This window comes from Schistocerca cancellata, chromosome 2, assembly GCF_023864275.1.
Source record: "Schistocerca cancellata isolate TAMUIC-IGC-003103 chromosome 2, iqSchCanc2.1, whole genome shotgun sequence".
Classification (NCBI taxonomy): Eukaryota; Metazoa; Arthropoda; class Insecta; order Orthoptera; family Acrididae; genus Schistocerca; species Schistocerca cancellata.
The window spans coordinates 164,532,971-164,677,149 of record NC_064627.1 but is presented as its reverse complement, the minus strand read 5'-3'; the positions used below and the strand labels follow the sequence as shown (position 1 = coordinate 164,677,149).

The 144,179-nt window shown below is 39.9% G+C and overlaps 1 protein-coding gene across 2 annotated transcripts; it reads left to right on the top strand.

The window, feature by feature from the left end:
• Window positions 1-39,471: 39,471 nt before the first annotated feature.
• Window positions 39,472-126,864, top strand: LOC126161457 (AN1-type zinc finger protein 4-like). Of its 2 annotated transcripts, none has more exons than XM_049917278.1 (5): window positions 39,472-40,109; window positions 95,054-95,255; window positions 101,628-101,777; window positions 113,161-113,281; window positions 124,597-126,864. In XM_049917278.1, the coding sequence occupies exons 1-5, from the start codon at window positions 39,947-39,949 to the stop codon at window positions 126,154-126,156; spliced, it is 2,196 nt and encodes a 731-aa protein (XP_049773235.1). In that variant the 5' UTR covers window positions 39,472-39,946; the 3' UTR covers window positions 126,157-126,864. The 2 variants fall into 2 exon arrangements, with proteins under 2 accessions (XP_049773235.1, XP_049773234.1); XM_049917277.1 differs by having other exon boundaries at window positions 39,473-40,109; window positions 124,594-126,864.
• The last annotated feature ends 17,315 nt before the right edge of the window (window positions 126,865-144,179 follow it).

The following is a 144,179-nucleotide window of genomic DNA, read 5'->3' as shown; positions in this document are numbered from 1 at the left end:
CACAAATGTTCAGATATACCCTTTTCAACACCCTCTCTATGAATAGACAAAATATGGGTAAAAATATCCAAATATTCACACATAAAAGAAATATGAATATAAACTACAAAAAAAAAGAAAATTTACAGTAGTGGCTTCAAATGTGTTAAGTTATCCGATTTCACACTTCTCAGTGCTTGAATTTGCAAAAAGCAGAGGACATTAATTGAGTTTTTTATGAGTTGTAATTGTCTTTCAATTAGTGTTTTTATTATTAGTGGGTCAGAATATTCATAGCGTGGCATGACAAGGTGTACAACACGGATTTGTATGTGTGGCATAGAGTATACATTCTTCAACACAAGTTTACTATTTGCTGGTTGTGTATTCAGTTTTGTGGTACTTTCATTAACTGGGTAATTGTTTTTGTAAAGCTCCCTCAAATCTGTCTGCAAGCTACTGATCTGAACACGCACATTCCCTTCCTCCACTACTTGCACACATTCACTTATTGAATTACTATTAGGTACTTGTCCAAATTTCCAAAATAATTTTCCTTTCCTGAATGCACATTTTGACAAATTTCATTTATAACTTCAAACTTTTGATCCCCATATTGACATTTGCTACTACAGTCACTAACTACACTTAGTACTTTATCACTAATTAGATCTTCTTTTCCATTTTGACCAACACATTCAGACACAACATCACTGAGATCAACTGGTAACATTAATCTATCAGGCACTGCTTTACTGGTTTCTAACTCATTACGTGAACTACACCAGAATTTCCAGAATCATTCAGCATCAAATCATCAACTTTAACTTCTACATATACCATCCCATCTAACTCTGTAACTAACATATCAGTATTAACATCATTATCATCATCATCTGAAACATTCTCATCAGAAACATTATCATCACACTTAATACTATTTTCAACGCCACACTCATTTCTGTCTTCACACGCTTCTTCAACAACCTCAACACTGTGTACTCTGTTCAACCACATCTTCGTTTTCCTGTCTATTATCTACTACGATTTCATCTGGAATTATTCTGTCATTTTCATTTCCATTGCCAAGCACATGAACACCATCTTCCACACATACAGCACCATATCAGCTATTTCACTCATTTCACAGTCACTCAACATTCCCACTAAACCATACTCATCAGATCTGTTCTCATTACTATCAGCAACTACTACTGCATTACTACTGTTAAAGAAATTTCTCAAAATGTTTTCTTCTACTTTTAATTCAGATTTTCTTTTCTTTCTTTGTTCATCTTTGTTTTCAGATAGACAATTCTCCCAAAATTCCCTTTCAAAATTTATTCTGTTCACTTCAGGTTGTCTTTTGGATGCATAGTTTTGGTATGTCCTGTTTGTTCTACCCCTTCCCTTTCTGAAATTTCAGGCTCTGTTTCTATTTCTACTGTCATCTTGCCTGTCATTATAGATTTCATTTCTTTCCCAGGCTAAGTCTAAAATGTCTACAAATCTTAAAAATTTCTCAATAGTGCTGTCAGGCCCATAGGCCAAACTCCACTGTACACTGTACATTTTAAAGTATCTTTTTGGATCCTTTCATCAAATGGTTTATGAAGATATAGTAAAGTTCTTAAATGTTCACAAAAGGTTTTCATGCGACCATTACTTTGCTTGAAATTTGCCCCATTAAAAAATTCTGACTTAATTCTGGTTTGTCTTGTTTCTGACCAGAATTTGTTCATGAAAGGTTGTTCTACCTCATTAAACGACATTTTGGGGTTGATTGATCGGTTCACTCATGAAAAAGCCTCCCCATCTGAAAACATTTTAAAAAATTTAATTTTCAAGGTATCGCTCATTTTATCATTGAAATTCTCTTTTATCTGCTACATGAAATCAACTGGATGTATATTGCCCTCCCCTGTGAATGTTTTAATGTTGACATTGTTCGACAATGTACTGTTACCAAGTAACTACAGAAAGATTTCACAGTGACAGAAACTTCGATTTCTTGGAATTTAGTTTTGAAGTTCAAAATTTCGTCTAAATAAGTGCCTACATCTTCTTTTAATTCTGCGAAATTGTCATTTCTTTACGAAATCTTTGTTAAGCTTTTTCAATTGTAACACTTCAACAGTAGCAACTATTTCGAAATTTTCCATGGAATCTAGCCTCTCTTCGAAATTTTGGTGTTCCTGTTTCAAGGTAACAATTTCCCCTTCTATAGTCGACACATTTCTGGTATTTTCATTCACTTTTTCCTGGCATTTTTCTAAATTCTCTTTTGTCTCAAAAAATTTGGATTCCTTGTTTGTCTAATTTTTTTCGATCGAATCAAGCTTTTGATCAAGGGTGATTCTATGCTCATCAGTTTTTATTCTTTCATAAGCTGAACAAACCGATCCAAGGCTGTTACATTAGGTTCAAATCCACGAAAGGGTGAACATACACTACTGTGAACACTATCCTCTCCTATTTCATTGTCCCGATTAACTACCAGTGCATTATAATCAGTAATATCTACGCCATTTTGAATGTTTTCATTAACCTCCCCAATATAGTCAACTTCCCTATTGTTGTTAACCTCACTGTCATCCTCTATAATGACAATGCAGATGAAAAAACAATTTCCAAAAGTAAAAATTCAAATACGTTTTGTACTTACAGTTAGTTCTCCAAGTTGCATTTCCACACAAGTATCATTAAGTCCTTTGTAGTGTTACTCACTTTCTTCATTGTCTAGTTTTCGAAAAAATGGAATAATATTTCAACAAGCGAATTAACTCTGAAACAAAATACGATTAGTTTACAGAAATACACTGCATCCCAAATCCATACACCACATAAAACGTTACTATGCGATAATTTAATCATCGTAATAGGCAATCTGTTGCAGCAGAAGTCCTGGAAAACAGCAACTGTAGGTTTTTATTATAAAGGTCTGGAAGCTATATATTTTCTTTCCAAATACACACTAAGTACTGACCCCTTTGCCAACATGGCTGTAACTATTTATGCTTTCTTAACAATCCTGAACAATCCTCGGCATTGTTTAGAACCATTTTTTGTTTAATTAACAATTAAAATTGACATAGAAAAGCTGAAAATACATATATAAATGTGTGTTTACTCCAGAACAGCTAGTACACTACGATATTAGAACATGCCCGTTATTTTATTCGAGAATAACTTCTCGAATATGTATTTACAATAATACATTTACATTTGTTATTAATTACTAGAGACTCCCTTCAGTGGAATTGTTCCCTTCATTTACAGGGCTTCTACACTTTGAAGTGAATGAGATTAAACAGTTATTTTTTCAGTTATAATTTTTTCATGAAGAGTTCCATAGTTTGTTTACATGTGCGATCCTGAATTAGGCTGGAAAATGTTCTTTTTAATCTTAATGGGGAATTAGGCTGGAAAATGTTCGTTTTAATCTTAATGGGCTGTTACGTTTCAACAAACTCTTGGTATTCTTAACATAAGATTTTGTAGCATTGCTTGCAGATATTGTATTCCAACATGTCTGTAAATCATTCTATAGATCTTCAATATTATACACACATCAAAAGAAGTCTTGCATCACCCCAGTTCCCAGAACTCTTGAGGATAGACGTTGACTTTGGATATTTTGTCACAGACACAGTCCCTTTGACTGTTCAGAGATGTCACTAAATCCGCCCAAAGATCAAAGATATAAACAAACATGCATGGGCGGAGCTTATTAGATGGAGGGGGTCCAAAAGCCCATCAGTTCCAGTCATTCCACTAGGAAGGAGGTACACAGCTCGTGTTATCTGCAGTTCAAACATGCCTAGATGGTCAATACCGCGGTTCGATCGAGTCTGTATTGTTACTTTGTATCAGGAAGGGTTCTCAACAAGGGAAGTGTCCAGGTGTCTCGGAGTGAACCAAAGCAATATTGTTCACACATGGAGGAGATACAGAGAGACAGGAACTGACATGCCTCGCTCAGGGCACCCAAGGGCTACTACTGCAGTGGATGACCACTACCTACTTACTATGGCTAGGAGGAACCCTGACAGCAACACCACCATGATGAATAGTGCTTTTCGTGCAGGCACAGAACGTCGTGCTACGACTCAGACTGTGTGCAATAGGCTGGATGATGCGCAACTTCACTCGGGACGTAGATGGCGAGGTCCATCTTTGCAACCATGGCACCATGCAATGCAGTATAGATGGGCCCAACAACATGGACTGCTCAAGATTGGCATCACATACTCTTCACTGATGAGTGTCGCATATGCTTTCAACCAGACAATCGTTGGAGATGTGTTTGGAGGCAACCCGATCAGTCTGAACACCTAAGACACACTGTCCAACAAGTGCAGCAAGGTGGAGGTTCCCTGCTATTTTCGGGGCGGCATTGTGTGGGGCCGACGTACGCCGCTGGTGGTCATGGAAGGCGTCGTAATGGCTGTATGATACATGAATGCCATCTTCTGACCAATAGTGCAACCATATCGGCAGCATATCAGCGAGGCACTCGTCTACATGGACGACAATTCGCGCTCCCGTCGTGCACATCTTGTGAATGACTTCCTTTAGGATAACAACATCGCTCGACCAGAGTGGCTACCAAGTTCTCCAAACATGAATCCTATCAAACATGCCTGGAACAGATTGAAAAGGGCTGTTGATGGACGACGTGACCCACCAACCACTCTGAGGGATCTACGCCGAATCGCCATTGAGGAGTGGACCAACAGTGCCTTGATGAACTTGTGGATAGTATGCTATGAAGAATACAAGCATGTATCAATGCAAGAGGACGTGGTACTGGGTATTAGAGGTACTGGTGTATTCAGCAGTCTGGACCACCACCTTTGAATGTCTCGCTGTATGTGGTACAACATGCAATGTGTGGTTTTCATAGGCAATAAAAAGGGCGAAAATTATGTTTATGTTGATTTCTATTCCAAGTTTCTGTACAGGTTCCGAAACTCTCGGAACCGAGGTGATGCAAACTTTTTTTGATGTTTTTATTACCTCAGTTTTCTGTACTCTCTGTCAAGTTCTTCCCAAAAGAGTCCAATGGGATTTAAGTCAGATGACTGACTTGACCAGAATGTGTTCATCAGTTCTCCAAATTTATCTTCTATTGACATACGCCCTGCACAATTTAGAAGGATGTTTCGGATCATTGTCCTGCTGCAGAATAAACATGTGACCCATAAGTCTCTTGCCAGACAAAACTGCATTGCCCTGTGATTTTCTTCCTTCTTTAATGTTCCATTAATTATCACTAGACCACTGATTTTATCACCCACAAAACATCCCCATACCATGTCTGACGGTCAACCATGCTTCACCATTTGTGTCGTGCACTGTCTTCATATTTTCTCCACAAAGTCGACGAACAAACATTCAACAATTGCTTCCAAAAACTTCAAACTTAGATTCTGCCATGAATAACACTTTGGACCATTGTCGTCCACTCTAGTTTTTATGTTGCTGTGCCCATTATAATCTGTTCACCTTATTTTGTTTGTATAATAAAAGTTTTTTGATCGCTGTGCACCCCTTTGAACTTTGTTCACAAGGATGGCATTGCACTGATGAGATAGAGATTGGAACAGGTTGTATACTCTTTACTTCCCTGCGAATTTCAGGTGCAGTACGACTCCTCTGAAGTTTACTCTGATTAGATTAGATTAGATTAATACTTGTTCCATAAATCATGAATACGCACTTCGTAATGATGTGGAACGTGTCAGGTTAATATAAGATGTCTGTACAAGATATTACATTACACAAAATATTGCATGACACTGATGTTTAAGTTGGTTTTTCTTTTTTTTCCCTCCCTCAATTTATATCTAAAAATTCAGCCAATGAGTAGAAGGAGTTGTCATCTAGAAATTCTTTTAATTTATTTTTAAATGTTGGTTGGCTATCTGTCAGGCTTTTGATGCTGTTTGGTAGGTGACCAAAGACTTTTGTGGCAGCATAATTTACCCCTTTCTGTGCCAAAGTCAGATTTAACCCTGCATAGTGAAGATCATCATTTCTCCTGGTGTTATAGCTAAGCACACTGCTATTACTGTTGAACTGGGTTGGATTATAAACAACAAATTTCATAAGTGAATACATATACTGTGAGGTTACTGTGAGGACCCCTAGATCCTTAAATAGATGTCTGCAGGATGACCATGGGTGGGCTCCAGCAATTATTCTGATTACACGTTTTTGAGCAATGAATACTTTTCTACTCAACGATGAATTACCCCAGAATATGATGCCATACGAAAGCAGTGAATGAAAGTAGACATAGTAAGCTAATTTACTGAGATTCTTATCACCAAAATTTGCAATAGCATACGTAGCTGAACTCAGATGTTTCAGCAGACCATCAATGTGTTGCTTCCAGTTTAACCTCTCAGCAATGAACACACCTAAAAATTTTGAAAATTCTACCTTAGCTACAGACTTCTGTTCAAAGTCTATATTTATTACTGGAGTTGTGCCATTTACTGTACTGAACTGTATATACTGTGTTTTATCAAAATTTAAAGAGAGTCCGTTTGCTGAGAACCACTTAATAATTTTGTGAAAAACATCATTTACAATTACATCACTTACTTCTTGGTTTTTTTTATGTTATTACTATACTTGTATCATCAGCAAAGAGAACTAACTTTGCATCTTCATCAATGTGGAATGGTAAGTCATTAATGTATATCAAGAACAGTAAAGGAAGGACCGAACCCTGTGGGACCCTGTACTTGATAGCCCCCCAGTTTGAGGAATCAGCTGTTGTTTTAACATATTAACTCGTTTTCCCTGTATGATGTTACTCAGGGTCTTCAATATCACGAAAACTTGCTTTGGTATCAGTTTGCTTGAACTGCTGCAGCTTATACACCACTATATATTGGGCTATGTTGCTAGTGTCTTTCTAGACTAGCCTTCCTGATATAGAGCTACAATTACAGCACTGTATTAAATTCCGGTATCCTCCTTCTGTACCATTACGGTTCAATATGGTATCGAAATGATCAGGTATACAAACACACTGCTAGAAGCACATAACATACTGGAACCTAATGTGAACTACTTGCTACACTCTGTGTAGGAATAAGGCCCATTTTAATAGAAAATCTTAGGTAAAGGCATGTTAGTATTGTTATGGATACTGATCAGTGCCCCTCTATGCGAACAACCAGTCAAATATACAACAGACGTGCTTAGTCTTTACATGTTTACCTATGTTTTGTTATCAGGACAGGAGTATGACAGAGTATTCAAAATGGAATCCCTGCTTTAACTACAAATCCATAGTTGTGATAAGTAATCGAAATCTTTTGGCTGCTAGTGTATATGTAAGGTATTGTAATATACTTCTACATTCATTTCATAATGTTGAATCTTCAAACACTTTAACTAGGCTTTCACAGATAGTTGGAATCTATCTCCATGTGGCTGCTAGTTCCTATTTTTCAGATATCATCTCTATAATGCTCTCCCAAGAATCGTACAAACTTGTAATCATATATTCTGCCCTTCAGTATAAGTTCAGTATCACCTCATGGTTCTATTTGGTAGGGATCCCACACATTTGAGTAATATTCCAAGATGAATTTCAAGGGTGTATTTGAAGCCCCTCATTTTTAGACCAACAGCATTTTCACAGTACCCTACGAATGAATCAAATTCTACTCCCTATTTTACCTATGACTGAGCCTATATCGTCTTCCCCTTTAATATCCCTACAAATTTTTATACAATCGAACCTGTATAGGAGAGGCCTTAATGAGTGAGAAAAAAACTCTTATAAGAGAGTCTAATCGTCAGGATGCATCATTTTCACTACATAAAACCTCTACAGAGGGGAAGGTAGAAACCTTCCTGTAAGTCAGAGTCGTTTTTCATGCTTGGAACTCTGTAAGTGGGACCACCTGACCTTCAACTTCTATAAGCGATTGTAACTTGAGGGAAATACAGAGAAACAATTTACCTAAGTAGTTATTTTACCCAGAATTTTAAATACATACACAGTAAACATGTGTCTATTGTTAAAAATGACGGAATCTACATGCATTATAACATACTGGAACCTAATGTGAGCTAAGTGTGTGGATATGAGACTAAGACGAATTAGTTGCCAAAGGTACTCATCATGTTCTCAGGATATTGAAGAAAAAAATTGAACTCCTTGTTAAGAGGCTGACATAAGTGTCGAGTGTGTTTTAAAATAGGAAGTCATGAAGTGAGATTCCATAACAGTTTGGCTTACCTAAACACGCCTTTTACAAGATCATTACAAGAAAATGATGCCACATCAGCTCTGTGTTCTGAGGGACATGAAAATATTAAGGGAAATAGAACCATTGAATTTCCTAATTTTGATCAGAATGTTGTGGAATGAATCAAACAAACCCTTGCTAAAAATATTCTCATGACTTTGATAAAACAGAATTTTTCAACTATCAGTGGTTGATTAGACAGTTTTAAAAAGTAACAATGAAAACAGAACTTTGGATCAAGGTGTATGTAAGCCAAGAAGGGAGATGGCCTTGCCTAGACTGAGAATAGGCACTGCCTGGTGCCTAGGGGCAAGACAGTCCGCCATCTTTTTGAAGCTGAAACAAGGGTTCCTCCCTTAAGACCCTGTGTGGAACTTGCCCTCTCTACTTAAAGCCACTGAATTTACGATCACATTTCAGTACGTATTTAGATACAACATACTTCTGTGGAGGAATACTCATAATCAGACAATTGAGAACCTAATTTGTTGATGCTTATTCGTCGAGCATTGATTACATCTTGGCGAAACAAACGATCATTTTAATTTAAATCGAACTATTAGCTGTTACAGTTAAAAGTACAAACAGCACTAGATCCTTCCAATAATTTCACTTCCAAAGAGTACAATTCTGAGGACATAACCACCGAAATGACGCTTCTTAGTCAGAAGAAATGTATAATAGTGTATGAAAATTGTTGATTGAACTTATGTGCAACTAAGCATCATCACTCAAATCAAAAGCTTACATTTGATTTCACCTAAAGTTTATCTTTGTCTCTCTCACAAATTTTACCTCTTCTACGAATGTTTAGGTTATTCTATACACCATCAACTTCGTTTGAAATTTTGCACAGTCAGGAATATATGTTTCAGCCTTGACTTTAATTAGCCATTATAGTCACTGGTGGTCTTACATTCAGTTATGATGTCTGTAAAAAGGAATTTTAACAACAAATGGGTTAGATATTTAAATGATTGTTTTATATGCTACAAAACAATATTCCAGCGCTTTATGAAACTAAATTTGTATTTCATTTGCAGAATCAAAACAAATTTGAAACTTATTAACCAGCACACATTGTCATTCAAAGATAATTAGATTACGGTATTCGCATTCAATTTTGTTTCTGTGAGAAAAATACTTTCAGCATTCTCACTCCATGACCCACACTAGACTGTAATACCACGTGATTATCTAGTGGTGACCACTGATGTCTCTTGAGAGCAATGAAGTTCAGAAATAAAGTCTTGTTTTAATACTTATCCATAACTTCACTCCTAATTAAATCAATAAATTCCATGGAGATACATACTACATTACTTCTGAAACTAAGTGCCACTTATTGTTCTAAGGTGTGGGAAGTAACCCTGGCATATTTCATATACTCTTATAGAATACAAGTTAAGAACTGATGTAAAAGACCTCTATGGTTTGAAACAAGTTTTATGTTTGAACATAAGCTCCTCTCATATCAATACTTTTCATTCAGAGGTGTTCCAGTGCCATTATCCCCCCCCCCCTTCCTGTAGTGTTCCTCCAGAAATGCTGCAAAGAAACCACACACAGCAGCAATGTTTTCTTGATTGCAAGAAAAGTGCTGACCAGTGAGGAATGTCTTCAATTTTGAGAAAAGACGGAAATCCAAGGAAGCTAACTCTGGGGACTTGTGTGGATGTTTAGTGATTCATAGTGGAAATTCCTCAATTTACCCACTGTTAAGACACTTTTGTGGGTAGGCGCAGTGTCCTGATAGAGGATGACTCTTTTTCTTCTTTACGGTGAGTCTGTTTTCAAGAATTCTTGCGACTGCTTTCATTAAAGGTTGAGATTACTACTCTCTGGTTATGGTTTTACCTTTTTCAAGACAGTCAATGAACAAAATTCCTTTCACATCCCAAAAGGCCGACGCCATGGCCTTCTCTGCCATTGGCTACATATATTGCTGCCTGGTCTGGGGGGAGGGGGGGAGGTGCGGTGATGAATCCATATTTCATCCACTATCATGTATTGGTGCAAAAAGTCGCTTCTGTTTTTCTTAAAACGCACTAAGCACTAAGTGTCGTGCAAATATGTTTGTGATCTGCAGTGAGCACACCTGCCACCCAATTTGTGCAGAGCTTTTCATGTTCAATTACTGTTGCAAGATGTGACCAACATGTTCCTTTGATATCCCTAGAGCATTAACAATTTCACGCACCTTTATATGCCTATCTTCTAAAATCATATCACGCACTTTGTCAGTGAATTCCGGTGTGCTTGCATCTTTTGTCCGTCCTTCGCATGAAAGATCTTGGAGCCTTTCATGGCCATGTTTAAATTAGGCGGCCCATTCCTTCACAATGTAAACTGAGGGTGAAGAATTGCGATTGGTATTAAACCTTCTTTTACAAAGAATTTAATCACTGCACAATACTCGATTTTTTCCATTTTCAAAACCACACACACCACAACTACTGGTGCCTGGAATACTTGCAATTTTACTTGGTACCTACTAACACTTGTGCTGCAAGATGGCCGCCGAGTAAGTGACGCCAGAAACCATTTCCAGAAAGTTAAGTGATTTAGACAGGAATATAATTTAGTTTAACGCCGACAACAAATTAAATACGTGCATTAGTGTATCGTTTAGTCTTGCAGTTAAAGGTTTGACTTTTCTTTGCGTATTTTTTCAGAAAACACGAAAAGATCGTAACTTCGCGAAGTCGCGCTTAGGCTTAAATTTTGTAAACGTGTTTGTTTCTTGTTTCACGGTAATTTAACTAGTTTCTCGGTAACAAATAACTAAACTACCGTAAATAGCGTATAACTTCATTGTTTTAATACAGATTTCAGAAAAACAGCGTAATTTTATATCAGAAACTTGCCTATATACATTTGTTTATAGGCCTAATTCTCGTAACGTTTTTCGAGAATCAAAGTTAAAGTATCTCGTTTAATTGTCCGTTTTTTCATTCCATCGAGTGAAATATATAATAAATAGCGTATACCTTCGTTGTTTTAATACAGATCTCAGAAAAACAGCGGAATTTTAAATCAGATTCTTGCTTATATACATTTGTGAATAGGCTTAATTCTTGTAACGTCTTTTTTGATTTTCGGTAATTTAATTGATTTATTCTAGCTAAAGTATTATTTTTGCCATGAGTGAGAAGTGTCTGACTTGCCGTAGAATTGTTAGTTCCGGGGTTTGGTGTGATGGATGCAGTAGTTTTTTTCACTGGGGGGACTGCAGTGGCGTGGGTGTTGGGAAAGTGGATCAGGCTCATCAGTGGTTATGTAGGATTCGCAGCAGAGATAGGAAGATAGTGGAACAGGAGGGGAAAATTGCTGCCCTTCAGGCTGAGCTAGATCAGGCTAGGGAAGATCTGGACAGGTTAAGGAGGGAGAAGGGCAAAGAGAGGTGGGAAGTGGCAACAGGTAGCAGAAGGAACAGGCCTAGAACTAAGTCTGACAGTTTTGTGGTGAATGTCAAAAATAAGTTTGACCTGTTGCTTCAGTTAGAAACTGATGAGCCTCAAGCAGAGGTAGGTGTAGACAGGACACAACAAACTTTCAATAGGAAATTGAAAAAGAATGTAGGAAAGTCATCGAAAAGGAAGAAAGTTTTGTTGTTAGGCAGTTCTCATGCCAGAGGTGTAGGCCAACTTCTGCAGGAGGAATTAGGACCAGAATACCAGGTCACAAATTTTTTCAAACCAAGTGCTAGTCTGGATCAGGTGACAGAGGATTTAGGTTCACTCTGTAAAGGATTTACCAGGGAAGACACCGTGGTTATTGTGGGAGGGCCAGGGAACAGCATCGACAGAGATCCTGGGTACAGTATAGAGTGTGACCTGGTAAAGATTGCGTCGGCATCGAGACACACCAATGTTGAGTTTGTATCTGTCCTGAGACGCCATGACCGGCCTCATTTGGACTCTTCTGTTGGGAGAGTTAATTTGGAGTTGGAACGGCTGCTTGGGTCAGGTGCGGGGGCTCATATTGGTGTGGTTCCTGTTGATTATCTCAGTAGGTGGGACTATACCAGGCACGGCCTACATCTCAACAGGAAAGGGAAGGGGAAACTGGCTGGGGTAATAGCAGGAAATTTAAGGGGGGGAGGCACTGCCATGAATGGTAAAATACCAGTGGTTACAGGTGTTGGAGCAGCATCTTTTTTAGGATAGGTAAGACAGAAAGGTGTCAAGTTCTACGAGAGGTCAGGATTGAAACAAATCTTCAGTTTAGGAAAGAAATTAAACAGCACAATTCTAGCACATTAGATCACCAATCACAGCTACCAATTATAAATTTTCACCAATCACCAGAAATTTTATCTCCACCAAGTTGTATCTCAGTCCTAGGTAATTGCATTGATGAATTAAAGTCACCCAACCCAGTTGACATAATCTGCCTCTCTGAACACCATGTGACCACTGGTATAGGAACTAGGCCTAAGCACAATGAGAAACTCAGACAGGAGAGTACTGCAAATGTTAGAATAAGGAAAGGTTCTCATAAAAGTATAATTAAAAATAATGTAAGTATATTTCATCAAAATATTGGGAGTTTAAAGAATAAAGTAGATGAGCTTCTGGTTTGTTTAGAAGATTTAGAAGCTGAGAATGAAATAGATATACTATGCCTGTCTGAGCATCACATTGTTACTGATATGGATAAGGTAAATGTAAGTGGTTATAAGCTCTCTGCACATGTAATGAGAGAAAATATGGAGAAAGGAGGAGTTGCCATATATGTCAAAAGTTATCATTGTGCAAAAAGTATAGAAACAAAAAAGTTTTGTGTAGAGAAACATATAGAAGCATGTGCCTGTGAGCTTAAGTTAAATAAAGGCACATTTATAATTGTAACTGTATATAGGTCCCCATCAGGAAATTTTCATCTATTTCTGAAACATTTGGACTCCTTGTTGTGCTATCTGTCAGACAGGGGGAAGCAAATTATTATTTGTGGGGACTTCAATGTAGATTCTCTGAAAGAGGGTAATAGGAAAAATGACCTTGAAGTATTACTCGGTTCTTTCAATTTGACACCCGTTATTGATTTTCCTACTCGGGTGGTAAAGGATAGCAGCTCACTGATAGATAACTTCTTTGTAGACCAAGATAAGTTTAACCAGATAAATGCTCAGCCTGTTGAGAATGGTCTTTCTGATCATGGTGCACAGCTAGTTACAATATATGACATAGCTCCATTCAGCAATACTAAACAGTCCTCCAAAGTAGTACGTTCAGTCAACGATTTAACAATTGCAAATTTCAGGGAAAGCCTACAGCAGTTAGACTGGGATGAGGTGTACCGTGAACCTGATGCCAATTTAAAATATAATTTATTTCATGACATTTTTGTAAATGCATTTGAAAACTGCTTCCCCAAGAAAATAGTTAAATATACTCGTAAGAAACCTTGTTACAAACCATGGCTTACTAAGGGTATAAAAATATCTTGTAACCGGAAAAGGGAAATGTATCTGACAGCAAGAAAGAGTAGTGACCCAGAAACTATCAAAAATTATAAAAACTACTGTGTTATATTAAGAAAAGTTATTAAAAAATCCAGGAGTATGTGTATAATTTCTGAAATCAGCAACTCTGATAATAAAATTAAAACAATTTGGAATATTATTAAAAGAGAAACAGGTCAACCAAGAGCAGAGGAAGACAGTATTACCATCAAATTGAATGAAAGCTTTACGAACGAAAAGTCAGAAGTTGAAAATATTTTTAATAATCATTTTCTAAATGTTGTGGATATAGTAGGATCCAGGTGTTCATTAGAAGATGCTAGGCTGTTAATGGAAGAGGCCATACCTATGCAATTTGATACAATTGAAATCTCACCCACTTCTCCCTCTGAAATTAAGAAAATAATAAACTTGCTTAAAAGCAAAAACTCACATGGAATTGATGGCATTTCCAGCAAAATACTAATAGCTTGTTCTCAACAGATAAGTAAGATTCTCAGCCACCTGTGTAATAGCTCTCTGGAACAGGGCATTTTCCCTGATAGACTGAAATATGCTATTGTTATACCTTTGCATAAAAAGGGGGATAGATCTGATGTCAACAATTACCGCCCAATCTCCCTTCTAACAGCTTTATCCAAAATTTTTGAGAAAGTAATGTATTCAAGAGTAGCTTCACATATCTGTAAAAATGAAGTACTAACAAAATGTCAGTTTGGTTTCCAGAAAGGTTTTTCAACAGAAAATGCCATATATGCGTTCACCAGTCAAATTTTGAATGATCTGAATAACCGAAAACCACCCATTGGGATTTTTTGTGATCTCTCAAAGGCTTTTGATTGTGTAAATCATGAAATTCTGCTAGACAAGCTCAAGTATTGTGGCATGAGTGGGACAGTGCACAAATGGTTTAATTCGTACCTAACTGGAAGAGTGCAGAAAGTTGAAATAAGTAGTTCTCGTAACATGCAAAGATCAGCACATTCCTCAAACTGGGGAACTATCAAGAATGGGGTTCCACAAGGGTCAGTCTTGGGTCCTTTGTTGTTCTTATTATATATTAATGACTTGCCGTTCTATATTCATGAAGAGGCAAAGTTAGTTCTCTTTGCTGATGATACAAGTATAGTAATCACACCTGAGAAACAAGAATTATCTGATGAAATTGTCAATACTGTCTTTCAGAAAATTACTAAGTGGTTCCTTGTAAATGGACTCTCACTGAATTTTGATAAGACACAGTACATACAGTTCCGTACAGTGAATGGTATGACGCCATTAATAAATATAGACCTTAATCAGAAGCATATAGCTAAGGTAGAATATTCCAAATTTTTAGGTATGTCCATTGATGAGAGATTAAATTGGAAGAAACACATTGATGATCTGCTGAAACGTTTGAGTTCAGCTACTTATGCAATAAGGGTCATTGCAAATTTTGGTGATAAACATCTTAGTAAATTAGCTTACTACGCCTATTTTCACTCATTGCTTTCATATGGCATCATATTTTGGGGTAATTCATCACTGAGGAATAAAGTATTTATTGCACAAAAGCGTGTAATCAGAATAATAGCTGGAGTCCACCCAAGATCATCCTGCAGACATTTATTTAAGGATCTAGGGATATTCACAGTAGCTTCTCAGTATATATACTCTCTTATGAAATTTGTTATCAACAACCAAACCCAATTCAAAAGTAATAGCAGTGTGCATAACTACAATACTAGGAGAAAGGACGATCTTCACTATTCAAGATTAAATCTAACTTTGGCACAGAAAGGGGTGAATTATACTGGCACTAAAGTCTTTGGTCACTTACCAAATAGTATCAAAAGTCTGACAGATAACCAACAAGTATTTAAGAAGAAATTAAAAGAATTTCTGAATGACAACTCCTTCTACTCCATAGAGGAATTTTTAGATATAAATTAAGAAAAAAATTATAAAAAAATAAAAAAAATAAAAAAATAAATAAATAAAAATAAATAAAACACACAAAAAAATAAAGTTGTTATATTAACTTAAGTATGTTGTTAAATTAACCTAATTATGTCATGTATTGGAAAATTCGACTCGTTCCACATCATTACGAAATATCGTATTCATGATCCATGGAACTAGTATTAATCTAATCTAATCTAATCTAATCTAATCTAATCCAATGTAAGGGGGAAAAAACTACATGAGTAGTGCTGCAGCTCCTGAGTAAGACTGCAAACTCTGAAGACAGACCTTGTACACTGAGTACAATGTTAAGCACTGAAATACTCTGCATCTATGTAGTTTTGCAAGGTCTTTATCACGATTTTCTATCTGCTTGCGTGTTTACTTTAAATTCAGTGTGCAACTTTCTCTTGATATGGTCATCTGTGTCATGAGGTGATGCATCCAGACTAAGGTGAAAGTCGTTTGGCAACATCAAAAAACAAACAGATGTATAAAATTAGCATTACATGTCAAAGTTATTGATGCAGATAAATTGTTATTATTTTCTAACACAGAAGTTTCCAAAATAAAGAAAACTCTCCCAACATAGCAGTTACCACAGAGCAGGATAATTATATCTGCACAAGAAAAGAATTAACATTTTGAAAATTTTTAATGAATCATTTTTTGCGTAGTCACACCATTAACTCATTGTATTATCTCAGACACAAAACATTTAAGTAAAATATGCTGGCTGGCCGTAGTGGTCTAGCGGTTCTGGCGCTGCAGTCCGGAACCGCGGGACTACTACGGTCGCAGGTTCAAATCCTGCCTCGGGCATGGGTGTGTGTGATGTCCTTAGGTTAGTTAGGTTTAAGTAGTTGTAAGTTCTAGGGGACTTATGACCTAAGATGTTGAGTCCCATAGTGCTCACAGCCATTTGAACCATTTTTGAAAATATGCTGTGTGTGGACAGCTACTGTGACACCAGCTGCCAACAGTAGAGGTAAACTACTTTAACATCAAAATCTGTCAAATAAATATGTGTCATACACTGAAACAGTACAATCATTTACAAAAAAAATATAGGGTAAACGAAAAAATGCAAGACTCTAATGCAAACACATGATGCTGAAGTTCGACCAAATTGAATTTGGGAGAAACGATATGAACATATTGTGCTAATATGACTGGTTTTCAGTGCTTTAATCCACAAGCTTTTTCTTGCGCTCTTCTTTATGGAACCTACATATTGTAAACAAAAAAGTAAGTGAGTGAGACATTGAAATGAACTGACCATTCCTTCTATTTGTGCATCCATACGTAACACGACTAACCATTTCACTCAATATTTTGTTTTTACATGTGTATTACTAGAATACACACACACTGCTCACAATGAATTTGTCTCAGACATATGGCAGAGTGTACAGTCGCTGGCTCCACATTTACAGTGTTAAGATATCTCTATAGATACAGATTTCCTTGATGTAAGCAGTGTATTGAAGACCTAACAATACTTTTAGTTGGGTATCATCCAGACATCACTTACAGTGGGAAGGGGAGTGGTTTTTTCTTTTTTTTACGGCTTTCAGAACAAAATCTATATTTTTAAGGGAGAAAAGTGCCAGTGAGATAAACAAAGTAATGAGCATCTCCCTATTACTACTTTATTACTAAAATCTGCATCATTATGAGTCATGACTGGATAGACTGTGTCAAGATTACATAATATATGAGTTATTTACGATTTGTCATATGTATGATGGTTCAAATGGCTCTGAGCACTATGGGACTTAACATCTGTGGTCATCAGTCCCCTAGTACTTAGAACTACTTAAACCTAACTAACCTAAGGACACCACACACATCCATGCCCGAGGCAGGATTCGAACCTGCGACCATAGCAGTCGCGCGGTTCCGGACTGAGCGCCTAGAACCGCTAGACCACCGCGGCCGGCTCATATGTATGAAGATAAATATTCACAGTATATATATATATATATATATATATATATATATAATTGGTGTTTTGCCCTTAAAGAGCGCATTTGGACTAAACTACATGGCCAGTTCCTTTTACTGCCTTCCTTGCTGCCCAAACTTCCCTCATTCGCTCGCTGTGTTTCTGTTTCCGGTCCTCTGTCCATGCTTTTTGTCGGGTTTGTGTCTTCGGCTTCATCTTGATTGCCTTTTTGGTTGCGCATATTTCTTTCATCTTCTGGCTGTGATCTTGCTTGCGTTCTTCGGTCCATTTTATGCCTGTTCGTTTGTCACATTGTATCTCATGTAGTTTACTTTTCTTAATGACGTTCCTGAATTTTATTCTGCCGTTTATTGTGTCTGCTGTTATGTTGAGTTGATTCAGGTCGTTTTCTACCTCTGCCACCCATTTGTTGTTTCTAGTGGTTACCCAGTCAAAGATCTGTTTGGTCAGCCTGTGTGATGGCATTCTGTATAGGTGTCCACAGAATTGTAGTCTGCGTTTTCTAATCTTTTCTGTGATTGTCTCCGTGTGTTTGTACAGTTCCTCTGTAGGTCTCTTGATCCATATTCCATTGTTGTTAGTTGCGCCAAATATTTTCCTAAGTATTTTCCGTTCTGCTTTTTCTAATTGTCTGATACGTGTATGCCCTAGGATTAGTGTGGTCTCTGCTGCATATAGTGCCTCGGGGAGCACCACCGTGTCGTAATGGCGTAATTTGGTTTTTTGTGAGATAGACTTCTTGTTGTAATGATTCCACACTACTCAGTATGCCTTGTCCAGTTTAGTCTTTCTTTCTTCGTTTGAGTCTCTGTTATGTCCACTCATTTGTAGTGTTTCACCGAGGTATTTGAAGTTTGCCGTTTTGTAAATCGTGCCATACTTTGTGTTCAGAGATGAGAGTTTCTTTGTGCTCATAAACTGTGTCTTTTCGTAAGAGATCTGTAGTTCAGTTTTGGAAGCGATTTCGTGCAGTTTTTCAATAGCGTCTTTTGTTTCCTTTATACCTTTCGTGACAATCGCCAAATCGTCTGCAAAAGCCAGGCATTTAATCTGTAGGTTTCCTAAGGTTATCCCCTGTTGTGATGTTTCCCATTCTTTTATGACCTTATCTAACACCAGATTGAAAAGGAGAGGTGAGAGGCCATCGCCTTGTCGGTCACCTGTGCGAATTTCAAAGGGCTCTGATAGTTCCCCACAGAACTTTACTTTGGAGGTCGTGTTGGTTAAAGTTTGCTCTATGATAGCCCGTGTTCTGTTGTCTACTTTGTATTCTGCTAGAATTTTGAAGAGAGTTTTCCGGTTGATAGAGTCTTACGCCTTTTTGAAGTCGACAAAGGTAATGATCAGGTTCTGTTTGTGTTGTAAAATCATTTACAGGTTCCAAACTTGTTCCGCACAAGACCGCCCTTTACGGAAGCCTGCTTGGTATTCCCCAATCAAGTGGTCGGTCTGGCATTCTAGTCTGTTCAGTAAAGCTTTAGAGAGGATCTTGTATGTGACTGGTAGTAGGGATATTCCTCTGTAGTTGTTCGGGTCAGTCTTGTCACCTTTTTTGTGTAGTGGGTGTATCAGGGCAATTTTCCAGTCGTCAGGAATTTTCATGGTCTTCCAGATGTCTTCCAAGATCCTGTGGACGTCTTTCGTGAGTTCTGGGTCTTGTAACTTCCAGATTTCCGCGATGATGCCATCTTCTCCTGGTGCTCTACGATTCTTGAGTGACTTGATTATTTCTTTAACTTCTTCTAGAGTTGGAGGTTCACTATCTGGATTGTATGTGCTCATTTCTGTCATCATTTCTTCCATAGGGGGGTCCGTGTTGAGCAGTTTTTCAAAGTACTTTGCCAGAATGTCACAATTGTTTTTGGTATTGGTTTCTAGGTTTCCATCCGGTCTTCTGAAGCACAAGTTGGGTGGTTGATATCCAGTCATATTTTCTCTGAACGTTCTGTAGAAGTTTCTTGTATTGTTCTTCATGAAGTCCGATTCGATCTCTGTCAGTCGCTGTTTGTCATACTGTCGTTTTTCACTGCGAATGATTTTGCTTGATTGCTTCTGTGTTTTCAAGAAGTTCATCCAATTCTCTTGGGATTTATGGTTACTAAATTTTTTTCCATGCACTGATTCGTTGGTCAATAGCTTGGTCACATGTGTGGTTCCACCAACAGTGTTTCCGTGTGCGTGGTGCTTGTGCTAGTTTCATGGCCTCTCGGATTCTTCGTGAAAGTTGTGTCCAGTCTGTCGTTTTCTCCATTTTAATTTTGTGTAATATTTGTAAAGTAACGTATTCTGGATCTGGTCTAACAATTTTGTTCTTCTGGAGCTTTTTCTTGAGCAAAAGACGAATCCTGATCTGTAGTAGGTGGTGGTCTAAGTCGAAGTAGCCTTTATGGGTGTCTATGTTCAAAATTTCTTTTTGTGAGTCTTTCTGGACTATTACGTGGTCGATTTGTAGTTCTTGCTTTCCGCTGGGGAATTTCCATGTGGTAAGTTTTCGTGTTGGTTTCTTGAATTTTGTTGACGTAATGGCGAGGTCGTGGCTTTTGCAAAAGTCTATCAGATGTTTTCCGTTTTTGTTGGTGTCCTTGTGTGGAGTATGTTTTCCTGTGATATGTCTGTATATCTTTTCTTTTCCGAGTTTAGCGTTGAAGTCTCCCAGTATTATTTTGACTCTATGTGCAGGAATTTTTCTGATAGTTTCTTCCATTGTCGTCCAGAAGTCATTGATTTCGTCCGGGTTTTTCCTGTTGTAGTCATTAGTCGGTGCATGTGCGTTGGTTATTGTGTAGGATTTATTGACTGATTTCACTGTGATGGTGCTGATTCTTTCGTTTGGTGACGAAAAGTCGAATATGCTGTCCGTGATGCACCTGTGTACTGCAAATCCTGTGCCAAAAAGCCTTAGGTTTTTCAGTTGTCTCGATGGTTTTCCTTTGTATATTCTGAAATTCTCCGTGTTGAAATGGTCTTCGTCTGTGAATCGTGTTTCTTGCAGTGCACATATTTCGATTTGAAATTTTTCGAAAGTGTCTGTCAGTTGTTTCATCTTTCCTGTCTTCATCAGTGTGTTCACGTTGAGTGTGCCGATGTAGTGTTTGCGTTTGGTCTTGAGGGAGTTTTAGAAGCTCCAATTCTTCTTATGATGTCCGTGAGCCCCCAGAATCTGATGCTCACGACGATCCCAGTCTATTGACTGGGGCCTGGGGTAATGAGATTTTTCTCGTTGTACCATCATGATGTTTAGTAGTTGGATGTATGGCATGCTGCCGACTACAACCTAACTTTCCAGATCAGGAGGTTGGTTGAGGCCGCCACTGACATGTGGAGCAGACGCCTTTTGTAGCCGCCCACTGTGGGAACAGACGCTACTAGTAGTTTTGGTCCGCCCCGAGTATATCATTTCCTCGGTACCACCTATATCTAGGAGGCATTCCCCTATCTGCCACCTGGGGAGACGCTCGGTTGCGGGTCTACTAACCGCCCCAATATATATATATATATATATATATATATATATATATATATAACACACGAAACAGTATTATTTTGTCCATTCACTTTGGTCACTATTGAAGAATTCTCCAATAGCTTGCTATTTTCCTTTTGATTGGTCCTGATGGTAGGGTTTGCACTTTTCGGAGCAATGAGTGAAACATTTATAAGGCAATCACTGAAAAACTGTCTCGTGTTCCAGACAGTCAACAGCTTGGTATATCAATATTCATTCCTCTTGTTACAGGTGTCATGATTATGTATGTCTTGCCTCACCATGAAAACCACTTCGTTTTCTTTTACACTGATGAGGATGAAAACAGGTACTGGCTGAATGAGATTTTCACTCTGCAGCGGAGTGTGTTCTGATATGAAACTTCCTGGCAGATTAAAACTGTGTGCCAGACTGAGACTCGAGGGCAAAGGTCCCAAGTTCGAGTCTCGGTCTGCCAGGAAGGTACTGGCTGAAGATCGTCATTATTCCTAACCAAGTGAACACAGGCTCACAGTGCTCCAGTATTTTTGTTCATGCAATGATTCTGACTGTTTTATTTTGTAGCATTAGTACATCCATGCAGTCTGCAGAATGTCCCCATAACAGTAAACCATAATTTATATGCTATGAAATGGTGCATAATACTGTCTAATAAGGAAAAGGTCAGTTAATACACCTTTTAGTCTCCTCAGAAGGTATATTACACAGGAGAGTTTGGAGCGCACATAAACTGTGTGCTCATTCATTAATAGTGTGCTGTCAGTCTCGAATCCCAGCAGTTTGACAGCCTCCATATTATTGTGGTACCCAATGTTGCACATCAGATGTTGTGTTTTTCTACATTCATTTTCATTTTGTTGTCGATGAACCGTTGTTTGATGTTTTCAAAGAGCACATTTGTTGTTTGCAGAGCTTGTGCAGTAGCTTTTCCTTTTCCAAAAAGAATGGTGCCATGAGTAGACTATAATATGTGGTTCTCCTCCATATAAACGTAACTGGAGTGGACACATTGCTTCTTTTCGTCATCTGGAAACCAAAACAGCCCAGATGTTTTACAGGTAAATTCGCTATACCATATTGCACAATCATTGCATATACTGTACTAGATGTTTACCTTTAAGTACGAGATTAGGAGCACAGCAATGCCGCCCATGCAATAGTTAACTGCATTCTTGCAGTACAGCACAGTAATACGAAAGTGAAGAAAACGAATCTTATTGCAGAAAACGAGCCCGCATCTCGTGGTCGTGCGGTAGCGTTCTCGCTTCCCACGCCCGGGTTCCCGGGTTCGATTCCCGGCGGGGTCAGGGATTTTCTCTGCCTCGTGATGGCTGGGTGTTGTGTGATGTCCTTAGGTTAGTTAGGTTTAAGTAGTTCTAAGATCTAGGCGACTGATGACCTAAGATGTTAAGTCCCATAGTGCTCAGAGCCATTTGAACCATTTTGCAGAAAACGAAAAAACTCTTTGCATCTTTTGCATGATCAGCGTCTTTTGCGAAGCAGATCTGGCCAAGCATATGGAGGGCAACAGTGATTTCTGATACTATTGGTCTCGTAATGAATGGGAAACCTTTTCCTCTGCCCAAGTAATTCTAATTTTCTAGTGGGGTTAATCTTCAGCTACTTTGAACGACAGGGAGCGAAAATACTAATTGAATTTATAGTATAGTAATTTCAATAATATGCTTTTGTCTTGGCCGTATTTTGTTATTATACTCCTTATTATACAATTCGCTTTAACAACATCATCAGTTAGATCTTCAGTACAAGGGACTAACATTAGAATGAATGAAACAGATTTTTATAAAATAACTATTTTTAGAGTAATTATGATGACATGTTAATTGAATTACATACCTTATGGATGCATGGTGTCCAGTGAAAGTTAACATCTTACACAACATCAGAAGGCAAACTGGCTCACACCATGCAGCGCATTACAAGGGAAACATGTTTGGCCATGAGATGGCTGAAGTAAAAGAAGTATATTGAATATGACTTTATTTTAATGTGAAAAAATTACACCCACCATTAATATTATAATTACTGCCTATATCTTTTACATGTTATTACTTTACAGTAAACGTTATTGTGAATCAATAATGTTTAGCTTGAACAACATGATACTCCATTTATAAGGAGCAATCAAATGAAAACAGATCGCCCACCAGAATGGGACAATGGAATGGGTCCACACACTACATGCGTTGAAACTTTTATCCCACTGGGAGACAAGACACTTAGTTTCATTTTCGTAGAATGTAGTTGGCCACTGATGGATCCACAACTGCACCCACTCTTGCACTTCCTCATCTGACTGAAACTGGCGTTCACGCATGTGTTTCTTCAGATCTACAAGGACCTGAAAATCACACTGTCAAACATCCAGGATGAACAGAGGATGTTCCCATGCTCCCCAAAACAAATTGCTGAAGTGTAGCCATCATCTGATTAGCAGTGTGGGGCGGGCATTGTCGTGCAGCATGATGATTCCATTCAATAGCATTCCAACAGCCCAAGGGCAAAAGGCGAAGCAAACAGTGGAAACATCTCACATCCCCTCCCATCAAAGAATTCCAAAGCTGTTAACAGATCTTCCGGTAAATTCATGGTGACCTTCTTGTTTCGACTGCATCGCTATGAAGACACTTTGCATAAACTGCAACGTGCTATGTAGCCAAAACGCCCAGGAATGCTGTCGGATGTAATTAACGTGATTCATTATAATGCATGACCCCATGTAGCCAATTGGACGAAGACTATGCTTTTGCAATTTTGTTAGAAAACACTGAAACGTCCTCCAAACATCCCAGATCGGACATTGGGTTCAGTTAGGTGAGCATGTGCAAGAATGGGTGCAATTGTGGAGCTACTAGCAGCCGACCTTGTTCTATGAAACATGAATTGAGGATCTCGTTTCCCAATGGAATAAATATCTTAACACATGTGGTGACTACTTTTGAATGGAATCATTCAATAGTACTGTTGCGGCAGGTGTTCGGTTTTCGTTTGACTGCCCCTCATTCACTACATTTTTAAAAATAAGCAAAATTACAGTTAATACATGTACAGTAGAAAACATATTACCACAATATTAATAACATAAATCACGACTGTGATATTTATATTTAGAGGAGGTGGGAACCTTAGTTTGAGGTCAGAAGAAAAAAGAAATCCCTTGTATGACATCCTAAATAGAGGATCATATTAAAAAAAACCTGTAATGCCAGTAATGACAGTAACAACACAAGTGATACTGAACAGTACAGACAATAATAATACACAGTGTGACATGGCTGTCAGAACTGTTGTAAGTCTAACATTCTTGTGAAACTTATTTGCAATAGACGCAATACTAATATTTGTCATAAAAATGTGTCTAATATACACTCCTGGAAATTGAAATAAGAACACCGTGAATTCATTGTCCCAGGAAGGGGAAACTTTATTGACACATTCCTGGGGTCAGATACATCACATGATCACACTGACAGAACCACAGGCACATAGTCACAGGCAACAGAGCATGCACAATGTCGGCACTAGTACAGTGTATATCCACCTTTCGCAGCAATGCAGGCTGCTATTCTCCCATGGAGACGATCGTAGAGATGCTGGATGTAGTCCTGTGGAACGGCTTGCCATGCCATTTCCACCTGGCGCCTCAGTTGGACCAGCGTTCGTGCTGGACGTGCAGACCGCGTGAGACGACGCTTCATCCAGTCCCAAACATGCTCAATGGGGGACAGATCCGGAGATCTTGCTGGCCAGGGTAGTTGACTTACACCTTCTAGAGCACGTTGGGTGGCACGGGATACATGCGGACGTGCATTGTCCTGTTGGAACAGCAAGTTCCCTTGCCGGTCTAGGAATGGTACAACGATGGGTTCGATGACGGTTTGGATGTACCGTGCACTATTCAGTGTCCCCTCGACGATCACCAGTGGTGTACGGCCAGTGTAGGAGATCGCTCCCCACACCATGATGCCGGGTGTTGGCCCTGTGTGCCTCGGTCGTATGCAGTCCTGATTGTGGCGCTCACCTGCACGGCGCCAAACACGCATACGACCATCATTGGCACCAAGGCAGAAGCAACTTTCATCGCTGAAGACAACACGTCTCCATTCGTCCCTCCATTCACGCCTGTCGCGACACCACTGGAGGCGGGCTGCACGATGTTGGGGCGAGAGCGGAAGATGGCCTAACGATGTGCGGGACCGTAGCCCAGCTTCATGGAGACGGTTGCGAATGGTCCTCGCCGATACCCCAGGAGCAACAGTGTCCCTAATTTGCTGGGAAGTGGCGGTGCGGTCCCCTACGGCACTGAGTAGCATCCTACGGTCTTGGCGTGCATCCATGCGTCGCTGCGGTCCAGTCCCAGGTGGACGGGCACGTGCACCTTCCGCCGATCACTGGCGACAACATCGATGTACTGTGGAGACCTCACGCCCCACGTGTTGAGCAATTCGGCGGTACGTCCACCCGGCCTCCCGCATGCCCACTATACGCCCTCGCTCAAAGTCCGTCAACTGCACATACGGTTCACGTCCACACTGTCGCGGCATGCTACCAGTGTTAAAGACTGCGATGGAGCTCCGTATGCCACGGCAAACTGGCTGACACTGACGGCGGTGGTGCACAAATGCTGCGCAGCTAGCGCCATTCGACGGCCAACACCGCGGTTCCTGGTGTGTCCGCTGTGCCGTGCGTGTGATCATTGCTTGTACAGCCCTCTCACAGTGTCCGGAGCAAGTATGGTGGGTCTGACACACCGGTGTCAATGTGTTCTTTTTTCCATTTCCAGGAGTGTATGTAACTTCGTCTGGATTTTGAACAAAAACAAAAAGAAAGCATCAACACTATGTGCAATGCAGCAAGTGAGATGCATGATTATAAGACAATCTTGCATGACAGGGGTGTCCATTATTACATATACAAGCAAACGAAATGCATTACGAACAAAGCACTGCTGTATGAGAAAATAATGGCAGCAAGATCACCAATAGCTTTGTTAATTGTCACTTTATGTCTGGCTCATAGCCAAAATTACACAAGTGTAATACCGCAAGGAAGGAGTCAAAATATGTTACAAAGCATATCTCAAATAGCATCGCATATGTCAAAGTTTCAAAAACACCATTTAATCTGTCAGCCAAAAAAGTCATTTGAAAACCATGATTCACTGTGAGACAGAGGCTTACTCAAACCATATGGGTGCCATAACAGTTGTCAAAGTCGTCAAGGAATCCACCTCCCACGGGTCTACAAAATATTATTGAACCAAACATGGTCGCAGACACAATGCAAATGTGTCCAAAGTATTTTAACTGTTCACAGGTGTAAGGGCTCTGCTGCTTGACTATGACAGTAATATGAAGGCTTGGATGACAAAGGAAATATTTATGGGGAGGTTGAAAGAAGTTGATAACAAAATGAAGAGCAAAGGAAAAAATCATTCTTTTTATTCACACCTGCTTTGTTCACACGGATTTTACAATACTCATGGTCATAGTAAGTTCTAACTGTTGGATCATGGTATCTTACATACGTTTTTGGCTGTGGAGTGTAGACAGCCTCCAAGATGGTGCCTCTACGGAAACGGTTTGCACAAGCAGACAGCTAAAAGTCTACACAAATGGCGACCGCCCTAGATGTTGCTTCTCTCACAGTCGAAAACTACAGAGGTGGCCTTAGAAACCAAACAACAGTACTTCTAAGAAGCCCCACATTAAAGACATGGGTTCTCAGGTTCACATTTGCAAGTTAACATAGAAGGCTCAGATATTGATTGATTGATTGATTTTTATTGCCCAAGAACAAAACGTTTACAGGGATGTAAAGCTTGTATAAGCAATGTCAAAAATGTACAAACAACAATGACAATAAATACACAAATAATTAATCTATGTTAGAAATTATGCTCACAGAAATCTTCCATTGTATAAAAACAATTCTGAATTAATAAAGTTCTTACAAATATCTTAATTTTTTTCAGCTCCAGACTCTTAACTGACTCTGGTAGTTTATTAAATAGCTTTACAGATGTGTGCTTGAAGCTGTTTAGAGTTTTGGTATATGAGCAGTAGTCTTTTCTTACATCGTTACAGTGTCGTGTGTTATAACTATTTACATCAGAATTCAGATGAAAACTAGACAAGTTCTTTTTAATGTACAAGAGACATTGAAATATGTATATACATCGCAAGGTCATAATACTAAGTTTAATAAATAATTCTCTACAGTGAGTCCTAGGTGGTACTTTACATATCAGTCTGACAGCTTTTTTTCTGGGCTGTAAATAAGCATTTTGAGTAGCAATTATTTCCCCACAAGATTGTCCCATACGTCAAATGAGAGTGAATAAAACTATAATAGACAGAAAGCAAAATTTTCTCAGCTACTGTAATTTCTGAGCATAAATATTCCTTTAGAAATTTTTGGTATTAAATAATTCACATGTGCCTGCCAGCCTAAATTGTTTTGCAAAACAATACCAAGAAACTTTACAGGAACTGTCTCTAAGGTGATTCTATTGTTATAAGAAATGTTTAATTCCTGTATTTTATTTATGTTCATAGACAGGCTATTGGCATTGCACCAGTCAGAAAGTATATCTACCTTGAGTGAGGTAGAGTTACTTATGTTATTGTTCGTAGGCACTGTAACACTTAAACTGATATCATCTGCATACAAGCAACAGTTTGTAGTATCATCTATTACATTGCTAGGTAGGTCATTCATATATAATATGAACAACAGAGGGCCCAAGATTGACCCTTGAGGAACACCATGGTTAACGGGTAGGAAACTAGAATATTGGTTATTGGAGTAAACAGTTTGAGATCTATTAGATAAGTATGACTGAATAATTTTAACAGCAGAGACTGAGAAACCTACAGTTTTTAATTTCAGCAGCAGAGTGTTGTGGCATACAGAGTCAAATGCTTTTGATAAATGAAAAAACTTTGTACATACAATAAAGTTTTCTTCTTTTGCTTCAAGACAGTTACATATGTAGCTCATAACAGCATCACATGTTGATAGATTTTTCCTAAATCCAAACTGGCTATTTGAAAGTAATTGATGAGAATCTAGAAAATTGATTATTTGAATACTCATTAGTTTCTCAATGACATTGGATAAAAGTGGTACAAGAGAAACTGGCCTATAATTTCTAGGCAAATTATTGTCACCTTTTTTGTGGGCTGGGATTACTTTAGCTACTTTTAATTTTTCAGGGAAACAACTTTCATCAAAGCAGTAGTTTATGATGTGACAGAACCTCTGCTATATTATGACTACTAAGTTTCAATATTTTAGAGCAGATATTGTAAATATCCAGTGAATCATTTTTGCTAAGAGAAAGAATGACAGAGTGTACATCTTCTACACAAATGTGTTCAAAATAAAACACATTTTCCATAACATTTTGGTTTTTATAGGCAACATCCAAATAGTAGCTAGGTTCATGTTTACTATCAGGTATCTTAGTAACTACACTACCTACACAGTTTACAAAATAATTCATTAAAACTATCAGCACTAATTTTGGATCTAGACACAAATTCTTTGCTACCCAATGCTAGATTCTCATTAATGATTTTCCACATTTCTTTTGGTTTATTAATAGTTTGTGCAACCAATTTGCAATTATATTCTAATTTAGCTTTCTTAATACACATTCTGTACTGATATTTGCAGTCTTTATATCTTACTTTGGCATGCAGACGAGATGAATTCTTAGCTAGGTAGTAGAAATTGTTGCATTGATCTTTAAGTTTTTGTAGCTCCTGTATGTACCACTTATTTTTATTGATAGTCGATACCCTGCTCATTTTAACACATTTGTTCTTTAGTGGCAGGCCAATGTTAACTGCCCACATGAATAATTCAAGAAAGTTGTTGAACTGGTTTTCTGCTCCAGTGTTACCATACACACACAACCAATTAATTTCTCTGAGACAATTTAGAAAAACGGATATATTACAGTCACTAATAGTACGTTGTGTCTTATAAATCACAGAAGGCTTGGTGACATTATAAATCATTGCATCCATGTTTACATGTATAATAATTCTATGATGATCAGAAAGAAGAGTGTCAATCACATTTGTACCGTATTTTGAAAAATGAAAAGTTGTAACAATATTGTCTATACAAGTACCCATGTTTACACTACCAGGTCTGGTGATTACATTCTTCAGCATGATATTCATCCCATAGCTTTTAACTAAGCTTATCTAATAAGCCCTGTATGTTAAGAAACATAATCTTAGCAGTATGGTTATGTATAATGTTATTAGATCTGGAGATACTGTCTGATGAACTATTTATTTGCTGTTTTTTGTATGGGTTAGGCCCTCTTCTCTTCTCTTCTTCTCTTCAGTAGCTCTACAGCCTTTGGTGAGCCTTGGCTTCTTCAACAATCTTCCTCCACACTTCTCGGTTATTTGCTGCTCTTTTCCACCCCCGGACTCCCATATTGCTGATATCCATTATTACCTCATCGATCCATCTTCTTCTAGGTCTCCCTTTTCGCCTAACTGAATGGATCATACCTTTCATCATTTTCTTTGGAATTCTATCCTCTGCCATTCTCTCCAAGTGTCCTAGCCATCGTATTCGCTGTGATTTCACAAATTTTACTATGTCCCTGCCTTGTATTAACTCTTGTAATTCGGCATTGTAGCGTATTCTCCAGCCTTCTTCCTCCCTTATTGGCCCATAGATTTTGCGTAGTATTTTCCGCTCAATGCTTCTTAGAGCATTTTTATCGTGTTCTGTCAACGTCCATACCTCTGAGCCGTATGTGATAACTGGTTGGACTAGGGAATTATATATTAGCAGTTTAGTTTTTCTTGTAACAAGGCTATTTTTGAAGAGCTGCATATTTGCAGAGTAAGCTCTGTTTCCTGCTTGTATTCTTTCCCTTATAGCCTTTCCAATACTGTTATCATTTGTTATTAGGGCTCCCAAGTAGTTAAAAGAGGACACTCCATTGAAGCATTTCCCATTGATGTTTAGGTTTTTAGGGGTTCTTCTGGCCTCAGATTGTGACATTACCATATATTTTGTTTTGTTTTCATTTACTATGAGGCCAATTTTTAAGGCTTCTGTTTCCATTGCCCGGTATGTTTCTAGGAGTGTATTGGTATTTCTTCCTACTATAGCAATGTCATCAGCGTATGCACATATCTGGCTAGTTTTCACAAATATGGTGCCTCTTTTGTTGATTTTATTTACTGCACTATGCAGGGCTATGTTGAATAGGACAGTGGAGAGACTATCCCCTTGCTTCACACCTTTATTAAAGTCAAAGCTATCGCTTGTTCTGCTAAGGACCTTTACTTTTGCTCTTGTCTCTGTCATTGTCATTCTGATTAGTCTTATTAATTTAGCACATATACCAACTTCTTTCAGTACTCTATATAGTTCTTGCCGATTTATGCTGTCAAAGGCTTGTTTGAAATCTATGAATAAGAAATGCAGATCTATATCGTATTCATAGAACTTTTCCATCATTTGCCTTATCACAAATATTTGATCAGTTGTTCCTCTGCCTGGTCGAAAGCCACACTGATATTCCCCTAGTATGCCTTCTGCACACTTCTGTATCCTTTCGTTTAATATACTTGTGAAGATCTTATAAGCTGTACTTAGGAGTGTTACACCTCTATAGTTTTCACATGTTGTTCTGTCCCCTTTCTTATAAATGGGGACTATTATTCCAATTTTCCAATTATCTGGCATAATTTCTGTTTCCCATATATCTGATATTAATGTGTGCAGTTCCTTTATTACAGCCTCACCACCAGTTTTTATTAATTCAGCAATTATGCTGTCTTCCCCAGGGGCTCGATTGTTTTTTGACTTGTGCACAGCCTGGGAGACCTCTTGTAGTGTTGGCTTTCTTGCCTCATTGGTTTCATTGTCTACTTCCAGCTCCACTCTTCCCTCCTGTGCAGCTGTCTCTTCATCTTCTAGGCTGGTGCTTAGTGTATCTTTGAAATACTCTGTCCATCTTCCCACTATCTGTTCTTCCTCCCTTATCATTTTCCCATCTTTACTGGAACAGGCCGTTATTTTTGGTTGGAATCTATTCTTCATTTTGCCTATGGCATGATAGAACTTTCTTATTTCACTCTGTTCCTTTAGTTCTTCTAGTTCTTGAAATTTCTTCTTATTCCACTCTCTTTTCTTTCTCTTGCACTGTCTGTTAGCTCTTCTCCTTAATTCTCTATATTGTTCCACATTATTTCTGGTTTCTCTCTGTAGCACTTTTGTTCTTGCCCTGTTCTTTTCCTCTATTGCTGACCTGCAATCTTCATCAAACCACTCCTGGGTTCTTCTTTTCCTTCTTATGCCTATTATTTCCTCTGCAGCATCCTTAATGGCTTTTTCAAACCTGTTCCACCTTTCCTCTACTCCTACTGTGGTCTCTTCATTGCTCAGCTTTCTGCTTAGTGTTACTTGGTATTTTTTTACTTCATCAGGGATGTTCAGTTTGTCTGTATTCCATTTCATCATATTTCCCATTCTGTTGCCATTTGTTAGTGACAGTTTCTCTCTCAAGACTGATTTTATCAAAAAGTGGTCTGAATCACAGTTTGGTCCTCTGCAGCTCCGTACATCCGTAACTGACGTGGAGTGGCGTGCAATCACTAAAATATGGTCAATCTGATTGACTACTCCATTGGCTGCAGACTTCCAAGTACCCAGATGGATCCTTTTATGTGGAAAGCAGGTACTTTTAATAATCATATTATTCCTTGCTGCGAATTGGCATAGTAAGTCTCCATTCTCATTGTTTTCTTCATGTAGTGAATATTTTCCAGAAACTCCATACGGATGTTCATTCCTCCCTATTTTTGCATTAAAATCTCCTATTACTAGCATCAGGTCATATTTAGGTACTGCACAGCATACTTTTTCCAAGTCTTCATAGAACTGTTCTTTAATTATATCCTCTTTTTCCTCTGTTGGTGCATGTGCATTAACTATTGATATATTCCTAAATTTACCTTTTAGTCTGAGTCTGCACATCCTTTCATTTATAGGTTCAAATTCTAGAAGGCTTTTCCTAACTTCCCTAGTTATTATAAACCCTGTTCCAAGTTGGCCTGTTCTTTCTTCTGGGCCACTATATACCAATGAGTACTCAGGTTTATCTATCTGCCCCTTCCCCTGCCATCTTATTTCCTGAAGCCCTACAATATCATATTTGAATTTTAAAATTTCATTGGCTATTTCTTTCATTTTTCCAGGCTGAAGATTGTCCTCACATTCCACGATGCTACTGTTAGATCCTCTATCCGTTTCCTTTGCCGGGGTCGTGATACATGCTTTCCATGCAGTTTCCGAGGCTTCTGTTGAATTTCCGTAATATTCTTTTTTTTACAGTATGGGGTTATTAGCCCCATGCCCAACCCCCAACCTGGAGGACCAGGATTTGTATGAGGTTTACTCCTCTAGGGAAGCTGGCTTCACTACGCCTCTAGAGCCCTCCCTGCCCTATGTTGTGGGACACACTTTGTCTGGCTCCTCTGTCGAGACCTGTCCGGCTTGGGAGACCCTGCCAGTAGCTATGCTACCGCCGGCATAGCTCTCGACTTCACCAAAGCACGCAAACCCTCCCGCCCGGCACTGAAGGTGCCTACTATAAGGCGGTGTCCCCTGGGAGGGTAGGTTAGGCCCTGGTCAACAGGAAGTGACCAAGCCTAGTCTGGACTAGGCTTGGTCAGTGACTCACGTTTCCCTGGTTCTTTAAACCTGCTTTCATTTTACTATATTGGATTGATGTAGAACTACTCTCACTTAATTTAGTGCCAAAGTCTAATACTACTTTTTTAGAAAATTCGAGAATTCTTTCACTTACATATTTTTTACCAAGACTGTTCAGGTGAAGTCCATGTAATGTATGAAATCTACTTCCTAATGTACTGATGTCCACAAATAATACATTTGTATATCTCTTACAAATATTAAACATAATTTCATTTGCTTTTCTTACTTCTAAATTGACGCAGGACCACATGGGTAGATCATGGCGGTGAGGCACTGAGAAAACTAGGACATTAGTGTTTCTTAAACGATGTAATGTTTCGTTAAGGGAAAGCTGAAGTCTTCTTGTTTCATTCCTAGCCACATCGTTTGTGCCATCCAGGAACACTGCAACACATTCAGAATCCAGATCATCCATTTCAGCGTTTCTTGCTGCCACATCCTGGAAACAAGCATTTGGCTTAATTGTACTAGTGATGTCTTGTAGATACTTTTTTCTCATCACTCGAGCAATTTTTCTCCCATGGCTGTCTGCATATATACAGGGCTATTACAAATGATTGAAGCGATTTCATAAATTCACTGTAGCTCCATTCATTGACATATGGTCATGACACACTACAGACACGTAGAAAAACTCATGAAGTTTTGTTCGGCTGAAGCCGCACTTCAGGTTTCTGCCGCCAGAGCGTTCGAGAGTGCAGCGAGACAAAATGGCGACAGGAGCCGAGAAAGCGTATGTCGTGCTTGAAATGCTCTCACATTAGTCAGCCATAACAGTGCAACGACACTTCAGGACGAAGTTCAACAAAGATCCACCAACTTCTAACTCCATTCGGCGATGGTATGCGCAGTTTAAAGCTTCTGGGTGCCTCTGTAAGGGGAAATCAACGGGTCGGCCTGCAGTGAGCGAAGAAACGGTTGAACGCGTGCGGGCAAGTTTCACGCGTAGCCCGCGGAACTCGACGAATAAAGCAAGCAGGGAGCTAAACGTACCACAGCCGACGGTTTGGAAAATCTTACGGAAAAGGCAAAAGCAGAAGCCTTACCGTTTACAATTGCTACAAGCCCTGACACCCGATGACAAAGTCAAACGCTTTGAATTTTCGGCGCGGTTGCAACAGCTCATGGAAGAGGATGCGTTCAGTGCGAAACTTGTTTTCAGTGATGAAGCAACATTTTTTCTTAATGGTGAAGTGAACAGACACAATGTGCGAATCTGGGCGGTAGAGAATCCTCACGCATTCGTGCAGCAAATTCGCAGTTTACCAAAAGTTAACGTGTTTTGTGCAATCTCACGGTTTAAAGTTTACGGCCCCTTTTTCTTCTGCGAAAAAAACGTTCCAGGACACGTGTATCTGGACATGCTGGAAAATCGGCTCATGCCACAACTGGAGACCGACAGTGCCGACTTCATCTTTCAACAGGATGGTGCTCCACCGCACTTCCATCATGATGTTCGGCATTTCTTAAACAGGAGATTGGAAAACCGATGGATCGGTCGTGGTGGAGATCATGATCAGCAATTCATGTCATGGCCCCCACGCTCTCCCGACTTAACCCCATGCGATTTCTTTCTGTGGGGTTATGTGTTTAAACCTCCTCTACCAAGAAACGTGACAGAACTGCGAGCTCTCATCAACGATGCTTTCGAACTCATTGATGGGGACATGCTGCGCTGAGTGTAGGAGGAACTTGATTATCGGCTTGATGTCTGCCGAATCACGAAAGGGGCACATATCGAACATTTGTGAATGCCTAAAAAAACTTTTTGAGTTTTTGTATGTGTGTGCAAAGCATTGTGAAAATATCTCAAATAATAAAGTTATTGTAGAGCTGTGAAATCGCTCCAATCATTTGTAATAACCCTGTACATATACGCACTTTCTTGTTATTGCACAGGTCAGGCCTAGGTCGACTGTTAAACAATGGGCACCCCATGTCAGATTCTTCTGCTTCTTGTAAATCTGACAATGGCTCAAAAGAATTGTTTATTGACAAAGTTTCCGTTTTGTTTTTCTGGGCCACAGCTTTTCCACTACCACCTTTCAAAACAGTTCTCCAGTCTGAATCGTCTTGTTTATTTGTATCTGAAACGGTAATCTGCTTGGTATTGTTTATGTGAGATGTTTCTGTTTCAACGTTATTGGGTTTTGTTAGTTCGCACAATGCATTGTCACTGTTGTTTATTACCGTTTTATACCTGCAGGAATCACATCTCCATTCTTTTGTGCATTTCCTGTCCTCTATTAATGAGGGATCCACCTTACCACATCGAAAGTGAAATAAGGCATCACACTCAGTGCACAAAATACCACTTCTTACCGTTTTCTTACACTTTCTGCAAGGATTATGAGAAGTCGTGTTTATTGCCGCTTTTGTGCTTACTTCCTGTTCATTTTTTAGTTTGCACTCAACCCATTTGTGATTTAAATCACGTATTTCTTCAATTAGAAATTTAATAATTTCAGCTGTACAGTCCTTGGTAAGTTTTTTACTGAGACTGTCTTTATCACAACGTGAGCATAACCAAATTTTTTGCTTTGGATTCACTTTCGCACAATTAAAATGATACACATTTTTACATTTTATGCACATCATACCTTTTCGTGTGTGCTTTTCGCAGTAGCAGTGATCAGTAGTCGACTCACTGCTACGTTCTTCATAGTACGATGTTGATGGTGTACACACTACCTCACTCTGATGTTTCTTTGGTGTCCCATTACGTTTTTCACCGACTTTTGTAATAATGTAACACAAAACACATGCATTGTCACAGTAAACGTCATATTTGTTGCACATTAAGCACTTTCCTACTGTGTTTTGATATTTATTTCCAGAGCTAACATAAAACGTATCTATACTCAGCGCCATCTTGAAGTGAGGCATTGAGATCCATAGAGACTAATGCGAGCAGCTTAGTAGATTAGCGTTTGATAATAATATAGACATTGTAGCCACGTGGAAACACACTTAGAAAATAACTTACAAACTGATGTTTGAGGAGAAATTTTTGGACATAGGATTGTAGCTGGTTTAACATCTGATGTCTATGGTTCCGTAATGTACCCAAGAGATGTACCTTTTGATGCAAAAGGACTGAAAACATTTCAGTCTGCAAGATGGCAAACTGATACAAAACCAAATCTTTGCACAGTAGCAACAAATAATTCAGGAACTTCTTTGGAACACACAAGCTGAGTTCTGCCGAGCTTCGCAAAGAGCCACCAGAGACAAGTAATACTTAACGTAAGATTACAGCTGCCTTCAGCAACCAAAGTGTAATTTCAGGAAAGCAAACTGGGATAGAAGCACCAAAGAGATGAACCCTCACATCCAATGGATTACCCCCACAGCAAAAAATTACTCTCTGTTCACTGCAGTATTGATCACAGCAGCAAAATTCAACATACCTTGGAGGCTGAGGAAGAAATCTGTTCCTTGCGGGAACCACGCCACAGAATAACTGTACATGGAATACTAAGACGAGTGACCAAGAACTATGAGAAGGCATACAGCTATCAATGAACAAAAAACGTAAAGCGAGATGGGAAGAACTAACAGAAAAATCTAGACTTCATCTACTGTAGCAAGAAAGTGTGGTTTGTAATAGGTAAATTGGGAGCTGCAAACAATTTACAAACAGGGAACTTAGATGTCTTCATCTCAGATTGCCTTACATATAAAATAATGAGCACAAGAAGTTCCCCTGTACTGTAAGTTCAAAGATGAAACAAAGCGACATATAAATGAATTAAATACTTAAGTTGAAGAGGATACCAGTGTCTCTGTTTCATTCACAGACCCCGAATTAGAAAAGGCTATAAAAAAGCTATTGCCTGTAGCATCGCTAAGTGTCTGCTATAAGCTATTAGAAAAGCTCATCTATAATAGAATATTGATGAGGGTGTCCCTTCCTACCACGCAGGATTTCATACAGGGCATAGCTGCCGTAAACACATCATGGCCTTAAACTTACATAGAATAAATTTCTTTTATTTTTCTCTATAATCACAAAATTTCCTGGTCCTTAGACTTCTGGATTCAGCGATCGGTATTGAGAAATCGATTTACGAAATCCCGTTTTGGGAGCCCCATGTAAATGGCATGATTGTTGCGGATTGTGTTAGCACGCCCTAGAGTAGAAATAACAATGGTTATGAAGACGATTGTACAAACAAAACAAGAAGTTTTAATTGCGATAGAGACAGTCTACAGATTTCAGGAACTTACCAATTTATACCGATCAGTCACTGTTCAAAGTAAGAAAATGAAAAAAAAAAAAACAAAGAGACTGTCAGTTTCTTTAATTAAACATATCATTGTACATAGCAGTTTTCTAGGTAATCATGTTACAAGTCGTTACTACATTCCTTGAATATGACTGTATTTCTTATCCTGTTTCTAATCTTCTCTTAAACTATCCTGAAAGCACGGGGTCCCGGGTTCGATTCCCGGCGGGATCAGGGATTTTCCCCTGCCTCGAGATGACTGGGTGTTTGTGTTGTCCTCATCATTTCATCATCATCCAGGAAAGTGGCGAAATTGGACTGAGCAAAGATTGGGTAATTGTACGGGCGCTGATAACCACGCAGTTGAGCGCCCCACAAAACCAAACATCATCATCATCTATCCTGAAAGCCTACCTAACGCAACGATCTGTCCGCGCAGATATCTGCGCAAATGTTTGTACATGAAATAGATTGCTGCGAATGTGGTGGGTTCACATGAAACAAGTTCCTATCCACTGCTCACCCGCCATCTGTCGGTGTAGAAAAGAAATTTCAGTGGCAAGCGACTGCGCTCTCGTAACTTCAAAATTTACTTCATGTATTCAGAAATAGAAGAAATTCTACCATGGTCTGTGTTCGCAACTTGTGTTGCAAAACAGTTGCAAACAAAATGAAAGGCACAGGAAGACTGATCGAAGTGCCCTGCTTATGAGATCGTAGTTCTCGCACATAAATTCACTTCATGAGTTGCAGGGCGAACCCAACGACCGCTGCAATTATTTGCAGGTGGATTTGGAAATGTACGAGTGTCTTTTGACACTCATAACTCCTCATATAATATGAAAAAATACTTGTAGGCGGACAGCAGTTTCTGCACATGAGAGCCTCTTAGTGACTTTAAGATTCCTAGAATCAGGAAGTAGCCACAAATATCTAGAATTTTCTACTGCAGTTTCGAAACAGAGACTGAAAGACATCATATCCTACATATGCGAAGCTATTTACCCATCCTGTAGGATGACTTTATGAAGGGAAGTACAGTATTGAACCTCAGTTCTGAGTTACAGATAATATTTTTACAGTTTCAGACGTGTTTGAAGCACAATATACTCTTACAAATTGTATACGTTGTCAGTGAGCTACAGTTTACTTTGTTCCTGAGTTGGGATTTTCTGTTCCCTGCCTAAAGTGTACCAGGAATCTGTAAGATTTTTGCACCAGAATATATAACTTCGTTCTGAACTGTAGACAGGGATTCCCAGTTTATCTGGGAATTTTTACTTCTAGTATTGTGGTAGTGAATTCTACAGTTCACCTCTGAAGCACATTTGACACAAACCACATATTATATCAGGAAGTAAAATTTTCAGTTTAACACAATATTCCGACAGAGCTCATCCTTAGAGCAAATAGGGCCTACTCTTCTTTTTCCGGCGCCAGATCGAATAGATTACGTTCCTGTGTTTAGTTCTTCGCGGTAAATAGTCTGCAATGAATTTATTTATCGTTTTCATTGCCGTTCCTCAACTCAACCGCATACTAAAGAATCGTAAACAGTTACTTTCTTATGTCTGTTGCTGTATTCTCTCCTGTTAATTTTTCACATACGTATATGACTCGTGTACATTTCTATACATTCGGCAATGACCTCTCTATACCACTTACGTGTACCTGAAGTTTTAAAATTCACTATGCGCACACGGACGAGAAAGTCTGGACTGAACAAACGTCTAACTCAAACACGTTCGCGGGCCAGAATTGTGACGATCTCCTGTGTACACACTTGGACTTGTCTGTGCAGGTGTGATTTGAACCCACAGATTTAAGCAATTTCGCTGAAACCTCCAACTCCAGGTGTCTCATATCCATGCTAATCTCCTATTCATACGGAACGATCTGTCTGCGCAGCAGGCATAATGTGCGCAAACATTTGCGCAGACAGAACGTTGCGTGTGCACGATCCTTACTAAATAGACATTATAATTGGCTCTGTTAAAAATATTCGTTATGCGCACGTCGGTAATTAGAACTGCACCTTGGAGATTTCTCCAAAAAATTGTAAATAATCGTCAGCGATACTTCGTGCAGAAAAAAACTATAATTTACGAGTTGTCTTGAAAGTTGTTCAGAAAATTGAGGTCATAGTATTTGAATATTTTATTTGGTGCTTTGCACTATTCTTCGTCACAATAATCTTCAGCTCGTTTGCTAATTAAAGTCAATTTCTTATCCATAACAGGATTGTGTATTTAATTACCTACAACATTTGAAATACTGAAAACGCTTTGTAAATAAAAACGTTTTATAGGATAGAAGCTGTATTCTGAAATGTGACCTTCATTACCATTGGCAACCCTGCAAGATTCTTTGGAGTTACTAAAGAAACTAAAAGATGGTTTAGAAAGATTTGTTTGTGAATTGAAACTGTGAAACAAAAAAATATATATTGTTGATTCTGTTGATTTAATCTACACACGAGTTGAACGTTCGTAAATTACAGGTTATAAACTCACTATTCTCTGACAGCACCGAACTTGATTTGCTCTTTACACATTTAACTTCAAAACTGCTGAAAGCAATTGTGGATATAATAAAGTCATATGTGAAGTACTTGTCCGAATAAATCTGCTTCATTGGAAAATAAAATATCAAGCTCATCGGGACATGTGTACAGTGATATAACGTCAAAAAATGCAATGTTCCGTAAATTATGCGGATACGCCATACACAGTTCCGCTGTGTTCCTCAGAGAATATAGATGATGATTAATATTGCGCATTTAAGCGATTAGATTGGGAAAAGTGCAAATGTATGATGTCGCAGCATGGATCACGGCCGAAGTATCGGTCATCATTACAACAAGAAGGAACGATGGATCTTTTCATTGAAACACTTACGGGAACAGCATTCGAAATGACAGTGTCACCCTTCGATACAATAATGTCCATCAAATCTAAAATCCAACGAGTTGAAGGTAAGAAACTAATGAACTACTTATGTTGTAGTTATACTTGTTATCACAATAGCAATGAGTAACCTATAACTGAGTTAACATATTGTGGGTTAAAATTATATGTGACATCAGAGGCAACCGTGATTTTAGAAACCACCTTACAAACACCAGATCGAAATTGCGCTAGCCGTACAGTTAATTGTAACACTTCACTATTTCCTGAATGAATGAGAGTAGAGTACTTGTTTTGCTTTTCTTGGCCCCTTATTTATGAGATTGTTTCCTTTTCTGGTAGATTAGTGAGAAATTGTTTAATTTTAACTTTTGTATTTGTTGAATTTTTGTCGTAATTACATGACCTATTATTAGGCTCATTTGCGAACCTGCATAACTGTACCTTAAAATTTAAGTGTGATTTCCTTTTGTACATAGGTCTCAGCTGTCCGACTCTATCTGCCCTTGCCCCTATATAAAATGGTAACCCATATACAAATTGATGGAGCTCTAAGCATAATTATCTGCTTACCGTTGCTTAGTGAGGCGAGCAATATATTTGTACTTGCAGTACTGTATAACTTCAGGTGTTCCTAAATAATATAATCATTTGCATATTTGATACTTACCATCATTGTTCATAGGACACCTTCTGTTGAGAAACAAAGTATTTTATCAAAGATTGCATATGTATTCACGATCATCATAGAATTTTCATTGTAAATGAACTAGCATACACTTAAGTTCATTCTTAGAGTGCTTTGTCGCCCACACAACAAAATGAACTAGGGAGAGAATGTGTGTGGTAAACTTAACAGGGCAACACCAAACATATCACATAATTGGTATTCCATATAACTAGAGCATGTATCTGCAGCTTTGGCTTTGGGAAGGAAGAGTACACAGACTCCGCTACCTTCTGACTTTATTATTTCTCTCATTGTGTTTTTATTATTGTCATTCCAGCCCATGTGCACTAAGTTTCTAGTCTTCTCATTTTTACTATTGGTAATCTGCTGGCTAGAAGGCATTCTCTACTGTTATTTTTGCACTCAAACTGGTTGGTGGAGGGGAAGGGGGGGGGGGGATGACATAGGAAAGAGGTGGTGTTTCTCTCACCACAGATGAGCTCTGAGAGATCCTTTGTCTGGACTGAAACAGGTGGTGTTTCTCTCACCACAGATGAGCTCTGGGAGATCCTTTGTCTGGACTAACCTACGTACAAACACAACCTGTATATTTTTACTTCTCCTTTAATTTTTGCTTAGTTCTAGCATCGTATTGCTTTCAATGCCTTGATTTTTACCATTCCTTTCATAATCCGATTAAATTTCTGGTGGACGTCACTAAAAGCAAAATTTTATTGTACGAAGTTGGTTAGTCAGTGAAGTAGACTATTTTAAATTCTTAGGACCAGGCTAGACAGACATACTTTTTGAAAGTATCAAGCTCAAGATCATGTGCAGAGTGAATGCTGTCATCTTCACTATTAGAGTAATCTCCTGTGTGTCTAACACTGAAATACGAAGCCTTTATTGTGCTTACTTTCACTTTATTATTTCATTTGGTGTTATATTTTGGGGCAACTCTGTGTACTCACCAAGGATATTCTTAGTTCAGAAATGGACAGTCAGGTTGATCCAAGGTTTCAGTTTGCGAACTCCATGGAGGTCTTTGTTCAGGTGTCGTGTGCAGTTCCAACTGTGCCATAAGTGTACATCATGGGTTTTGTTGTGGGCAGTAATGACTCAAAAGAAGAAAATATAACATTCCTTCACTGAACAATAGGTGGAGAAATGGGCTCAACTGAAGAATGGGATACAGCTTGTTGGCTTTGACCAGTGACATCATATTTGTCATAGATGAGCCATAGATGATAAATCAGTTATCTTCTGCATCAGAGTGTCATAATCATAAATTAAAATAAATGAATGTGTTATTAAGAGATAGATATTGTGTAAACTTTTTGCCATTTGTGGCATTTTTAAATAATTTGTGTATCGTTTTGAATTATCCTATTCAACTGAAGACTAGGATGTTAGTACTAGTGAAAGCAAAATAAGCAACGGCATCTTGTACCTCAGTTGAAGTATGAAGGTTGTATCCTACTGTTCAGTTGACCTGTATACATCAGCTAAAGTACAGGTTACAAATTTAATGTTTGTCACTTTTTTCACCTTCACTAGTACTAGCATCCTGTTCTTCAGTCGACCTGTGTAGGATACAAGTACAGGATACAAATTTTACATTTGTCGCTTTTTTCGCTATCGCAAGTAGGCCTACTAGTATCCTATTCTTGGTCAGCTGAAGAATGTGATACTATGACTTTCTACTGCAATAAAAGCAATATATGTAACATTACATTCAAAGTATATAGACATGTGGTATTTATCCATGATCTGTTTCCTCTGTACTGCATTCCTCTGTTCGTCAACATTCGTCTAGGGTCATTCCATATCAAATCACCCAATAAAAAATAAATTTTACACCCACCTCCTTAGATTTTCATGAAATTTGGCTCAAATGGTTCTAATACCATCCTGACAACACCTGCAAACTTTTTTTGCTGTATCTCTTATAGTTTTTTTATAAATTTTTAATGTTTTTATGTTTTGCATTTTCCGAACCTTCGGAAATGGTAAATTTAATTTGTATTCAAAACTTTAAAATTGCTTATCTTAAAAACTCTTTTAGATAACATCATGACTTTTTGCAGCAAGTTTATTTATTATACATACACTCCTGGAAATTGAAATAAGAACACCGTGAATTCATTGTCCCAGGAAGGGGAAACTTTATTGACACATTCCTGGGGTCAGATACATCACATGATCACACTGACAGAACCACAGGCACATAGACACAGGCAACAGAGCATGCACAATGTCGGCACTAGTACAGTGTATATCCACCTTTCGCAGCAATGCAGGCTGCTATTCTCCCATGGAGACGATCGTAGAGATGCTGGATGTAGTCCTGTGGAACGGCATGCCATGCCATTTCCACCTGGCGCCTCAGTTGGACCAGCGTTCGTGCTGGACGTGCAGACTGCGTGAGACGACGCTTCATCCAGTCCCAAACATGCTCAATGGGGGACAGATCCGGAGATCTTGCTGGCCAGGGTAGTTGACTTAAACCTTCTAGAGCACGTTGGGTGGCACGGGATACATGCGGACGTGCATTGTCCTGTTGGAACAGCAAGTTCCCTTGCCGGTCTAGGAATGGTAGAACGGTTTGGATGTACCGTGCACTATTCAGTGTCCCCTCGACGATCACCAGTGGTGTACGGCCAGTGTAGGAGATCGCTCCCCACACCATGATGCCGGGTGTTGGCCCTGTGTGCCTCGGTCGTATGCAGTCCTGATTGTGGTGCTCACCTGCACGGTGCCAAACACGCATACGACCATCATTGGCACCAAGGCAGAAGCGACTCTCATCGCTGAAGACGACACGTCTCCATTCGTCCCTCCATTCACGCCTGTCGCGATACCACTGGAGGCGGGCTGCACGATGTTGGGGCGTGAGCGGAAGACGGCCTAACGGTGTGCGGGACCGTAGCCCAGCTTCATGGAGACGGTTGCGAATGGTCCTCGCCGATACCCCAGGAGCAACAGTGTCCCTAATTTGCTGGGAAGTGGCGGTGCGGTCCCCTACGGCACTGTGTAGGATCCTACGGTCTTGGCGTGCATCCGTGCGTCGCTGCGGTCCGGTCCCAGGTCGACGGGCACGTGCACCTTCCGCCGACCACTGGCGACAACATCGATGTACTGTGGAGACCTCGCGTCCCACGTGTTGAGCAATTCGGCAGTACGTCCACCCGGCCTCCCGCATGCCCACTATACGCCCTCGCTCAAAGTCCGTCAACTGCACATACAGTTCACGTCCACGCTGTCGCGGCATGCTACCAGTGTTAAAGACTGCGATGGAGCTCCGTATGCCACGGCAAACTGGCTGACACTGACGGCGGCGGTGCACAAATGCTGCGCAGCTAGCGCCATTCGACGGCCAACACCGCGGTTCCTGGTGTGTCCGCTGTGCCATGCATGTGATCATTGCTTGTACAGCCCTCTCGCAGTGTCCGGAGCAAGTATGGTGGGTCTGACACACCGGTGTCAATGTGTTCTTTTTTCCATTTCCAGGAGTGTATTTGAAGATAAAAATGATACTATTAAAATATATTAATATTTTCTATGAAAAAAATAAATGTATTATTATTATTATTATTATTATTATTATATATGTTTTATTTTATTTATTTATTTATTTTTTTTTTTTTTTGACAGATGTTTTGTTTTATAAGAATTGCAATATCTAGAGTCTCAGACCTGATAGAATGCTCAAATTTGTTTTAATTTACTCTTAAACATATAGGCTACTTGATAAAACAAAAATAATGATGGCTTTTAACATGTTTATTAATTGTAGTAGATTACATTAGAATTATGTACAAAGATAGTGTACTTACGACACTTATGTATAACCCAACTGATTGCTTGAAACATTGAATTTTTTGAGTAATTTTGTCTTTTTAATAAACATTAATGCTGATTCAAGCTGTTTTTCCACGTCATCCAAGAGCTTTCAGTTCTTTTGATACAGTCTTTTTTGAAGTAATACATTCTTCCAGTGCCACTTGATTGAGTTGCGTCTGCTACACAGACTATGTGCTCCAAAGGCACTATGCAAGAATCTTCTCTTTCAGGCCAATAAAATGATGCAGCTGGTCCTGAAGGATGTAGAAATAGAATTTCTGCATCTTCTTCATCATTGAATATTGTTTTCACCAGTCCAAAGTACCAGTTACCATCATAATTTGCAGCCACATAGCTATTTATGGATGGTTCAACACGAACCCAATCAGAAGAAGAATGGAAAGAAAAGACTATGGAGGGTTTTACACTATCTGTAGTCCTTCTAATTTCAAGGTTGTTTGTTGGAAGTGTTTTGAAGTTATGAAAACTTCTTGTTCCAGGAATGGTTCGGGTTGCTGAAAAACTTTTTCTAGTTTTAACCGTAGCAAATCAGCTTCTTTTTTGTCAATAAAGTGAAAATGAATGTTTTCAATATTTTTTTCACAAAACTTGTACTCATAGATTGCTGTCATTATTTGTTCTTCGTCTGAAAGCTGTAGACTGGCTTTCCTTAAAATTCTTGTAATAGTTCCTCCTAGGCCATCACAAATTGACTTCCCATGACTTGCTGCAAAAAAAAGAGTGTTGGGCCTTCAAATTAAAGTTTCTCAAGTGTTCAGTCAAATTTTTAAAACTGTTTCTATTTTTGTACTGCCCAGCACAACCATCTGTGAAGTAGTGAACTGATTCAATGTCAGTATGATGTAATGACAGCCACTTTGTAATTTCTTTTTGTACAAAGTTAACAAAACCAGTGTCATGTTCTTGGTCATCACTAATAAAACAGTAGTTGGAAACAAAAACATTGTTTTCCTCATTTCTTAGAAAAACTCAAACTGGGTGTAGTGTACAACCACCTCTATTCCAATGGTAACTTTGGATCTCATTTTGTATAACAAAGGAATAATTTTCACTGAAATCCATCACAGTAATTGCTGTTTTGGGTGGTGGGTCTTCTTTCTATCTTTTAAAGGCTGCTGATTGGGATTTTGCTATAAACGATTGCGGGGTGAGCTTTTCCAATGACCTAACCAATAAAGAAATGTAGTCTTCAACACTGATAGACTGTTTGATCATTTCTGCCCTGTCTGTGTTAACCCACTGACTGATTACAATTTCTTCTTCTAAATCATAATCTTCACTTAGTTTTTCAGTTAAGTACTCAGTTAGTGCAGTATTTGCAGGACAGCTGTCGCAATGATGTAGCATGCAGTTTTGGTTTTCCGTATTGCACTCAAGCATCTTAATTAGGTCTGTATAAGATTCTTCAATTTTCGCAGCATCCAGTAATAGTTTAACATTCTGGTGGATACTGCATACACATACAGTGTGTGTGCCTGCAGCACCAGCAAGGATACACCATTTAGGTCCCAAGAAACAAAATTTTGAAAATCCTACTTCTACCTCGGGATTCTCCCATTTGAGAGAATAATAGAGTTCTCTCAAGTTACACAAAATGAGTCTTTTTTGCATGTACACATTTTTTTGAACACTTACTTTGTCTTTTGTTCCAGGTAGCACTCTGGAACTTTCATCCTTTTCATAAAAATCTGTTACAAGTCTTACTGTATTTTCAGAAAGAGTTTTACCTTTTTTTGGACCAGGAGCTTCCAAAATACCCTTTTCAGATTTTAGCTTTCCAGCTTGTCGCACCATGTACTCACTTACATTAAATTCTTCCATCACTTTATTTCGACTCCAAGAATCTGGAGCCAAGGTCAGAATCTGGATTTTTCTAGACCTCCCAACAGATGAAATCTTCTCTTTCATAAGAGAAATCATTACATCAAAATCCTTTGCTTTCTCAACCACACTTGTATCTTCTTCGTCATCATCAGAACTTGGTGCATCATATTTTAATGCTTTTGAAACCGCCTTTTTTGCAGTCTTTTCAATACTGCTAACCTTCCTTTTAAAATAAGACCCTATACTTTGTTCTGACAAGCCATGAAGTTTTATTGATGTTAAACCTAAATTATTAAGAGCAATGTTTGTTTGTATGAGGGATTCATTTCTGGATTCCAATGATTCTAATTCAACCATGACTTCATCATCTGTTTCACTTTCATTGACTTCAACTCTTAATTTTTCCTCACAAAAGTTACAGCATGTTGAGCAAAGCTTTTGTCCAGGTTTTATGCTAATATTTTTTGTCAGTAATTGTTTAGAAAGATCCAAGCCTACACTTCTCAACGATTTTTTGATGGGCTTTTTGTGTTTTTTTAGTGGGTCTACACATGTTGTTGGATACTTTTCAAAAACATTTAAAAAGTAGTAGCTGTGGTGTGAACATATATTCTTAAATTCACACAGATTAATTCCAGATCGTAAGTGGATCAAATCTTTTTCTTCCTCACTCAATTCAGATACCGATTACAACTTTTTTGAAGGTGTGTAAGTTGTTTGCATTCAGTCACATTTTTTAAATAACCCTATGCTACAGGTTTGAATATCTGACATGCTGATTTCACTTTTGGTCTGATTATTGTTCTGGTTACTTTTATAGGATATTGGAAAATCTCTGTAAACTAAGTAACAGTACTTACTGAAAGTTCGAATAAACTTAATAAAATACTATCTAAGCACTATTTAACACTGTAATAATTTTTTACTTCAAAACACAGGAGTAACAAAACAAAATCCAAGCGTACATTGTTACTCCTAGAAGACGAAAACTTATTTTCGGTGTCTAAGTCACTTGGTACTTTTTATTTTTAAAATGTAATTAATATTATTTTAAAAATTAGATAACTATTAAACAGGTTAAAAAGCCAACATAATTTTTCTTTTATCTAATAGCCTATACAATTAAGAGTATTTTAAAACAAATTTGAGCTTTCTATCAGGTCTGAGACTCTAGATATTGCAGTTTTTGTAAAACTAAACATCCGTTAGCTAAAAAAACACACATTTGTAATTTTTTTTCATTTGGACGATTTTAATATAGCTTTATGGTAATTTTTTTAACATTTAGATATAATACACAAACTTATTCCAAAATTTCATACTGATATCTTGAGTATTCTTTAATATACAATTTTTTTTTAGTTGTGAGGACACGTTTAAGTTAAGATTTCCGACTGCTGAAATAACGCCAAATCTAAAAACTTTAAAAATTTATGAAAGAACTATAAGAGATAGAGCAAAAAAATTTTACAAGTGCTTTCACGATGATAAAAGAAGTAATTGTACCAAGTTTCATCAAAATCTGACATGGTTGGTGTCAAGGCCTGGGTGACTTGACATGGAATGACCCTCTAGCTATCTTTGCAATGTATCATCTGTGATAGCGCATGATGTCATTTTTCAGAGTTGACAGATTGTATTCCCATTCTTCAGTATTCCCAATAAATGATATGTGCTATTCAGTGGGTTTCATTTTCAGTAGACTTTCAGCAGGATTCTTTCCTATAGTTGTTCTGAACATGTGTTAGGCACATGTGGCGCAAGGTTAGGTTCACTGGTAGATTGGAGACAAGTCATAGTCTTGAGTAAAGAGGGCAAGTAATTTATCATCAATACATGCATTTCACACATGTGGAGTAGATTCCAAGAGAAAGAAAACATTTAATAGCAGTATGAGCAAGGTTGACAGTGTACAACCAGACATCACCAGGATTATTTTCTTATGTTATGCATGTAAAAATGGCCACCTGTCATAACACATGCCCTGGTTAAAGACTTCATATATCATTTTGAAAAGATACTGTCGCTTTAGCTGTAAGTTCTTAACAGCTTCTTCTTTTCTTCTGTAGTGGTCAATCCAAGGATTGGTTTGCAACAGCTACAATGGCAGCTTGTCTCCATTCTGTGCGTCTTTCAGCTTTTCTCTTCATTTCTTTATAGGTGTTACATCCCACATCTTTCACGATTTGATCCATGTGCCTCAGTCGTGGTCTTCCTCTTGGTCTTTTTCCCTCGACATATCCCTCTAGGATTGTGTTCAGGAGTCCTTTATGTCTTAATAGATGGCCTGTAAATTGCACTCTTCTTTTAACAGTGAAACTCCAGAAGCTTCTCTTCTCACCTGCTCTTTTCAGAACCACTTCTTAACAGCTAAAGCGGACGTATCTTGTGAAAATGAAATACTGGATATTGTCACCTTGACGAGGTCATCCTGTATGCTTTATTACAGCCAGATGTGTTCCCGTCACACAGAGGCACCTTCTGGCTCATTAAGTGAATGTTTTATCTTGTGCACCATGGATGGACTTACGAGCAGTTTGTTTGCAGATGAAATGCGGTTTAGCCTGGAAAATGATTGTTGCAGTAAGTTAATTTGATACACCCCTTTGACATTCTTTAACCTTGCCAATATTGTAGAAAAGGACTGATATGACACAGCATGTATTCTCATCAAAAGTGGCTTTGCGTTAGGAGCACACATGCCATTGTATGTCTTTTATAGGGGTACTAAGGAGACTGTGGTCTATTGGAGTGGCAGCCTATGGTAATGCAAGTGCCTCTCATCTGATGGATGATAAAACTTGAATACATGGTCTGGCCTTGTGTATGAGTATGTATAGCATCAGAATAATCTCCAGTGTATCTATCGCTGAAACATGAAGGCTTTTTTACTGTGTTTACTTTCACTTTATTATTTCACATGGCGGTATATTTTGGGACAACTCTGTGCACCCACTAAGAATATTCTTAGTCCAGAAAAGGACAGTCAGATTGATCCGCGGTGTCAGTTTGCAAACTCCATGGAGGCCTTTGTTTAGGTGTAATATGCAGTTTCAGTTGTGCCATCCATGTACATACATTCCATCACAGGATTTGACAGTATTGACTCATTATGAGGAAAATACAATCTACCTTCAGTGAACACTAGATGGAAAAATGGTATGCGTTATTCAGCGGGTTTCATTTTCAGTAGACTTCTGGCAGAACTGAAATAATGGTGAGTGGTAAACCGAAGTGTTAATATCTAAGTTGAAGAATTTCGTTTGCTATCTGTACACAAGTTCCTCAAACTTTTTTCTTGGCTATGTTGTTTATTAGCATACTCTGTTTTTTTTGTTTTTTATTAATTCTTTGTTTATAAATTTTGTAATCAGCATTCTGTAAACTATGTTCAGAATGTTTCCATGAACAAGTAGCCTCTTGTAAGCATCTAGCCTCCTGTTGTAGCACCAAGCTTTTAGGCATTTCCGCAAGTGCACAAATCTTATTTCCATATGATCTTAAGAATAATATGAGGGGATATATTGCTATGCACCATGCAGAGGTGGCATTTAGTCACAGATAGGCACAATGCAAAATACTGCGAAACATTTAAGCTTACAGACCAAAAAAAGTTTTTCTGAAACAAAAAACATACACACTCTTTACAAACATAACTGGCACACACATGGCAGCTATCTCTGGGTTGTGGTGCCCAACTGGTGACTGTGACCTGTGTCTGATGTGAGTGGCAATCTACTGGGGCGAGTAGTGGGGTTAAAGAGGCGGCATGGGGTGAGGAGGAGGGGAGGAAAGGATGGGGAAAGATACTGTGCTGCCTGTTTTATGTCTTCATCTACATCCATACTCCGCAAGCCACCTGGCGGTGTGTAGCGGATGGTACTTCGAGTACCTCTATCGATTCTCCCTTCTATTCCAGTCTTGTATTGTTCGTGGAAAGAAAGATTGTCGGTATGCCTCTGTGTGGGCTCTAATCTCTCTGATTTTATCCTCATGGGCTCTTCGCGAGATATATGTAGGAGGGAGCAATATACTGCTTGACTCCTCAGTGAAGGTATGTTCTCGAAACTTCAATGAAAGGCCGAACCGAGCTACTGAGCGTCTCTCCTGCACAGTCTTCCACTGGAGTTTATCTATCATCTCCGTAACACTTCCGCAATTACTAAATGATCCTGTAATAAAGCATGCTGCTCTCCGTTGGATCTTCTCTCTCTCTTCTATCAATCCTATCTGGTATGGATCCCACACTGGTGAGCAGTATTCAAGCAGTGGGCAAACAAGTGTACTGTAACCTACTTCCTTTGTTTTCGGATTGCGTTTCCTTAGGATTCTTCCAATGAATCTGTCTGGCATCTGCTTTACCGACAATCAACTTTATATGATTATTCCATTTTAAATCACTCCTAATGCCTACTCCCAGATAATTTATAGAATCAACTGCTTCCAGTTGCTGACCTGCTATATTGTAGCTAAATGATAAAGGATCTTTCTTTATGTGTATTCGCAGCACATTACACGTGTCTACATTGAGATTCAATTGCCATTCCCTGCACCATGCGTCAATTCGTTGCAGATCCTCCTGCATTTCTGTACAATTTTCCATCGTTACAACCCCTCAATATACTACAGCATCATCCGCAAAAAGCCTCAGTGAACTTCTGATGTCATCCACAAGGTCATTTATGTATGTTGTGAACAGCAACGGTCCCACGACACCCCCTGCGGCACACCTGAAATCCAGTGACACAATTGATCTGATTGCCCATATGATCTTACTTTGTTCATTAAACGACTGTGGGGAACTGTATCAAATGCCTTGCGGAAGTCAAGAAACATGGCATCTACCTGGGAATCTGTGTCTAAGGCCCTCTGAGTCTCGTGGATGAATAGCGCAAGCTGGGTTTCGCGTGATTGTCTTTTTCGAAACCCATGCTGATTCCTACAGAGTAGATTTCTAGTCTCCAGAAAAGTCATTATACTCTATCATAATACTTGTTCCAAAATTCTACAACTGATCAACATTAGAAATATAGGTCTATAGTTCTGCACATCTGTTCGAAGTCCCTTCTTGAAAACGGGCATGACCTGTGCCCTTTTCCAATCCTTTGGAACGCTACTCTCTTCTAGAGACCTATGATACACCGCTGCAAGAAAGGGGGGGGGGGGGGCGGCAAGTTCCTTCGTGTACTCTGTGTAAAATCGAGCTGGTATTCCATCAGGTCCAGCGGCCTTTCCTCTTTTGAGCGATTTTAATTGTTTTTCTGTCCTTCTGTCATCTATTTCGATATCTACCATTTTGTCATCTGTGCGACAATCTAGAGAAGGAACTACAGTGCAGTCTTCTTCTGTGAAACAGCTTTGGAAAAAGACATTTAGTATTTCGGCCTTTAGTCTGTCGTCCTCTGTTTCAGTCACAGAGTGTCTGGACATTTTGTTTTGATCCACCTACCATTTTGACATAAGACCAAAATTTCTTAGGATTTTCTGCCAAGTCAGTACATAGAACTTTACTTCCGAATTCATTGAATGCCTCTCGCATAACCCTCCTCACACATTTCGCTTCACGTAATTTTTGTTTGTCTGCAAGGCTTTGGCTATGTTTATGTTTGCTGTGAAGTTCCCTTTGGTTCCGTAGCAGTTTTCTAACTCAGTTGTTGAACCACGGTGGCTCTTTTCCATCTCTTACAATCTTGCTTGGCACCTACTCATCTAATGCATATTATACGATGGTTTTGATCTTTGTCCACTGGTCCTCAACACTATCTGTACTTGAGACAAAACTTTTGTGTTGAGCTGTCAGGTACTCTGAAATCTGCTTTTTGTCACTTTTGCTTAACAGAAAAATCTTCCTACCTTTTTTAATATTTCTATTTACGGCTGAAATCATTGATGCAGTAACTGCTTTATGATCGCTGATTCCCCGTTTTGTGTAAACTGTTTCAAATAGTTCGGGTCTGTTTGTCACCAGGAGGTCATATATGTTATCACAACAAGTCTGTTCTCTGTTTAATTGCTCAAGGTAGTTTTCAGATAATGCACTTAAAAAAAATTCACTGGATTCTTTGTCCCTGCCACCTGTTATAAACATTTTGAGTCTCCCAGTCTATATCCGGCAAATTAAAATCTCCACCCAGAACTATAACATGGTTGGGAAATCTGCTCAACATATTTTCCAAATTTTCCTTCAGGTGCTCTGCCACAACAGCTGCTGAGCCAGGGGGCCTATAGAGACATCCAATTACCATGTTTGAGCCTGCTTTAATCATGACCTTCACCCAAATTATTTCACATTTCGGCTATCAGTCAATTTCCTTCGATACCATTGCACTTTTTATCGCCATAAACACGCCTCCCCATTCACTATCCAGCCTGTCTCTATGGTAACCTGAGTTTAGAATTTAATTACTGTTTACATCTGGTTTCAGCCAACTTTCTGTCCCTAGTACTATGTGGGCATTGTGACCGTTTATTAATGAGAGCAGTTCTGGGACCTTTCTATAGACACTTCTGCAGTTTACTATTACCACATTAATATTGTTATTCCCTGTTGCGTTTTTCCTACTGCTACCTTGTCGCGTCTGAGGAGGTGTCTTGTCGGGCCTAGGGAGGGAATTCTCTAACCTAAAAAACCCACATGTGCACTCCACACATACTCCGCTACCCTTGTAGCCGCTTCCTGCGTGTAGTGCACGCCTGACCTATTCAGGAGGACCCTACATTTCTCCACCTGATAGCGGAGGTCGAGAAATTTGCACCCCAGATCTCCGCAGAATCGTCTGAGCCTCTGGTTTAAGCCTTCCACTCAGCTCCAAACCAGAGGACTGCGATCGGTTCTGGGAACAATACTACAAATAGTTAGCTCAGATTCCACCCCGCGAGCGAGGCTTTCCGCCTTCACCAACTCCGCCATCTGCCTGTATGAACTGAGGATGACCTCTAAATCCAGATGGCAGGAGTCACTGGTGCCGACATGAGCAACAATTTGCAGTCGGGTGCACCCAGTGCTCTCTATCGCCGCCGGCAGGGACTCTTCCACATCTTGGATGAGACCCCCCCCCCCGGCAAGCAGACAGAGTGAACACTGGCCTTACTCCCCGACCGTTCCACTATTTCCCTAAGGGGCCCCATCATCCACCTAACGCTGGAGCTCCTAATCACTAATAAACCCCTCCCCCGTGTGCCTCCTTGGACCTTGCTGAAGGAGCGGCCACATGTCCACTCACAGGCAGAGCGGGCGATGCCACACGGCCAGCCTCCACATTGACCCTCCGCCTGGTGCGCCACGAACACCGCTGAACCTGCCACTCCCCTTGGGGAGAGGGTGGCCCAACTGCGCCTGGTACCTGCGAAGATGTCTCGACAGCAGGGGACCGTGGGTGAAGCATGTAACACCTGGGGTATACCATGCGACGCATCAGACTCCCCACTGCTGCTACATTCCGAGGCAGCAGCCTGAAGACGGCTGACCGCGGCCATCAACACATTCATCTGTTCGCGAACAGTGGGCAGATCCTCCTGCGTCCGTACACAGCAGTCACACATCCTATCCATCCTAAGAAATCAACAATTTACTGTAAAGAGTTAATCAACTTTTAACTAGACTGCTAATGCACTAAAGGCGGCTGATAGCTGAATAAACTGTTGTTACTAAACACTTCTTGTTGAAAACAATGAAAATAAGCACTATTGGCACTACAGCTGACTAAACGGACTCTGACTGTATTCAAAACAAACACGAAATCTATGATACAATATTACTAGTACTCAAAAATTATAGCTTCCTAAAATAAAAAAAAATGTGGAAGAAGAAGTAACAAGTAAGAAAAATACACTTAATACTTAAATTAACATAGCTCGCTGCACAGCAGATGTGAAGCAGACGGCAGTTACGCCGACACTGTTGGAGTGTGCAGCGACATGGTGGGGTCAGGACAGGCTGTTAAGTGCTGAGTCAGGAGGCTGTGCTGGAGAGGGGCCATGGAAGAAGGGAGAGAAGAAAAGTAGAGAAGGGGAAAAAGACTAGTAGGTGTAGTGGTGGGATAGAAGGTGTCTGAGCTTGAGTGAGAGCAGTGTAGGAGATAGAAGGGTAGAGGACAGGGATTAGTGAAGCTTGAGGTTGGGGTGGAAGAGTGGTTACTGGAATGAAGAATGTGTTGTTGGGAGAGTTTCCATCTGTGCAATTCAGGAAAGCTGGTGTTGGTAGGAAGAAACTAGATAGTACAGGCTGCAATGCAGCCAGAGAAGTGAAGCATATTGTGTTGTGCATGTTTAGGAGCTGGTTGGTCCAGCTGTCTCTTGGCCAGATTTTGGTGTTGGCCCTTCATGCGGACAGACAGCTTATTAATGGTGACACAATAGTTTGTAGATTGCAAGACTGGTTTCACAGGTAGCCTTGCCTTTGAAGGGATAGAAGATGCCTGTGACAAGACAAAAGTAGGTGGTTGTGGAAGGATTTAAGGGACAAGTTTCACATCTAGATCGATCTCAGGGATATGAGTCATAATGCAAGGGATTGGGAGAGCGAGTGGAGTAGTGATGGACAAAGATATTGTGTAGGTCCAGTGAGTGGTGGAATACCACTGTGGGAGGGGGTATTGGGAGGATACTCTTCATTTCAGGACACAAGGAGAGATATTTGAAATGCTGGCAAAGAATGTAGTTCAGTTTCTCCAGTCCTGGGTGATTCTGAGAATCACGAGAGGAGTGTCTCCAGTCCTGGGTGGTTCTGAGTCGTGAGAGGAGTGCTCCTCCGTAGCCATACAGTGGATCTCTGAGAGGTGGTAGGTGACTGGAGAGAGGAGTCATTAGAGCTCTGTTTCTGTACGAGGTTTGGAGGTAATTTCAGTCTCTGAGAGTCTCAGTGTGACCCTTGGCATATTTGGAGAGAAACTGCTCATCACAACAGATGTGATGACCTCCAGTGGCTAGGCTGTGTGGAAGGGACTTCCTAGTACAGAATGGTTGGCAGTTGGCAAAGTTGAGATATCGTTGATGGTAGGCAGGTTTGTGCAAACGACCAACTACCATGAAGTGTATAACAGAGGATATGTCTCGTTGTAGCCATTATTAGGGTTTCTTCCCATTCCATTCATTTATGAAGCATGGAAACAATGGTTTTTTGAGTGCCTCTGTGTTTGCAGTAATTATTCTGATCTTATCCTTGCAGTCCCCAAGTGAGTAATAGATAGGGGGTTGTAATATTTTCCTAGAGTCACACTTAAAGCCAGTTCTTGAAACTTTAACAGACTTTATCAGGACAGTTTGTCTGTCTTAAGGGGACATGCTCATGAAAATGACCAAAAATTTGAAAAAAAAATTATTGGTCTATAAAAAAGAGCATATGACGCTGATTTCAAAAATGTATAGTCTATGGGCATTATTCTTTTCCGTTCATTCTTAAGTTGAGGTTTGTAATGTTGCACAAGGGCCACACCGATCTGTCAGTTTGAAGTGTGTCAGAATGCATTATGCATTATTTTGTTGTTCCTTTTTTGTGTTGTTACTTACAGATCATTAACACAAGTGTATTGTAGAAGGCATTCACTCCCGGAACCAAAGTACTGGCATGTCTAGGAGTCTATGTTTCGAATGTAAACAAAGATCTGAGAATATATGATGTTGAAATTTCAACACGTATGGTTTTGTAGTTATTGTGTGCTGTTTTGTCTCTCTCTCTCTCTCTCTCTCTCTCTCTCTCTCTCTCTCTCTCTCTCTCTCTGTGTGTGTGTGTGTGTGTGTGTGTGTGTGTGTGTGTGTGTGTGTGTGTGTGTGTGTGTGTGTGTGTGTTTTTCCTGTGCTAAACTGTGTTCCAGGCAGTGTTTCTAGACGCTAACTTCGCTTTCTGAATGTAATAAGAACATGCCTGGTAGTATTGTGAACAGCAATAACGACAGAAATGTTATTGTGAACTTAAATATGCTGTCAAGACTTGAAGAATGCTGTGAAATGTAAGTACTGCAATTGTGAAGATAGTATTGATGTTTCTGAGGACATTTCAGTAAGGAAGGGTCTTTAAATTCGGCTAATGATTGCCTGTAACTCATGTAAGATGCACAGTGATCCTATAACATTGCCAGTAACTGATAGTCGATGTTACAGTGTAAATATTCAGCTTGCTTATGCAATGCAATGTATTGGAAGGAGAAGAAGAGCTGCCCAGGCTTTTTGTGCAGTGATGGATTTGCCTCCACCTCCACTGAGGTTTGACAGATACAATAAATTAATAGATAATGCTTTATGTGGTGTAAGTGAACATTCAGTGAAAAGAGCAGCAGAAGAAGCAGTAGCTTTCTCTGAAAATACAGACCTTGTAGCAGCATTTGATGGATCTTGGCAGAAGAGAGGTCATACTTCTCTGAATGGGGTTGTAACTGCCACATTTATTGAAGCTGGTAGGATACTAGATTATGAATGTCTGACAAAGCACTGCCAGGGTTGTTCAAGTAAATTTATTGGCACCCATGTTTGTGTAAATAACTTTGATGGCCCAAGTGGAAACATGGAAATGAAAGGCGTTGTAAACATTTTTAGAAGATCAGAAGTTAGTCATGGTGTGAGGTATGTAGGCTACCTTGGGGATGGAGACTGTAAATGACACACTACTATTGTTAATGACAGACCATATGGGGACACTCTGATAGAAAAGCTTGAATGTGTTGGTCATGTACAAAAAAAGAATGGGAGCTCAGTTGAGAAAATTATGTAAAGACTTCAGTGGAAAAAAACTGTCAGACGGAAAACACATAGTGGTCCAGGTTATCTTACAAAAAGTGAAATTGATTCTTTGACCCAATATTATGCACTAGCAATAAAGAGAAATGTAGGAGATTGGGAGAACATGAGACGAGCAGTTTGGGCAACATGGTTTCACAGAGTGTCAACAGATGAAACCCTACAGCATGGTTTGTGTCCAAAAGGGGAAGATTTGTGGTGCAAGTACTGGTTTGAGCAATGCTACAGGCATACAATATACCCACAAGCATTCCTTACCACCTGCTGACATAGGGATCTGGCAAATAAATGTATGCATGGTCCCTCTCAGAATGCAAATGGAAGCTTCAACAGCTGTATATGGAAGAGAATAATACCCAAAACTGTATTTGTTGGGCTGACAGTGCTGGGCGAGGATACATTCCTGGGTGCGATTTCCACCATGCATTGTGCAGTGTTGCTTTTTGCGGAGACGACGACCATGAACTTCCTTGCACCTAATATCCAGCACGGTAGCCAGTCCATTGTGGTGGGGCCGCCATGTACCCTGTTGGTTGTAGCCCCCTGACAACACAGGGATTGCTCTGCTGATACCTGCGCCGTTAACTCCTACATATGCCAAGGAGTAGATGCCTATCTCCCTGGGGCATCAGGACTCCTGGCAATGGCCATCCTGCCAGGTGGCCCTTGCTGAGGCTGGGTGGCGCCCGTGGGAAGGGCCCTTGGTCAGAGTGGGTGGCATCAGGGTGAATGCCACGCAATGAAGCGTGGTACACCATCTCTTGCTGGTGGCCATCCGCGAGCAGTCTCTAAGCGTTCTCGGGCTCAATTCAACACTCAGAAATATGATCCCAAATCGTTCCCCTCCCTGGCCACACTGTGGGAGGAGCGTAAGGCTCAGGATGGCCCCGGTTCCTAGTTTGTACGAGAGCTGATGGGAAGTCTTTCATGTCAACAAAGCCTCAATTCTTCGTAGAACATTTAGAGGACAAGTTTGGGGAGGTGGAGGGCTTGTCCAAAATGTGCTTGTGTCAGTATTGATAAAAGTGGCATCCTCTGCCCAGTCATGAAGGTTACTTTCTTGTGACAAGTTGGGGGATGTTTCAGTTACCATCACACCCCATAAGAGTTTAAATATGGTCCAGGGTTATTTTCCATAGGGACCTCCTTTTGCAGTCTGATGACGAGCTGCGCGCCAATTTAGACCATCGAGGTGGTCATTTCATCCGGCGCATTCATCGGGGTCCGAAGGATAATCAGATTGCTACCGGTGCCTTCATCTTGGCCTTCGAGGATGATACATTACCGGAGAAGGTCAAGGTGATGGTCTACCACTGCGATGTCAAGCCCTATATCTCTCCCCGATGCGGTGCTTTAAGTGGCCATATGTCTTCCCGCTGTACTTCCATCCTCACATGTCAAGATTGCGGACTCCCATCACATTCCAATACTCCATGTGCCCTGCCTCCCATCTGTGTCAACTGCGGAGAGCATCATTCACCTTGCTCACCAGACAGCAGGATCTTATAGAAAGAGCGGAAAATCGTGGAATGAAGACCCTGGACCGAGTAACCTATACTGAGGCTAAGAGGAAATATGAATGACTCCATCCTGTGCGAATGTCTTCCTCATATGCCGCCACTACGACAACTGTGATAGCCCCATCAGTTCAACGAATTCCAGTTGGCTCACTGAGCTGTACAACGCCCCTTGTCCCCTTGCCCATGGGGGGGGGGGTCACTACCCACCCAGTTGCTCCTGCGCCACCTACCTCAGGAGCAACACCCCCCAACCCATCGGGGGCGTCCGTCCCCACTTCTAAGCAGGAGAAGCGTCCCACTTCTTCGGCTCCTCTCACTCGCAAGGGGTCCCTTGGGTCCCTCCCTTCCCAGGTTTTCACAATTGGGAAGGATGATTCCCGGAAGTGGCATAAGTGCCCACAAGCAGCTGGTCGTAGGGCTTCGCGATCCTCCTCCGTCCTGGAGACTGAATCAGTGAAGTATTCCCAGCCAGTGAAATCCAAGTAACAGCGAGAAAAGTCCAAGAAGACGACCTCCAAGATGAAGGAACTTGTGGTGGTACCCAACCCACCGCAACCTAGAAGCTCTGCGTCTGAGGGCAAGGTAGAGATTCTAGTATCCGCTGAGGACCTAAATCTCGCCGGACTCTCAGACACAATGGATATCACTCGAACAGGTACTCAATTAGTGGCAGCAGGTGACCCAGTGGTGTAATCTGCCTCCTCGGTCCCTTCACACCTTTCTCAGCTGTGGACAATATCTTCCTCCAGTGGAACTGCAGCTGTTTTTTCCACCATCTTGCTGAGCTCCAGCAACTTCTCAGCCTTCACACTTTCCTCTGCATTGCTCTTCAGGAAACTTGGTTTCTGGCAATGCGAACCCCCGCCCTCCGTGGCTATTGGGGTTATTATAGGAACCTGGCAACTTATGAAAGGGTATCTGGTGGCATCTGCATCTACTCCCTTCACTCCCTTTACAGCGAGTCTGTCCCTCTACAAACACCTTTAGAGGCTGTCGCTGTTCAGGTGTGGATGCCTCAGACTGTTACTATCTGCAGTCTCTCTCTTCTACCGGATGGTGATGTCCCAAAGCATGTACTGGCAGTGCTGATAGCCCAATTGCCGCCCGCCACCTTTTCTGTTACTGGGCGATTTCAACGCCCATAACCCTCTGTGGAGTGGCTTGGTGGCAACAGGCTGAGGCAGCATCGTTGACCAAGTATTGTCACAGCTCAACCTTTCTCTTTTAAATAATGGTGCCTTCACACATTTCAGTGTGGCGCATGGCTTGTACTCAGCCATCGACCTTATGATCTGAAGCCCTAGCCCATTACCACCTGTCCAATGGAGTGTACATGGCAACTTGTGTGATAGTGACCACTTTCCGATCTTTCTGTCACTGCCACAGCATCACTCTTCTGGGCGCCCGTGCAGATGGGCTATGAATAATGTTGACTGGGACTTGTTCACCCCCATTTCCACTATTGAGCCTCTTTCCAATGACGCCATTGATGCGGTGGTTCACTCGGTCACCACCGGCATCGCTACTGCCGCAGAATCTGCCATTCCATTTTCTTCTGGGTCACCTCAGTGGAGGACTGTGCCTTGGTGGTCGCCCGAGATCGCTGAGGCGATTAAAGATCGCAGGTGGGCACTCAAGCGTCACAAGTGGAATCCCTCATTGGAACACCTCATCGCCTTTAAATGGGTCTGTGTGCGAGCCCACCGCCTCATTCGCCAACATGAGCAGGAGTGCTGGGAAAGATATGTCTTCACCATTCGCCTCCGTACCTCTCCATCGCAGGTTTGGGCCAAGATTAGGCAATGCTATGGCTACCAGACCCCAGTCAGTGTGCCTACGCTTTCACTGAATGGAGCAATCTGTACTGACTCCAACACAATTTGCAAACTGCGTAGCGGAACGTTTTGCTTAGAGTTCCGCTTCTGTGAATTACCCACTGGCCTTCCGCTCCCAGGAAGAGCGGTTGGAACCTCGGAGCCTTTCATTTCACATGCTTCACCTTGAATCATACAATGCTCTGTTCATTGAGTGGTAATTCCAAACTGCCGTAGCTGCTTGCCCTGATACGGCTCCCGGGCCAGGTCGCATCCACTGTCAGATGCTCAAATACCTGTCGGTGGACTGTCAGTGACGCCTCCTAGACCTTCTCAACCGTATCTGGGTTGAGGGTGAGTTCCCGTCGCGTGTTGAAACCTGTCAAGAACGCACTGGAGGTGGACAGCTACCGTCCCATTAGCCTCACCAACATTCTTTGCAAGTTGCTCGAACGCATGGTGAGCCGGAGGTTGAGTTGGCTACTTGAGTTTCGGGGCCTTCTGGCTCCGTCCCAGGGTGGGTTCCGTAAGGGCCGTTCTGCCACCGATAATCTGGTGTGCCTGGAATCTGACATCCGTCCAGCCTTTGCCTGCCATGAGCATCTGGTCGCCATCATTTTTGACATGTGGAAGACATATAATACGACCTGGAGACATCACATCATCTCTACGCTTCATGGTTGGGGTCTCCAAGGTCCACTCCAGATTTTCATACAAAATTTTCTGTCGCTTCATTCCTTCCATGTGCAAGTTGCGGCCTCCCATAGTCCCTCCCGAGTCCAGGAGAATGGGGTACCGCAAGGATCTGTCTTAAGTGTCTGCCTCTTTTTGATTGCAATTAATGGGCTCGCTGCGGCGGTGGGAACGTCTGCCTCATTTTCCTTGTATGCTGACGACTTCTGCCTATACTATAGCTCCACTGGCATTGGAGCTGCTGAACAGCAGCTGCAGGGCGCTATCCAAAAGGCGCAGTCTTGGGCTGTAGTGCATGGCTTCCAGTTTTCGGCTGCCAAGACCTGCATTATGCATTTCTGCTGGTGACGCACTGTTCACCCTGAGCCACGGCTTTATCTCGATGGCAAACCTCTTGCTGTGGTGGAGACTCATCGGTTTTTGGGATTGGTTTTCGATACCTGGTTGACTTTGGCTGTCTCATATTTGGCAGGTTAAACGAACATGCTGGTGTCATCTTAACGCTCTTCGTTGCTTGACTCACACCAGCTGGGGTGCCGATCGGTCTACCCTTCTACGGTTGTACCAGGCATTAATTCAGTCCCGTCTAGATTATGGGATCCTGGCTTACGGTTCAGCATTCCCTTCTGCATTGCGGTTTCTGGACCCCATCCTTCATAGCAGGATCCGACTCTCCACTGGAGCTTTCCGAACATGCCCTGTCAACAGCATACTTGTGGAGGCAGGTGTCCCTCCATTGCGGTTCCGGTGCCAACATTTACTGGCCACTTATTCTACACACGTTTGTAGCTTGCCCAGGCATCCCAATTATCATCTCCTTTTCCCTCAGTCAGTCGTCCATCTTCCGGAACGGCGGCCCCGGTCAGGGTGTACGGTCGCGGTTCACGTCAGAGCTCTTCTCTCTGGGCTTGAGGTTTTCCGTCTTCCACCTCTTTTTCAGGCCCCTGTGCATAAACCCCCTTGGTGTGTGTCCCGCCCGTGCCTTCGGCTCGATTTGGCACAGGGCTTGAAGGACTCAGTCCCTCCTGAGGCCCTCCGCCGCCGCTTTCTTTCAATCCTTGTTGCGTTTTAGCGCTCTGACGTTGTCTATACTGACGGTTCGATGGTTGCTGGACATATCGGTTATGCTCTCACTCTACGGGATCATTATGAACAACACTAATTGCCGGCTGGCTGCAGTGTTTTCACTGCCAAGCTGGTCGCCATCTTTCGCACCCTAGAGTATAACCACTCCTGCTCAGGTGAGTTCTTCGTTATCTGTAGTGACTCCCTGAGTGGTTTACTAGCTATCGACCAGTGTTTCCCTCGCTCTTGTCTGGTGATGGCTACCCAGGAGTCCCTTGCCCATTGCGGCCGCTCTGTGGTCTTTGTGTGGACCCCGGGTCATGTAGGCGTCCCGGGAAATGAACATGTTGACACACTGGCCAAACAGGCTGTCGATGCACCGGCCTTGGAGATTGGCCTTTCGGAGAGTGGCCTCAGGTCAGTTTTGCAGCAGAAGGTACTTCGCACCTGGGGTGAAGAATGGCGTACCCTTCCTTCACCCAACAAACTTCGGGCCATCAAGGAGGCTACAGGTGCGTGGCACTCCTCCATACGTGTCTCTCGCAAGGACTCTGTTGTCCTCTGCCAGCTGCGCATTGGCCATACCCAGATAACGCACAGCTATTTATTGGGCTGCAAGGACCCACCTTCATGTCGCTGCGGGTCAGCTTTGACCGTGGTCCGCATCTTGTTGGACTGCCCGCTTTTAACTCCGCTCAGGCAGACATTTGCACTGCCTGACAAGCTTCCTGCACTTTTATCAGATGACGTTGCGATGGCAGATTTAGTTATAAGTTTTATTCATGCAGGGGGTTTTTATTGCTTGATCTAAGTGTTTGTTCTTTTTTTGTGTTGAGTCTGGCCTTTGGCCTATGATTTTAGACTGGGGTATTTAGTGTGTTTCTGGGTGGTTGGCTTTTCCTTTTTTGTTTCTATGGTCGGCCAACCACTGTCACACTCAATGTGATTTTTAATTCCTTTTGTCTGGTCTCTGCCTGTGTCTTTCTTGACCTGTGTCGTCTCTTGTCATCTCCATTGTTTGTTTTTATTCCTTGTGGAAGTTTCAAGTTCATGGAAAAAGGGACCGATGGCCCTAGTAGTCTGGTCCCTTCAATCCAACCAACCAACCAACCTACCTACCTACCTTTGTAAAGGAAATTTGAAAACAGAGCTAAGCATTTCAGTTTTTACTTTGCTACCCTCAATTTCCATTCCTGTTTCATTCGCTAGGGTCTGGACACTAACTTTGGTGCCACTAACAGCCTTTTACATATGACCAGTATTTTTTTAGATTTTGTGAACTATTATTTGATAATATTCTGCTACTGTAGACATTGAAGGCATCACACATTGCTCTCTTGACATCCATTTCGTTCAACATCTACCTATAGCCATATGCTTCATTTTACACCTATTACTCAGTAATCTCCATTTCTGTAGAAGTTTCTTTACAGTGATTGTATACAACTGTTCTACATATCTTTCCAGTGCATGGTCAGCTATTCTTTTAAACTTGAGCCATAGTTCCTATACATGCTTCTGTCCTGTGCTGAAAGTTTAGAGTTCCTCATTGAGGTACAAGACTACTGACTTTTTATCTACTTTACTCAACATATTTATTTTTTTGCTTGGTATAGTTGTCCTTTGTACGTTGGTAATCATTGTTGCCACAACAACACCATAGTCGCTGATACCATTTTAAATGGGAACATCCTAAAAGAGGTCAGGTGTATTGCTATTAGATACAATATATTTCTATTGTGAGTCAAGTTGCTGAATATCTATTGTAAGTAGCTTTCAGAGAAGGCATTTAGTAATGTTTCCTAGAATGCCATATCAGCCCACCACAAACAAAACTGTAATTTTCCAAATTAATTGTTGGATGATTAAAGTCTCCACTGATGATTGCAGTATGATTTGGAAATTTACACAAAAGTGAACTGAGGTTGTCTCTGATGTTTACAGTTACATCAGGAGGTGAGTATGGTGGGCAATAGAAGGATCCAATTACAACTTTATGTGCACCTGTGATACTGAGTCTCGCCCAGACAATCTGACATGCAGCTACAGTTTTCATCTCAGTGGATTTGAGTTTCTTGTCTACTGTGATAAATACAGTGCCTTCATTTCCCTATCCCTTCGAGACACACTTAAATATTCCCCAAAACTCTCTGATATCAATTTCAGGTTTCAACCAGCTTTCTGTACATAGTATTATCTTGTTTTACGCGCTATAAGATGCTAGAGACTATAAGACGCACCCTAAGGCGAGTTATAATGGAAAAACAATTTTTTTCACATTTTCGTATTTTTATCTCATTATATATATATATATATATATATATATATATATATATATATATATAACATACACACAAAATTCAAGCTTTCGCAACAATGTGGGTTTTAAGGGAGAGGGTAAGGAGTCATTCCAACCCCGGGAGCGGAAAGACTTACCTTAGGGGGGAAAAAAAGGACAGGTACACACACACACACAGACACAAGCAGAAATGTCTGCTTGTGTCTGTGTATGTGCGGATGGATATGTGTGTGTGTGTGTGTGTGTGTGTGTGTGTGTGTGTGCAGGACAGGTATACACTTGCGCGCGCACACACACAGGCGCGCACGCGGGTGTGTGTGTGTGTGTGTGTGTGTGTGTGTGTGTGCGCGCGAGTGTATACCTGTCCTTTTTTTCTCCCCTAAGGTAAGTCTTTCCGCTCCCGGGGTTGGAATGACTCCTTACCCTCTCCCTTAAAACCCACATCCATTCGTCTTTCCCTCTCCTTCCCTCTTTCCTGATGAAGCAACTGTTGGTTGCAAAAGCTTGAATTTTGTGTGTATGTTTGTGTTTGTTTGTGTGTCTATCAACCTGCCAGCACTTTCGTTTGGTAAGTCACATCATCTTTATCACTTGTAAACTCACATGTGAAGTATTTTATTTATTTATTTAAATATAATCTAAACCGGTTGAAAATGTTAAAAAATTTACAAGCATTACTTCAAGATCTAATAAAATCAGTAATTTTTTTGTATAAAAGGCTGTGAATTGCTGTGTTATAAAGGTTAAATTACGTGTTTGTGTTGGTAGCACTGTCAAAAACAGTATTATATCGTTTCGTAGTATAAACACGTGTTGTATGTCGAAGTGCTAACGTTTTTCTGAGGAAAAGTGATGAATACATTGGTAAATCTCTCAAAAAGTAAAGTATGATGCGGAAACAGTGTTTTTAAGACACACTGGTTTCATGGTTATAGATTTTCGAATAAAAGGAAACATTGTGTTCAACATATGGCGTGTGAAGTTACAGACAATGAAAAACAAGCAAACTCGTCAGTATCTAGAGAAACACCCATTAGTGCTTCAAAGATTAAAATAAAATGTTGTGATACACAGTTTTCTCAAAACGAAAGTGATGTAAATGGTAGGTTAGGTTATATTCTGATAGATTTACACATCCTAACAAAGGTGTTAGGTGAATGTGTGTGTTGTAAAATATGTGGAGGGCTAGTTAGTTTACATGAAGACATTGAAGTATCAAATGGACAAGCCTGGAAACTTATCATTAATTGTGCCATTTGGAAATATACTCATTCGTTTTGGAATTCTGATAAGTGTAAAGATAATTATTTTAAGTAGATGTTAGGCAGTTTTAGGGATTGAGAGCTATTGTCAAAGTACACACTGTGGCAGAAACAATGTGTGCCGTGATTAATATGCCACGCCCACCTTGTAAAATCGACAAGTATGCAGGATTTATTGGAGGTGCTGTGGAATCTGTTGCATGAGAGTCAATGAAGGGAGCTGCAAATGAAGCTGTTAAAATAAATGATGATATGACTGACATACCAGTAACTTTTGATGGTACTTGGCAGAAGCATGGCTACAGTTCTAAGAATTCTGTTGCTACGGTGACCATTGTGGATACTGGAAAGGTAATATATTTCAAGATTTTAACCAAACATTGTTGTAAGTGTACATCAGGGAATGAAGAAGGGCATATCTGTGACAGAAATTATGAAGGAACAAGTGGTGGTATGGAGGCCTCTGCAGCTGTTTTATTCGATCTGTGAACGAAAGGGGAGTGTGTTACACTAAGTCCGTAGGTGATGGAGACTCAAAAGCATATAACAGTGTAGTAGCCACTCAGCCGTATGGTGAGAAGATTATCACAAAACTGGAATGTCTTGGTCATATACAGAAGAGGATGGGCACCAGGTTGAGGAATTTGAAACAAAGTTTGAGAGACAAGAAACTTTCTGATGGTAAAACCTTAAGAGGCAGGCTGACAGACGAAATGATGGATGGCCATTAGAAATAATACTGAGGATTTGTTGAAAACTGAAGCAGGCAGTATGGGCTACCTTCTTCTGTGGACTGTCAACTGATGAAACACCAGTACACCACATTTGCCCTCCTGGACCTGATTGATGGTGCAATTACTGCAATGCCCAGTACTCACAGTTCATACAGCCATAAACATTCCATCCCAGCAGCAGTCATGGATATCATACAACGTATTTACAGAGACCTGGAAAACCCTGAATTACCGAAGAAATGTCTGCATGGTCAGATTCAAAATCCCAGTGAGTCGTCCAATAATCTTTTATGGACTCACTTACCAAAATATGTTTTTGTTGGAATGAAGACACTAAAGTGAAGGGTTAGTGATGCTGTTATTGCTTTTAATGATGACAACATTGGTGGGGTGAAAGTGCTACAGCATATGGGAATTAATCCTGGAGCAAACTGCATCAGAGAACTTGAACAGATGGACAAGGTTTGCATATGCAGTACAGTGGCCACTAAGGAGTCCAGAAAGAAGAAAAGAAGAAAAAACTTGGAAAAAGACCAAGTGGATGATATACAGTATGGTGCAGGGTGCTTCTGAGTGACTAAAAATTAAGCATATATTAAGCGAGTTACAGTCTTTTGAAACTTTAGAAGCCATTCCTGTAAATTTACATTTTCTGTTGCATTTTCCCCTGTTGTTGTTGTTGTTGTTGTTGTTGTGGTCTTCAGTCCTGAACCGAGCGAGGTGGCGCAGTGGTTAGACACTGGACTCGCATTCGGGAGGACGACGGTTCAATCCCGCGTCCGGCTATCCTGATTTAGGTTTTCCGTGATTTCCCTAAATCACTCTAGGCAAATGCCAGGATGGTTCCCCTGAAAGGGCACGGCCGACTTCCTTCCCCATCCTTCCCTAATCCGATGAGACCGATGACCACGATGTCTGGTCTCCTTCCCCAAGCCAACCAATCTTCAGTCCTAAGACTGGTTTGATGCAGCTCTCCATACAGTAAAGCTGCATGCCCTCGGGAAAAATTATGGCTGTAGTTTCCCCTTGCTTTCAGCCGTTCGCAGTACCACAACAGCAAGCCCGTTTTGGTTAATGTTACAAGGCCAGATCAGTCAATCATCCAGACTGTTGCCCCTGAAACTACTGAAAAGGCTGCTGCCCCTCTTCAGGAACCACACATTTGTCTGGCCTCTCAACAGATACCCCTCCGTTGTGGTTGCACCTACGGTACGGCTATCTGTATCGTTGAGGCATGCAAGCCTCCCCACCAACAGAAAGGTCCATGGTTCATGGGGAGAGGCACCCTAAATCTCAGAAACCACTTTGAGTAGAATATTCAAATTTTCAGGGAGTAATAACATACATACCCTGAGTCCACTGAACTAAAAGAAGAACATAATGTTATGTATAATTAAAATTATTTCGGATAATGTACAAAAAGTACACAAAATTTTAGCTGAGTAATTAAAAAATTGTATTTCTGAAAGCAGTGGCTGGAATGCAATTATTGTAGTTCAGTAGACTCAAAACATACAGTTTAATGTCCTGTAAAAGTTTCATGTCAGTGGCTGCAGTGATTCCTGAAATACAGGGAAGCCAAGTCACTAAATTTGACATTACCGGGATAGGGCGTTCCAACTCCCCTTAGTTCTTAAGCATGTTTATTGTTAGATTGAGAAGTCAAACTAAAAAAATTCTGAGTTTGTAAGACTGAATTGATCTTTAAAATTCCTGAAAATTATCATTTGAATTTTCTTCTTCTTCTTCACCATTGTCCTCTTCGTATGTAACATGGCCTTCACTGTCGTCGAAAGCGTTATTTATACAGCATTTCTTGAAAGATTTAACAATAATGGCTTCTCTCACTCTAGACCATGATTGTTTTATCCACTGACACACTAGTTTGATTGTAGGTCGTTTTCAAAGCTCCCTTCACTGTGAATTCATGTTGGGTTTCATCCATCAGCCATTTGTTCCATTCCTCTCTTATACTAGTATACACTTTAAATGGTTTAATTATGGAGACTTCAAGAGGTTGCAATTGTGAAGTAAGTCCTTCTGTAATAACAGCAAGCTTTGGATTTCTGTGTCTCAGTTTCTCTTTCGCATAATTTTTCAAATGACTACTAAGCTGATGTAACAAGAAGAGAACTCTTCTTCAATAAAGCATCTTTCCTTCTCCTATGCATTCTGTTAATCCATAATTTCATACCAGCCTTGCCCATCCAACCCATGTCATGTACATGAACAACCCACCTGACGGTATTTCAGAAGGTTTTGGTATTGTTTTGTGCATGAAAATGATCACTGGATTAATCTTAGTACCAACAGCACGACATGAAAGGACAACAGTGTAGTACATTTTTTTCATGTCCATTTTTTGCAGTTACGGTTTCAGCATCTTTCATTCCAACACTTGTTTACTCTGCACATAAAGTGTCAGAGGTGTTTTGTCCATATTCGCTATTTGGTTTAGTTCCACATTGATTTTCTTTCGATGTTCAATAATAAAGTAATGGAAAGATAATATTTTCTCTTCGTACTCTTGTATCGTTTTCTGAGATATTTTGGTTTTATTTCGCATGCTAAGTCCATGAGGCTTCACAAACCGGTAAGTATGGTAAGTTCCACTGTAGTGTAGGCATTCACACTGCATTCACCTGGTGTCCTTTGCTACCATTTCCCTAAGGGATACCATCATTCGCTATTCATTTGAACTGCTGACGATTAATAGACCCCTACCATTTTGCATTTACCTCTTCTTAACACCAGATAGAACCAGTGTCCGCAAAACAGGTGAAGTGGGTCCCACTGGCTCAGTTTCAGTTTCACCAAAAGGCAACAACTCAGACTTAGGGGGATCGATACAACACCATGAGTCCTCCCTTGTCCCTGTCCACACTGTACAGGAGACCTAGATCTACCATTGATACGCCACTCCCAGTCAAGTGGATGAATAATGACAAATCCTGTATTTTCTACAGAGGAGATGGAACCCGCAGGAGAGGAGAGTACTTGGGGTATCTCTGATACCTGTATCACAGCTACACGACTCTCAAGAACTCTTCCAACACACTGATTCACAGTAGCTGCCAACCATTTGACAGTAGTTAAAGCAGTTTGAGAACAGTATTCACATTGGGGCTGCATTTTGACGAGTGCAATGTATTACAGGGCAGTGAAAAAAACTTTAAAGTAAGCTCCTTAATTATCTTTTATTCTGTTGAGTTAAAAGGTTGCTAATTCCCTGTAAGAACTGAAACAAGTACACAAAATGAGGTTTCTATTAAAGCAACATAAAAACCTATAGCAAAAATTACTAGTTTCCTAAAACGTTTTGAGGTTAGTTATAGTTGGTAACAAACTTGGAAACAAAGTTATTATATGACAAATGTAGGTAATATATAGGGCTACTCCTCATTAAGGAGCATCTATCCTTTACATGTTGTTGTTATTCCAACCTGGACTTTACAGTGTTTCATTTTTTCCCTTAAGAGATTAAGCAGGTACAAACAGCTGTTAACAATTCTATTATTCCCCTCCTCCAGGAAGAGAGAAAGTAAGTTTTGTTCTGCTGAGTATAAGGTCATATGGAAGCTGACAGTTGAAGCAGCCACGACCAAGCGAAAATAAAGGAACTAAGTTGGGAGATGAAAAGGACAGAGGTTTGTCACACAGAATGTAGCACAACAGACTATCCCTTTGAAGGCCATTACATCAATGTTTAGGCAGAAATACACATCAGAAGGGAATTAATAGTTGGAAGGAAGGAAGGAAGGAAGCAAGCAAGCAAGCAAGCAAGCAAGCAAGCAACAGTAAGCTGTGGTAAGTAAATGTAACTATTTTCCTATGGAACACATTACCGTACTTCTCCAGCTATATAGGCTGGAATTATGGTCATACATGAACAAATGGGACAGTATCCTGTCAAATAATGGCTTTTCAAAGAGTTATGGCATTCCCAAATCTGTGCAGATAGAATATCATTTACTGTATACTACATTTACCATCATATTTCTTGCTTGCTGAGAGAATGGCATCCTTTGGAATGTATGATCAGTTTTGAGTATAAAAGTGTGCAGTGTATTTGAAATTACTGTACTCTCAGTATGGTCACTTGAGCTGACAGAAGTGATTTTTGTAACATCATAACATAATGACTAATGTCTAAACTGTCCCCCCTCCTGCATCCACAAAATCACTTTGCAATTGATTACCTTCAGGAGGCGAAAGCTCAATACTGTTGATAGACGCATTTAAAAGCAAGAAACTATTCCTAGCTTGGAGGAGAGAGGTATATGTTGAGGATGATTGGAAAGAAGGGGCAGGTCACTCAGATACATGGATGACATGATCTTATCTGTTGTGAATACGAAGAGAAACAGAAATGAAACATATCTCCACCCCCCACCCCCTCTTGCAGGGTTCTGTAACTCTGTCACAACGAGCTAGTGCTGCATTTCCTCTTAATTTCCCATATTGCTTCATTTTCCTTCTTCAGCTATCTGTTGTGTGTCTCAGTTCACCCCAGCGCTAAAGGTTTTACACTGACCTGGCTATTTCTTATCTTTTGACTCAGATTGCTTGCTTTACTTTCTTCTATCAGCTTTTTAGCAAATTATAGTGTGGTACTCATTATCATGTTTGACTCCTGCTTTTCTTCTTCCAAAACTTTTGCAGTTGTGTGGGTCATAGGGGAAGGACACCTTGTAGGACACACTATCACCCTATCCATAATCTATGATGACAACCTGCACATTGTCAGTATTTGGACAACCACTCCAGCAAAAAAGTGAGTGTGATAACCAATGCAGTGTGCTGAAGTTTGTTGTGCACCCTCTCAACAGTTAGCCCTCTGTCAATGCAGATCTCATGCGGGTGATGCCCAGTCTGTTACTTAGTCACATACGCCAAAGAGTAGAGCCTATCCTTTAGGGGCAACAGGATTCTGAGCAATTAATTAATTAATTAATTCACTGTGTTCTGTATATCTCATCAAGAAGGAGAACCTTCTGGCATATGGAATGAATCGAGGTATACATTAAGCAGACATCGTAGAAACTTAATGCGTATACTGTAATAGCAATAAATTATGTTTTTCACACTTGTTTCATCCTCAGTTTTATTTTATAGCTGTTATTTATCTGCTGTTAGTAATTTAATATTTACTCGGTTGTGACTAACATGCCAGGTGGACATTGCTGTCGCCCATAAAGAGAGCCCCCAACCAGAGTGGCAGCAGTATGGTGGACAACTCTCAAATGAAACAAATTAAATTTGCCCCATGTAATGGCCATGTGGAACTAACTGTCAGTGAGTGGGAAAAGAAAATTTAATGTGGAACTGCCATAGCCACAACTTGGGACAAGACACTGTCCAGCAAACAAGACATAAAAGAATTTACACTATATTTAGTTTTCTCTAGAACAGTTGGTGATACTTTTAAAACAACAAAACCTATGCTTTTTTTGTGACGGTCATTGAAGGAAGTTCACTGAAGTACGAGTATGTGGAAAAGAAATGTGGAAAGTATCCTTATTAATTAAAGCAGCAACTGAAACACAATCTCAAACACTCCAAGCCTGTACTGAGCTAGGAGGTATCCCTGTTGCTATTACCTCATACAAAAGCCTGATTGTGACCCAAGGCAATGTCTTTCACAGAGATCTAACCCTCCAGCCTAATGTTTATTTTGTACAATGCATATGGAGAGGGCCAAAGGAAAACAGAGTGGACAGAGGTGCTTCATATTTGCATTTGAATGACATGGCATACTGGAAAAAGTAAAATTCATGGTGACCCTGTGGTGTCAAATGCTAAAATCGACCCATAGTAACTCCTCCCTGCCATGAGAGGTGATTAACAGGAGTCCTGTACCTACTCAAGGCTTCACATTGTTGACTCAGCTATTACTAGGACAGCTGTCATTATTATCTCACATCATGATTTCTCTCTCAACCATTTTGTCTTAGTTACTTACGGTCCCCTTTTAGGATTTGGCGTCCACTTTTCTAAATTCACAGAAAATCCGGGTGCTTGGAAAAAGACATCTTACATGCATCGTTATCTGTTGGTGGTGTGCTGTGATCCCATGCACCTACTATTAGAGTGGATTTGTGTTTGTACTTTTCCATCTCCATAGCCGTGTGGTCAGCGTAGAGGGCTGCCATGTGGAGGATCCAGTTTGAATTCCTGGTACTACCAAGGATTTTTCTTTCATGGGAGGACTGACACGGGGCCAAAAGAGGAGATTCTTAATTGAGAAGTAGCAGCTCTAAGATCTGGAAAGTTTGCAAAAAGTCCAGCAGGGTGTTGTGCTGACCACATACCCCTCCGTAATGCATCCGCATTGCAAAGGATGACACAGCAGCTGGCCAATATCCCTTGGGCCTTCAAGGATTGGACGAGGAGCACATCCCTACCTGAAAGCCAGTGCTGTCATGTATTCTCGCACGTGGAGACTGCTGTCAATGCTAGGATGGCACTGCTGATGCTTGAGCTGCAAACACCCCTCTAACTTAACTCAGACTTTAAAATCATAACACTGACTGTGAAACAGTGAATGCAACTGGTGTTACATAAAATACTAGGAAAACACCAATATGGTGCAGTACCTGGCTGCAGTGTAATATCAGCTGCCTGTGACCTATGGGATATCATCTGTACACTGTTGGACAATAAAGACTCTGGCACAATATTATTTTTAGGTTTGAAAAAGCTTATGACCGCATAAACCACGAATATCTGATTAAGGTACTGGCAAAGATGGGTTTCGGCCAATGTTTCATCAAACTATTACAACACTTCATTTCCAAAGCCACATCATATATCTTGATTAATGGCCACCTGTCCGACAAAATTGTAATTAGGAGATCTACCAAGCAAGGCTGCCCCCTATCAGTGGCATTATACTCCATTGCGGTAGAATCCTTACTTGTGAGCATAACCCAGCGATCACTTGAAATCAAGTGGCTTGCATTGCTTATTCCAACGATGTCTGCTTCGCAGTACGATCTGTAGCAAATCTGATGGAAGTGGAGAACTTCATCACTGGCTTCAACACAATCACTGGTGCAAAACTAAACAAGAGCAAGGTGACAATGTTGCATGTAGGAGGAGGCATTGATGATGGTATCCATCTCAATTGGTGTGCAATGAGGGCACGACACAAATCTCTGAGTCTGCTAGGGTACAGTACCAGATGTAATGGCAACAAAAAACCAGACAAACATACTGCACAAGGTCAGAGCCGCAACATGCCTTTATTCTGACGGGGAATTAGATCTCCTGCAAAGAGTACACACAGTCAGAATATCTATAGGGAGCAAAATGTACTTTGGGGCCAAATCCTACCAGTCTCAAATCACCTAGCAGAGAGCATGCAGAAGGCATTCTGTTGGTATGTCTTCAGAGGCCGCATTTTCAAAGTAAGCTTTGAAATGTTGTTTTGTAGGGCGGGCAACCACAGCCGAACCTCTACATTTTTTCCAAGAAAATTCCGCACTGGCTGTATGAATTATTTTTGTTAAATCTGCAACTGGTTTCGCACCACTTATCGGTGCATCCTCGGTCAATATATGCTATTTATAACATAGTAACGTTGAACATTGCCCTGTAGTCACTCCCCACCATTCACGTCCGATATACAGTCATCTGGTGAAAGTGGTAGTTAAAATTTTAAATTTTTTTAAAAAAAGAGACTCCTCTCAGCTTGCATGGTCATTGCCGCTCTCATCATTTAAAAAAATTTTAAAAAAGATTTTTAAATTTTAACTACCGCTTTCAACAGATGACGGTATATTGGACGTGAATGGTGGGGAGTGGCTACAGGGCAATGTTCAACATTACTATGTTATAAATAGCGTATATTGCCTGAGGATGCACCGATAAGTGGTGCGAAACTGGTTGCAGATTTAATAAAAATCATTCATACAGCCAGTGCAGGATTTTCTTTGAAAAAAGCTTTGAAATGTTGACCTTATCAATCTCACGAGGCGGGATTCATCTCGTCAGTGCCAGACATAAGTGTCAGATATTACTAATAAACCGTATGCATAAAACTATCACCAATGGCACACAGAGCTTAAGATCTTAACACTAAATTGGAAGCCATGCAGTATAATGCCACCAATTATTGAAGCTATGATACCCAATCTTTTACCACATTAGACTATACTACTGTGAGTTTCGTTACATACGACAAGCTGACAACATTCATCAATGCAAAAATCTATAGTTTTCTCACAACAGATGGTAGAGAAAACTGAGTCATTCAAAAATACCTGCAAGCTAAGTGGAATACCATCTGGTGAAACATCCATAACTCTGTATTGCTATCATGTGTCCGGACTACATGGTGTCTAATCGTCGTCGACAGAGTTCCAACCAATGAGAACATCCACCTGAGCCCCACACCCCGTGTATGATATGCGGTCACATATACACCTTAATTCACAGGTTCACCTGTTGTCACAGTACACATGCCAAATAGAGACGATACTTGACCACACGGTTCCACCCAACATCGACATCATGGAATTAACTAGACCAGAAAAATTAAGGTAACAACGCAGGAATCAAAATGCCACCGTTGTGATTTTAGATCACACAGCTGCTTATATTATCAGTCATCGTTGCACAACACTTGAAGAATACTGTGCATGTATGGAACACAAACATGCAAAGATAAGAGGACAAAGAGATTACATTGACACGTATGGTAACATGTTGGAAATTATGGTGCTGATATGAATCAATTTATTTTAGTCACTATTTAGTACAAAACAACATATCACAAGAACATGGAAAAACCAGCAAAGCTGACAGAACTATACTATGTAAATGTTCTTATTATTTTCAATTTTTTTACTTCATCCGGCAAGGAGCCAGTATTAGTTTCTACAAGAAGCCATTTTAAATCATCAGAAGATAACTTTCATCTACTTGAAGACAGGTATCACTTGCCATACTGACATGGCACTATTCTTTTTAGTTATGGAAAAGGTTAAGAAAAATACAAGAAGACAAAAAAAATTTCTGTTTCACAGCTACCCAGAAGATTATTTTCGTGAGTGATAGCAGGGTATTGCTTGAAATTTGTTTCTGCTTCTGCTGGCTTTTTCAGGCTCCTGTTTCTGCCATTACAAATATCAACATCCTATATTTATGTGCAAGACAAAATATTTTTCAACAAGAATATTTTGAAGATTTGATAACTAACCAGCCCATTGTGGATTAATGCACTGGTGTGAGGAATATTAAAGATTCTAAAAGACTATTTTGTAAGATCCACGTGTTGCCACCTGTATACAAGGGATTAATTTATCTTCGTGGTTCAATGATGGATGTGGAACAGTTTACTACAGGGAAAAGAATTCTTTACTTTAAAGTACTGTTTGAACATAAAACTATTGGAAATAGTGCAAAAATAATTTTGGTGAATCCTGTTCTTAATCCTTACAAACTGTAAATTGTATGTGCATTTAGCTCATATTTGTGTGTTCACATACGAAGAAAATTTTCCTATAAAGTAAACTTAAGGTGCAGTTTGCACATTTAACTATTGGATACAGTACAGAAATATTTCCTTTGTGAATCTAGAACAAGTTCTTTTAAAATGTTAATTGTGTTTGCATTCAGTGCTTATTTATGTATGTATACATTAAAATGCTCATAGGTAACAAAAAAATATATACTGAGTAGTAGGTGCCTGTCCGATCTATTGGCCATTATACCATGTATCCTTTGCCATGGTGACATGGCAAACCTAGGGAGAGCCTCCAATCAGAATGAGTGGCATCAGGACAGACACTCCACAATGAAACAAATGAAACTTACTCATACCGATGGCAGTGCCAACACGGCCATCTCAGGAGATAGAAAACCAGGTTTCAATGCAGAAACTTAGATATCTGTGGTGTTTCTATCTCTGACCACACCATGGTGCCGTGGTGATTCCATGGTGACTCATGTTACATTTTGAAATCAATGTTTTATTATGTTGACTTGTTATTATTCTATAAACCATATTTTCTTTTGTAAATCATCATTACAAATTGTGTTATTCAGGCAAAGATCTTGAAGTGCTATTTAAGCAGGAAAGAGCATTAAAATTAAAGAACAAGAATGTAATTTATGTTGTGACTCATGTTACAAATTTGGGACACCCTGTTCCTAATGTGCATTTGAGGTCAAAAGTGTCCTCAAACTATTAGGAGTGTGGATCTGGTTTTTATCACAGAAAATGCATATTAGGTTGGTATTCAAATCAAAGAGTTACAGATTTCTAAAAATATTTATACCATATGAAATATTGTAATATATTGAAAAAGGCGCGTGACTTGATGTTACATGACTCGTGTTACTTGCTGCTTCTTGCTAGAAAAACTTTTTTCCTACAAGCAGAGAAATGAAAATGTGACAATATGTGCCAAATAAGATAAACTTAAAATTTCACTTTTCAAACACTATGAAAAATTATAAGAGCATGGCACCTGGGAAAATGAACTGTAAATTCAATTAAAAGCCAGAGAACTGAAAATATTATCTTGCATTGACAACATCAAGTGCATTAATTTTCTTTATAATTTCACCACATTTTACAGGCCATTTCCAATAGTGCCCAGAACACTCCATTGCACTGATTAAGTAAGAATTTCCAAAAACTGTACCTACTTCTCCAGCATTGAGTTTACTGTCATATTCTACTTTGTACCAGTCTCCAATTTTCACACATTCTATAGCTTCTTCAGTATGATGATCCGCAGCAGCAGAATTCTTTGGAGACAGCAGATATGTTCGTAGTACTCCTTTCTTGTAGTGGAAGCAGAGAATGCTTTTTATGTTTGGTACTCATGGTGCTGAAGAAAATACTTGAGCCAGATTAAGTTTCACATTGATTCCTTGAATTTCATCCATAGATACATGGAAAAACCTGCATAGTTGTGGTACTTGCAGCTACCTGAGCGAAAGTTGATGCATCACTTACTATGAATTTTCAGGTAGATGCAGCATTCCCCACTAGCTGTTCTGGAACTGCACCAATTCCATCTATGGCTCCTTTACAATGGAATTTAGCAAATAAGTTCTAATAGATTTCCACATTATGAAATGATGTAAATTGAGACACGGCAGCAGTAATATACACTCCTGGAAATTGAAATAAGAACACCGTGAATTCATTGTCCCAGGAAGGGGAAACTTTATTGACACATTCCTGGGGTCAGATACATCACATGATCACACTGACAGAACCACAGGCACATAGACACAGGCAACAGAGCATGCACAATGTCGGCACTAGTACAGTGTATATCCACCTTTCGCAGCAATGCAGGCTGCTATTCTCCCATGGAGACGAACGTAGAGATGCTGGATGTGGTCCTGTGGAACGGCTTGCCATGCCATTTCCACCTGGCGCCTCAGTTGGACCAGCGTTCGTGCTGGACGTGCAGACCGCGTGAGACGACGCTTCATCCAGTCCCAAACATGCTCAATGGGGGACAGATCCGGAGATCTTGCTGGCCAGGGTAGTTGACTTACACCTTCTAGAGCACGTTGGGCGGCACGGGATACATGCGGACGTGCATTGTCCTGTTGGAACAGCAAGTTCCCTTGCCGGTCTAGGAATGGTAGAACGATGGGCTCGATAACGGTTTGGATGTACCGTGCACTATGGAGATCGCTCCCCACACTATGATGCCGGGTGTTGGCCCTGTGTGCCTCGGTCGTATGCAGTCCTGATTGTGGCGCTCACCTGCACGGCGCCAAACACGCATACGACCATCATTGGCACCAAGGCAGAAGCGACTCTCATCGCTGAAGACGACACGTCTCCATTCGTCCCTCCATTCACGCCTATCGCGACACCACTGGAGACGGGCTGCACGATGTTGGGGCGTGAGCGGAAGACGGCCTAACGGTGTGCGGGACCGTAGCCCAGCTTCATGGAGACGGTTGCGAATGGTCCTCGCCGATACCCCAGGAGCAACAGTGTCCCTAATTTGCTGGGAAGTGGCGGTGCGGTCCCCTACGGCACTGCGTAGGATCCTACGGTCTTGGCGTGCATCCGTGCGTCGCTGCGGTCCGGTCCCAGGTCGACGGGCACGTGCACCTTCCGCCGACCACTGGCGACAACATCGATGTACTGTGGAGACCTCACGCCCCACATGTTGAGCAATTCGGCGGTACGTCCACCCGGCCTCCCGCATGCCCACTATATGCCCTCGCTCAAAGTCCGTCAACTGCACATACGGTTCACGTCCACGCTGTCGTGGGATGCTACCAGTGTTAAAGACTGCGATGGAGCTCCGTATGCCACGGCAAACTGGCTGACACTGACGGCAGCGGTGCACAAATGCTGCGCAGCTAGCGCCATTCGACGGCCAACACCGCGGTTCCTGGTGTGTCCGCTGTGCCGTGCGTGTGATCATTGCTTGTACAGCCCTCTCGCAGTGTCCGGAGCAAGTATGGTGGGTCTGACACACCGGTGTCAATGTGTTCTGTTTTCCATTTCCAGGAGTGTATTTGTTTTTAAATTGTGAGGCAGATCGATCTGACCAGATTGAAATTGTCTTCAAATTTTCAGGTATAGTTGACAGTACCATGCTAATGTAAGCAATTGCAGCACTTGAGCCATGACTTTATCCAGAGCACTGTGTGACTTATACGGTGACAAACTTGATTTACTAGGTTGCTGATCTTGCACCCTATGTTGCCTATGTTTTCTAGCTCTCTCCCTATTTTTAGTTCTTCTTTCTTCAACTAGCAGTCCTTGCTTATGTTGACTCAACTGTGGAAACGTTTGTTTCTGCTTCTGCTGGCTTTTTCGAGCTTCTTCCAGATGCTTCTTAAATTCTTCATATTTTCCTTCACTTTTTAACATTTCCCTCCTCCTACTTTGTCTTTCTGCTGCTGCTAAGGGCATCCTCTTCTTCTAATCTTAAAATAATACAACTGTGACTCAGATTATGTGACTCACATTACAAATTTAATTTTCTGTTTTTACAATATTGGTTGAAATTGGGGAAATTTTTAGAAGTGATATTAGGTACACATTCACACTAAGAAGTAAATTACTGAACAAGGTAAAGTTATCTCTAATATCTGTCATGATATAAAAACTTAATTACATGAAAGTAACTGTTGTTACACGGAAGTTCATGCTGTTGTATTATATTGTTTACCCCAACCTATAATTTACCTACTTCAGTTTTACACTCTTTGTGCAATACTTTATGGTATATACAGTAATATAAATAATGATATGCTAATTCTAATATGTCAGTTAGTTGAAATAAAGGTCCAAAATCTCCAATAATTCACTCTCTCATCACATGAAAAACATACGGCATTATAAAAATGGCTACAAGTTATGGAGGGAAAGCAATAATGGGCCACAAACCATTGTTGCCATACAGTAAAAGGTCCAGCCTTTTCAAAAAAAAATATATAAAGTACCAAATTTTAAACTTTTAAATATCGTACTTTAAGTGGAATATCCCAGCAAGAGAATCAGGCAAGAAGAAATGGAGATAAAAAGTTCGCCCAGTACTTGGAATGCTCCAGTACCGATGGAGGATCTTTTGCAACAGTGAAGTCACTGTTTTTCATTGAAAATGTTGAGGGTAAGCTTGTGGAAGTTACTGCAACAAAGAAAATGACTTCCATTGGGACAACAGATGAATAACTGCACACTAACCTGGAGCAGTGTGTGGTAAATTTTGTTAGTCACATTCAGAGAGGATGATAGGGAAGACACTTGACTTTGTGTCTGAGCATTCAGTGGAAATTTTTTACCTGAGTAGTTAAGGTAATTGTGTATAGGTGTGATCTCAAGCCCTACTTCCATACATCTACCGATGCATGAAATGTCTGTTGTCTGGACACATGTCCTCCTGCCATACAAATCAACCTACTTATGGTATGTTTGGAAGGACAGTGCATGAGCATAGGCATTGCAAAGAACCCCCAGCATGTGTATACAGCCCAGGATACCACCCTTTCATTCACTAACAAGTTTAGTTCTCAAGGAAGAAGAAGAGAATATAAAGCACTTGACCACCTGCCATATGAAGATGCTGAAAAAAGTTTTAATGACTCCTTCTAATCAACATGACATCAAACTTCACCAAAATTATGAAAAAAAAAAACACTCCTAGCCTGATGACAGTGAGGCATCAAACACCAGCTCCTCACCCTAGCTGCATATTAAAGTCTGTTACACAGTTGAGGGAGAGAACATCAACTCTCTCAGTCCATCAGACCCACAGAACAAATGGTAACCATCCCACCAGTGCAGCCAGATACACACCATTCTCCTCTGGCATTACCAAGAAAGAGGACATCTACCAAGCTGCCCCCCTCCAAGGATGAAACAGACCAGCAGTCTAATGCCAGCCAGTACCTGAAAGAACCACAGGCTGCAGGTCATAGAGAAGGGCAATCATCTTCTGTCCCAGAAGCCAAGACAGGAAATACTCAAAGAAACAGAAGCCTTACAGGGAGAAAAAGGAAAAATCAAGAGAGAAACCAGATTCAGCTCTTCAATTGATCTGGCTCACATTCCCCCTAAAGATTGAGCCTTGTTAGTACCAAGGTAGACCTTAGCAGTCAAGTGGAGCACAAATCAACATCAAAATAATTCATACTGTAGTTTCCTTTTTTCTGTTTCCCTACATTCCAGTCTGATTCAGTTCAATGTAATTGTAATAGCTACCTTCGTCAACTGACTGAACACTTTGACTTATGGCTTCTTATTCGACAGTTGGTGTGGTAACTCAGGAGACACTGATGTCAGAAACTCAATTTCCTAATATTAAAAATATTCAAATCTTGTTATTAATGAGGGGGCATCTGGAGGAGTCTGCGTGCTTATACGTTGGTCAGTTTCAATGAGCAGGTGCCTATAAACACTGCATTAGAAGCTGTGGCAGTGTTTATCTAATTTTCAGTTGGGATAATAGTGGGTAATATCTCTGTAACCTGAGAGAGAGAGAATATATCATGAGCTAGTGAATCTAATGGAACAGATTCTCAAACTGTACTCCTGTTAGGAGACTTCAATGCCCATAACCCTCTGTGGGAGCAGCAAAAACACACTAGCAGGGACCAGTTAATAGAGCAATTACTATCACAACTACAAGTATGCCTACTCGACACTGGAGCTACTACACATTTCAGTATGGTCCATGGAATATACTCAGCCATAGATCTTACAACCTGCAGCCTAAGCAGCTCACCCTTGATCCAGCGAAATGTCCATGGCAACCTCTGTGACAGAGACCACTGTCCTATTACCCGTTCTTTCTCAAACCACTGATCAATGTGACATGCACCATGTTGGTCTCTTTGGAAAGGCAGCTTGCAAGCTTTTACCTCTAATGCAACTTTTGAGGCCATTCGAGAGAAGGAAATCAAAGAATTGGTACAAGATACTATTGATAGAATAATAAGTGCTGTAAAAGCAATGATACCCTATTCTTCAGTTCCTCCCCTCCAGATACCTGGGCCATTGCAGTCCGAAAAAATAGCTGTAGTTATTGAAGGTCATATAAGGTTACTTTAATAACACAAATGCCCTCCTTCTACAGAACATTTAGTAGCATTCAGAAGAATTCAAGTGGAGGCATAGTTTTTAATTAGAGAGAGAAGAAATAGAGAGAGAGAGAGAGAGAGAGAGAGAGAGAGAGAGAGAGAGAGAGCAGGAGTGTTTGGACAGTACATATTGTCTATGAGGGCTCATACCTCATTGTCTCAAGTGTGGACTAAACTCGATTGCATCTGCAGCCACCATCCACAGTAGTTTCTGGCACCTCCCTTAGTGGCAACATCTGTAATGATCACTGCTCATTGCTGAATGTTCTAAGGCACACTTCACCAAAGCAACCAGCTGCAATGACTATCATCCTAATTTCCTAACTGGGAAATACATGATGGATCAAAACTACTTATCCTTCCACATACAAGGCTTGTAAACTTAAAGTGTTCCATTTAGTGCATGGAAGCCCCACAGAGCTTCAGCAGAGTGTTGAGACAGCCCCTGGCCTGATAAAATCCATTGTCAAATACTTAAACAACTTATAAATGACAGTGTACAACACATCATCAGGGTTTTCAGTCATATTTGTCAAGGAGAGTTTCCCTCCCAATGTTGGGAGAGTATTAGGTTTCCTTTCATAAAACCAGCGAAAGGCCTACCAATTTTGTCTTAATTATTGACCTATCTCTTTAACAAATGGGCTCTGTTGATGTGTGGAAGTAACGGAAAATTAATTGCAATTTCAAAGCAGTCTTTGGGCACTCCGCTCCATCACAGGCCAATTGATACACCTGGAATCTGCATTGCAAAAAGATTTTGGACATTGCCAACAACTGATATCCCTGTTCTTTGATTTGCAGAAGGTGTGTGATACTACTTGACGGCATCACATCCTCTCAGCATGGCTGAGAGCAGTTTTCAATGTTGCTTACCCACTTTTATACAGAATTTCAAATCTCTCTGACCAGATAGGTTCAGCTCACATATAGAGAATTTCCTATCTCTATGGCTGTTTTGGTTCCAGATAGTTTGAGCTCTCAGCAACCAACATGTGCTGGAAAGGAGTCCCTCAAGGACCAGATTTGAGTGGAACCCTCTTCACCTTTGCAAGCAATGGCATCATCACTGCCATGGACAGTGGTCTCACTTTCACTGTATGTGGATGACCTTTGCCTGTATTACAGCCCCACAACATTATGCATCGTAGAGTGCCAACTTCAGAGAGCCACACAGAAAGTATGAACCCGGGACCTGAATCATTGGTATCCATTTTCTCTCATACCCACGTCATGCACTGTTGTTGACTCAGGACTGTGTCAGAACTTTACCTGGGTAACCAATTACTTGAAGATGTTGCAGATTTAAAATTTTAGGCCTATTATTTCACAGTAAGTTAAAATTTTTATCACATGTATGCCAGCTAAAGGTAGATTGCATGAGGAAACAGATACCCTTTGATTTCTAGAATGAAATTTCACTCTACAGCAGTGTGTGCGCTGATATGAAACTTCCTGGCATATTAAAACTATGTGCCGGACCGAGACTCAAACTTGGGACCTTTGCCTTTTGCGGGCAAGTGCTCTACCGACTGAGCTACTCAAGCACGACTCACGCCCCATCCTCACAGCTTTAATTCTGCCAGTACCCTTCGATTTCTCAGCAACCCTTACTGGGGAGCTGACCACTCAGGTCTTCTCCAAGTCTACAATGCTTTTATCTTAGGCCACTATGGATGTGTTGTTTATGGATTGACCATGCCATAAGTACTGGGCTTGAAATATCCTGTACACTACAGTGGCATGCGATTGGCAACTGGAGTCTTCTAGTCAAATCTCATGGACAGCCTCCTGTTTCAAGAGGGTAAGCTGCCAACAACTCTTGGGAAGCTATTTGCTCACAGTCTGTCAACTTCATCGTGTTACTTGATTCTCTTTCACGACAAACAGATCAGACTGTTTATGAGCTACCCAAAAATATGTAAACCAGTTCGGGCTACATTTGGAGGGTTTGTGTTGGACCTCCAACTTCCCTCTTTTTATCTCTATACACAGAGTTCCCCTTCAGCATCCCCCCACCCAATGACGTGCACCCAATTCTGTAATTTGGATGGATTTTGTCTGTTGCTCAAATGAAAATACTTCATTTGATTCTTCATGACTGCCACAATCTGAAATGCATCTACACAGGTGGACTGAAAGTCGGTGATAAAGGTGGCTATGCTTTTGCCTATGCAAGGGAGTACAAAAAACATTCTGTGCCGAGTGCATGCAGTGTAGAGTTGGTAGACATATCTCACACTTTGAAACACATCTAAACTCTTGCAGCAAAGAGCTTCCTGGTTTGTAGGAGCTCCATTAACTGCTTGCAAGGAATGTATCAGTGCTTCCTCAGAAACATTTTTGTCACTAACACCCAAGATTTGCTAGTTGACCTCCACAGCTTCAGAACCATTATAAAATTCGTCTGGACACAGAGCCACATGGGCATACTGGGAAATGAACTCACTGAAAAATTAGCTCAGGAAGTAATGACAAGGACAAACTTGTACTCAGAGTACAGATACTGAAATATGTTTGCAACTGAGACATCAAATTTTGAAAACATGGGATATGAAATGGCAAGCTACCGCAAGCCTCGACAAGCCGAAGGCAATCAGTGGGACCATCAAGGCATGACATACTTCTCTTCAAGCCTCTCGGAAAGATACAATTATTCTGTGCTGACTGTGTGTCGGCTGTAACAGATTTACCCACAAGTTCCTTTTGCATCAAGATGATTCATCTCATTGCACTTGGGGTCGACCTCTCATGGTTGCCAATATTCTCACAGTGTGTACCCTACTGACTAATCTGAGACAAGCCATGAATCAGTCTTACCTCCCTGACCATGATACTTGGCAGACAGTGGCATAGCTGTTAAAAAAGTCATACTTTTCCTGTTAGAAACTGGGTATTAACAACAAAATTTAATGCACCTCAATGTTAGGTGTCAGAGATGGATGTGGAGGGAGCACCTCTCACCCTGATATGCCCAGAATGGTTTCCAGCTGCATCCTCCCCCAACACTGTCATGCATTTTTAAATTTATGTGTAGCTATTTATTTATCTAAGTGTTTAAGCTACTAAACACACTAATCAAGTCTTCATTTTCTCACCCTATTTTCGTCATACTGAATCTGATGACTCTTCCTGGTGTATCCTTCAGTTACATTGGTGTGGAATATGCATGGAGTGTGTGCTTCCTGCCACAGACAGCTGTCATAGGTAGCCACCAACTATGGTCACTTCCACAGCAGCAACCATTACCCGTGACTGGCTACAGGTTTAAGCTGTCTAGGTTTTATCTCACTTTCAACCCTCTGAATTAAATGTTTACTAATACAGAGCTTGCAACCTGCCTACTATCAAAAACTATCACTTTTTTATGAGCAGATAAAGTTATTTAATATGTGCTTCAGGGGGCATTGATCAGAACTTATATTGGAAAATACTTATTGTAGATCTTCTCAAACAGTTGAGTTTACCATTTGCCCTATTATGCCTAATTGATAAGAGTGTGATCACCATGTATCTAATAAAAGGAGCAGGAACCATTGGCATCCACAGAATTTATTAGTTATGGTGTGTCTGGTGTCTAGTTGGAACCCTTTGAAGAGAGATGGTATGAGCTGTAGTTTTCTTCTTCCTCTTTTTTTAATTTTTTTTTTTTTTGCAAAATTTGTGTTCATATCCACTGGATGAAACTGGACAATAGGAGCCCTTGATACTTCTCCACTGTTAACATTTCAGTTTTCAGCTAGACACAGAGATGGTATTAAAACACTTCGGCTGTAAATTTGCAAATGAATTTTTGTTGGATAATTGTGCCCACACACTGTGTTATTCTTGTAGAGGGTTGTGCTTGAAAGTAATGCCTCTGAATTCTTTATTCTGATCTCAATGTCAGTTGAAGCGTTACACATCATGCATATTATTCGGTTGACTTTACCACATTTGCTGCCCTCAGAGGCTCAGCATACATTTGCCGAATACGTGCTTTGCAATTGTGGGGTTCGTGAGTTGGGGACTGGTAAGCACTTTCAGTCATCTGTCATTGTAAGCTCTGGGCATGCTTCAACAACCACTGAGCAGTGTGTCTCAGGGAACAGGGATCTTGGCTTGACCACCCAGATCCCAAGGTTGGAATAAACCTGTATTAAAAAACCTCAATCTCAAAGTGTGCTGCAAGCTGATGAGATACATGGCTGTTGAGATGGAACAGTCATTAGCAGGCAACCTCTGGGGAACCTGCTGCCCCTTAGTTGTATAAGGCTTACTCAAGCACATCGGACTCTGTCTGAGTGGACCTTTATTTCCCTAGCTGCTCATGGGACCAAGGTGGAACCCTTGAAATCATCTCCTCCTCCTCCCAGTTGAAAGGGTATACCACATAGGGTAACCACACCCAATCCTCCATAAGAATGAGGGAGGCTAGCCCTCCTGATAATTGGAATCATTTGAATTATAGTAAAAGGGCTCAAGGAGTGATAAATCAGAATGTAATTTTGGTGATGAAGAGGAGGGAAGTGATGTTTGAAAAAGTATCCCCCTTCTATATCCGTAAAGGCTTGGAAGGACTTGCTGGAAGCCTGAAGTCTATAAAGCAGCTGAGGTATAGTTCCCTACTGGTAGAGACTAAGAGGGCAAAGCATGTGGAACTACTTAGGAAGTCTGAAAAATTGAGTTAATATGACATAAGTGTTGAATTGCATAACTCTCGTAACTCCAGCAAGGGTGTGGTCACATTCTGTGACATTACGGACATCGACATAGCCGAACTTAAATGGGAACAGGCGTTACAGGGAATAGTGGACGTAGAGCAAAGGATGTGTAGGAATAATGGAGAAATTGTGAAGACTTCTACCTTCATTGTGACGTTCAGTTCTCCAATGTTGCCTGACCATATCATAACAGGCTTTCTGACTTTGAGCTAGGCTTTATGTACCTAACCTCATGTGCTGCTACAAATGCCAGCATTTTGGTCACACAACTCTTGCAGGTTGCTGGTGTGAAGCAACCTGTAAGAAATGTGGAAAGGCAGCCCATGAAACTGGGATTGACTGTCCACATAAAGCAGTCTGCATTAACTGCTCTGGGAGCCATCCATTCTGTGGCTAAGACTGCCTTATTTTTACAGAGAAACAAAAAACACAGGAACTAAAAGTTATCAGGTGGATGCCGTATGCAGAAGCCAAAAAGGCAAATAAGGTTATAACACCTCCCATCTTTACCACTTCTTATGCTTCTATGGCTTAAAATCTGTTACTTGCATGCATACATGCCAAGGAAAAATGAGTGAGGATGAAGCAATCCAAGAAGCTGCCACATAAAATGCCAGCAACAATTCTGCACTGAGTGTCAAAAAAGACGCACGACAAGCAGAGTGCCTCTCAAGACCCCTTTCCCCCTCATCCTTGAAGGGACAGGGTGCAGGCATAGGTTTATGACATTTGGTCAGAAGCTGACCTGAGCGCCATCAGACATCATTAATTCATGTCTGGCTGATGAGAAGGACACCATGGAGCTAGATGTCTCGGATCCAAGCAGCCCCTCCCTATTGCTCTATAAGTGCTTCATCTCTGCAGTGCAAAGATGGGGTAAATTAAAACCCACATTGATGAAATGGCTGCCATACTACAGTGAAACTTGCAGAGGTTCAGAATGCATGTGGAGGTACTCAGTCTCTTTTCTTAGGGTAGACCATTGTGTCTGCATCTCCAGGAGACTAATTTCCATCAGTTGTACACTCCTGAGCTACAAGGCTATGTACTCCACAAAATGGATGACCTGAGTGGAGAGAGAGCTGGAGGTGGTGTAGGCATATTTGTCAGTACCGACTACCACTCCTCGCCTCTCCCCCTTACAATGAATTTACAAGCAGTTGCCTTAACAGTGCATGTGCATCATCCATTCACAATATGTTGCCTTTACCTGTCCCCACATTATGTACGCGATGAAGAGGCCCTAACCAACATTATTATCCAGCTCCCGTGCCCACTTCATCCTCTGTGGTGATTTTAATGCACACAATGTGTGTAGGGGCTCTGCAACTGCCTACCCCAGGGGCAGAGCAGTTGAGAGGCTTCTCATGTCATCATTCACATACTTGCTAAATACGGGACAGAGCACACATTTCTGCACAGCAACTGGGTCATTCTCTGCCATTGATCTCTCACTTTGCTGTACAGCTTGTACTCACACTGCTCAAATAGAAGTGCTTGATGACTTGCACAGAAGTGATCACTTCCCATTCTGGATTCACCTGCCAGATGGAGAGGAACCCAAAAGGAAACTGCCATAATGGGTGCTCAGTAGAGCAGACTGGACGCTTTATAACCAGTTCGCCCAGTTTGAACATTGTGGCAATGTTGAGGCATGGGTGGATCATATTACCAAAATGATCCTCCGTGCCACTGCAGCATCCATTTCACAGTCCATGGGATAATTGAAGAGGCAACTTGTCCCTTTGTGGAGTGATGAATGCCAACCTGCAATAAGGTCCAGGCGTATGGCTCTACATAGATTCAGTTATCGACCAACTGTAGAGAATCTTGCAGCCTTTCTGGTGGCGAAGGCAAAGTGTTGCCTGATTATTCAAGAGAGCGAAAAGAGGTTGTGGCAACAGTTCCTGAACACCATTGATCGTTCCACGAAGAGTTCCGTTATATAGGAGACCATCAGGAAAACTTCTGGGAGAGGAGGGAGTGTTCTATGGCTGCTGTAATGGGGAACGGCACTCTCCAAACCAATTCGCGAGACATTGCCCAGACTATGGTGGCCTATTTTGCCACAAGTACTGCAACCGCCAGACAGGATCCAGGTTTCCAGTGCCAGAGTGGTTGCTGAGAGTAGTTGTTTGGACTTACGGTCCCCCACTGATGAAGATTACAACTGGCCATTTTCCCTGTGGGAACTGGATTCTGTATTGTCTGCTGCTCGTGACACATCCGCTGGTCATGATAGAATCTATTACAGTATGCTGCAGCACCTCACAAGGTGAAACAGACATCCTCCTGGCACTTTTTAATGTCATTTGGGCATCGTGTCACTTTCCCGACTCATGGTGTGAGGCAGTTTTAATTCCTCTTTTAAAATGTGGAAAAGACCGTAGATGCTCAAGTACTTATTGTAATGTTTTCCTCACTAGCTGCATGGGAAAGACCTTGGAGTAGATGGTTAACTGCCACCTCGTCCGGATCTTAGAATCCAGGTAACTCCTTAGTTGCTTTTAGTACGGGTTCAGGAGGTATCGCTCCACCTTCGATAATGTGGCCCTCCTGTAGGCAGCTATAAAACAGGCTGCCCTATGCCGGCATCACCTTCTGGATATATATTTTGACATCGAGGAGGGCTACTGTACTACATAGAGGCATCTTATCCTCGAGCAGCTTCACGAATGAGGTTTTCATGGAAGTCTTCCCATTTTTATCCGGTCCTTTCTCTTGCCATGGTATTTTTGATATCGAGTCGGTAACATTCTTTCTTATTGCGTTGAAGAAGAGAACGGTGTCCCTCAAGGTAATGTTTTTACTTGTAACTGTCTTTGCCATAGTTAAAACCTATTTTCTTTCCTAAGCTCCAATTAGCATATAAGTTGGTACTTATGCGTTTCATGACTAACTAAACTGAATACCGTTAGTTCTATACGACCTAAAATTGCGTATTTCGACGTTGACGCCTAATTTTGCCTATTTCGGCACCAAAATCCTAAAAAGTACCTATTTCGTTAATCTGACATAGAGTTCTTGTGTTTTCAAAGATTAGAAAAAGAAAGTAAGCTTAGGGCTTTACGTCTCGGCGAAGGCGAAGGTCGTTAGAGACCTGTTTACATTTCCTTTGCTTGCCTTACTACCAACAGCACTTTGCACGGTTGAATGGTCATCCATCCAAGTATGCGCCGAGCGCGACAGTGCTTAACTTCAGTGAGCGAATGGGAACCGGTCAAAGATTTGAGTTACACATTAGAATCGAATGTGGGAGTACTAAGTGTTATATTTGAAAATATTTCGTTCGTAGGATTCTGGCCAGCTGTGTATTTTTGCAAAGAAACAGTTTCATAGGCCTTAAGCTGAGCACGGATTAAAAAATCACAATGTTAATCGTATACGCCCTCTATAGCTAAATTATTGCCCTTTGCATATTTTCTCGCTGCTGTCTACAGGCAGTCCTATCAAACTACTCTGTTTCGTGAAAGGTATTATACGTGAATTTTCCGGTTCGAAAAATAATTTGCCAGTAGTGAGATGTTTACATCTGAAGCACCGGTAGATTCCATTCACTTGTTCAGAAGGGGCGGCCATCTGTCAGGTGCCATATGTCCAGCAACGAGTACTGTACTTCCCCTATCGCTCCCATGCACCGCAGTAAAAGGAAAAAAAGACAGGTCATCGTTCACTTTTTCCCAGCGAAAACAAATCAGTACATTGTGTAGTGACCGATGAGTTAAGTGTTACTGTCGTTCTAAGTGCAAAATAAATTCTAGTTTCTGTGTGAGAGTACCACGCCATGCCGAAAACAGCTAGTTCAAAGTCTACTCAAATAAGGCAGTGGCTGCAAGATTTTCCGCATTATACAACAGATGGGAAAATTATTTTCTGCCAAGCATGCAACAAGGAGGTTAGTTGATTTTTTTCTTAGACTTATTTTCCTGTCACTTAGGATTCTTTTTTATCGCTATCCTTTAGTAATACTAAATACTCTTTATATGCGATTCTAAAAACTGCATTTCCCTTTTCTCTCGTATTAGGTTTCGAGTGTTAAGAAATGTCACTTAACTCAGCATGAAGATGGAATCACACATATAGCTAATGTTGAACAAAAGTCAAAATTGAAGCAAACTCTTTTAACCAATAAATCTGGTGAATCCTCCGAAAAAAACAAGTTCTGCAGTGATTTGTGTCATGCACTTGTGGCAGCAAACATCCCCTTTCGGAAACTAGATAACCCTATTTTCAGAGGTTTTCTTGAGAAGTACTGCCATCAGTCTATTCCTGCAGAGTCAGAATTATGTGGATTCAGCTTACAATGCTGCACATTGCACAGAATCCGAGAAGATGTTGGAGAATCTTGTATATGGATTTCTTTGGATGAAACTACTGACGGTCTTGGCCGTTACATTGCAAACCTGATGATTGGCAAGCTAGATCCAGATGCTCCATCGAGGGCTCATTTGATTTACTCAAAACAACTTGCAAAAACTAACCAACAAGCAATAGCACAGTTTGTGAACAATGGGCTTAAGGTGCTATACCCAAACGGAGTGTATGAGAATAAGGTGCTTCTGGCCATCCCTGATGCTGCTGCATATATAATAGCAGCGTTTCAACTATTAAAAGTCTTCTACCCATTGATGCTGCACGTAACTTGTGTAGTGCATGGGATCAACCGCATAGCAGACCAAGTAAGGCTACAATTTCATAAAGTAATATCTATGGTGAAGAAAATTTTTGTTAAGGCACCATCAAGAATACAGGCATTCAAAGAACAGCTTCCAGATGTCCCATTGCCGCCAGAGCCTGTTGTCACCCGCTGGGGCACGTGGCTGATAGCAGCAGAATGCTATAGTATGCATCTCTCAGCTGTCCAGAAGGTGGTTGAAAATATACCGGAGGATGCTGCATCCGTAACTGCAGCAATGGAGTTACTCAAAGATTCTTCTTTAAAACGGGACTTATCTTACATTAGGGCCCACTACACATTTATGGCAAGAATATTTTCACAATTAGAAGGCTCAAGGAGACCTATCTACGATAATATTTCTTTGCTTGAAGAAGTCAAAATGAAAATTAATGAAGTGCCAGGTGAAGTAGGGGAAAAATTACGGACAAAAATGCAAACGGTTTTGCAGAAGAACACTGGCCTGAAGGAGTTGTTTGCAGCTGCCAACATACTTAGTGGAAAATCCAGCACTCCTGACTGCAGCATTCCTGTCCAACCTGAACTACACCCCTCTCACATCTGTTGATGTAGAACGTTCTTTTTCAGCGTATAAATGGATTCTGACAGACAAGCGCCACAGTTTTTCACTAGAAAACCTAGAAAAGATTTTTGGCTATTTATTGTGAAGCCAACTATGGTCAGAATATGCGAAACTACGAATGTATTAATTAAACTATTGCCACATCTTTTTTATGGAACTCAAAAATATTTGGAGTTATGTTCAACATTAATGTTGTAGATTGCTGTGCTCTGTAACTGTGTATGTAAATATTCATTCTCCTTGTTTTAATGACTAATATGATGTTCATGCTGTCAACACTGTGTATTTTAATTTATTTTTATTTTGTCTGCATCATTTTTATTAGAGCCTATTTTAGGTTTTATATAGCCTAAATGAACTACTGAAGGAGCCTATTTTAGGTGCCTAAAACACACTTTTTTACGACCTAAAAATCTGTGGTCTAGTTATTAATAGTATTACGTCAGTAGTGAAAAGTCTTGTCAAGTGTTCTTTGTTTGTGGATGACTTCTCTGTGTTTGGCTCTTCTTCAAGCCATGCTATGACAAAATGTCAGTTGCAACTAACTCTTCGACATTCAGATGAATGAGCGCAGAAGAGTGGTTTTAAGTTCTCAACCCAGAAGTCTGTGTGTGTTTTTTAACCATTGTTGTTCCATTTTAAACTTTCTTGAGTTGGGGATGAGGGACTTTGTTCTTACTTCTAAAGACACAGTCAGGTTTATAGGCCTCATATTTGACTGTAAACTTACATGATTACCACATCTTATGAACCTGGAAAAATGTTGCCTTAAGGCTCTAAGTATTTTAAAATGGCTTGGGCTCAGTACATGGGGAGCAGACAGGACTTGTCTGCTGTGGTTTTACAGGACAGTTGTGTGATCTCGGCTTGATTATGGGTACTTGGTGTGTGGGTCTGAGAGACCTTTTTATTTAAAGATGTTAGACATGGTGCACCATGAAGGGATTTAGTTGACCCCTGTTGCATTCAGAACAAGCCTCATACCAAGCCTCTGTGCAGAGGCTGGTAAACCACTATTTCACATCAGATGACAGCTGCTTACGATGCGCCAGGCATATAAAACACTGTCCACACCATACACACCCACGTACCATACCATTGCTTGGCATCCAGTGGAAAGGCTTTTTCGTAACCGGAAATGGGTAACAAGGCCCTAAGGGATTCATGCACAGGAGTACCTTTTGATATGGTTGTGGCCAGTCTTCATGTTTTACATTGCAGTTGGAGCAGTTTTCCACCTTGGCTCCTCCGGAGGCCCAGAGGTATTATAGACTTGACCAATTTTAAGAAAGCTCATATGTCAGATTTTACATCTCGATCTCTGTTTTTTAACATTTTAGATATACAGCACAGTTTCACAGTAGTGTACACTGATGGCTGCAAACAAGGCAATTCCCTTGGCTGCTCTGTAATGTTCCCGACCATGTCACTGGGATTCGCCTTTGTAATGGGAATACAGTTTTCTCAGCGGAGCTCCACATGATACAGAAGGCACTGGAGCAGGTGTGTCATATTCAGGGCAGACAGTTTCTCATCTCCTCCAATTCCCCCAGAATCTTACAGTTGTTACAGAATCTGTGCCCAGCTGAAAAATTAGCCCAGCTGATGTATGACCAACTATACATTCTCCACCAGCAGATAAAGCAGGTGTCATTCTGCTGGGTGCCAGGTCATGTAGGGATACAGGCAATGAACAGGCGGAATGGGCTTCCAAGGAGGCCTGCAGAGGACAAGATGTGGCAAATTGTCCTGTTTCCTTGTAGGCTGTCGTTTCTGCATTATATAGGAAGTTCATGCAGGTGTGGGGGTGAGGAATGTCTGGCAGTGATGGACAATAAGCTGCGGTTGGTGAAGTTAACTATCCAGCCATGGCATTCCTCCTGCCAGTTACTCAGGCGGGATGAAGTGACCTGTACACATCTTCGCATCTGGCACTGCCCTCCTACATGTGGCTTCTTACTATGGTGAGAGGATCCCCTGTTTTGTGATGCTTGTGGTGTGCAAATCACCATATACCATATTTTAACAGATTTGCATTTTATACTGAGATGCAAGGGAAGTGGTAAATATCGTTGGTGTCTGCCCTTTATTGTACCTGATGATGAGATGAATGTGACTAAAGTTTTGTGATGTGTCTGGACTGTGGCCTAAGCTTTTAGGCTGGAGGTTTTAGTGTGTTGCAGAGTGGCTGGCCTCTCCTTTTTTATCCTTGCGGTCAGCCAGACACATCCATCTGATGTATTGTTTTAACTTCAAAAGGAGGGAGCACTAATGGAGTTCTGTCATAAAGGATCACCAACACCAAAAAGTTAAAGACCATACCATCAACAGGCAACATCATGCTCACAGTGTTCTGAGATATTCAAGGTGTGGTCCATTTGGAATTCATGCCTAAGGACACCACCATAAACTCTGCGAGGTACTTTGAAAACCTCAGAAAACTGAAAGCACGAATTCAAAGAGTTCATCCACGCGTGGAGAACCCTCTCGTTCAGCATGACAGTGCCAGACTACACAAGAGCTCTGTGATGTCTGCAACATTCATACCCCTTGGGTTCATTGTTCATCCTCCATGCCGACCCAACTTGGCCTTATCTGATTTTTATCCGAAAGTTAAAGAACACGTTGGAGGACTTCATGTTTGTAGCAATGAAACAGTACAAGCAGAGGTGAGGTGTGGCTCTGTCAACAAAGTCAAACATTCTGCAGTGATGGTATCAACAAACTGATCTCTCATTGGGAGAAACATTTTCATCATCAGCGTGACTATGTTTAAAGATAAATGTGTAGCCATGAAGAATGAAGATGCGGAATGTTGATAAAGTTAGTTTTGTTTAAAAATCTTTGTGTGTTCACATAAAAAATTCATGGGCATTACTTTTCAGCACATCCTCGTAGATTATTTTAGTATTATACATTGTTTAATGTAATAGAAAGACTTCTTACTCAGAGCTTTTATTCTTAGATTCTTCATTAACTGAGTTTCACATTTCTTTCAGGAATCCCTGTTTCTCAGCAACATCTTCTGTACAACCTACAGGAACTTGATGACTCTTCATGCTTGATAGATTATTCAATTAAAGATGGAGCAACACTTAAGCTTGTGCTCTCGATGCGTGGAGGACCAATCAGCACAAGACGGCTTCCACCGACTGATGATACCACCTGGAAAGAATTAAGAGACTTTGTTGAAAGTAACAGGTAAAGTATACACATATATTGGAAGTTATTAGATTTTAAACAGTTTTTTGTATCTTGATATAGCTTTGTGAACATTGTTCTGTAATTTATTTCTTGCATCTGTACTGAATTTTTCACAACTCTCTCTCTCTCTCTCTCTCTCTCTCTCTCTCTCTCTCTGTGTGTGTGTGTGTGTGTGTGTGTGTGTGTGTGTGTGTGTGTGTGTGTGTGTGTGTGTACCGAGCGAGGTGGCGCAGTGGTTAAACACTGGACTCGCATTCGGGAGGACAACGGTTCAATCCCGCGTCCGGCCATCCTGATTTAGGTTTTCCGTGATTTCCCTAAATCGCTCCTGGCAAATGCCGGAATGGTTTCTTTCAAAGGGCACGGCCGACTTCCTTCCCCGTCCTTCCCTACTCCGATGAGACTGATGACCTCACTGTCTGGTCTCCTTCCCCAAAACAACCCAACCCTCTGTGTGTGTGTGTGTGTGTGTGTGTGTGTGTGTGTGTGTGTGTGCGTGTGTGCGTGCGTGCACTATTTTAAAACTTCCATGCTGATTAAAATTGTATTCTGGACTGAAACAGGAACCCATAACTTTGCTTTCCATGGGCAATACTTTGACTGACTGAGTTATCGGACACAATTCATGACTTGTCTTCACACCTTGAATTCTGCCAGTAATTCTCCATGCTTTCCAAACAATACAATAGCTCTCTTGCATGATCTTTGGGATGAACACTTCTGGAAAAGGCTATTATGGAGAAATGGATTAGCCACAGCCTAGAGCAGGCCTGTGTATTGATCTACTGGTATGATGGGAGGAGTAGTAGTGAGGGTAAGAGAGGGTAGTGGCATTGGAACAAGACAGTTTCACAAGACTATGGCTGATTGTAATGTTACATGGAGATGTATCACTTCAGTCACTTATTAACGTGTGTCATGGAAAATTTATTTACTAAGACAGTTGTATTAATGAGAAGTGACAATGAACTGTAATGTACAGCTACTTTAATATTTTAATGAAGTGAAGAACATGGGGCAGCTAATTATGAAACGTGATATTTCTTAGGATTAATGCAGCTCTATGATGAATGATGTTTTAGGATGAAATTTGAATTGAAAGAAATTTGTATTTTGAAACCATTTTATTTAAACATTAAAAATAAAAATGTAGGATGTCAATGAATATTAGGTATTTTGCTTTTCACTAAAGCGTCAATATCTGGTACCAGTTTCTGAACAGTGCTAATTCAAAGAAAAGCTTTTAAACAGAAGTCTGTCAGTGAGCTTCTGTGTGTAGATTTCATTCTCTTCATAGCAGAAAAAAGTTTTTGATGTAATTATATTGATCTGAACATTGACATAATCAAGCTACAGCCTTATAAGGTCATGGAAATTTCTCTTGAGGATAATTCATATAAAAGTCATGGAGAAGATCACTGAGTATATTTTGATACTGTTCAAAATACTGCTGTGTTCCCATCGCTAAAGATGACAACATGGAAAAATGAACTGTGTTCCCACTTCCTAGCTGTCTATTCCACAGAGAGGGTTTCATCTTAAAGCTCTGAATGTGGTCATACATCTCAGTTATTAACTTGTTTTTATCCTGCAATGCCAAATTCAAAGCATTCATATGATGCGTAACATCACACAGGAAGGCCAAATCTGCTATCCACCATTCGTTTTTCAATTCAGCAACAGCGTTACTACTCATTTCCGTGAATGTATCTATCTACTCTGAAGTTAAAAGAAAATCTTTGACTCTTTACCATGACTCAGCCAGCATATATCACTATGATATGTTACATCACCATTGTGCTTTCCAAGTCTTTCAGAAAGGTTTTGAACTAGCGATATTTGAGAGCATGTTGGTGGATAAAATTTGTTGCACACTGACAACATTTATCACTTCCCTCATGTTCACACTTATAGCACATAAATTCTCTTGATGGAGAATGCAGTGTGTTGCAAAAATCTCATGTGGAATATACAACAATTTTAGTACCCCTCATAAAGAGCCTCAAAACCAGTATTTCGGTCATGTGTAGCCACTGCACAGCCTGTAGACACAGAGGTGAGACTCTTCCATTGCAGACCCATATTTTCAGAACTCTTGGATACAAGTGAGAATATCTGCCCCTGTTGAATTGTTTTTCATTGATACTTACTGTAAAGAAGACATGTCAAGTTGCAGAGTAAATCTTCTATGGTGATGAGACTACTATCAACTCAGCAAATGTAAATCACCAACTGAGCTGTCAGAAATGTCGTGCACTCATCCAGTGCCAAAGAAAAGGCAATAAAATTTTTTGCAAGAACCACTACCTTATCTGAAAAGTTGTTTGAAATTTCTTGAATTCTGCATCCTTAAATTCTGCATTGAATGGTTGACAGAGAGAGTAACCACTTAGAACTCTTGAAGTCTCTCACGAGCTGCAGACACCAACATGCCTTTATAAACTCTCCTTCAGTGAAACTACACAGTTCTTTGGTGATATGAAAAGCAGTATGGTAACATTCTCAAAATGCAGGTGCATTTGTTGAATGTTCCTCCTGAAAACAAAAATATATTTTCATAGTGAAGATTTTGGAGAAGATTATTCAGACATATCACTTAACAGAGCTTGCACTTCTACTTCTTGCTTCTCTCCTTCCAAGTGTCCTTAATCTTGTGTGTGGAAGGTACGATAATGCCTTTGTAAATTGTTTGGTATATTTAGAGAGGGACTGCTCGTAACTGCAGATGCGACGACCACGGGTGGCTAGGCTGTACGGAAGTGACTTCTTGGTATGAAATGGGTGGCAGCTGTCGAAGTGGAGGTATTGCTGGTGGTTAGTAGGTTTGATATGGACAGAGGTACTGATGTAGCCATTTCTGAGGTGGAGGTCAACATCTAGGAAGGTGGCTTTTTGGATTGAGTAGGACCAGGTGAAGCAAATGGGGGAGAAGTTGTTGAGGTTCTGGAGGAATATGAATAAGGTGTCCTCACCTTCAATCCAGATAGCAAAGATGTCATCTATGAATCTGAACCAGGTGAGGGGTTTAGGATTCCCAACAAGCCACCTTCCTAGATGTTGACCGCCAGCTCAGAGATGGCTACATAAGTACCTCCTTCCATATCAAACCTATTAACCACCAGCAGTACCTCCACTTCGACAGCTGCCACCCATTTCATACCAAGAAGTCCCTTCCGTACAGCCTAGCCACCTGTGGTCGTCGTATCTGCAGTGACGAGCAGTCCCTCTCTAAATATACCGAGGGTCTCACTGAAGCCTTCACTGACCGTAATTATCCTCCCATCCTTGTACAAAAACAAATCTCCCGTGCCGTGTGTGTGTTTGTGTTTGTTTTTGTGTCTGTCGATCTGCCAATGCTTTTGTTTGGTAAGTCTCATCATCTTTGTTTTTAGATATATTTTTCCCACGAGGAATGTATCGCCGGCCCACTGCCGGTCAGTACATCAGCGCACCTGATGATGGCAACGTGGTCGATTCCCGAAATATTGTGTCCTATGCACACACATACCAGGCTGTTCACCTGAGATTTATTTCGTGACAATAGTGTCGTTTAAAGGCTGTACAACAAGCAGAGAGAGGTTATGTCTTTACGTGTAGAATGTTGAAGGCTGAGAGTGAGATAGCATTTGATTATGATGGGCAAGTGCCGCAGCAAGTAACAGGCGCACACACATGAGGGCAGCTGACTTATTGCACATACAAGTAACATCAAATTTGCAGTGCACCGAACTAGAAATTATTTATTTTCTTCTTTTGTCAGTTTACCGCTATTTAATAATTTTAGAAACTCCACATTTTAGTTTAGTACCATCACTCATCATAACAAAACTACTGACACGTATCAACTGCTTGTGCTCTTGTGTTCCAAGTCACTGCCAATATTCATGCTTGACACAGTCCCCACTGCATTATGTGCAGTTGTATTTCATAATGGCAGTTTACAAGGGGGAGAAATCTCTCCATAATGCCACAGTTCTTTTACACTAACAAGAATTTACACATCCACCAGTACACTAACTTGACACGAGTTACGCATCGACAGACTGGAGCAGAGCTCGGCAAAATGTTCGTCAAAAGCTCTACTGTCAGATGTCAGTTCCACTTGGTTTACTGTAATCTGTGTGAAGTTTCCTACTGTAGTGAAGCTGAACACCATCAGTCTAACATCAGATCATGTACAGAAAATGTAGATTCATTTGTTCAGATCAAAATGCAATTTGGTCACGGACAAGAAAGAAATTGACATTAATTACCAGAATGAGCCTCTACCACCATCAGTTTGAATGTGGTTTTCGAACCGGACTGGCGCATGTTTCTTGGGACAAAACACCACTCACAGGCTTGGTATGTGATTCATTTCACACACTACTAAATTACCACAGTTACTCCGGACCTACTGGTTCAGCATTGGATCATTTGAGAAAGGTATAGCAGAAAATAAGTTTAATCATCCCAAAAGTTTTTAATCATCTCTTGTGGTTTCCACTCACAAATTATACAACTTGGAATTCAGTGAGGACTGACGACACTTCTGGAATGCTAGTGGTCTTTAATGAACCAGACTGAAGATCAGAAACTCAAAGAAAGGGCCCTTTTTTATTTTTTCCATTTTAAACATGAAGAGATTTAATTTCCAATATTAACTAACTAAAAAGAGGAGAGGAAAAAAAAGCACATTGACTAGTGATGTGGGAGTCACCAAAGTTACATCAAATAAATTTGCTGCATATTGTGCGTGTTGTAATAATGTGAAGATGCCCATGTCCCACTGCACGAACTGCGTGGATATGCTATGCTTACCCAGACAAGCAGATATGATAACATAGCTGACTTTATTGCCTGTACAACAGCTTACTTACCGACGATCCATGATCTTTACAAAACTATTGATAAGTGAGCACAGCCATGGGTAACAGCTAGTTACTGAAAAAAAAAAAAAAAGAAATGAACATGGGTGCTATATTTCATTATCACAATTATCTCTCAATGCAGCTGTGATCACTGTCAAACCTAGATAGAATTAATAATACTGACAATTGTTTGGATGGAACATTTAAAATAAATTTCTGAAAACATTAATTTGACAGTTCAGTGCAACATCTGTGTTATGATTGCTCTTTTTTAACATCTAATGGCTGAATATACAAGGGGAGGAAATGAAAAGGAGATGAAAAGAAGAAAGAGGCGAAAATTGGGGTTTAACGTTCATTCAACAATGAGATCTTTAAAGACAGAGAAAAAGCTCTGTTTGACATAGGATGAGGAGGAAAATCAACTGCCACCTCTCAAAGGAACCATCTTGGCATTCACCTTGAGCGATTTAGGTAAATCGTGGAAACCTAAATCTGACAAGCATTTGAATCATTGTCATCCCAAATAGAATTCCAGAGTGTCTACATTGCGCCACCTTGTTCAGTCTACTGAGGAGACAGATAAATGAAGTTGCCATAAAATATAAAATAACAACATCGAATGAAACAACAAGATTACTGTTACCAGTCAGTGTTTATTTATCTCCACAATGCATTTCAAAGGTTTGAATCTCCATCAGGTGTATATACATTTGTTAGTGTGACATGTGTTGTGTTACAGTTTTTGGAGCAACCTGTGGCAATGTCTCCAGCAGTTTGTTTATAAAGTATGACAGTGTACAAGTGATATGTTAAGACAGTGAAAGGAACCCGTGACCACTGGAGACAGTTGCGCAAGTTCCTCCAAAAATCTTAATACAACACACGCGTATCTCATGCTAACCTGATGATGGAGGTTTAACCTTTAAAATGCATAGTGGAGATAAAGAAACAGTGATTGGGAACAGTGAACTTGTTGTTTCATTTGAAATTGATAACAATCACGGTAAAGCCTAACCTGCATTTAAAAATAAAATGTTGACTGAAAAGCCAATACATTCTTACTACTTTGTGTGCTTCTTGGGAATTCACATTCAAGCATTGGAACATAGTAATGAATTTAGATGAATGTGTAGCACTATGTAGTATTTTGTGAGACCTGTCATTAACAATTAAGAACAAACTGCTGCTGATCATTAGGACAGCATTCTACTAGTAAAATATCTGGTGGCAGAGAAATTAGTGTTTATCAAGTACTTACATTATTTTGACCAATCTTTGCTGTAATTACAAAAATAGTAATGCAAAGCAATTGAAAATCATTTTAATTTTTAGGCAAATTTTTAATATTTGCTATAATAAATTTACTGTAACTAAATGCAAACTGCATAATAACTTTATTATTTTATGCTTGAGAAAAACCCACATTTCTGTTGGTATTGTGTGTTATATGCAGGTCATCGATGAATCTCAGAAACGAGGTAATACTCTGTTTATAAATTTGGCATCTTTGTTTCAGGGAGGATGTTTTTGAACATTTACCACCAGGATGTCGTGTTACAGTTCTTGTATTTAAGGATGGCGATCATGTTAATTTGTTTAGGGTGATTGAAAATGGCGATGGAACTTATTCTCCGCTTTCTGAATCTTGGAGCGGCTCATCCATTCGGTATGACTTCTGTTATTTTGTAAAGAAATGCTTTTATTAAAGTTTTGTTTCCAAATTCAATTAACAATTCTTTGGAAATTGTTCATAAAAATATATTTTATGAGAGACAATAAAATCGTTGAGAATTACTTTATTAGTGCTATGGATAGAACTTGAAAGGGAATGTATTCTTTTACTGCTTCCTACCACGTACCAGAGGGAACATCGGTGTAGGGAGGGTGATGACATCTATATTATGCTATAAAGCTTATGGACAGTATGTATGAGACACATCTGGAATATTTGTGTGGCTCATGTCTTAATCACGTAGCTGTAAGAAGTGTGTACCAATAGGTTTCCAACTAGTGATTGCCAGGTGCAAAAGGAATGTTTACACCAGTATAGATCTCATTTACAAGGATATCTTATGGATTTGTCCTCTTCGATTTTCTTCGTACTTACAGGATGTGAACGTCTTTGCCCGGACGTCAGTGTCTTAAAGCAGTACATCACAGTCGTCAAAAGAGGTCCAAGAAATCTGCTATATTGGAAGATTTATGAGAATCTGTTCACTGCAAAAAGAAAAAAAAAATGGAGTTTATGTGCAAACTTGTTGCAGCCCATAGAATAATGGACTGAAATCATAAAGTTGCTGACTCAGATCTCACTTGTAGCATACTTGTATGAATTCCACATCTATTAACAAATGAAAATGTAAATTAATAAATATTGAATCATAATATTCTAATAAAAATAATATCTTTTTATTTTTAATTATAGATCATATGAAGCTAAATTAAAATTTGTTACATGAAAAAATGTGTGCATCAATAAGTAATAATAATAATAATAATAATAATAATACGTCACTTTCCATTTTTAACCAGACTTAACGTCTGAGAAAGTAAAGAAATAATAATAATAAAATGATTTAAATCCAAATAGAGGTGTTTTGCAGGATATGCTTCCTGCAACCACCCTAGAAGGAAAACAAAGACAGAGGATGAGATGGTCAGATGAAGTTAATCGACACCTCATGTTCTGTTATTACCAAGCAACAAACCTAGGAACCAACACAACTCGATACAGATCACAAGTATACACAACATTTATTGTCAGATACCCAGAATTAAAATTTTTAACAGAACAACGACTAGCTGATCAGATCCGTGTAATAATCAAAAATAACAGGATACCCCAGTCAGAATTAGAAAACATCAAACAACAAGTACAACAAATACTGGAACAAAATAATGTGCTATCAGAAGAAGAAGAAAATACAGTAATGAACTGAAACATCCCAGAGCAAGCAAACAAACAAAGAATAAAATGCATCAATTAAAAAATCAGAGGAAAACGAAATCTTAAGACAGCCACCAGAACAAGCACAAATAGAACATGAAGTGACACACATGTTAGATTTAGAAGAAAAATTTCAGTTGACATATATAGAATACAAAGACACAAATACAGACATTAGACCATTCTTGCATAGACCACCAAATAACCCACAATTCGAAACAACAATAACAACTATCAACACAATCATACACAACAAAATAAATGAAAATACAACTATGAAAGAGTTACAACTACTGGTTTATGTAGGAGCACTCACTACACTAAATATACACACTAGGCAGAGATCAGAACCAACCAACACACAGAAGAAACCCAAAAAACCAGCTTGGCAACACAGGCTACAGATCAGAATAGAAAAACTGAGAAAAGACATCAGACAGCTAACACAATTTATAAGAAATGAAATATCAGACAAAAAACGAAAAAGGTTAGGTAAAATCTCACAACAAGAAGCAATAGAGCAATTAGATGAAAAGAAGCAGAAATTACAAGCATTGGCCAAACGACTTAGAAGATACAAAAAAAAGTGAAAATAGAAGGAAACAAAACCAAACATTCAACACAAACCAAAAGAAATTTTACCATACAATAGATAACACACACATTAAAATAGACAATCCACCAAACATAACAGACATGGAACACTTCTGGAGCAACATATGGTCAACATAACAGACATGCACGGTGGATACAAGCAGAAACAGATTCATACAAGATGATACCACAAATGCCTGAAGTGATAATTTTGCAACATGAAGTCACCTGAGCAATTAATTCTACGCACAATTGGAAAGCCCCTGGAAATGATAAAATAGCAAATTTCTGGCTAAAGAAGTTCACCTCAACACATTCATATCTAACCAAATTATTTAACAGTTACATTGCAGACCCATACACATTCCCTGATACACTTACACATGGAATAACCTATCTGAAACCTAAAGATCAAGCAGACACAGCAAACCCAGCTAAATATCGCCCCATAACATGCCTACCAACAATCTACAAAATGTTAACTTCAGTCATTACACAGAAATTAATGACACATACAACACAGAACAAAATTATAAATGAAGAACAAAAAGGCTGCTGCAAAGGAGCACGAGAATGTAAAGAGCAACTGATAATAGATACAGAGGTGACATATCAAGCTAAAACTAAACAAAGGTCGCTACACTACACATACATTGATTACCAAAAAGCTTTTGATAGTGTACCCCACTCATGGTTACTACAGATATTGGAAATATACAAAGTAGATCCTAAATTGATACAGTTCCTAAACATAGTAATGAAAAACTGGAAAACCACACTTAATATCCAAACAAATTCAGAGAATATCACATCACAGCCAATACAGATTAAGTGTGGAATATACCAAGGAGACTCATTAAGTCCTTTCTGGTTCTGTCTTGCTCTGAACCCACTATCCAACATGCTAAATAATACAAATTATGGATATAATATGACTGGAACATACCCACACAAAATCACACATTTGCTATACATGGATGATCTAAAACTACTGGCAGCAACCAATCAACAACTCAACCAATTACTAAAGATAACAGAAGTATTCAGCAATGATATAAATATGGCTTTTGGAACAGACAAATGTAAGAAAAATAGCATAGTCAACAGAAAACACACTGAACAAGAAGATTACATATAGAATAACCACAGTGACTCCATAGAAGCTATGGAAAAAACAGATGCCTATAAATATCTAGGATACAGACAAAAAATAGGAATAGATAATACAAATATTAAAGAAGAACTAAAAGAAAAATATAGACAAAGACTAACAAAAATACTGAAAACAGAATTGACAGCAAGAAACAAGACAAAAGCTATAAATACTTATGCTATACCAGTATTGACCTACTCATTTGGAGTAGTGAAATGGAGCAACACAGACCTAGAAGCACTCAATACTCTTACACGATCACAATGCCACAAATATAGAATACATCACATACATTCAGCAACAGAAAGATTCACATTAAGGAGGAAGGGGATTCATCGATATAAAAAACCTACATTATGCACAGGTAGACAATTTAAGAAAATTCTTTCTAGAACGAGCAGCAACTATCAAAATACACAAAGCAATCACTCATATAAATACATCAGCTACACCACTGCAATTTCATAACTACTTCTACAACCCTTTAGATCACATAACATCAACAGATACGAAGAAAGTAAATTGGAAAAAGAAAACACTACATGGCAAGCACCCGTATCATCTAACACAGCCACACATTGATCAAGACGCATCCAACACGTGGCTAAGAAAAGGCAATATATAGAGTGAGACGGAAGGATTCATGATTGCAATACAGGATAAAACAATAAACACCAGATATTACAGCAAGCATATTATTAAAGATCCCAATACCACAACAGATAAATGCAGACTTTGCAAACAACAAATAGAAACAGTAGATCACATCACATGTGGATGTACAATACAAGCAAATACAGAATACCCCAGAAGACATGACAATGTAGCAAAAATAATACATCAACAACTTCCCATAAAACATAAACTAATAAAACAACATAAACTAATAAAACAACACGTTCCCACATACAAGTATGCACCACAAAATGTACTGGAGAATAATGAATACAAATTATACTGGAACAGAACCATTATAACAGATAAAACACCACCACATAACAAACCTGACATCATACTCACCAATAAAAAGAAGAAATTAACACAACTAATCGAAATATCCATACACAATACAACAAATATACATAAGAAAACAGGAGAAAAAATTGAAAAATACATCAAACTGGCTGAGGAAGTCAAAGACATGTGGCATCAGGATAAAGTTGACATTATACCAATTATACTATCAACTACAGGAGTTATACCACACAATATCCACCAGTACATCAACGCAATACAGCTACATCCAAATGTATATATACAACTACAGAAATCCGTAATTATTGATACGTGTTCAATAACCTGAAAGTTCCTAAATACAATGTAACATATACCGTACAGTTAAAAGGAAGTCACACTTGATCAAGGTCCACGTCACTTTCCATTTTTAACCAGACCCAAGGTCTGAGAAAGGAAAGAAGATAATAATAATAATAATAATAATAATAATAATAATAATAATAATAATAATAATAATACATTTCAATGTTAGGAAATAAAAAAGTGTTTGATTTTGTCTTTGATGTTTACCATTATTGTACCAAATTTTAATTTATTGTGAATATTCACATTTCTGGTGAATACGCATTTAAAAAAAATATTTTCATTAAAAATTTGATTCCATGTATGGTAAATAACATAACCATGTTTTAATAAATATATAATTTTGAAAAGTTAAAAAAAATTAGAATCTAGCAAGATTCAAACCAACGACTTCATGATTACAATCCCATTTTGCTACACTCTGAGTTATCGACGAATTCATTAATAAACCATAAATGTCTTATGCTTAACAGTGCTACGAGTAACTCTGTGCTCACTCTTCTACAATGAAAATGCTAAATAAACAATTTCAGCTGATTCTTATCTATTTGCATGTCTCAAACCCAAAAACAGTCATAAGTGTTCCATCACCCACCAGTTTTTTTGCAATATGAAAAAACAACAATTTTTTTGTTTGTTAGTGTAGGGTTCTAAACACAGTGATTAAAAATATATTATTGTTTGTGACATCAGGAATGACCAAAATCTTCAATAGTAACCTTTTCCTCACAATAATGGCTTTCCCTCCCAGCTCATGATTTGCTGCAACAACAGTTAAGGGAGGAGGTCTGTTACAGATGAGTGTCCTGCTCAGTTGCCACAGGAGTAGAAGCTTTATTTAGTTATAGAAGCTAATATGATATGTGTTCTTCATATGTGAATTGAAAAGTGTAGTGTCAGCTAATAGTGTGTTTTCTTAACCCCTTAACATAAAACCCCAAATTATCTCATTTTTATTATTTTGACAGAAATCCTGAGTATACACATGCAACTTAAGAACAGACTTCCAAAAAATGAATAAAACCCGACTTATAATATCTGTGTCTGCACTGATAGTTAAGTTTTCAGCCACTAGAGAGCATCTGGTCTTACATTTATAGCCTGGCTGTCATGTTTTGGTTGAGTTCGTTGCCACTAGATACCATCTTTACTATGTTCAGCTTTGGATACGTGACAACAAATGTATGCTTAGAGCCACTGTCCTGTATTTTTGTTTCGGCAGTGCTTCCAGGAAAAGGGTGGCTATAGTTATCATGAGTTTGACATTAATTTAACAACTCAGAAAATGAAGAATAATATAATGTTACATAATTAAAACTGAAAGTGATGACAGTTCGTCATTCGAGTTTCAGTGGAACGAGGTAAACACATCCACTGTGCTCCTACCAGCTTCTCCAGGATTTGTGTTCACAAGAAGCTGTTGTGAAATACATCATTAGACTCCATATTTACAAAGAAATTAAAAAATAATTTCAGGTTTCAGGATATTTTAGTCAAAAGGCAGTGCATGTATATTCTCAAGATTTTATTATTGGTGATCTTCAAAATTTTGTAACTTATTATTATGAGCTGCAAAAGCTGTCGTCATATGTCTGTATGTAACATCATTCATTATGTGATATTTGTCAGTAATAAAAAGATTATTTTTTGGAACATAATGGGGGGGGGGGGGGGGGAGAAATCAGTGTATGAAGTGGTTAAACATTGTGTTTCAGAGAAGGAACATGTCTCCCAAATATGTAAATAATAAAAACAGTTTTTGTTACATTTGTGGCTAATTCAATTTAAAAGTGCAGAGGCAAAACTGGACTTTTCTAATTAGAGAGCTTATGACCGTTATGTTGACAATGAAATAGACCAAAATAAGTTTTGAGCTCCAGAAATCTGTTGTGCCAAAAGTGTAACATTATTTACTGGCTAATTAAAAAAAAAATCTGTCATATGCCCTTTGCCATTCCTTTGATAAGGCGGGAACATGAGAATCATGTAAGAGACTACTGCTTCTAACAATGAAAAGTATTCTGGCTCAAGAAAGCGGACATGTGTGCGTGAGGTTGATTGCTTGTGTGAATGTGTGTGTGCTTCTTTTATGAAGAAAGCTTTGGTCGAAAGCTTAATATGTAACAGTATTTTCGTTGTGCATGTCTGCAACTTAACATGTAATCTTTACAATGAGTAGCAATCTGTCCTTTTCATAGTATTGTAGACTGCTACTTCTGCTTGACAAATTTATCTGGAATTAGTCCAAAGTCCAAACATACTGTTAAATATCCATCTTTACAATCAGTGATTTGTCCAGTGTCTCATGGGTCAGGCCTTCCCATACCATCTCCACCAGACGACAAAAATGTGGCAGATTATTTTGAAAATGTTGATGACATTAGTGAATTACAACAACAGAGTGCCCCATTGTTTATGAAAGGAGCTATTACAAATGATCCTCACTTTTTAATATAGGGGGGTCTAAATTGACTTGGTTTATTTTCTCAGGTTACCTAAAAGTAAAGCAGGTTACCTAAAAGTAAAGCAAAGTTAGTTACTTCAAGAAAGGCAACACATGCTTAATGGCACCAAAGTGAGTTCTTTCCGTCAGTGCCAAAAAGGGATTTGAACATCTATTTTCTAAACAGGATGACCCAGTTTTCTGTTGATCCGTTGGAGGAGTTACTGGGTGATGAGTATGTACCTAAAGATTGGAGTTGGTTCATTGGCTCCTTGAAAACCAGCTTGAAAGGTTTTGCTGCATAATGAAAATAAGTTTCCATCCATTCCTATAGTTCACACAGTTGGTATGAAGGAAAGTTACATGAACATGCATTTCTTGCAATACACTTTCTGATATGATGTCTGTGGAAGATATGTGCAAGTTTCAAAGTGATAGCTATTCTGCATGGAGTACAATTTGGCTATAAAATTTTTTGTTGGTTCTTGTGAATGGGGTTTAGCAGAGATAGAAGCAATCATTAGATTAAGAAAAGCTGACCAGGGAGAGAATCTTTTGATCCAGGACAGGCAAATGATGTTCATCAAGCACTAATAAATGCTGACAAAATCTTATTGCCTCCATTACATATCAAACTAGGTATGACTAAAAATTTTGTGAAGTGAATGAATGGATCATGATGGAACTGCATTTCTCTTTCTAAAAACCAAGTTCCTAAAGGTCAGTGAAGCAAAATTAAGAGGGAATATTTGTTGGTCCTCAGATTAAGAAACTTATGAAAGGCTCACAGTTTGAAAATCAAGAATTGGCTGCATGCTTCTCTTTCAAAAATGTTGTCATAACTTAGGAAATTGCAGATCTAAACATTATAGAGAACTAATCAGTGAGTTGATTGTGAACTATGGTAATGGGATGTAATATGTCATTGGAAACACACATTGATTTCCCATCTTGATTTCTTCCCTGAAAACCGCGGCACGGCCAGTGAAGAACATGGCAAGCGTTTGCACAAGGACATTACTGAAATTGAAAAATGCTACTTGGGGAAATGGATTCCAAATATGTTGGCAGACTGTTGTTGGAACTCAAAGTGTAGTAAAAAATTTGCTTCATATACAGTGTAGATAGGGAAAATCTGTTCTACCTAACGTTTTACACTTACTAAAATGTATAATTGCCAGAAATGTTATTTATGTGGTTACTAACAAACTGTTGGTGATGGAAGAGATTTGAATTCAGCAGAAAAACTCAGTAGAATCACTCCATTATACTTCCTTTAACATTAAAAAACTTAAATTTTGCTGCATTTTACTGCTCTTGGAAATTGATGCTTGGGCACTGAGCGTCAAAGCTAACTAATAAGTGTGAAGAAAATTGGAGGGGGGGACATACTGTAAGGTCCCCTTGGTAGAAAAGAGAGGGGGGGGGGGGGGGGGGAGCGAAACAACTTGCTGCAGACTGTGCCAACATGGGGAAGGCTGGGAAAAAGCAAACAGAAATGTAGTATTTCTATAAATTCTTCCATAACTAAGTGAAACAAGAAGAAACAGCTCTGTGCTTCCCACTTCCACCTGCCCCCCTCCTTTCTGCCCCTTCACATTTGATGCTTCTCTTGGTCCCTTCATATTACTGTACTCAAAATGTGGTTTGATCTAGCTATGTATTACAACATTTGTGACAGACTCCCTTGTACTCCAGATGCTAACTCTTTGGAGAGCAAGCTCAGGCCATAACTATGTGTTAAAAAGATCACATCCAGGTATAGGTCGGACTGTGATTTTTTTCGATGTGCGAGCCACCTATCACCGAAAACTGGACTCATTTTGCCTGAGAACAGTGTAAGGACATTGTGCTACCTGCCTCTTGACTGGTGGTGCCTTCAGTTGTCAATTTCTAAAATTATTTCGAAAGAAACATTAGCGGGCGTAACAGCTGTTGTCTTAAGTGACTGAGGCAATATCATCACACTGATGTAATTCTGCTGCAAATATGTCAAGTTTGTTGAGTGAGAAAGAAATTTTGGATGCTCAGTAGGAAGAAATTGCTCAATTATTCATCTTTCACTTTTTTCTTGGGAGGATAATTGTAGTTTCTGTCATTATTTTCGAGTTTGTAACCTATCAAAGAACTGAAGTAAAAATGGAAAAATAAATCTTGAAGCTTAGCCCCTTTTTAATATGTATTAACTCTCAAAAAAACATTAGTTGCGTATGTGCCTGTAATGCCTTAAGTAATGGCATAAATAGCCATTTTCCTAGGCCCAATGTTCCTCTAAGTTGCCAGCCTCCAAAGTGTTAACATTGGTTTTAGATCTATTTGTGTAGTAAATGAAGGCTGAAATTCATTTTAAATATGAACTGAGCTTATGAAGAAACACAAACAAAAAGTGTTTGTCATTTCCTTAGATTATGAATTAACTCTTAGAACAGAATATGAGGCAGAGGTGGAAATTTGGCAGTAATGGACATAGACATAACAATCATACTACAAATGGAGAAAACAGCATGTGAAATTGATAGATCATAAACTTTGCATGATGAAATTTAGCATTGGATTGTAGAGAACAGTACAGTATGGAATCTATAAAACAGTTGTACTGCATTTTTATCATCCCAATAGCATGTGGTATGGGATGGGTTGTGTGACAAGTGCAGTTCTGAATGCTGCAGGTGTATTGCTATTTGAGCTGCAGGTATATTGCTATTTGAGATTACTGTAGAAGAAGAGTGTGTTAGTGGTACAAAAATATTGCATAATGGTCAGGCATAAATGAGTATCTTTAAAGTACCTATAGAAAATGTCATTAGGGTTGTGTAAATAGACAAAAATTATTAAGTAGAGTTGTGGAAGGCCACAGTAAGAACTGCAAAAGTATATAAATTATGACATAACACCATGGAGTGTATTGGTGTCAGTAAGGGTGATTTCTGTTAAATTAGAAATTTTTCAGTATGCAAATAGTTGTTGGTGATGGTGATTTTACTACTTCAAGAAACAGTGATACTTGCCCACTGTGATAACGCACAGACTGCTTCATCATGTTTTTGCACACAAGGAACTCACAAATGGCATAAAAAAGACATTCACTGTTCAACAACAGTGATTTTTGGTGCTACAGAACTGTATGATTACATAGATTTTAATATAAATCATTGTCTTTTGATATGGGAAAATTTGCAACTAAGAGCACAAAAAGCAAAGAAAATGTGCACAGTGTTTCAGTATATGTCAACATCACAGTTTGGTGCTTCAGCAATGCTTAGGAATGTTGGTGAATCTTTGTTGTTGAGTAGTATGCAGGGGAGAGGAGAAAGAAATCCGTAGTCATCATTTGATAGAGGCAATGCCATCAGACAAGCAGCTGTTTTGCTTTCATTTAACATGGTATATTTTGCAAGAAATAGCTTAATTTGGCACACACCATCTAGGAAAAGTTCTCCATTTTCTGTTTTTCCTTCAGAATCCTAACTTTTTTTCTGTAAATTATTTGTGTAATCTAACATTTGGTGTAAAGAAAAATGAGTATTCCAATTTTAAATTGTTGTGAAAACTTTCAAACATTTTTAATTTCTTGTTTTCCAACATTCTAGTCTGTAACTTCCTAGACAACAGCAATAACATGTTCATAAGCATCTATACAAGTTTTTACCGGTTTCATTTCACTTATAAAATTTCTCAGCATGCTTTTTCAATACTTAAATGTCTTCAGAGAAGTCTTCTTTCAAACTGCCTTGAATTTGACATTCACAGTTGACCTTTTGATCTTCTCAGTTAAGTTGGAAGATGCACCTTACAATTGAATTTTCAGTTTTGGGAAGAGGAAAGAGTCTGTAACTGACAAATCTGATTAGTAACAGGTGTGGGACAACATTGTGACTTTCTTTTCAGTGAGGAATTCGCAAGTCATTACTGCTTGGAATTGTACAGCAAGAGAGAGTCACAAAAGGTGGAGAGATTTGAGCAGACTTGGATGCAAACTAGAAAATGTTTAAACACTGCCAGATAGGATTCCTTATTTACTCTTCTAGGTGTAGTGACATTCTTTAATGTGGAAGCAAAGTGGTATTCCCAGCAGACTTTTATATATAACTGTGTGAATGTGATATTGAGGAAATAAAACGGGAAGATTGGGATTTCAAAAAACAAATATTATTTACCAGCAATGGGGAATAGATTATTGCCACTGAAATTGCTTATCCTGCAAATGACAACCAGCATACTGAACAAAATATTATGCACTCATTAGAAGCAGGAGACTAATGAAATAAAGAAACTTCTTTAATTGGTTATCATATGAATTCAGGAAATTAACGTGTTACAATTTCCCCTGGCCATTATGAAGCCACGTTAAGTTTATAAACAAATTGGGGGACATAGATTTCTCAATAGAAGATCATTAAAAATTTGTAACTTAATAATTTTTTCATTGGATGAAAAGCTAGTATAGGTGAAATTCTGTCATATAACTAATCTAAGAAATATTTTCATGTGCTTGTAATTATGCATTTCTCTATGTATCATTATTTTACAAAAGTAGCATGCACTACAAGATTTTGTCTCCTCTTGTCATTTTGATATATCATTCTATGCAGAAATTTGTTTGCTGAGGATGATCCAGAAGAAAATGCAAAAAAGTTCCATGAGAATTCTGTTACAATGGGAAAAATGCGTGACCTGCGTAGTAAGATGGAAGCATTGTCACTTCAGAGAAAGGTACATTGTAAAGTTAATTTGAATACTCTGGAAACTATAGCTTCTGGAATTTTTAAAGATTAGCTTGTAAGGATAAAGGGACATAGCTTAAACTGTGCCAAATGAAGGTGAGGTTTAAAATTTTTTAAGGGGTAGGAAAGATCTCTCCAAACTTAGGGACAAAAGAGAAGCTTGGTGAACCGAAGGATTAGTGAATAACAATACTATATCAGTTGAGTTTCACACATTTAAAAATTCCAAAAGCTAAACATATTCATGTGACTTCCAGTTTACATGTCTGTTGGTTCTGTTCCTGTTTCCGTTGCTGGTGAGTATACACTTCACTTCTCTCGCAAATATAGCAGACAATTTTTTGAAAGGCGTATAATTTTGCTAAGTTTCTTTGATGACTCTATTATTGTAATGTCAGTCATTTAGAATAATTGTTTACACTACAGATCTTAACAGTATGCTGCTGCATGAAGGTTTATTTTCAATTAAAAAAGCACTCAACATCATCATCATTTGTTTGTTGCCAGGAGGACTGGTGTGTTATGTTGTACAATGTTGTAAATTGATAGAAAATTGGTTTACACTCTATATAAAACTGCTTATTGTTTACTTGTGCATAGAAATTCTGATAGCTTTGCCTGAAGTTCCTTGATTCTTTATAAAACAGCACAGGAACACAGACATGTAAGAAATCTGTTCCTTGAAATTAAAATGTGATAAAGAGAATGAGAGATAAAAGTATTTATTTGAGAGCTTTTTGAAAAGAGTAAGTGCCATGTTATTCATTTTTCTATATGTTTTCTGTAAATTGCATTTTTTAAATTGCCACTAAGCCGTGCATAATGCAACAGCTGAAATGGAACAGATGTAATTCATACATGAACAAGGAAATAAATTACAGTAAGTGTGTAAGTTCCATTGAACAATACAGGTGTACAGGTATAGTAAAAGCTGTTATTTATATAATCACCACTAATCATTTCATTGAGTATGTATTCACATATATGCATTGGACAGCAGGCATGGGCAACCATCTGTGACCCATAGGCTTGATTCACATAACTTATGCACACGGGGTAGGCCGCATCATCGCTTGATGCAACAGCAGAGCTCCTAGTGCATGAAGTCAGAACTGTAGTGTCTGTGACATTAATTTTTATTGGCTAGTGCACCAAATGAATGACACCGCATTCATGACAATCCATGTGTTTTTGAAAGAACATTCATTTTATGTCACACAATCTTCAGATGTTAACATTTATTTACATTTCATGAGGTTTTTGCAATACAGAATATTCGCCTTAGAAACCTCCATTGCAAAACTCTAAATGCCATTAGTAAAGAAACAATTTTCACGGCATGTAAATAAATGTAAACATTTGAAGATGTGAATCCAATCCTCTTGAAATAGCACCATGGAAAAATAAACACTTACGGTTGCAGATAATTCATAATAAATTACCTTCAGTTTCAACAACTGCTGTGTCCTAATACGTCCTGAGCAGAGTACAGTGTGAGAATCTCACTTTCAGTACCATGAAATTCATCTGTGGGCTGGATTGAAACCAATTGCTGACCGGATCCTGCCTGTGGGGTCACTGGTTGCCCACCCACATTCTACAACTTTTAGTTGTATAAAATCATTTATGTATGGAAGTATGTCTTCCAAAAATCTTGTAAAAGTACAAATTACTATATTCTTGTTTGAAGATAGTCACCGATGACCGTAGCAGTCTGGTCCCTTTAATCCCACAAGATAGTCATGTGCAAGTAAGATGAGGAAAAGTGTCCTGATTTTTCCAACGACAAATGTAGTTTAAATTAATATATTCTTGTTGAAGATAATCATGTGCAAGTAAGATGAGGAAAAGTGTCCTGATTTTTCCAACGACAAATGTAGTTTAATAAGATGAAATTTCAACTGATGATTGTAATATGCTTACGAACATTGACAACACATTTACCTCTACTTGCACCTGTGAACACCTACCTCCCTTTCCCCCTCCCCCCAGGCGCGCGCACACACACACACACACACACACACACACACACACACACACACACACGAACAGCATGAGAATCAAAAACTCTATTGCAGAAATAGTAACAATTCACTTTCATTGGTATTTCTGGTGTGAGAGATGTTATAAGTGATAAACAAAATCTATAAAAAAATTATACAAATGTCATATATTTGTATTAAATGAAAAAGTTATTAGAACAGTATTATTCTTGTGACGGTTCCTTCAAACTTGAAGAAAATAAAATGTTACATTTTTTTAGTATTATTTTTAATGTTCTTGTATACCACAGACTTTCAGATATTGGCAGCTTTGTTGTTCCTGGTTTTTCCTACCATTAATTTTCTCAAGTTTCACTTACATGACAGCAGAAAAGTAATGTAGTGGTTAGAATGCAAAACCTGTGATCAGAAGAAGGGGTTCCAATCCTTGCCCAGCAAACTTAGTCTGAAAAATAAAAGAGAGCTACTGACAGAAATGAAGCATGAAGGATAGTGTGACTTGCCAGAATAGTTCAGTCGAAAGGATTCCCACATGTTCTGGGTTTGAGTCCTAGTACAGTGCACAGTTTTAATCTGCCCAGAAGTTACAAAATGGCATGTACTTCACTGTGAAGTGAATGTTTAATTCTAGAACTACTACATTAAGTTATTAATCTGTCAGGTTTTTTCGACTTGATTGATCAATGCTGTGCTTCTGGATGTTCTGCTGAGCTGTTATTTCCATTTTATGCATAATATTTTGACAAATGACCCAGCCATCTTCCTCAGGAGTTGCAAATTATGCTGTTTATGTACCCTGTGCCTGGACTTCAACCAGACTGTGGATTTTCTTTGTCTCGCACAGCTGTTTATAGCAGACTTCGATTCCTGACACCTACTATACCCTTTGAGGCTCATTAGTTTTTCAGAGCTCGCACTGATATTTGTGAAACACAAGTCCTCTCAGCATTTTCTAACTCTGGTGGATGTTATGACTGATGAGTTTTAATAGACTGAGTGCAGGACCCCAAGCGTCAATCTCTGCCCCTTCTAATTCTGGTTTTCTGACATTATTATTTCAATAGACTCTTCAGTCCTTTCATTGCTACAGATGAGCTCTTTGCATTCTGTGCTGAGGCTGCCTTTGTTATGACCGCACTGCTCACCAAATGCTGGTACCTGTGCTGAGAGACAGTGTTCCAGCTGATATGAAATACTAATCGTCCAATTTTTCAAAACCTATTAGGTGAAAAAAAATTTGAGTTTTGCACATCTTACTGACTGATATCTGCTCTAGATAAAGAACGGAATTTCTTTTCATTATCCATCATCCTTGCTGCACTGCATCAAATTAAATAACACACTGCACGAAATTTTAGTGTGTATGCAGAAGTAAAAATGCATTGCATGAAAGTTGTGTGTACTTTATCTTAGCTTATAGATGGCAGTGAATGAAGTGTAGGTAAGAAATAATAATTTTATTTAAAATTGAGGGCAGAATGAGATTTCATTTCATTCTCAAGTTATTGGGGTTTATGTGCGAAGGACAATAGTGCACAACGTGCCCATTCATGTCCTTGCACATCTCAGATCATATTGTCATAACAATCATCATATCTCATAAACAACTCAAGATATCAAAATGAGGTTTTCTGCAAAATAGCGTGCAATGAGGCACGTAAGTTGTATGATAAATACTCAAAACTTCTTTATTCATCAAGATACGAAAGTAAATCGTGTGCACCAGTGAGAGGTCGGCGGCTCGGGACGCATTCATAGAGAGTAGAAAAATCCAAGCGGCACGCATATACACATCCATAACACCTGGGGAATGGCGTAGCAGGCTTGTACATGCCCGCACCAGCAAAAGGGTTAATTATGCTGCTCCAGAAACTTAGCACTTGAACTAAAATACTGGTCTCATCATGTTTTATTTTATGATTATATTCAACATAGCACTCAGTGTCAGCTGATTTGCTTGGTTACTGGTTGGGTGTGTCACTGAAGTTCCGTGTAACTCTTCTTGACTGTACTTATAGTCTGCCCCATGTAAGACATGCCACATTCACATGGAATGTGATACACACCCAGCTTTCGGAGATCTAGATCGTCTTTAATATTATAAAGCATTAATTTTACCTTACTTGAATGGAGAGAAGTACAATGGATGCCATGTTTCTGTAGGAGTCTACCAATCCTTCCGGATATTGGGCCAGCGTAAAGTAGATAAGCAGTTTGTAGCTTCACTTTCTCAGTCTCTCTCTCTTCTTCTTCTTTTTCAGGCATTCTTGATTTTGACTGCATCACCCATTCAGTTTGATGATCTGAATATCTATTCTTTTGAAACACTATTCATAGGTGTTGTAATTCTTCAGGGAGGCTTTCCTTGTCTGAGAGTGTTTGAGCTCTGTGGGCCAGAGTCTTTAGCACAAAACTGGCTCAGTACAGAGGTTAGTGTGTGTGTAGGTTCTGTATACATACTGTAATCCAGGGATCTGTCCATTCTTCTTGTAACTAACACATCAAAGAAAAGTACTTGGTCCTCTTTTAAAAATGTACTATCATTATTTTTGTATTACGATGTATAAAGTTTCATTGTTCTAGAAACTCGAACCTTCTTCGCTCCTTGTGGCCATACAAAGAATTTGTCGTCCATTTACTGATTGAAACAGGCTGCTTTCAACTTGGCAGATTGTAGTGCTTTAGCTTCAAATTCTTCCTTGTGTAGCTTTACCGTGATGGACTACCCATCACCACATCTTCATTTTGATCATACAGTATTATTTTCCGTTGAACGGTTAATACTGTAAGCTGATATCGGAACATGTCAAAAAGTTTACTGCAGTTAGTTTCAGTAAATCATAAACTGACGATAATATCCTTAGCCTGTAGCTCCAGTTGACTGAGACAATGTACAAAGTCAGCGGAGTTGTGAATGTTGTCTTCACACTTCCCCACATGTTCTCCGAGAATGCGTTTCTGGTATTTTACTGGCTGGTATGTAGGTTTGCCAATATTGCTAACTAAAGGTCTCAGAGGAATTCCTTCCTTTTGTTCCTCAGGAAGGTCATATAGGCATGGTAGCACTGCTGCTCATGTTTCAAGATCCTTAGTGATGATACTTGGCAAACTGACTTAGTGGGAAGAGTCATTATCATCCTCTCGATTTTATTTATAGGATAAACAACCATCCTTCTATATAGTACATCATTCAAAAGATCAAAAATCATCTTATTATAGTACACACATGATATTAGGACTGTAGAGTTGTCCTTATTGGCTGGCAAAACTACAGTTTCCTTGACATCTTGCAGATATTGCAATGGTACTCATCTCCCTTGGAGATCGATCTTAGCATTGGCACCTTGGTAAGTGCTCTACAGCTTTGTGGTGAACTCTCTTGAATATGATGATGATTTGAAATATGATGAGACTGGTATCATGGTACAAACACTAAGTTCCTGGGCCATCATAATTAAGGAATCTGTTGAAATAAAGATGTCAGGAAACCTAATAAGAAGGGACAGAGGTTTCAATTTAAATGATGTGTGGAGTCCAGCACTCAATTTATTAAAATCTCACAAGCCGCCACATCCAACAGAGTTGGAAAATGTTGAAAAAATTTGCATTTCATGGAATATCAGTGCGAGCTCTGAAAAACAAGAGCATTGTGGGCATCAGGATCATACTCGGCTATAAATAGCAACACAAGACAAACAATAGTTCACAGTGTGGTTAAAATCCAAGCTGCAGGTACACGTAACAGCAATACTCGCAGCACCTAAAGAAGATTGCTGGATCAGTCATCAAAATATTGTGTATAAAAATGAAATAACAGCTTGGCAGGACACCTAGAAATACACCATTAATCTTAAGTTAGTTTTTCTTTGGTTTTTTGGCCATTGTTGTGGAATTTGAACAATCAAGTGTGGTAAATTGCAATTATCTTATTACATTTTCAGTCAACTTCCATACTAATAACAGCCAACTCAGAGTAATCCTTGCAGGAGTCATCTGCTTAATTAGGCTTCACATTAAAAAATCACTAAGGTTTTCTCCACCTGGATGAGCACATCTCTGTTATAAAAATGGAGACATTTTTTCAGTTGTGATCAGGCTAGATTATCATCAGTTTAATGCTGTTGAAAAATTAATAATTCACAAGCTGTTTGTTGTTCTTGATACTATGATGAATGTACTTAACTGTAGCTGCCAATAATCAGTTTGTTGCACAACAGAGAAAAGAGATGATTGATTCAGAGGATGATTCTCTTAACTACCAAATTAGATAGTTTTTTAATGCTGTTGAAAAATTAATAATTCACAAGCTGTTTGTTGTTCTTGATACTATGATGAATGTACTTAACTGTAGCTGCCAATAATCAGTTTGTTGCACAACAGAGAAAAGAGATGATTGATTCAGAGGATGATTCTCTTAACTACCAAATTAGATAGTTTTATCATGTAGTAAATTTAAAGACAAATGAATTTGAGTATTTTCAAGTGTTTACAGCTGTAAACTTATTCTAGCTATTCACAGTCATTATAATGTAGCACTTCTACCATACAGTATCATGTAGGTTGGCACCATCATTCATCATCAGAATATATGGCAGTAGCCCATTCATTTTAAGTATATAGACACAAATCTGGGTTTTACCTGTAGTAAAACCAACCAAATCCTTTTGGGAGGTTTACTGATTCCAATTATTTACTGTAGTTCGACTTGCTCTTGGCCACCACATGTAGCTCCTATATTTGTTAGATCATTTTTATGTTAATATTTTGCATCATAAACAATTACCTTCAGTTTTTGATTATATAAAATGAAGGTTTTTCTGTGTCACTTGGATTGCCTGCATTCATGTTTGATATAAACCTGGCGTGTCTAACTTCAGTTTTTAATAGCAGTTTTTAAGTAGTCATCCCATCATGCTGTTTCTTTTAGAATACTTATTTAACTCCATCACTCACATAATTTCTTTACAGTTGCTGCCATCACCTCTTGTAGAGTAACCCCACTCTTCATTTGGTAATCTGTTTCCCTTTCAGGGACACAAAGTGAGATGGTGCAGTGGTAAGACACTGGACTCATATTAAGGAGGACTCATATTAAGGAGGCCATCCACATTTAGGCTTTCCATGATTTCCCTAAATAATAATGCAAGGACAATTTCTTTACCCATCCTTCCCCAATCCGAGATTGTGCTTCATCTCTGATTACCTTGTTGTCAACTAGACATTAAACCATATTCTTCTTTCCTTTCCTTCCTTTCTTTCAGTAACAACCTACCACTATTCCCTTTTGTTTCTTCTTCCCCACCAAGTTTTTATTTTTGGTGATCTCTGATTACAAAGTTGACGGAGCTTTTTCAATATTATATACACTCCTGGAAATGGAAAAAAGAACACATTGACACCGGTGTGTCAGACCCACCATACTTGCTCCGGACACTGCGAGAGGGCTGTACAAGCAATGATCACACGCACGGCACAGCGGACACACCAGGAACCGCGGTGTTGGCCGTCGAATGGCGCTAGCTGCGCAGCATTTGTGCACCGCCGCCGTCAGTGTCAGCCAGTTTGCCGTGGCATACGGAGCTCCATCGCAGTCTTTAACACTGGTAGCATGCCGCGACAGCATGGACGTGAACCGTATGTGCAGTTGACGGACTTTGAGCGAGGGCGTATAGTGGACATGCGGGAGGCCGGGTGGACGTACCGCCGAATTGCTCAACACGTGGGGCGTGAGGTCTCCACAGTACATCGATGTTGTCGCCAGTGGTCGGCGGAAGGTGCACGTGCACGTCGACCTGGGACCGGACCGCAGCAACGCACAGATGCACGCCAAGACCGTAGGATCCTACGCAGTGCCGTAGGGGACCGCACCGCCACTTCCCAGCAAATTAGGGACACTGTTGCTCCTGGGGTATCGGCGAGGACCATTTGCAACCGTCTCCATGAAGCTGGGCTACGGTCCCGCAAACCGTTAGGCCGTCTTCCGCTCACGCCCCAACATCGTGCAGCCCGCCTCCAGTGGTGTCGCGACAGGCGTGAATGGAGGGACGAATGGAGACGTGTCGTCTTCAGCGATGAGAGTCGCTTCTACCTTGGTGCCAATGATGGTCGTATGCGTGTTTGGTGCCGTGCAGGTGAGCGCCACAATCAGGACTGCATACGACCGAGGCACACAGGGCCAACACCCGGCATCATGGTGTGGGGAGCGATCTCCTACACTGGCCGTACACCACTGGTGATCGTCGAGGGGACACTGAATAGTACACGGTACATCCAAACCGTCATCGAACCCATCGTTCTACCATTCCTAGACCGGCAAGGGAACTTGCTGTTCCAACAGGGCAATGCACGTCCGCATGTATCCCGTGCCGCCCAACGTGCTCTAGAAGGTGTAAGTCAACTACCCTGGCCAGCAAGATCTCCGGATCTGTCCCCCATTGAGCATGTTTGGGACTGGATGAAGCGTCGTCTCACGCGGTCTGCACGTCCAGCACGAACGCTGGTCCAACTGAGGCGCCAGGTGGAAATGGCATGGCAAGCCGTTCCACAGGACTACATCCAGCATCTCTACGTTCGTCTCCATGGGAGAATAGCAGCCTGCATTGCTGCGAAAGGTGGATATACACTGTACTAGTGCCGACATTGTGCATGCTCTGTTGCCTGTGTCTATGTGCCTGTGGTTCTGTCAGTGTGACCATGTGATGTATCTGACCCCAGGAATGTGTCAATAAAGTTTCCCCTTCCTGGGACAATGAATTCACGGTGTTCTTATTTCAATTTCCAGGAGTGTATACAAATCTCACTCCGTGATCTCCATTTGTATGTTCACTCACCATCAGCAGGTCTGTAAATGATTATAGAGTTGCAGTTCTCTCTTGTGATAGTAGAACATCCACCAAAGTACATTAGTGTTATCTTTAGTATTGTCACCACGCCTCGTAGATTATATAAAGGATACGAACAGCAAACAATGTTGGAAAGATGTGGTGGTGTTTACTCATGTGACACAATGTTATCAGCACCTGACAGTGTTTGAAAAGAGCATCATTGTGGATCTCCATTTGGCCGGCTTATCAAATCTTGCAATATCCAGATTTGTGAGCCATTCAGGCTTGACAGTGGTCCATTGTTGTATTGCATGGGAACATGAGAACAGGCATACTAGTCATCAAGGTTCTGGTTGACCATGTCTGACCCCACAATGGAGTGTTACAGTACTGGGTACCAAGAACATCATAACCTCTTCACATCTTTGCCTGCCTTTCGAGAACAAGTAATGGACTCCCCATAACATTCCGTCGCGCCACATCCTTGGTTGGAGACTAGCATCAACTAAACTGCAGAATTACCATCCCATACATGGGCTTCCATTGACACCACAATTCAAATGGCTCCATTGAAGTGTTGCCACGACCAGGAAGATGGACTGCTGATTAATGGTGAATCACGCTCCTGCACTACCACAGATCTTCGTCAGTGAATGTGACAGCAACCTGAAGAGAGTCCCATTGTTCCAGTGCAATGTTTCAGAGAGGCACTGTGGTGTTCCTTTTGGCAACGTGATTTGGGGAGCCTGGGTATGATGTCAGGTCATAGCTGGTAGTGACAGGAGCAGCTCTGGCAGTGCAATAATACATAATGGACGTCTTGCAGTTTTGTATCAGTTTTAAGGTGCCATTTTTCAACATGACAATGCTCATCTACACATGGCATGTGTGTCTATGAATTGTCTGCATGTTGTTGACGTACTCTTGTGGCCAGTGGGATCCCCAGATCTGTCCCCGATTGAAAATGTGAGGAACCTTTTGTGTCAACTCCTTGCCAGTGTTAGTAGCCAAGATATCGAGGACCAGTTACAACAGTTGTGGATAATCTTACCTCTGGAGAGGATACAACAGCTTTATGACATCCTTCCCAATGTGCATCAAGGCCAGAGGGGGTGCAACATCATACTGATAAGTGGACTCACACTGCTATGTTCTGTGTAAGTTGGACTTGATTTTGTTATCAGAGAAAGAACATCACATACCCTCTCAACCAGTAAAGTTTCACTTCATTTTCACCTCATTTTATGGTTGCTTCACTTTTTTTGTCTGGCAGTGTACTTTAATACCTCTGATAATCTTCCAGGCTTTGGGATATGTTAAAATATATCAGTGATAGTTCTACTTTTAGCACCCTAACTGTAGTGATTGTTGGTTTTAATTCATATAACTGACAGTTTAATTGTTCACTGAATAGGAAACTAAATTTCACTATAAATGTGTGGGTCTTTAAGTTATTTGAACATTCCTCTATCATCATCATCATCATCATCATCATCATGATTATTATTATTTTATTCATAGGCCAATGATCTCTTTATCCAAGAGGGATATTACTCATTTCAGTTTTATTCTACTTGATCTCATTAATTCACAAACTAAGTAATTTTATTCTTTCCTCTTCGTCTGTTCAAAGCCCAAATTCTGCAGAGGTCTATCTCCTGGTAGTCAGCTACTATCATTTGCACTTGATGTAAGGAGATTCTTATTACAAGATGCACTATAGCATAAATTATGAGTTTATCCATCTCTGACCTCCAATACTAAAGATAATTACTTGAGTTCCACCAATTGCCACTTTTAAGGTTCCTTGCAGGTTCTCATATTCGTAGCAACACGCACATGCCTGCACAGGCAGTAACCTACTTCATACTGTAGACAGTCTCCCTCACCTTTCACGAAGGATTAGACCTTTAAAGAAATAGTTTCTATGATAATAATGTGGAGGAAAAAGAGATTACTATATTCCACGGAGATGACACATTAAGCTGCAGACAGGCACAACAAAGAGACACTTGCACATTAGCTTTCAGCCACAGCCTTCATCAGAAAAAGGCGCACACACATACATTCATTCACACAAGCAAGCACACCTTATGCACACATTACCACCATCTCCAGCAGCTCGGCCCAGAATGCCAGTATTCCGATCCGAGCTGTTGGAGATGGCAGTCGTGTGCTGCGTAAGGTGTGTGTGTGTGTGTGTGTGTGTGTGTGTGTGTGTGTGTGTGTGTGTTTCTCTTTTTTAAAGAAGGTGTCTTTTAGTTGTCTGTCTTCAACTTAATATGTCATCTTAATGGCAAGTAGGAATCTATCGTTTCCTTACCTTGTTGATATTCGAACATGGAGTTTTCATTGTTTGTTTAGTTTTTGTGATAATGTATTCTTTTTTTTAAATTCATTTTCCATGTAGGTGTTTGAGTTGAAGTTTAACAAAACACATGTATGTAATGGAAATCTGTTAAATTCTGTTTCAGCAGCCCAAGAAGTCTGCACCAAGAGTACTCTCGGCAAAGAAGTCATTACTTCATGTTCGTAAAGGGACACCAAGACCGTGTAACAAACCATCCTCACAAGAACAGAGGGAGGACGTGAAAGGAAGAGCATCACAGAATTTTCTTCAACTTCCACCACTGGTGTCACCACCACCACCACCACCACCACCACCACCACCAGCACCAGCTTCATCATTATCATCATCATCAGCAGCAGCAGCCACACCAGCAACGTCAGCAGCAAATCCATCCATGCGATTTCGACTAGCTCCTTTAAATACCAGCCTTAGTTCTAAGACTGCTGTGGATGCAAATCAGCCAGACTGTTGTGAAGAAAAATCTCTGGATAATAAACAGAACTTTCAACTCCTAAATAACAGTAATCAGATTCACCATACTTTAAAGAAAGAACCAAAAGAATTAGAAAAATTACACAGTCTTTCACCTTTGGCATCTAGCACAGTTAAACACATAATAAACAAAAGATCAAGTTACTCAGGAGTTCACAGTGGTAGTAGTTCTAGTCGCGATAATGTCCAGAAAAATAGTGAATGGAATAGAAGAAGTCTGCCATCATTGGAGAAGCACAAGTCGGAAATGAAAAGGTCAGGTAAACAGTCTGTTAATCATGTTATGGTTAACAGAGGTAAGAATACAAATGTCTTGGGCACTTCAAATATAGCGATTGTTGAAGAGGAAGGTGATTCCAGTGCTGTAAATGTAGACCCAGATTTTTCACCACCATCAAATGCCATACCAGTTCCTTCAAAAGAAGCAACCACATTTACTTTGTCTCAGGTTCCACGAGAGAGAATAACATCTGTTGGTAGTGGTAGGTATCGTGTGTCTCGTCTTGTTTTGGATGAAGAATGCCGTCCAAAAACGTCCCCTGACAAACTATCACAGCATGAAAAATCAACTCTTGAAATGTGGGGAATTTTGACAGACACAAAGTGGCATAGGCATCGTAGACGGTCATCTCATTGTAATTCAAGTGTTGATTTACTTGGATTCCCTGCCAATAAAAACAAGGACAATGAGAACCCTGTAGCTCATAACAGAGTAAGCGATGAGAAGCCAGTGTCATTCAGGTCATCACTGTCTGATCTACCAGCACGTTCACCAAAGTTTGGTCGAAGAAGTTTGAATAGCAGTGTGGATGTCACCAAAGAACAGAAAAGATCAGAATGGTACCAACCAATGGCAGCAGAAAGATCTGTGCGTAAGCCACTGCTTCATCTTAGCCCAAAAATGAATTCAGAGGGAAATACTCTACAGATTCTACCAGTCCTTGAAACAAAGTTACCTCATTTGTCTGTTCCTGAGGCACCACTTCCCAAGAAACCTATGCGCATTCGTTGTGCTGAATGCAAGAAAAGGCTTAACATTACTAACACATACACGTGCCGTTGTGAGAAAACCTTCTGCTCTGCACATCGCTACTCGGAATTGCACAGCTGCACTTACGATTACAAGTCTGAGGGCCGAAAGCTGTTGGAACAGTCTAATCCACTGGTAACTGCACCAAAACTTCCCAAGATTTAGTTCACATGGAAAAATGGGCGTTCATTTAAAAAAATCTTCCAGAAATTGTATGTATATAATGTAAAGCTTGTTGTCTAGTGTACTCAAAGGTAATGTAAACTGTAATATTAACTTTTTTTTGACAAATCAGTTGCTGCCTTTTGTATTGTCCTGATGGCTTTGCTATTAATGAAGTACTGTTGTTCAACTTCTGTTAATTTGATTAAATTTTTTATCATTCAGATATATTTTCTTTCCTGGTGGTGCATCTAAATACCACACACACACACACACACACACACACACACACACACACACACACACAAATTTTTAACAAATTTTCTCAGCAAAATATTCTTAGAATATTGGATATACAAAGAATTAAAGAATTTTTATAGGTATATTGAGTCTTGAGTCTGAAAAAGTTTAGAACTTTGGGATAATATAAAACTTCTGCTGTCCAAGCTGTATGATTTTCAATGTTGACATTGATGTAGTGTTTCAGATTCAGATCAAATTTTCTCCAACTTCTGTGCTTCTCAAGGTGTTCTCCTGTAATTGGCTTTGAAATATAAACACAGTATTAATTATTACTGAGCTGCCAAAAAGTATTTGTAAAGAACTGTCCATTACAACAGTACTTAAAGTGTTATAAGATACAAATGTTAGCTAATAAATTCTGTGATCTATGTAAGCATAATAAACTATTTGCATTGTTGTTTTTCATAATTGCCAGTATTTTTTCTTTTTTTCTCCTTTGTTTCTCCCTCCCATCCTTACCCCTCCACAGAGATATTTCGTTGCAAGTTTCAGTGAAGAGCAAAATTTTAAATTTCTCTATATATGGTCACTGATAATATGATTGAATGGAATGTCACCCACCATTGCCTTTCTCTCATTTAAGTTGTAGGAAATGGTAATTAGAGATAATTTCCTTATATAATTTCTTATGATATTTCATTTTGATAGTATATGTGTGTAGCATGCTTTGGTACAGTTTCTATCAGCAGATGCCAATTTGGAATATCGTTATACATAAAAACTGGCTGTGATTATTATTTCATATTTGTCTGAAATAAAGATATTGACATTGAGGCTTAAGATATGTAAATAATGACGTCAACACTGAAAAAGGGATTTGATGACAGATAGTCCATCAAAAAAGGAGATGGTCAATAAACTCATTGTAACGGTGTTCCTTTTGTTGGCTCTGCAGAAATAATATTACCTAAATGTGCCATCTCTGTCTGCCTGGATAAAGATGCAAAGCTGAAATTAGTCACTGACCTAATATACGTGCACACTATATGACATATGTGGTTCAGTCAAAACACTTTCTCATTTGTACAATGATAAGAATGCCCACTCATAATATTAGAATGAATCTATACTAGATCACTGCACGGAAAACTACATCATACATCAGCACACTATTTTGCAAGAGAGTGATTCCATGGAGGTCATTTTAGGAGTTCTGGATAACATGAGAAAGAACTCGAAACATTATTCTATGATACCACTTTACAAGTTTTAATAAAACTAGGGTACACTAGATTACAGTTGGGGTGATGAGGAGATGAACAGAGGGAGGGGAGGTGAAGGGAGATAGATAGGGGGAGGAGCAGATGAACAGAGAGGGAGGGAGGAGGAGATGAACAAAGAAAGGGAAACAGATGGGAGGATGAGAGTGTAACATATATCCAATGCCCATACATATTTAGCAGTTGTGAAGCATTGCCAGATTCTTTAGTAAAATGTAAAAACAACGAAATATTAGTGTTGGCTCATGTGAGTAGTATTAGACATGGCAAATAAGGTAAATACTCCTAGTACACATTTTTACGAGTTTGGTTCAGGGTAGTGCTGCCTGTGAATTGAAACAATCAAACTAGTCAGTCAAGTGTGGGACGCCAGTATTGTACACTCAATCTCGAAAATCTGAAGATGATCATTTTTATGCTGAAGATACTGCGTATGATTTATCTAATTCAAGTAAGAAGGTTTCTCTAACTTCTTATGTTGCATACATATTATGTTAGCATAATGTATCTGATGAAATAACATAATACAGTAAAAACTCGATTAACCGTCACTCTTTAAACCGTCAGTTTCTGTTAACCGTCACTGCTGTAACATCATAATAATACTGTAATAACAGAATGCTCGCTTTGTTTATTTACTCTATTTTAGTGGGAAATGAATGTACCCGCCCGCCGTAGAGTGGTACATAAAATATGACCTTCAGTTGACGTGCTAACACATCTCCCCCTTTTCTTGTCTTTGTCTCACTTGTGAGTCAACAATCATCACTGGATCAGTTTCCAGTTGTGGCGAGAAGACTGTAATTGTCGCAGTGTATCTAACGGGCTGTGCCGTGTTACGTGTTTCCCACTTGAATAAGCTTTATTGACTAATATTTTACACTACCGTATTTAGTGGCGGTATGTGTGATACAGTGACTTGATAAAATGTCTGAAAAACGTAAACGTGTTGTTTTAGGACTTAATCAAAAACATGAAATTATAAAACGCTTCAGAAAGGGCGAAACTGCGACAAGTGTAGCGCTGTTTTATGCTATTGGAAGAACAACAGTTAACAATATAAAACGTGATGCTGATAAAATAGAACAACACGTGTCAACAATGCAGAGCATAGATGGAGCTGTATGAACAAGAAAGACAATGAAACCTGCAAAATATGATGAATTGGACACTGCAATGTACCGATGGTTTATACAAGCAAGACGTCAGGGGATTCCACTTTCAGGGCCTATAATAATGGCCAAGGCTGTTGAAATGAATAACAAACTTGATGGTGACTCATCTTTTAAAGCAAGAATCGGATGGCTCGACAAGTTTAAATTTCATCATGGCATTCGCCAACTTGATATCAGTGGAGAAAAACTCGGTGCAGATAGCTCTGTAATTACTGAGTTCCAGGAACAATTTAAAGAAAAAATGGCTGAATTGAATCTTGTAAGGGAGCAAGTTTACAATTGTGATGAAACTGGGCTTCATTGGAAGGCTTTACCACAAAAAAACATTAGCATCACTCTCTGAAAAAGCTGCTCCAGGTTTCAAAGTACAAAAAGATCGCATCATTGCTATGGTTTGCGCAAATGCGACTGGCAATCATAGGCTACCCCTACTTGTGATTGGGAAATCAAGAAAACCTCGTGCATTCAAGAATTTGAATTTGAATGCTCTCCCTGCACAATACTATGTCCAGAAGAGTGCTTGGATGGATCAATCAATTTTTTCTGACTGGTTTCACAAACAATTTGTACCTCAAGTTAGAGCACATTTGGCTGAAAAAAAGTTGCCACAGAAAACGCTATTGCTATTAGACAATGCCCCAACGCACCCTACTTGTGAAATGAAAAGTGATGACGGCAACATAACGTCACTCTTCCTTCCAGCAAACACAACTCCACTTATACAGCCCATGGATCAGGGAATCTTCGAAAACATGAAATGTCGTTATAGAAAAATATTTATCAAAAGTTTGCCATTTTCAATGTTGCCAGTGCATGGAGTGATTTGTCAGTGTCAAATCTCAAGAACGGCTGGACTAAACTTTGGCCTCAACCTAGAGGTCAAGAATCGGAGGAACCTGAGTGTGTGACAGTTGGCAAGATGGTTAATTTGTGCAATAATTTACAAATCAGCACAAATTTGATGTCAGAAGAAGTATCAGAGTGGTTAGAGTGTGACAAAGTGGATGGGGGTTTTCAAATTTTGAGTGATGATGAAATTGTTTCCAGCATAAGTGCCACCAAAGAAGAAGAAGAAGAAGAAGAAGGGGCTGGTGAAGACGAGTGTTTAAACCATGAAGAAAAACAAACTATTAGCCATTCGGAGGCCGAAACAATGCTGTCCAAGTGTATAGAATGGTTTGAAAGTCAAGAAGAGGCTAATGCAACGCAGGCACTACTGCTCCGAAAAATATGAAATATTGCCACGGTGACAGCTCGAACATCAAAAAGGCAGAAGACATTGACTGACTATTTCGAAGCTAGATAAACTATTTCACCCGCAAGTTTATAGTACAGTGCAGTACTGTACATTCTGTATTTTGCAACTTTTGTAGCTACTGTATGGATGTTTTTTATCATGTAATAAATAGTTTTATTTGCTATTACAATTGTGTTTAATTTGTTTTCGCTCCGAAATATTATTATATTACTGTGAGAGTGATGTGTGTTTATACATAAAATAACTGATTGAGGTTATGTTTTGGAGGAATACAGTGTTTCTGTTATCCGTCTATTCGCTCAGCCGTCACAACCACGGTCCTGAAGATGATGGCTAATCGAGCTTCCACTGTACAATGTTATTTTTCTTTTCAATATTTCTCTGCTATTATGTTAGACAGGGTGTTGTGTGTAACCAAGTTTCCACACAAGAAGGAACTATTAGAAATATTAATCATTCTCATAATGTATCCTTCCTTTTCACTGTATTAGAGACTTAAACTCCCCCCCCCCCTCCCTCCATTTACTCATAAACTGTAAAGAACATGCTAGAATTCTTTCTTTCTGCTCACCCCCGTTATTTTCATGCCCTGCAATGATGAGAGGCATAAAAGAGGGACATTTATTTAAAAATTAATTAATAAACTTCATTCTAAAGTAAGAAAAAACTGTTTTACTTTGTTTCTTGAGCTACAAGAGTGGAAAATTATTCTGAAAATTCCTGGAAGTGAATAGAGGAGACAGAGATAACAGGCTGGCACTGGGGTAAGTAGATTTACATACGTGACTGGCACTCAGAGAGTTAATACTAAAGGAAGGGGTAAGGTTTTTGCAATGACATATTGGTATGATGTGTTCAGGCAGTCATCTGGAATAATTTGGGAAACCCCAAATCAGAGTGACTATCATGTAAGCCAGTCTCTATCCTCTAAATTCACAGTGTTTATTCTTCACAGTGCATTTTAGTGATTACAGTTAATTGTATTGAGACACAAAAGCAAGGCTAAAGTTCTCAAATCATCAGCCACTTGTTATCTACTGTCAGATAAAAGCCGCCTCTAGATACCACTATCCATTACATTTTTCAGCTATGCACATGTAAGATACTGCTACATGTGTCCTGTTACTCCCATTAGGTAACCATCTCAGCCCTTCCTTGTTGTTGTGGTCTTCAGTCCTGAGACTGGTTTGATGCAGCTCTCCATGCTACTCTATCCTGTGCAAGCTTCTTCATCTCCCAGTATCTACTGCAACCTATATCCTTCTGAATCTGCTTAGTGTATTCATCTCTTGGTCTCCCTCTACGATTTTTACCCTCCACACTGCCCTCCAATGCTAAATTTGTGATCCCTTGATGCCTCAAAACATGTCCTACCAACCGATCCCTTCTTCTAGTCAAGTTGTGCCACAAACTTCTCTTCTCCCCAATCCTATTCAATACCTCCGCATTAGTTACGTGATCTACCCACCTTATCTTCAGCATTCTTCTGTAGCACCACATTTCGAAAGCTTCTATTCTCTTCTTGTCCAAACTAGTTATCGTCCATGTTTCATTTCCATACATGGCAACACTCCATACAAATACTTTCAGAAACGACTTCCTGACACTTAAATCTATACTCGATGTTAACAAATTCCTCTTCTTGAGAAACGCTTTCCTTGCCATTGCCAGTCTACATTTTATATCCTCTCTACTTCGACCACCATCGGTTATTTTACTCCCTAAATAGCAAAACTCCTTTACTACTTTAAGTTTCTCATTTCCTAATCTAATTCCCTCAGCATCACCCGACTTAATTTGACTACATTCCATTATCCTCGTTTTGCTTTTGTTGATGTTCATCTTATATCCTCCTTTCAAGACACTGTCCATTCCGTTCAACTGCTCTTCCAAGTCCTTTGCTGTCTCTGACAGAATTACAATGTCATCGGCAAACCTCAAAGTTTTTACTTCTTCTCCATGAATTTTAATACCTACTCCGAATTTTTCTTTTGTTTCCTTTATTGCTTGCTCAATATACAGATTGAATAACATCGGGGAGAGGCTACAACCCTGTCTTACTCCTTTCCCAACCACAGCTTCCCTTTCATGCCCCTTGATTCTTATAACTGCCATCTGGTTTCTGTACAAACTGTAAATAGCCTTTCGCTCCCTGTATTTTACCCCTGCCATCTTCAGAATTTGAAAGAGAGTATTCCAGTTAACATAGTCAAAAGCTTTCTCTAAGTCTACAAATGCTAGAAACGTAGGTTTGCCTTTCCTTAATCTTTCTTCTAAGATAAGTCGTAAGGTCAGTATTGCCCCACGTGTTCCAACATTTCTACGGAATCCAAACTGATCTTCCCCGAGGTCGGCTTCTACCAGTTTTTCCATTCGTCTGTAAAGAATTCGCATTAGTATTTTGCAGCTGTGGCTTATTAAACTGATAGTTCAGTAATTTTCACATCTGTCAACACCTGCTTTCTTTGTGATTGGAATTATTATATTCTTCTTGAAGTCTGAGGGTATTTCGCCTGTCTCATACATCGTGCTCACCAGATGGTAGAGTTTTGTCAGGACTGGCTCTCCCGAGGCCATCAGTAGTTCAAATGGAATGTTGTCTACTCCCGGGGCCTTGTTTCAACTCAGGTCTTTCAGTGCTCTGTCAAACTCTTCACGCAGTATCTTATCTCCCATTTCATCTTCATCTACATCCTCTTCCATTTCCATAATATTGTCCTCAAGTACATCGCCCTTGTATAAACCCTCTATATACTCCTTCCACCTTTCTGCCTTCCCTTCTTTGCTTAGAACTGGGTTGCCATCTGAGCTCTTGACATTCATACAAGTGGTTCTCTTTTCTCCAAAGGTCTCTTTAATTTTCCTGTAGGCAGTATCTATCTTACCCCTAGTGAGACAAGCCTCTACATCCTTACATTTGTCCTCTAGCCATCCCTGCTTAGCCATTTTGCACTTCCTGTCAATATCATTTTTGAGACGTTTGTATTCCTTTTTGCCTGCTTCATTTACTGCATTTTTATATTTTCTCCTTTCATCAATTAAATTCAATATTTCTTCTGTTACCCAAGGATTTCTATTAGCCCTCGTCTTTTTACCTACTTGATCCTCTGCTGCCTTCACTACTTCATCCCTCAGAGCTACCCATTCTTCTTCTACTGTATTTCTTTCCCCCATTCCTGTCAATTGTTCCCTTATGCTCTCCCTGAAACTCTCTACAACCTCTGGTTCTTTCAGTTTATCCAGGTCCCATCTCCTTAAATTCCCACCTTTTTGCAGTTTCTTCAGTTTCAATCTGCAGTTCATAACCAATAGATTGTGGTCAGAATCCACATCTGCCCCAGGAAATGTCTTACAATTTAAAACCTGGTTCCTAAATCTCTGTCTTACCATTATATAATCTATCTGATACCTTTTAGTATCTCCAGGATTCTTCCAGGTATACAACCTTCTTTTATGATTCTTGAACCAAGTGTTGGCTATGATTAAGTTATGCTCTGTGCAAAATTCTACAAGGCGGCTTCCTCTTTCATTTCTTCCCCCCAATCCATATTCACCTACTATGTTTCCTTCTCTCCCTTTTCCTACTGACGAATTTCAGTCACCCATGACTATTAAATTTCCGTCTCCCTTCACTACCTCAATAATTTCTTTTATCTCGTCATACATTTCATCTGTTTCTTCATCATCTGCAGAGGTAGTTGGCATATAAACTTGTACTACTGTAGTAGGCATGGGCTTTGTGTCTATCTTGGCCACAATAATGCGTTCACTATGCTGTTTGTAGTAGCTAACCCGCACTCCTATTTTTTTATTCATTATTAAACCTACTCCTGCATTACCCCTATTTGATTTTGTATTTATAACCCTGTAATCACCTGACCAAAAGTCTTGTTCCTCCTGCCACCGAACTTCACTAATTCCCACTATATCTAACTTTAACCTATCCATTTCCCTTTTTAAATTTTCTAACCTACCTGCCCGATTAAGGGATCTGACATTCCACGCTCCGATCCGTAGAACGCCAGTTTTCTTTCTCCTGATAACGACATCCTCCTGAGTAGTCCCCGCCCGGAGATCCGAATGGGGGACTATTTTACCTCCGGAATATTTTACCCAAGAGGACGCCATCATCATTTAATCATACAGTAGAGCTGCATGTCCTCGGGAAAAATTACGGCTGTAGTTTCCCCTTGCTTTCAACCGTTCGCAGTACCAGCACAGCAAGGCCGTTTTGGTTAATGTTACAAGGCCAGATCAGTCAGTCATCCAGACTGTTGCCCCTGCAACTACTGAAAAGGCTGCTGCCCCTCTTCAGGAACCACATGTTTGTCTGGCCTCTCAACAGATACCCCTCCGTTGTGGTTGCACCTACGGTACGGCCATCTGTATCGCTGAGGCACGCAAGCCTCCCCACCAATGGCAAGATCCATGGTTCATGGACCTTCCTTATTTCTTGAAATCTGGAAAGAACTTACTTAGTCCATCCATTTGCCTTTCTTCATTGATTTTCTACATACATCAAAAAAAGTGTCATCACCCCAGTTCCAAGAACTGAAGATAGATGTGGACTGTGGATATTGTATCACAGACCCAGACCCTTTGACTGTTCAGAGATGTCACTAAACCCGCCCAGAGATGTAAACAACCATGCATGAGCAGCGCCTATTAGACGGAGGGGGTCCAACAGCCGATCAGTTCCAGTCATTCCACCAGGAAGGAGGTACCGTATTTACTCGAATCTAAGCCGCACTTTTTTTCTGGTTTTTGTAATCCAAAAAACCGCCTGCGGCTTAGAATCGAGTGCAAAGCAAGCGGAAGTTCTGAAAAATGTTGATAGGTGCCGCCACAACTAACTTCTGCCGTCGAATATATATAGCTACACAGGCATCCTTTGTAGGCACAAAGACAAATACTGGCGCCAAAACCTCTGCGTCAGTAAATAAAATTTAAAAAAAAAAAATTGGAAGACGAGCTTTTTTTCTCCGCCCGAGTTTCGACCACTGCTTTTTCATACATAATCCAACGAAGTAAATACAAATTCCGTATTGTTCATCTTCGAATTTCAATGTACTACGAAAATCCGACTGGTAATACTGGGATTTTTGTCAATATGGCCAACTCTACGTTCTGAATTTTTTCCTACCTGTGAGAAGAGATGGTTGCTAATAGGAACCTGATAAAATGTGAATCACATGCAGTATTCTCTTCACCATAAGTATAATACGAATATAAACAATTTGCCATGTATTCTTTCGTGTTTGCTTCTATCTCATTTAAATCCTGTCTGCCAAATAAACTACGAAACTAGAGTGAGACAACAGCAAACGTGAAGAATATACGTATCGTGTCATGTTTACATTCGTATTACTCTTATGCCTAATAGTGATACAGTCAGAAATGAAGCACGGCAACTGACTAGATTTTTAAATCTAAGATGACTAATTTCTGTGCAGAATTTGATGTACTAAAGAAGCGGCCGCAAAGATTTTCAAACGGAGAAAAATTTTCGCCAAACTCTCGTTCAGAACATGTTCTATCATACGCAGTCTATTATTTGGTTCTTGTTGATCATTATCAAAGAAAGCAGCAGTGTAAGTAACAACAAATAGCAGTCTTTTGCCATTGTTTCGCTAATGAGACGATTCCTCTTTTTTTTTTTAAGCGGCGGTAGTGCGCACAAAAGCAAGTCATGCCGCGAGCGGCGACAGGCCGTACACACGCACTATCAGAATGCGCCAAACAATGCATGACAGTACAGTAAGGCATTTTCAGCTTAGAGTGACGTAAACAACTATAACAAAAAAAACGGCACTTATCAGATCAAAGCAAAATAAGCAATCGATTCAAACCAGATGAAGCACGTGAAAAAGGAAGGGTATCCGTATAAATACGGACGGAGCGCCTGACGCATAGCAACGGCTACCTGGTAAAGCTTAACTGCTAAGCTTTCGACTCGAACCAAACTACTGTAGCTGTATTGTCATTCATTCGACCTAAATTGTGTCTCATATTACAATGGACCAACTTTGTTTCGATTTGGAGGTGCGGCCTAAACTTTTCTCTCCCCTTGAATTTCGAGTCTCAAATTTCAGGTGCGGCTTAGATTTGGGAATTTTTTTTTCATTTATTTCGAGTCTCATTTTTCAGGTGCGGCTTAGATTCGAGTAAATACGGTACACGGCTCATGTTGTCTGTAGTTCAACCATGCCTAGACGGCGAATACCGCTGTTCGATCATGTCCGCATCGTTGTGCCAGGAAGGGCTCTCAACAAGGAAAGTGTCCAGGCATCTTGGAGTGAACCAAAGCGATGTTGTTCGGACATCGAGGAGATACAGAGAGATGGAACTGTCGATGACATGCCTCGTTCAGGCCGCACAAGGGCTACTACTGCAGTGGATGACCGCTACCTACTTATTATGGCTCAGAGGAACCCTGACAGCTATGCCACCATGTTGAATAATGCTTATCGTGCAGCCACGGGACATCTTATTACGACTCAAACTGTGCGCCATATGCTGCATGATGTGCAACTTCACTCCCGACGTCCATGGGGAGGTCCATTCTTTGCAACCACAACACCATGCAGGACTGTACAGATGGGCCCAACAACATGCCGAATGGACCGCTCAGGATTGGCATCACATTCTCTTCACCGATGAGGATCGCATATACCTTCAACCAGACAATCGTCGGAGATGTGTTTGGAGGCAACCCAGTCAGGCTAAATGCCTAAGATGCACTGTCCAGCGAGTGCTCAGGATTGGCATCACATTCTCTTCACCGATGAGGATCGCATATGCCTTCAACCAGACAATCGTCGGAGATGTGTTTGGAGGGAACCCAGTCAGGCTAAATGCCTAAGATGCACTGTCCAGCGAGTGCAGCAGTGTGGAGCTTCGCTGCTGTTTTGGGGTGGCATTATGTGGGGCTGATGTACGCCGCTGGTGGTCATGGAAGACGCCATACTGGTTGTACAGTACGTGAATGCCATCCTCCAACTGATAATGCAACCATATCAGCAGCATATTGGTGAGGCATTCGTCTTCATGGACGACAATTCGCGACCCCATCATGCACATCTTGTGAATGACTTCCTTCAGGACAATGATATTGCTCAACTAGTGTGGCCAGCATGTTCTCCAGACATGAACTCAATCGAACATGCCTGGGGTAGACTGAAAAGAGCTGTTTATGGACGATGTGACTCACCAACCGCTCGGAGGGATCTACGCCGAATCGCTGTTGAAGAGTGGGACAATCTGGACCAACAGTGCCTTGATGAACTTGTGGATAATATGCCACAACAAGTACAGGCGTTCATCAGTGCAAGAGGACATACTACTGGGTATTAGAGGTACCAGTGGGTACAGCAATCTGGACCACCACCTCTGAAGCTCTCACTGTCTGGTGGTACAACATGCAGTGTGTGGTTTTCATGAACTATAAAAAGGGTGGAAATGATGTTTATATTGATCTCTATTCCAATTTTCTATACAGGTTCTGGAACTCTCAAAACAGAGGTGATGCAAAACTTTTTTTGATGTGTGTATTATGGCTGTAATTAAGTTTTCCATTCCTATCTGTCCCCTGATCCACTTATTCTTTTTCCTCTCTATCCTAGAGATTGCACACATTGATCGTTCCATTTCTAGCAGTGCAATTCCGTGTGAATGTCTGACTTTCACATTAAAAGTCCTTGCCTCATTGTCATAAGTTTGTTCTCTTAAACTCTCTGCTAATACATCTATTTCAGAGAATTACACTTAACGAGCTAAAACATTATAACCACTGCTCTCTGGGAAATGAATTCTGTGTGATGGAATCGCAGGGGTGACACAGTGATTAAAGCAGAAATGAATGGGAAATCATTCTAGTGACAATACAGGGTGCAAATGGGGAAATCCATTGACAAAAGTTACTTTGACAAAGGCTAGATTGCTATGGCCTTGGTTCTGGGGATGGACATCTCAGAAATGACGAAGCTGGTTGGCTATTGACATGGTACTGTGATGAACATCTGTGGAAAGTGAGTGAAAAGTGATTAACTATGAGTAGACAAGATGTTTGACATAAATACTTCATCACAGTACATGGTAGCAGATTCTTGCTTGCTCTGCAAAGCAGTATGGCATGGGGACGGGCATCTCAGAAATGGCGAAGCTGGTCAGCTGCTCACATAACAATGAGCAATGATTAAACTATGAGTAGAAAAGGTGTTTGACATCCATGTCTCATCACAAGACATGGTGGCCGGATGCTTGCTCACTCTGCGAAGCAGGATAGGAAGTGATCTGTTGTAGATCTGATGACAGAGTGCAGTACTAGTATAGGCACAAGTGTTCTAGAACATACTGTTCAGCACATACAGTTAACCATGAGGTCCACAGTAGATAAGACCTACATGTTCCCGTACTGACCACTGAGTGAGGTGGTGCAAGGGTTAGCACACTGGACTTGCATTCGGGAGGATGGTGGTTCAGACCCATGTCTGGTCATCCTGATTTAGATTCTCTGCGATTTCCCTAAATCGCTTCAAGCAAATGCTAGCATGGGTGACTTCCTTCCCCAATCCATTGGGCGTAATGACCTCACTGTTTGGTTCCCTTCACCAAATTAACCAAGCAACCCATATTGACCCACTGACATCATTAGTTATGATTGTAGTGAGCACAGAATCATCAAGATTGGCCCATGGATCAGTGGAAATGTGTCACCTGGTCAGATGAATCACACTTCTTGTTATGTCAGGCAGTGGTTATGTTTGGATACACAGTCATCCAGATGAACAACTGCTTGAAACATGCACTGCACAGTGGTTCCAAGCTGGTCGGGGTGGTCTTATGCTATGGGCAACATTCTCCTGGGCTTCAATGGGACCTAATTGAAGACACCATGACGACTGTGGACTATGTGAAAATAATTGCAGACCACTTGCATCACTTCATGCTTGATGTTTCAAGAGATAACACTGGCATCTTCTAGAAACATAACACCAGAAGAAAAGAGGATTTCCACTGTGAGTTAAAGAACTTGACACTTATTCAGAAAGGGGTAAAGTACGCTGGAACGAAAATTTTCAATTCCCTACCCAACAGCATCAAAAGTATAAGGAGTAGTACATCAGTACTTAAACGTAGTTTGAAAAATTATTTACTTGAGACCTCACTTTATTCACTAGAGGAATTCTTTCAGAGAAATAAGTAAAACCCAGATTGGAAAGATGTTTTTAAATTTTTTGACGCTGTTTACTGTTAAACTAATGTAATAATGCCCTAATGTAAAAATTCCTGTTTTTCTCATTTCCATTTTTGGGTCACTTTAACCCAAAGTGGGAAGTTTTGATTACTGTTCAAGGTTAAAATAGATGCAATAATGCCCTAAATATGAAACTGCTATCTTCACATTTATGTTGACTAGTTTTTAAGCTAATAAGTATGACTTTTGTGCACTGTTATTAATACTATAACAATGTCTTTATTCTATGTATTTTATTATGTACATTGACAAGTTCCACATCTGAGTGACTTGCTCACATGTACAGATCTATGGAACAAGTATATAAATAAATAAAGTAGGATAACTGTCATGTCACAAAGCCAAACTTGTGCTACAGTGGTTTGGGGAGCATGATAGCGAACTTGTGTTGATTTTTTGGCCAAACAAATTGCCCATGGGATGGATATCTGGGGTGCTATCAGACACAAACTCTATACCCAAAGACCACAGGCCCATAATTTACAGGAATTGTGTGTCCTGTGCATAGCAGTCCCTCCAGAAACCTACCAAGCACTTGTTGAATCCACGTCATGCAGAATCGCTGCTGTAGTGCATTTCAGAAGTGGACCTTCATGTTACTAAGCAGGTGATCATAATGTTTTTCCATATCAGTGGAAGGGAACCTAATTTTTCACATGAGAAGTGGAAGTCATTTTCCAGAACAAAAGCCTTCAACATGGTTTTGAAAACATGTGATTTGTCATTAACAGCCCTCAACTGTGGTAGAAGTACATTGAAAATATTTGTTACAGAGCTTTGCAGGATTGTATGATTTGTAGTTAAGATTGTTTTCCAAAAATAAATAAGGTTCCTTTGTTTTACAGTCACTGACCAGTTGCTATTGTCCCTCATAAACAGTTGTCCTAATGAATCACAAATTTCATCGGCAAGTTGATGTACTACAACATCAGTGTAAGAATTCTCAGCCTACATTGACATAGTAATCAGAGAATTGACTCATGAAGATAACATCTTAGATCTGCTGGTGACAGACCCAAACTTTTTGACTCAGCACAGTACAAGGAATCGGTGATCATATGGCTATTGCAGCATCACTGAACATGGCTATAGACAGGAATACCAAGAAATGCAGAAAGATCTTTCTCCTTGGCAGAAGTGACAAGAAACAGATTTTAGATTACCTGAGTAGTCAGCACAAGAATTTCATCTCTGGCACTAACAGGAGTATCAATATGAAGATGATATCTGTTCTTTCGGACATGTCTGAAAGAGCAGATACCATTGGTGACCATGTAGTGCTCTAGAATGAAATGATAATTAAATCTAAGACCCTAAGCTGCCGACAGGGGACTCTGTAAGATTGTCTGCCATGAGTAATGAACGTAATGGGCAGGGGCACCATGAATGCAGTGTGTGGACAGTAAGATGGGAAGGTGGGTCTCATGGGGAGTGTGCAAGGGATAAGTCCCTGCAGTCGCACTACCCTCTGTGCCCTCGGTAGCTCAGATGGATAGAGCGTCTGCCATGTAAGCAGGAGATCCCGGGTTCAAGTCCCAGCAAGGGCACACATTTTCAACTGTCCCCATTGATGTATATCAATGCCTGTCGACAGCTTAGGGTCTTGATTTAATTATCATTTCATCAGGAGTATCAAAGGAGAAAGGTCAAGAGCATTTTACAATACACATTAAACAGATACGTGCTAAGCAAAGTTGTAAGGGATGGAAAGACTTATTGTGGTTCAACAGTCGCATTAGAAAACTGTTACAAAAGCATAGAGAGCTTTGCTGTAAATTTAAACGTAGCAAAAGCCTCACAGATAAACAAAAATTAAACTAAATCAAAATTAGTGTAAGGAAAGCCAAGCGTGAAGCATTTGACAAACTGAAAAGTAAAATTCTGTCTAACGACTTGACAGAAAATCCTAAGAAGTTTTAGTCTTATGTTAAATCAGTAAATGGAATGATGTCATTTGTCCAGACACAATGTGGCCATATTGGCACTGAAACGGAGGACGACACAAAAGGCCAAAATACTAAACACCTTATCCAAAACTGTCAAACAGTAGAAAATCCAGGATGGAATGTGACAGTATAGTGAAAAGGACAGTTGCTACACACCATATAACAGAGACACTGAGACGCAGAAATGCACAACAAAAGACTGTTGGTAAGTTAGCTTTCAGCTAACAAGGCCTTTGTCAAAAACGGACAACATACACACACACACACTCATGCAAATGCAGCTCACACACACGTGACCACAGTCTCTGACAGCTGGAGTCAGACTGAGTGAGTTGCATTTGCAGTGAGAGAGAGAGAGAGAGAGAGCGAGAGAAAGTGTGTGTGTGTGTGTGTGTGTGTGTGTGTGTGTTTGTTTGTTTTGTTTATTTGTGACAAAGGCCTTGTTGGCTGGAAGCTAACATTCCAATAATCTTTCTGTTGTGCCTTTCTGCAACTCAGCATCTCTGCTATATGGTGAGTAGCAAGTATCCTTTTCATTATATTATTTTCCAAAACTGTTTCGCACAGGAAGTTACCTCTTTCAAATCATTGCATGAATGACAAAGTGGCTGATATCAAAATAAATTAGCAAGGGATAGGAAAGCAACTGTAATTGCTCAATAGAGGAAAGTCCCTGGACCAGACATGATACAAATACTATTCTACTTAGAATATGTGAAAGAACTTGCCACTTTTCTTCCAGTAGTGTGCCATAGACCTTTGGAGGAGCGAAGTGCTCCTGGTGGTTGGAGAGAAACACAGGTCATAACCCATTTTCAAGGAGGATCATCAGACACACAGAACTATAGACCTCTATCTCTGATGTTGGTCAGTTGTAGACTATTGGAAAATGTTTTATGGTCACATATTATGACATTCCTGGCAGCCAAAAATTTCCTCTGTAAGAACTAACATGGTTTCCAAAAACAACAATCATACCCAGTTAGCTCTATTCATCTGTGAGATCCAGAGATCAGTAGATACAGGCACCCCGGTAGATGCAATGTTCCCTGACTTCTGTACTGGATTTGATTCAGTTCTGCACTGGCTCCTAATGAACAAAATACAAATGTGTGGAATATCAGATCAATGGTGTGATTTCTAGCAAACAGAACACAACACGTCATTCTGAACAGAGAGAAGTCTTCAGACGTGCCACAGGGGGTTGTTATAGAACCATTACTTTAGACAATGTATGTAAATGATCAAGTAGATAATGTCAAAAGTTCCACGAGGATTTTTGCGGATGATGCTGTTGTATACAGAGAAGTCACTATGCTAGAAAATTGTAGCGAAATGCAGAAAGTGCTGCAGAGGATTGATGCTCGGTGCAGAGAGTGGCAATTGTCCATTAACATGTACGAATATAACATACTGCGAATACATAGACAGAAAGGTGCTGTGTTGTATGATTACACAATTTCAGAAAAATGATTGGAAGCAGTTTCATAAAATATCTAGGAATATGTTTATGGGGTGATATGAAATGGAATGGTCATGTAAAATGATTTGCAAGTAAGGCAGATGCTAGACTGAGTTTCGTTGGAACAATCCTCAGGAAATGTAGTCCACCAGCAAATGAAGTAGGTTACAAAACACTTGTTCAATCAATACTTCAGCATTGTCCATCAGTGTGATATCCATACCAGATCGGACTTATAGAGGAAACAGAGAACGTCCAGAGAAAAGCTGTGTGTTTTGTTGCAGATTCATTTAGTAAGTACGAAAGTGTCACAGAGATGATCAACCAACTGCAGCTGCAGATGCAGCAAGAGGGGCATTCTGCATCATGATGTGGATTTCTGTTCAAGTTCCGAGAGTATACATTCCTAGATGAGTCAAAAAATATATTGCTTCCTCCTACATATATCTCACAAGAAGACCATGAAGATAAAATTAGAGATATTGAAGCACACATTGAGGCTTACTGGCAATTGTCCTTCCCGGGAACTATTTGCGTCAGGAACAGGAACGGGGGAAAAGACAGTGGTACAGTAAGTACCCTCCATCACAAACTGGGGCTTGTGAAGTATAGATGTAAAAGTGAATGAATACCAAATAAGGTCTAGACTGTTGGCTGGCTTTTGGACCAAAATTACATCCGAATGGAGTTGCCCAAAATATTGTCCCGTATGATGCAATGGAATGAAAGAGTGCAAAAATAAAAGCTTCTGTGTATCACTTGTGCCCACTGTGGAAAAAATGTGTTGTGTTTTATTGTTATTAAGAATCAGCTTATTAGATGTGTATCAAAAGTTAATATCTACAAGCAAAAGATCTTTAGAATTATTTGCTACTGCTGGAGACAAATCACTGACATATATCAGGAAATAACTAGTCCTATTATTTTATGTTGTGGAACATGCCATGTTACTGCGTACCATCCAGATATCATCTCATTTTTTTGAAGATTCACAACTACTAATTATGGGTGAGTGGTTGTCAATCCTCTTTCTTTTTTAAAAAATTATTGTGTGTTTTTGTGACAAGGATTTACCCTTAGAGGACAAAAACGGTCATTAGTTCTCATATTCATGTTTGTAAAGACATGTATGTTATGTAATAACAGGAAAGCAGTAAAAGTAAGTCAAACATAACCACTTGAATTTCAATATATAGATCATTAAAATAGTTGTTAAAACAGAAAAAGGTAATACTCAAGCAGTTTAAATTACTAGTTGAAATTTTTCAACTATTGGTTTGCTCTATCTGTGTGACAGGAATAATTCACTTTTTTGTATCATAAACCTCTTTCACAATATTCTTGTAATTACAGGTAATTTCTGTTTTCAGCCATTTATAAAATGGAAGTAATTCTAAACCTCTTAG

What these genes read in the sequence shown, in the direction of transcription:
- LOC126161457 (XM_049917277.1), top strand. Translation starts at nt 39,947, where the DNA reads ATGATGTCGCAGCATGGATCACGGCCGAAGTATCGGTCATCATTACAA. An exon ending in TGGAGCGGCTCATCCATTCG is followed by an intron (nt 101,778 to 113,160) that starts GTATGACTTCTG and finishes CATTCTATGCAG; the next exon opens with AAATTTGTTTGCTGAGGATG. An exon ending in CATTGTCACTTCAGAGAAAG is followed by an intron (nt 113,282 to 124,593) that starts GTACATTGTAAA and finishes ATTCTGTTTCAG; the next exon opens with CAGCCCAAGAAGTCTGCACC.